At 45.3% G+C, this 121,896-nt stretch overlaps 2 protein-coding genes and 4 pseudogenes across 5 annotated transcripts; 1 reads left to right on the plus strand and 5 right to left on the minus strand.

Annotated features, from left to right (window-relative positions):
- The first annotated feature begins 35,442 nt into the window (after nt 1-35,442).
- On the plus strand, nt 35,443-61,308 carry ERGIC3 (ERGIC and golgi 3). The gene is made up of 13 exons (XM_021536676.3): nt 35,443-35,551; nt 35,655-35,725; nt 36,241-36,328; nt 36,444-36,563; nt 37,801-37,894; nt 39,050-39,215; nt 40,827-40,884; nt 52,164-52,195; nt 52,835-52,931; nt 54,587-54,651; nt 55,475-55,611; nt 56,410-56,465; nt 59,013-61,308. The coding sequence occupies exons 1-13, from the start codon at nt 35,464-35,466 to the stop codon at nt 59,090-59,092; spliced, it is 1,152 nt and encodes a 383-aa protein (XP_021392351.1). The 5' UTR covers nt 35,443-35,463; the 3' UTR covers nt 59,093-61,308.
- On the minus strand, nt 61,205-72,044 carry LOC146765683 (CMP-N-acetylneuraminate-beta-galactosamide-alpha-2,3-sialyltransferase 1-like; annotated as a pseudogene). The gene is made up of 9 exons (XR_014949610.1): nt 72,003-72,044; nt 71,170-71,270; nt 67,103-67,320; nt 63,872-64,206; nt 63,385-63,576; nt 63,029-63,096; nt 62,464-62,637; nt 62,042-62,249; nt 61,205-61,922 (listed from the first exon to the last, which is right to left on the minus strand). The product of XR_014949610.1 is annotated as a CMP-N-acetylneuraminate-beta-galactosamide-alpha-2,3-sialyltransferase 1-like (transcript).
- A 9,348-nt stretch (nt 72,045-81,392) lies between these two features.
- LOC146765684 (fer-1-like protein 4) lies at nt 81,393-86,836 on the minus strand (annotated as a pseudogene).
- A 242-nt stretch (nt 86,837-87,078) lies between these two features.
- LOC110473786 (fer-1-like protein 4) lies at nt 87,079-106,923 on the minus strand (annotated as a pseudogene). Its single transcript, XR_014949725.1, has 16 exons — nt 105,964-106,923; nt 105,526-105,685; nt 105,126-105,309; nt 104,192-104,377; nt 103,583-103,985; nt 101,180-101,410; nt 100,914-101,016; nt 97,740-97,874; nt 95,524-95,652; nt 93,913-94,200; nt 91,334-91,450; nt 90,076-90,228; nt 89,662-89,839; nt 88,930-89,054; nt 88,409-88,543; nt 87,079-87,310 (listed from the first exon to the last, which is right to left on the minus strand). The product of XR_014949725.1 is annotated as a fer-1-like protein 4 (transcript).
- A 66-nt stretch (nt 106,924-106,989) lies between these two features.
- Nucleotides 106,990-115,545, minus strand: LOC146765685 (fer-1-like protein 4). Its single transcript, XM_085557701.1, has 3 exons — nt 108,871-115,545; nt 108,555-108,615; nt 106,990-107,384 (listed from the first exon to the last, which is right to left on the minus strand). The coding sequence occupies exons 1-3, from the start codon at nt 109,056-109,058 to the stop codon at nt 107,121-107,123; spliced, it is 513 nt and encodes a 170-aa protein (XP_085413827.1). The 5' UTR covers nt 109,059-115,545; the 3' UTR covers nt 106,990-107,120.
- On the minus strand, nt 109,047-117,166 carry LOC146765686 (fer-1-like protein 4; annotated as a pseudogene). The gene is made up of 5 exons (XR_014949726.1): nt 117,107-117,166; nt 115,187-115,275; nt 112,535-112,632; nt 110,268-110,359; nt 109,047-109,171 (listed from the first exon to the last, which is right to left on the minus strand). The product of XR_014949726.1 is annotated as a fer-1-like protein 4 (transcript).
- Between the last annotated feature and the right edge of the window lie 4,730 nt (nt 117,167-121,896).

Raw genomic sequence — 121,896 nt, forward strand, 5'->3', positions numbered from 1 at the left:
TACTTACAAACTCACACTGCTCCCTCCCTGGCTGCATGCAATTATTTGGTTCTTAATTCTCTGCTGGAATTCGTAGTCACCATAATAATGTGACTATGAAAGGAAAGGGGGATGATTTGTTTGTTAGACCTGTAGGAAGAACAGATACTGTTAACAGTCCCCTTCTGGTGTCTGCAAATGCTGCCTCCAGGAAAGGAAGGAAACAAGGAAAGGGACCTTCAACCCATTCTTTCTTTTAACTATGTTTATGCTGCTCAAAACAAAAGAACAAAAGAAATCTGGCTGCACAATGAAGTGGGCACTTAGGGGAAGAAGAACACACTTCTAGGATTATTTCACTTAGAGGAATATAATTATTGCTTTCTTACATTTGATGTAATGCTGTTGGAAGGCAGCAATTCATTTACAAGGTGAAATGCATATAATGTATATTCTGATCAGCAGTAAGAACAAGTTCTTTGTAGAATAAACTAATTTGTGAGAGATAAAAATGCAGCGTGAAGGATGGGATGACAGCAGCAACTTTGAAAGACAGGCACAAAGAGCCAGGGCTGTAAACAACCCTCCTATGACAAATTACCAGTGGCTAAGGGCATGAATCCTTGAGAGCTGGAGATTGTTTGGGATGTAAAAATGGAACAAAGTGATAACCAAGGAAGGAAAACAGTATTCATTCATTCATTCATTCATTCATTCATTCATACATGAAAATTGAGTCAGCTCAACTAAAAAGGGGGGTCTTATTACCTGACTCAAGGTTTAAACCACTGTGATCCAAGATTTAAACCACTGGAGTGGTTTGCAGTGCCAGTGGGGCTCCCCCTTGCATGCCCAGGCAGCAGAGACACCAATGGCTGGGCAGGAATTGCTGCTCCTTCATGCTGCACTACTGCTGTTTATATCCATGCCACAGCTTCCCCAAAGTAGGAAAAGTAATGACAGCCATTAGGAAAAAAAGCATAGGACTGAGTGGAATTACCTATCCTTCAATGAATAGAACATTGCATTTTAACTTAGTCTGGGTCTGGAATGCAGCAAAGTGGCAATACTTTTCTCTTGTACTTCACAAGAGAGCGGGTGACCCTAAAGGTCACTCCTCTTGTACTTATTAGCTAGCAATCCCTCTAAAAAAGGTGTTTGGGGGACAGAAGTTCTCCCTACAAGCCATTGAGACAAACATCAACATCCAGATAAAAAAATTCACACATTGATAAGATTTCAAAATATAAATAATACTGTGCAAAGAACTGCTCTTGGCTTAATTTGCTGCAAGAGATAGTCTAGTACTATACAGATATTACTTCATCCTGTGATACTTAGCACCAGGTCATTATTAAGTGAAGGGAGAAAAGTGGATTTCTTCAACCCTACTGCCTATGACAAGGTGTTGTGGTTTGACATGGAAAAGAATTTTCTCGGAAGGAAGAGGGTCAAACCAATCAGTGGTTGGGGTTGGATATTGACACTTGGGCTGACCAGTTGAAGGCTGGACACAGAGGGGTTTAAAGCAGAACTCTGAGAGGAATTCTCTCTCTTTGGTTCTGGTCATCAGAGAGTGCAGATTCTCCCCTGCCCAGCCTGCGGCTGGGTGGGGGAGGGGAAACTGAGGTAAGCTGGGAAACTGAGGGTCTGGAATCGGCTCCGTCTCCCTGCAGATGAAGGGTGGAGGAAATCTGGGATGTTCATGTTTTCCCCCACCAGAGTCTCTCTGGACAGAGAGAAAAATACAGTGACGGTGCTAGCAGTACACCACAGGGAAGGAAAAGAGCGGAGTGGGGGTGGGGGGAAAAGTGTGCCCAGCATGGGAGCTGGAGGTCTGGGCAAAGATCCTGGCTGCTGGCCGTCTGGGGATTTTGAGACTTTTAACCCCTTCTTGGATGATGAAAGCTTTGTGAAATATTACTCCTCCTTGATTTGAAAGTGAAGAAAAGAGACAGCCTGGGACCTGAGATGTTAGAAGGAGAAATTCTAGGTGGGAGGACATGATGGAGTTGCTTTTGGCTGGACTTTGTCTTGTTAACCATAGAATGACCCAATTTCTCTTCCAAGAGTGAGACTGTATTATAGGAGGATGCATGGTGAGCCAAGAGACCTGCTTCAGCAGCTGAGAAAAAGACAGGAGTGGAATGAACAGAGAAAAGTTGAGGAGGGTTATGGTGATCCCCCCTGTCTTCAGAGAAGAAGAAGAGAAGATCTCTGTTCTTGGACCCTTGGCCCCAGGGGGAAATGGGGGAGACTGTGGTCCCAAAAAAAAACCCAAACTATAAACTGTTGGTTTTTTCCCTATTGGCAAAGCATCCTTGAAAAGGAAAATCCTAAGAGCAGTCACATGCACTGTGGTGAGAGCACTGTGCATGGAAAGGAGAGGGTCACCACGTCAGATTTTCTCTGGGCAGTGCCATGTGTGACATGGAAACAGAAGAAGTGGCAGCTGTGTTTCTTGGGGGGTCAGGTCTATGGCACTGGAGAGACTCCTCTTTGCCTCGATGGACTGAGTATTGATTATCTGAAGAGTGGGAACCTGACTGGGGGGTCCAAGTTGTGTCTCACTGTGGTTTGTTGGAATTGGGCGGGGGGGGGGGGGGGCAGGAGGAATGTTTTGGAAGCTTTTAATTTTGGTTTTAGTGTGTGTTTTTCTTTCTTTTTCCTTTTATAGTAGTAGTAGTTTAATAATGTTTTTCCTTTGTTATTAAGCTTGGGCCTGCTCTGCTCTGTTCCTGATCATATCTCACAGCAATAATTTGGGGGGTTGCATTTTCATGGGGGCACTGGCATTGTGCCAGTGTCAAACTATGACACATCTGTAACCATCTAACATCTAATTAAACAGATATAAGTCTGTTAGAACTTATGTGAGATGCTAATTTATTAGAAGATTAATAGAAGCAGCTCTAGAGAGCTGTGGCCTCATATATCAGTGATTTGACTAAAAATCTACACTAAATACCTTTTTCACTGGAATTTAAAACACACATTACAGTTAAAAAAAAAAAATAACAGAAATAAAAGAATGAGATTATGGTGGAAAGTAGCTGTTACCGACCTGAAAATCAGAGGCTAAAGAGAAAACATAATCACTTAGAAAACATGTAAGAAAAAGCAAAGCACATTTCTCACCTCACCTTTATGGATTTTAACCTGTACTTTCAATATTTTTACAATAAAACAATATGCAATTTCTGTAACTATCTTTGACATGAAAGTGCTCAACAGCAGAAACTTTTCAATAAACTAGATGTCTTTATTGAAATAAAACACTGAGAAATACTAAAGCCAATTCAGTTCTCATTATACCACTTCATATACAACCTAAAATTCTGATTTTAATCAGCATATGATTGTACAAACTCCAAATAGTAGAGGTAAAATTTACATGTCAATTGATATCCTCCAAAATAAAGTCCTGAGAGATGTAAAGTGTTCACGTCAATATTTCTATTTATTTTTGCATGCTTTGAGAAGAAAAGTGTTGGTATTGTGATGTGAAATTTCTATTGCAACATGGAATTTATAGTTGCTAGGCATTAGGACCATAAGGACTAATGCAGTAACAGTAATGATTGTTAAAACTGCTAAAAGTTTCTGAAAAAAAGATCGTTGTGTGATATTCAGATTTATTTTTATACTGGCACTTAGTGTCGTAAGTATTTACAAACATTTTTAACAAAAGTAAGTAATCACAGCCACTTAATCAATGTTTTATATTCACAGCAAAAAATCTGCATCAAGTTCATATCACTGGCAATTTGACTGTGTTTTAGCCCTGCTGATTAAAGCACTTTTTAAAACCGTGGTGATTAAAGAAAATTTTGCTGGCTAACCAGCAAAAATGCAAAACTGTTCACTGATGCATCCCCTAAAGCCTAAAGGGAACACTGGTAACACTTTAGGCATAATGCTTTAACTGCTACCCATGAACATGATAGGAATTCCTTGCACCATAAATTATGATTATTTTATACACAATAAGAACTGAATCTACAACACTTAGGCATTCCATATAGAGACTCCAGATCCAGATTTCTTACTTTAAACAGCACTAACAAAGTTCTGTAGATAGTGCAGGAACATAAGTGAAAATACATGTAAGAGATACATTGTCCTCTAGGAAGTATGATTTTTTTTTTTTTTTTCATCTGTGCCATAGAAAGAGCTCTTTGTTTATGGCATTTTTGCCTTTTCCCCAACCTGGAAATGAAACTCGAGATAATTTTTGTAAGGAGGTAATATAAAAGAGTGTGGGAGGGGGTCCTGGTGTGGGAAACCACAGACTGAGGATAGGAAACCAAGCGTGAGAAAATACAGACGGCTTACAGACTAAGGTATTGTTTAGGAAACAAGGATACGCAAATAGCCTGCGGACACAACATTTGCAAGATAAGGAAACCAAACACTTACACCTGGGGACTGACGATACAAGATAAAGATAACCCCCATTACTCACAGACTGCTTACGTAAACAAAAGGAAACTGCAAGTTTAAACAAAGAAGACCCCTCGGGAATTCATGGAAAGAAATGGGATAAAAAGAGGACCGTTTGGACAAATCGGCGCGGCAAAGAGGGAGCAGAAGCCCCTTCACCGCACAGCGCTGTTTTGCTCGTATCCTACTTGCTGTAATTAATAAAATTCTAATTGGATTATGATCCGTTGTGGCGTAAATTTATAACACTGGGGTTAGTCCACCTGAGATGCCCTGGGAGACCACTTCTGTATAATTTTACTGCCTCCCCCAATGCCAATCATCTATCCCTGTTCATATCCATCATCGTTTGAGCTATCCCTTTGTTCTGGAATGTTCCTTGTTCTTTACGTTTTCATTGGTTCCCTATTGTTAGCCACCCCTTCCCCCCCATCCCCATCGGTCCTCACCCTGTCAGTCATCCCTACTCCTCCCCTGTATCGGTCCATTATTGGCTGGTTTGTACCCCGACCCTCCGATCCCGTTTCTGATATATACCTTACCCCGCCCTCGGGACCACATGCTCAGAGCCCGTTCCTTTCCTAAGAGAGTGTCTCCCTGCGCCTCTGACTTCACTTTTCCTTCAATAAAACCCTTTGGGAAACACAGCAGCCTGAGCGTCATCCCGCCTTCGGTGGAAGCCCCGTTTTAGCTATCCGGCACCGGCAGACCGTACCCTCCGTGGCATTCCTGACGGGACACAGGTGCCGGCTGTCACACTGTTGGTTGTCTCAATTAATTTTGGGGTTTATGTAATGAAAAGGTCAATCTATCTGATTTCTTTTACTGTTGAATTCAAGAAAACTTTTGTTACTTATTTTTTTTTTTTTTTGGTATATATAAAAATGTTATGAGTGAGCACAAGAGGCCATCTGATCCGATTAACAGAATTTATTTAATTAATTTAATAGAGTATATGAGAGCAAAGCAAAAAGCAGCGCTGCGGCGACAGAGGGGAGCAACCGCTCCGCCAAACTGCTGCGCCTGTGATCTCCTAGTTCGCTCTTTTTATCTTCTTCCTTAGTTCACTCGTTTCTTCTGCGCAGTCGCATTCTGTTGCTAGGTGGTCGTTTTCTGCCTCCTGGTGGTTGTGGGATGAAGGCTGGTTGTCTTCCTCACAGGTGTCTTTTGATCTGGGGATTCTCACAGTCTCAAGTATACATGTTATCTTAAAAATGCGTGTTATCAGTTAAGCAATGCAAAGCCTATTGCCTACTACCACTGTAAAAGGTTAGGAATGCGTATTATCAGCAATACACAGCCTGTTGCCTATTACCGCTGTAAAAACAAACTTCTTTGAAACAAATTACTATCTGCAGCTGCATCGAACAAAAAGGTCACCCTTCTCTTACAATTTCTCCCCTTTTCTTTTATCCTTCTTTTTGTTCGTTGAACCGTATTAATTCTTTTCTACTAAGCTCTAGATAGTTTTCGGCTTCTACCTGAGTGAGTGATTCATATTTTGATCTTACTATCATTAAATGAGCAGCCTCTAACCTACTCTTTACTATAGCAATAAGCTTATTAAAGATGCAGGGTCCGAAAGTTAGCACTAAGATGAGCAGAATTGCCGGTCCTGCAATGGTAGACAAAAGAGTTGTTAACCAAGGGGAATGAGTAAACCATGATTCATACCAGTTTTGCTGAGCTTCTTGCTCTTTTTTTCTTTGCTCTATTTGTTTATGTAATTCTGCCATAGTATCAACCGCAATTCCTGTGTGGTCTGCATAAGTGCAACATTCTTCTCGTAAGGCAACACAGAGCCACCCTTGTTGTAAAAATAATAGATCAAGTCCCCGTCTATTTTGTAACACAACCTCAGAGAGGGATCTGACTGATTTTACTAACCCATCTATGGCCTTTTCGATTCTGCTTAAGTCTTCATCTACGGATACTCGTAAATTTTTCATACCTTGTTGTTGATTTACTAGGGAGGCTACCCCCGTTCCCACTCCAACTTCACTTACACTAAGCAAGATTGCTACTGTTAATGCTGTGAGTGGTTCTCTTTTGACTAGATGGTGTTCGGGAGTTTGATGCTCTAGTACATACTCCTTTGGGTGATATGATATGCGAGGGACAATTAACACCTGTACACAATAATCTGCACTTTCATTGAAAAGCCTTATGGATAAGCAAGGGGTGGTTCCGAGTTTATTACATACCCATTTGGTGTTGGGCGCTGGCAGGAGCCATTCTGCCAGTTTATCTTTTCTCTTGATGCTGATTGTCGTCTCACACAAGTGTTGCATTATTGCGGGTACCTTTCCCACACATTTCCCTTTCCCTCTTACTTGTGCTAGGGTTATTCCTGGGGTGCTATCTTTTCCCTGTTTCCACAGACATTCTCTTGGGTTTGTCCCATTAATTCTTCTGGTTTTGGCAGAGGATCCTATCGCCTCATAAAAGGGTGGATTCATCATGTAACAGAGCCAGCAACCTTCTGTCAGATTCGGGTATGTATAGTTTAAAACGCCAAATGTGGCTTGCATTATTTTCCACAAGGTGGCATGCTCGGGTTTAGGAACACCTGGCTCATCTATGTTAATATGGCTGGTAATAACCTCTGTCTCTGTGTAGTTAATTGTTTTAGTTTTAATGTCACTTATTACTTTGTTGGGTCCAATTTGTGGAGTTGTGCAATTTATATGTTTTAATATTTCTGTATTATCCATTGGTTTGCCCCTGTACACCCCTATTATCACTTGGTTTGTTCCCTGTTTTCCCGCCTGGTCCCCCCTTCCCGCCTTTCCAGTATTTGTCCATCATCCTGGAAAGTGCAAAGTCATTCCCCTGTCTACTCCCAGGTGCCTTGTCTGTCACTCGGTGTTCCTTCCCCTCCATCTGGAAGCTTCTGCTCAGGGCACCGAGTGGTTGGACGAGGGCCTGGGGCCCCTCCCATATCCTCCCCCCATTGGACCAGGTCAGATCACCCCATCCCGGAGCCACTCCCTTCCCCTCTCCTCATTGGATCACCGATATCCCTCCCTAAAGGTTTACCCCTCCCCAAAGGTTTATAGCCCAGTGTCAGACCCCTTTCGGGGTTCCAGTTGGCTGGCACTGTTCCTGTACGTTTGGCCCGTTGGCCCGAATAAAGTGGACTTAGCCCCCAGCTGGATCCGCCCTTTCTTTCCTCACCGACGAGGCTTGCCTGCGCCGCCCAGGGACCCACGAAGGCACCCTCTAAACCCCATCCGGGAGCAGCGGAGGGTGCCTCCACCGCCCACTCTCGCCCCAGGAAGAGCTAGCCAGAGCTAGAGAGACCAGGGATCTGGGGCAGGAGCGTGGCACCAATTGGTGCAGGGTCATAGGGAATAGGTTCTTTCTTAATGAGTATTAGGTTTCCCAAATCGTGTCCCTCTATCCAATGCCTAATTCCCCATGTGTTTCCCAACAGCCACCCTGGGTCATTTGGATGAGTAACATTGAGGTATATGAAAGTACAGTTCCCCAGTAAATCTTTCCCTGTCCATGGCCATTCTTGTGGCTTTACACATCCAGCTGGTCCATATCCCACCCTTAGGTATTTATCCGACCCTCCTCGCGGGGCCCATGCCGATGCTATTGTCTCACAACCCCAATAACCACAGTAGTAATGCCTGGGGAGGTTACAATATGACCTCCCTAAATTTGAAGCAGGGCACATATAGAAACTTGTCAAATTTAACAGCCGCCCACAGCTTGGATTCTTGGTCATGTTACATACTCCAGCTTTAAAGCTTGGTGCCCCAGAGGTTATCACAGTCTGCAGGTTATAATGAGTATCATGATTTTCCCACCTACTTAATGTCCATTTAAAGGGTTCATGGGTTTCAGTAGCAACACTTTGGAGAGGAAAGCATATCATCACAAATGTAAGAATCTTTAGGGCTGAGTAGTACGCACTGCAGGGGATGCTGCTTATCATGCCCAATTTCACATTCCTACTTTTTCTCATTCCATTGTCACCATTCCCGTGCCTATGGTGGTCAGTGGTTTTTTTTACGATTTGGGAGGGTCCCTCATCCCCACTAGCTACCTCTCTGTCTCGCCTGTCAACTTGGTTGCTACAAGCTACAGGGTAGGCCATCTTCTTGACAGCAGAGATATTCTTCAGGGGCGGGATTATTTCCTCTCTCCCACTTTGACCTCCGGGAGTTCCAATTTTTCTCATTTAATTGTGGGGTGTCGCACCTAAGTCCCTTGACCAGCCTGCGACACTTGACCTGGACTATGTCCGTAAGAAATGGACTTGAAAGCTCGTTGGAGTGGTAGCAATGGAATTCAGGGTTTATTCCCTTCACAAAAATTTCCCACCACTCGGGAGATTCTTTAGTCAATTCCCGAGTGGCGACCTTATAATTCAATATTTCAGAGGTCAACTTGCGTTGTTCTAGCCAGCAGCGCTGACACACACTTTTTGGAGCCCTCCCCTTTCTACAGTGAGCCCACCACAGCCCTTTACAAATTTTACAAGAAAAGCAAGCAAAAGGGAAACAATCACAATCTAACCAGCTACATTTTACTCTAATATCTTCATGCTCGGCATGACCCTCCCCTTCCCAAGGTCTCTGCTCCCTTTCGAGTCGGATGGGCCGATAATAGGGCTGCTGAGCTAAGTCTTCTAAATGCTTACAGTATCCTGGGGGTTTTGTTTCTCCTATCAGTTGTGTTTGCAATCCCCAGTCATTCCCGACCCAAATGTCCCCGGAACTGGCAGTGTCCATTAAGATTACTTGAGGGGTCTCTTTACTGTTAGCTTCAAATCTCCCGGCTTCCCATCAATCTTCCAGCTCGTCTCTCTGGAAGTTGCATGAAATCGAGTCGGGTCCACTGGCCCCTTTATTCTGCTAGCATGGGTCCATCCATTTTCTGCCGTACGAACTGCGGAATCAGTGGTGATTAAAACCAGATACGGTCTGTCCCACCTTGGGGTGATTGAATCTTCCTTCCAGCTTCGGATGAGAACCCAGTCGCCGGGTTGTACCTGGTGTAATACAAGATCTAATGGTGGTCTTTGGGCCCACATCCCCTTTTCCCATAACTGTTTCTTGTATTTCATTAAAACAGTTAAATATTTGTTAATACTTTGGTCAGTGATATTAGGATTAGATTGAACTTTCTCTAGGGAGTAGGGCATCCCATATAACATTTCAAATGGGGAAAGCCCTATGTCTGATCGTGGTTGAGTCCGAATATTTAATAATGCTAGTGGCAGACATTTTATCCAAGATAACTTAGTTTCTAGTACCAATTTAGTGAGTTGTTTCTTAATTTCTCCATTCATTCTTTCCACCCTCCCGGAACTCTGGGGGTGCCAGGGAGTATGTTGTTCCCATTTTATGCCCAGGGCTTCTGCCAGCAGCTGTGTTATTTTTGAAGTGAAGTGGGGGCCTTTATCGGAGTCTGTTGTTTCTGGGACTCCATACCTGGGTATTATTTCTTCTAGCAGGGCCTTTGTCACCGTTCGGGCCGTCTCCCTAGCGGTGGGGATTGCTTCCACATAATGTGTTAGATGATCTATTATAACTAAAAGATATTTTATCCTCCCCACTTTGGGAAGCTCTGTAAAGTCTACCTGTAAATTTGTAAAAGGCCTCTTTGACACGGGTCTCCCTCCCAAGGGTGGCTTCCTTAAATTCTTCTTATTTACACGTAAACAGGTTGGGCAACCCTTAGTAATACTTTTTGTTAGATCATGGAGACCCACAGTCATATAATGGGTGGCAAAGTGGTCTACCAGCCCTTGAGCGCCCCAGTGTGTTTTCTGGTGTAATTTATTAAGCATTTGCTGGGCTACGGCCCTAGGCAGAACCTCCCTCCCATCCGTTAACAGCCACTTCCCCGATTCTTCTTTTATCCCCAATTTTGCAAGTTTGTCCCGCTCTTCTACAGTAAATACAAATTTATCCTGGGTGGTTAACCCAGGATTCTCTGGGGTATCTGTAGGATCCCTCCTGGCTCTCTCGCTCAAGGTCAGTGCCTCGATAATTGCAGCCTTCTTCGCTTCATGGTCTGCCGCGTTGTTACCCCTACTCCGGTAATCCATTCCCCGCTGATGCCCTTTTAAATGAACCACAGCTATCTTTGCAGGGCCTCTCAAGGCCTTCAGGAGGGCTACTATTAATCTCTGATGCACTAGGTTCTTTCCTTGTGAATTCACAAGGCCCCTTTCCTCCCATAATTTTCCAAATGTATGTACTACCCCATACCCATATTTAGAGTCTGTATAAATGGTTCCCTCTTTTCCCTTTAATAATTCCAAGGCTCTTAGGATGGCGTATATTTCACAGGCTTGGGCTGACCATGTTTTGTCTAAGGCTCCGGACTCAATTACTTCTAGGTCAGGTCCCCCTACTATGGCATACCCTGATTTTCTTTGGCCCTCTACTGTTCTGGTCAGGTCTAATTTTAGTTTGCTCCTCTATAGTGATCACACAGTCGTGAGTCAGTGGGTCAGTCTCTGGCTCTCCGAAGAGGAAGGAGGCTGGATTTTGTAATGAGGTGGTTTCTAAAGTGAAATTAGGGGTTTCTAATAGAATCCCCTCATACTTTAGGAGCCTGGCATCAGATATCCATTTGTCTGCTTTTTGCTGCATCACACTCCGTATGTTATGTGGAGTTAACACCTTCAGAGTGGCATTAAAGGTGATTTTCCTTGTTTCTTCTACTAACTCTGCACAGCCTGCAATTATTTGTAAACAGCCTGGCCATGCCCTACTTACAGGGTCTAGAATTTTAGATAGATATGCAATAGGTTTCTTTTTCCCCGCCCAGTCCTGGGTAAGTACTCCGTAAGTTACCCCATCTGTAATATTGACAAATAAAAAGAAGGGCCTCTTTAAATCTGGGAGGCTTAGGACTGGAGCATGGACCAGAGTTTCTTTTAATTCTTGGAATTTAGATTTTTCCTCTTCTGTCCATTTAAGGTGCCCATCTTGGGTAAGTTTTTGATACAGAAATCTTGCCTTCCCGCTATAGTTTTCGATCCACTGCCTACAATACCCTGTAAGTCCTAATATCTGATGAATTTGTCGTTTATTTTGCGGTAAAGGCAGGGATAGGATTGCTTCTACTCTATCTGGATCAATTTTCTTTTCTCCCTTTTTCAAATAATGTCCCAGGTATCTAACTTCCTCTTCTACAAATTGTAGTTTTGCTTTAGAAACTTTTAATCCTTTCAGTCCCAGGAAATTTAATAGTTTGATACTTTCTTTCCGGACTTTGTCTTCTTCTTTACCTGCTATTAACAAATCATCCACATACTGAACTAGCTTTACTTCTGGGTCTGTTTTATAATCTTGCAAAATTTGTTCTAGGGCTTGCCCGAATAAATTAGGAGATTCCGTAAATCTTTGAGGTAATACCGCCCACCTGAGTTGCTGTCGCCTCCCCGTGTCAGGGTCTTCCCATTCAAAGGCAAAATAATCTCGACTGGATTCGTCCAGAGGGCAGGCCCAAAAGGCATCTTTCAGGTCTATGACACTATACCACTCGTTTTCAGGTCCTAATTTACTCAAAAGGGTATAGGGGTTTGCCACTACTGGGAACCGAGCCACGGTTCGCTTATTAATTTCCCTAAGGTCATGCACCAGCCGATAGGATCCGTCTGCCTTTTTAACTGGGAGTATGGGGGTGTTAAAAGGCGACATTCATGGTTCCAATAATCCTTTATTTAGTAATCTTTCAATTTTGGGTTTCAATCCTTTCCTTCCCTCTAGTGAAATAGGGTACTGTTTTATTCTCACCGGGACCTCAGGGTTTCTGATCTTTACCGTGAATGGAGTCATATTCAATTTGCCCACGGTTCCCGGATTGTACCATACTTCAGGATTTATTTTCTCTTCATCTTCCAATCGAAGAGGGCAAAGCCTGATTTTCAATTCCTTTTCTACCACTTCGATTTGAATTCCCAGTTCAACAATTAAATCTCTCCCCAATAGGTTGTAATCTGTTTCAGGGACTAATAAGAAGTCACCCACCCCCATTTTAGTTTCTGATTCTACCATTACCTCTTTAATAATTTGTACTTCAAATGGTTCCCCTTTTGCCCCTACTACCATAGCTGTCTGTTTTGACAGGGTACAGCCTTGGGGCAGGAATTGAATGGTAGATCTTTCCGCCCCTGTATCGACCAAGAATTCTATTTCCTGGCTTTGGGGACCCACCTTTAATTTTATCAAGGGCTCTTTTTGATGTCTCCAGGTCCCAATAAAGTAGAGCCCCTGACCCCCCTAGTCGGCCTTGAATTCTTTCTCATCTCTAAGCCGCACTCTGCACTCTCTCTTGAAATGTCCCTTTTTGCCACAATAATAACAATCTTTTCTTCCGTTTCCCCCCCCTTTTCTTTATTACCCGCTTTGTCTCGAGTAAATTTCTTCTGTCCTGTCTCTATGCTCCTACTTTCCCTTACCGCAGCAACCATCATTTTAACTTGCCTCTTCTGACTCTCTTCCTCTCTCCGGACGTACACTTTCTGCGCCTCCCGCAGCAGCTCTGCCAAATCCCTATCCTGCCAATCCTCCATCTTTTGTATCTTCTTTCTAATATCGTCTCAAGACTTGGATACAAAATGCACTTTTAATATTGCCTGCCCCATTGGATCATTCGGTCTTAATCCTGAATATAATTGGAAGTTCTTTCGCAGCCTCTCCAGCCACTCAGTGGGTGTTTCATCTTTCCTCTGTCTGTCATTGAATGCCTTATTGATATTTTGACCCCTGGGGACCGATTCCCGAATACCATCAATTAATATGGTTCGGAAGTCCCGCATATTGGCCCTATGATCCTGGTCTTGGTTATTCCAACTAGGATTTTGAAGAAGCCACTTAGTGTCAGCTGGGTGTTGAGCGTGTGCCGGCTGGGCATCCCAGACCCGCATCCCAGCTGCCCTAATCATGTTCTTTTCTTCAACCGTAAATAGGATATTCAGTATGGACTGCAGTTCTTCCCAAGTGTATATATTGGGGCCCAAAAATTGATCCACTCTTTCTGCCACACCTAAAGGATCTTCTAATAAGTTTCTCATCTCCTTCTTGAAATCTATCACATCTCCCGAACGTAAGGGAACAGAAATGAATCCTATTCCTGGTTGTGGCCCCCCCATGGGCATTTCCCTCAAGGGAAACAGTTTGCCTTTTGCCCTGCTCCGGGTGACTGGGCCAGGCTGTTCAGAATCTGAGTCAGACTCATCATCCGATGAGGGGAGAGGGGGTGCTCGTGGTACAGGAGGAAGATAAGGAGGTGGGGCTACTATCAGTTCCTCTGGTCGTCCCTTTCTTTTCCCCTTAGGTTTTTCGGAAAGTTTGAACACAAACACTTCTGGTCGACTCACCCAGATCTTAGCATAGTCACTCTCTTCTGGGTTAGGGGGTTGTTTAGTGCTCACCCAGATGTTTAGAGCTTGTCTAACCCATTCCTCTGAGGACCCGAATATGGGCCAGAATGCATTTTTGGAAACTTCCTTCCCTCCCCACACTTCTATATAGTAATGTATCATTTTGCTTTATCCTTTCCCCTCGTTCCTGGGAAGTGTTCCCAATTGATCAACATGAATCTCAGGGGACTGTCCTTAGGAATCGAAGGGAGTTTTACCCCCGCTGGGGAGGGGGATTTACTCTTCCCCTGCCCCATTCCTCCGGAGTGCCTTCTAACACACACAAATAATCAAATAATCACAGTCACTTCCCCTGGTTCGTGGCCCAGGCCCTCGCAGGCTCTGGGAACCGCACTACTGAGGGTCCGCGTTCACTTGGGGAGTCCGGCTGCCAGCTCCCCTCTCATGCAACTCACACACTCGCCACACTCCGGGATCCCAACCCCGCCCGAACAGAACCCTTATACTTACGCTTCCTGCGTCGTCGTTCGGACTTTGTGCACAAAATTTAAGGGGTATCTTGGGCCCGCTTCCCTTTCTTTGCTTTCCTCTCAAGGCTTTTGGGTTCGTCGGTCGGGATGAGGACAAGACCCCCAGTCTGAGTCCGCTCAAAAGAGCAGAGTTGTGGCGCCTCTCCCAGAGAGGGGTCCTCCAAATCCGCAATCCGAGTCACGGCACCAAATTGTTATGATTGAGCACAAGAGGCCATCTGATCCAATTAACAGAATTTATTTAATTCATTTAATAGAGTATATGAGAGCAAAGCAAAAAGCAGCGCTGCGGCGACAGAGGGGAGCAACCGCTCCGCCAAACTGCTGCGCCTGTGATCTCCTAGTTCGCTCTTTTTATCTTCTTCCTTAGTTCACTCGTTTCTTCTGCGCAGTCGCATTCTGTTGCTAGGTGGTCGTTTTCTGCCTCCTGGTGGTCGTGGGATGAAGGCTGGTTGTCTTCCTCACAGGTGTCTTTTGATCTGGGGATTCTCACAGTCTCAAGTATACGTGTTATCTTAGAAATGCGTGTTATCAGTTAAGCAATGCAAAGCCTATTGCCTACTACCGCTGTAAAAGGTTAGGAATGCGTGTTACCAGTAATTCACAGCCTGTTGCTTATTACCGCTGTAAAAAAACAAACTTCTTTGAAACAAATTACTATCTGCAGCTGCATCGAACAAAAAGGTCACCCTTCTCTTACAACAAGATGCTGCTGCTCTACAGGGTTGAAATCTAAGTGCTTTTCGCTTCTCAACCACAGTTTTTAGAAATCAGTAGTGTATTTATTTTGTTGCTAGTCAGTATAAAGTTGTGCTATGCATTTTACGCCTAAAATGAGAATGGGACAATAAGGAAAAACAAAAAACACAAGCCAGGGTGTTGGTGGCAGCAGTAAGGGAAGCACAAGCACAAACGGCTGGGACATCAGCTCCAGCCCGAGGGCCCCAGGGAAAGCCGGCGCACACACAAAAGACAAAGAAATGGGTAAGTGCCCCTGAATGTTTTTACTGTAAAAAGAAAGGACACCTCAAGAGGGATTGTAAGAAACAAATAAAGGATGAAATGGTCTTTCAAGAGGAATAGAGGTGTCAGGGGCTTTACAATCTGTGGTCAAGGACATTTAGAGAGCCCTTGATAAAATTAAAAGTTAGACCCCAAAAACAGGAACTAGTCTTTTTAGTTGACTCTGGAGCAGAAAAAATCCACAGTCAAACAACTACCTCCTGGGTGCATCAAAGGTAAAGATTTTATGACTGTGACTGGGGCAAAAGGAGAACCTTTTCAGGTCCCTATCCTAAAAAAACATAGAAATAGAATCAGATAATAAAATCTGTGTTGGACATATTTTATTAGTGGAAGAAACAGAATACAATTTACTGGGAAGGGATTTTATGGTAACATTAAGAATAAATAAAATTGCAAAAGACTCACAACTCACGGTAAGTTTATACAACCTAACTACTGAAGATAAAAATAAAATTGATCCCAGGGTCTGCCACACTCCTGGGGAAGCTGGAAAATTAGACATAGAACCAATCCACATTAAAATTGAGAGACCAGAAGACCCCATAAGGGTGAAGCAATATCCCATCCCTCTAGAGGAAAAAAAAAGAAAAAGGGTTAAAACCAATAATCGAAGATTTAATAAAAAGGGGCACCTTAAAGCCTTGCATGTCAAGACATAATACACCTATCTTGGCAGTTCAAAAATCAGATAGTAATATGGTATAGTGTGATTGACCTAAAAAAATGCCTTCTAGACTTGTCCTCTAGCTGAGGAAAGCGTGATTATTTTGCCTTCCAATGGGAGGATCCAAACACCCACAGAAAACAACTAAGATGGACTTCCCTCCCTCAAGGGTTTGTAGACTCACCAAATCTTTTCAGTCAGGCCCTTGAAAAGGTGCTCAGCGAATTTGTGCCAGTCCCTGGGACCAAACTATTACAATATGTAGATGACTTATTGGTAGCTAGCTCTAAGGAGGAAGAAGTCAGGGCTGGAACCATAGCTTTATTAAACTTCCTGGGAGGACAAGGGTTAAAAGTTTCAAAGTCTAAATTACAATTCACTGAACCTGAAGTAAAATATTTAGGGCACTAGTTAACAAAAGGGAAAAAGAAACTAGATGTAGACCGGGTGGCGGGAAAATTGCATTAACCTCTCCTAAGACAAAAAGAGAAATCAGGCAATTGCTGGGACTTTTGGGCTTTTACAGACAATGGATCGAAGGATACAGTGAAAAGGTAAGGTTTTTATATGACAAACTTACCACAGACAGACTTAGTAGACTAAAAAAAGACGAAGAGAGTTACCAAGGATTAAAAGAAACCCTCATAGCAGCTCCAATACTCCCTAACATAAAAAGGCCCTTTCAGCTCTTTGTGGATGTGAGTAACCACACTGCCAACAGGATTCTGACCCAGGACTGGGCAGGGGCCAAGAAACCAGTCGGTTATCTATCCAAGCTTCTAGACCCTCTCAGCAGGGGGTAGCCCACCTGCCTACAAGCAATTGCGGCAGTAGCAATATTAGTAGAAGAAGCCAAAAAGGTAACATTCGGGGCTTCATTAACCATCTATTCTCCCCACAATGTAAGAAGCATCTTGCAGCAAAAAGCTGACAAGTGGCTGACAGACACCAGGCTTCTGAAATATGAAGCCATTCTAACCCACTCCCAGGACCTGGAGCTAAAGACTACCCCGGCACAAAATCCTGCCCAATTCCTGTTTGGGGCAGTCCCAGGAGACCCCCTCCATAACTGTGCTGAAATTGTAGAATTACAGACCAAAATATGACCAGATTTAGAAGAAGAAGAACTCGAAGAAGGGGAAAAATGGTTTGTAGACAGTTCTACAAAAATTGTAGAAAGTAAAAGAAAGTCAGGATATGCAGTCATAGACGGGAAGATGGGAAGGGTGGTAGAATCCGGGCCCCTGAGTGCAGGGTAGTCGGCTCAGGCCTGTGGGCTGTATGCAGTATACAGGGCTCTGCTAGGACTTGAAGGGAAAAAGGGAACAATTTTCACTGACTCCAAATATGCATTTGGGGTAGTACACACCTTTGGAAAAATAGGGGGTCTGCTAAACACATGGAGAAAAGGGCTAATTCATGAAGAAATAATTAGACAAATCCTAAAAGCCATTAGGGGACCAGAAGCTATTGCTGTGGTCCATGTAAAGGGACACCAAACTGGGATGCAATTCAGGACTCGAGGAAACAATTTAGCCGACAAAGAGGCAAAGAGTGCTGCTTTGTTAAAACTAAGCACCCCAGAACTTGGGAAAGAAAAAGCTCAAAAATTCCCCCACCAGCCCTCTGAAAAAGAGATAAAGGCTTATCAAAAGATCGGGGGACGGTTCGAAGAAGGTAAGTGGAAGTTATCAGATGGGCGGGAATTGTTATCAAAGAAATACACCAAGAAAATTTTAAAAAGATTACATCAACAAACACACTGGGGAGCCCGAGCTCTGGCAGAACAATTCCTAAGATTCTTTAGCTGCAGAGGTATGTATGAATTGGCTAAACAAGAGGTACAGGGGTGTATAATTTGCAGAAATTTATGTTAGAAACAAGAATGTCATGGACAAAATGCCTCCCGTTGGCCTTATTAAATATGAAGACTATGCCTCACTCTGAAACAGGACTTTCACCTTTTGAAATGTTATATAAGATGCCTTATACCCACAGTATGCCTGTAGGGCATCCGAGATTAGAGGATAGACAAATACAAGCATACCTAATAGCATTAAATAAGAATCTTTAAAAAATTGTGAAGGCAGGGGGTGATCATGCAGCACAGTCCTCTTAGCTTCTCGATACATAAAATACAACCTGGGGACAAAGTACTTGTAAAAGCATGGAGGGAATCTCCATTAATGCCTCATTGGGAGGGACCCTTCATTGTTCTTTTGACCACAGATACTGCTATACGAACTGCAGAAAAGGGGTGGACACACACATCAAGGATAAAGAAAGTCGAACTCCAGGATCAGGCACCAGAGTGGAAAATCACCTCCCGCCCTAAAAATATGAAGATAACCCTACACCGGCAAAGTAAATGACTGAAAACATCTCAATCAAACTTTCAGTGCCAGAATGTAACTAGTATCCTCTTTGTATGCTTCCCCTATGAATACTGTTAGACTGCTCCAACTAAGTGGGTTATGTGGGAGTGCTTTAAGCAGGAGTTAGACCTGACTATCCACTTTCTGGTAATAGCCACAAGGCTGAGATTGTTTCAATTAAATTCAATAATCTGATGTTTTCCCATATTAGAACAGATTAAGGGAAAAATTACTTGCAAAACTAAAATTATTATTGTTGAGTGCAGGTTGAACAGCGCGCAGGCTCTGCTGAACTACACCAGGGAGGCATTTTTAAACAGGTATGCAGCTCAGCCTGAGCATGAAACCACAGACAAAGATTCCTGCTGCCAAGAAGATAGTTTGCCCCACCGCTGGAAGCACCCCAGTGGGCGCTGGGAACGGCAGAGGGATCCTAGCAGTGGGAGTAATCCTGGTGAGCCTAAGCCTAGCCATGTGCCTCAAGGGGGAACTTAGGGGCAGATACCCAGAGGATTTACCCCTCACCTCATAGAACTGCAGCAGGGGTAAGCCTAATTAACAGTATCTTGAGACAAACACTCAACAGGGGGTATACAAATTAAAGGGGAAATAAAAAAAAAAAAAAAAACACATACCATAAAACCAGACAGTCAGCTCATCAACTGCATCAAAAGAGCACAAGGAAATCTCAATTCCAGTTTATAATGAATGTAACTGTACTGGATGGGTCGTGGGGATACCAAACCCCCATCTATTTAAATTGCTTAATAAAGTTGCAAGTTGTAGTGGAGATTGTATCCAATCACACTTCAAGTACTCTTGAATTATTATCCCAGCAACACTCTCAAATGAGGGCTTTTGTATATCAAAATAAGATAGCCCTTAATTACTTACTAGCTAGAGAAGGAGGTGTGTGTAAAAAATTCAACGAATCTCAGTGCTGTGTAGAAATAGATGATTATAGAAAAACCATTAGAAATCTAACCACAAAAATTAAACAAGTAGCCCATGTTCCAGTACAAAAGTGGAACTCACTTCTCCAGGCATCGTGGTGAGATCATTTGTTTGATAGGACTTGGTAGAAGAAAATAATTTTCTTCATTTTTATGTTCAATAGCAAGAGTCATACTCCTACCCTGTCTCATCCCGTGTTTCATAAGACTCATCCATTCAGTGGTACAGGGGATGAAAATAGCAGCTTTACCCACAAACCCAGAAGCTGCCCTTGGAAAAACAAATCAAATACCAAAAATAATAACACTGGGAGAAAAAATTCCTCACAGCAGGGCGGCTGAAGCTCTAGCAAAATTTAAAAAGCGAATAAAGGGAAAAGAACAAAACTACAAAATTTACCAAGATATTCCAGATATAAACTAAAAGCCAGTCTCAAGGTAGTCAACACACTACCTTGAGAATGAATAGAGGTAAAAATCAAATTAATGAGTTAATATAGAAGGTGGGAGATTGTTCTGTGTAATAAATATAATTCGCGCCATTCCTTATATAAAATATGTAATATTGGATATTTATTAAATCATGCCCATCATATTAGTTCCCCCTCCCCTTACAGGCAAGACTGGATGTATATTAAAAACTGATTTACAAGTAAAAAGATGTAGCTTAGCCAAGAGATGGGCCATGTCTGGGCTCCAGGTGTTAATCATCACGATCATCGGTGCTGATTGTCCAAGATGGATATCATGGAAATCCTCAGACAGATCCATGGGAATACAGCCTTCCCGTAAACTCTCATCAAGAATTCAACTACTCCGGACATTGAATTATTTCTCCTCATCACCAAAAAAAGAAAATCTTATTAACCTATAGACTCTGAATAGAAGAAAAGACTAACTATTCAAATCTTGGCCTCAGGTGGAATTTTCCCTATAAAAACCGCTTGGGCCAAGATGGAGGTGTGTGGGCATAGGAGAAAACCTCTGCTGAGGCTGACTTCTTGTTGCACACCCAGGGTCGACCCCGGGCTCGGTTCTGTCCTTTCTGTGTGGCTGACTAGATAGAATTTGACCGCAAATAAAATGATTTTTATTTTTAATCTGGCTGAATAAATTCTCATTTATAACACCCCTGACCCCCACCTGGTCCAGGTATTTTGCCTTAGGAAATAAGAACAAGAGACAGAAGGGGGAATAGAGAAAAAGATAATTCATTACCCCAGAAGGGACAAGCTTATTTCTATTTATTTTCTGATGCACTTGGAATGATTTGGGTCTCAGGAGGCACCTGGGAGCCTCCTTTTGTGTCCTGGGCGGGACCGTGGCTATAAAAGGGGTAAAGGATGGAGGAAGGGGGGTCCAGGGGGGAGAGGAGCAGTGGCTGGGATCTGCGGTGCCCTGGGGATTTGCATCTGGAAGTGGCCGCCAGTTTCTTGTTGGGAGCCCTGGAAACAGAGCTCGGAGTCCGTGAGAGATGCGAACGCTGCAGCTGGAGCGCTGAGAATGGAGGCTCTGCAGAGAATGTCGTCTGGTGAGTCTCCTGATGTCCCATAGCTAATGCTGTGCTGGCACCAAGTCACCTCATTATGATTTAAACTCTCTTGAAATATGCTGAAATTACTAACTGGATACAAAATGCATGTGGGAAGCTTCATGTTCCTAAGGAAATGCTTTAGGGATGTGCAGCTTCTGAACTGCAGTAATAATCCCCACTCCCACAGAAACCTGCTGGGCCGTGGTTCTAGAGCAAGGGTGCCAGAAAAGTGCCACCCTAACAGGGAGCTCTCAGGCTCAGGAGGAAATGGTGTTCATGCCCCTCTGGGAAAGCAGGGAGCAGGATCAGTGCTGCAGCTGTGTCTTTTTCCTGCTCTCTGCAGCTGTTCCAAGGATGCCCTGGCGTGCTCTGGCTCATGGCAGGATAATCTGTGTTTAGAGCTTGCCCCATGCCTGGGTGCACAGCTGGGTCAGTCACTGGGCTCCCGTGGAACCCCTGAGGTTGGAAAAGCCCTTTGTGCTGCTGAAATGGCCCCAGGACAAACCTTCCCAAGCTGGAAGCAAAGCCAGTGGCAGGGAGGGAAATCCAAGAGGGTGGTGGGAAGGGCTTTCTCCCAGGTCTGGACGCCCTCAAGGCAGGGGTGATTTTTAAGTGTTGTTAAATGCTGCAGCAGCTCCCTCCCTACATGAGAGCTGCCTCAGCTTGGGCGAGTGTGAGGATGTCCAGCTCTTCCTTAGGGCCTGGGGCATGGCAGGGTGCAGAGCTCATGTTAAATCTTGTTTAAACACTTTTAATATCAAAATGCATTTAAAAGAGACTTTGAGGAAATAACACACAAAAGTCTGTTGCAAGCATAGGTACAAGCTGCCTTTATTAAAGATCCACATTGACGGATGTTTTGTCAAACCACTCTGAGGACAGAATGTGTCCAAAAAGCTTCACTAACCCCTTGTCCTGCTGGTAGGGCAGCGTCTGACCCCAGGTCTCGGGCGCTGTGTGGAGATTCCTCCCTGGAGCAGGGTCACCCTGTGAGGATGAGCTACAGAGGTTCAGTTCTTGTACCAGGTGAGGAGCTCTTTCTACTAGTAAGTGCTTTTGCTGGTTTTAATGCCACAGCTCCAGTGTTCCTTCAGATATTGTGCCCTGCAACAGCACTCACAGCTCCTGTGCTGGGCTGGGAGCAGTTCTGCTGTGGGAAATGGACTTGCAGAAAATTGTCAGAGTTTGACAGGAGGTTTACATAGTATGTATCTGAATGGAAAATTTGAGATAAGAAATACTGACTTAGAAATGCCATGGAATAGGACAGACATCGTTGAGAGAGAAATGGAACTAGAAACAAGTGTTAAAGGATGAGTTTGTAAATAAGACTAGATACTTCAGAGAAATAGAACTATGAATGATGCATTGTAATAAGATTCATGAGGGGTAATTTTAGATGATTGGTTTCAAGGCATTGACAGCATAGTGTAGCAAAAGCTAAAAGGCCAAGAAATGCTTATAATGTAATTAGGAAATAGTTGGCTTCTGATTGTGATGGCGTGAATTATAACATCTGTATTGTCTCACCCTTCACGTGAGACTGAAAATGGAATAAGAGTTTTTAAAAACACTTCTCAGTTGCCTTATTTCTGGGTCAGAAAAGGGCATAATCTGATAAATTGGTGCGTTGTGTGAGGAAGATTTCTCTCTCTCAATGTCCTATTCCATAGCATATCTAAGTCAGCATTTCTTATCTCAAATTCTGCATACAGATACACACTATATGAGCCTTCTGTCAAGCTTTCAAATCCATTTCCCACATTCTGGGGCAGGGCTTTCAGTCCCATCAGTGTCCATTTAAATCAAGCTTGTGTCATATTTCCATCAGTCTCTCTGGTCTGGCACCCTCAGTCCCACGGGACAGAGCTGTGTGAAGGTTCAGTCCTGTCTGTACCAGTCCTGCCAGCGTTTCCAGCAGCAGCTGCTGGAGGCACCAAGGGCTGCCCTTGGAGCCTGGCTCTCCCCTGGGGTTTTACAGAGCATTACAAACTCTGCCCTTCAGGATCCAATGTTTATTTTGAACACTGATCCTACAGCTGGATAGTTCAGCTAGCAGGGATTAGAGTCAGCTCTTGGGCCCAAAACAGGTTTTGTCCCACAAAGATCCACTGAACTTCCTGAAATAGCACACAGATGATGCACTGGACTTTGGGGCTAATAGTTAGCGTTGCCAGGTGATTATTGTAAGGTTGAACTGAAGTGATCTTATGGTTGAGAGTTGCATCTCCCCTGCTGCTGGCAGAGGAGGCAGAGCTGGGACAGGGCAGCTCCTCCATTCCTTGGCTCCACCAAATGTCGTTTTTCTTCCCGGGGCTGCTGCGGCCATGGGTTCCCTAAGTTACAGATAAGAGTTGTGCTGACCTTGGAATCTTGGAGGAAAGCTGGGCTGGAATGTGGCAAGAGATGATGCTTTATGTGGAATGTGTTCCCGAGGGTGTTATAAGTGCCTGGGCTTTTCTGTGGGAAGTTTTATGGAGGATATTGTTATAAGGTAAATGGTCCTTCATGTGCAAAGTTCTACTTTTGTGTCAGAAAGCCTTGGGAATGCTCAGGGACGCAGCGTGGGATGTTTGACCTCTGAAATGGGTCCTGTTTGGTATAAAATACCTGTTTTTTAGGGGTTTCTGGTTTTTGTGACCTTGGAGGAGTCTGGGGCTGACTAGTCAGGTTGGTGTCTGAGAAGGTGAGGGTGTCTGGGCTCCAGCAGAACTCCCAGGGCTGCTGCTTTGGGGTGTGACACAGAACACAGCGATATTCCTGCTGTGCAGATGTGGCAGGGAGTGGAACAGCAAGTGGCAAAGCTAGGTTTTGCTCCCTAAATCCCAGAACAGCTGGGTTTAAGTTCCATCAGCCAGAGGAGGGAATGAGCCCTGGTGCCAGCCCTCCTGGGGGCACTGGACAGGTCTCACCATTCCTCTGCCATCGTTTGCATGGTGTGATTCTCCCTTGAGCAGAGAGGGCAGAAAATCAGGCAGGAGGGGAAGCTCATTTTGTTTCTGCAAACTCCAGGCTTGGGGCAGCTGCAGAGCACTTTGTGTTCAAAAAATCCTGCCCAAATACATCAGCTCGAACCTCTCTTGGGCACTTTTGGATCCCTCTGTGCCACTACTCCTCTGATCTTTTACCTGCAAGGTGTGGGCTCAGAAGCATCTGCCTACTGGATGGGTTTTTACACATACAATTTCATTTTCTTAGAAAAGCCATCAGGGGTAATGAAAATCTGTGGAGAATAGGTGGTTGGTGCACTAGGTGATGGTAGGTCTTGGGCTTTTCTTCTTCTTTTCTTTAACCTGCTCTTAAGAGGACCCCTAAACTGGAAAACTGAAAGTTTGGGGGTGGGGAGAAAGTTGCTATTCATTTTTTAAGTGTTGTTCTGGGTTTCGGTATGTCAAGTGACCCTACCAAAACAGAATTGGAATAACTGAACTTCAGGACTCTGCACTTAATTCTTTTAATGTGTTTGTGTGAGTGCAGGAAATGCCAAACCCCAGAGTTCTGTGTCGGTACCATTAAGTGCAACATCTTTAAAACCAAGTGCTCAGTGTGGGCTTTTCATGTGGATGCAAATGGTCTCAAAGCCTTTCCTGTGCCCCAAAAGCCAGAAGGAGCTGGGTATCTGCTCTGAGGTGGTGTTTGGGGCTCTAAGATCACACATCTTCCTAGTTGCTGGCGTCTGTAGTTTTGTTGAAATCTTGAAATGTTTGACAAAGTAGAGGTCAAGACAGCACTTTGGGCCAGTTTGAGTGGCCAAAGTTGGAGACCATTTTCAATGGGAAAATGAGTCAATTCCCCAGGCTCTGTGTATCTGCTTAGAGGTGGTGTTTGGGACTCTAAGATCACAAAGGTTCCTAGTTCCTGACATCTCTATTTTGGAGAAAACCTGCAAATTTGAAATGTTGAGGTCAGGATGCCACTGCTGGCCATTCCAAGATGACGCAGTTTGGGGCCATTTTCCATGGGACAAATAAGACATTTCCCCAGGCTTTGGGTATCAGCTTAGAGGTGGCCTTTGGGGCTCTAAGATCACGCATGTTCCTAGCTGCTGGCATCTGTAGTTTTGTTGAAATCTTGAAAAGTTTGGCAATGTAGAGGTCAGGAGCCCTCAGTCGGCCAGTTTGAGCGGTCGCAGTTCACGCCCATTTTCCATGGGAAAAAGAAGACATTTCTCCAGGCTCTGAGTATTGGCTTAGAGGTGGCATTTAGGGTTCTATGATCACACATGTTCCATGTTGCTGTCATCTGTAGTTTTGCAGAAATCTTGCAAAGATAGGAAATGCTGAGGTCAGGACGCCACTGTGGGCCAGAGCTTATGGCCACAATTGGAGGGCATTTTCCATAGGAAAAAGAAGACCCCAGGCTCTGGATATCTGCTCCGAGGTGGCGTTTGGGGCTCTAAGATCAACACGTTCCTTGTTGATGTCATCTGTAGTTTTAGATAAATCCTGCAAGATTGAACTGTTGAGGTCAGGAAGCATCTGTGGGCCAGAGCAAGTTGCTGCAATTGGAGGCCATATTCCATGGGAAAAATAAGTCATTTCCCCAGGCTCTGGGCATCTGCTTAGAGGAGGCATTTGGGCTCTAAGAACACATATGTTCCTAACTGCTGGCATCTGTAGTTTTGTTGAAATCTTGAAAAGTTTGGCCATGTAGCGGTCAGGACGCCTCTGTGGGCCAGTTTCAGTGGCTGCAATTGGAGGCCATTTTCCATGGGAAAAAAATGACATTTCTCCAGGATCTGGGTATTGGCTTAGAGGTGGTATTTAGGGCTCTAAGATCACACATGTTCCTAGTTGCTGTCATCTGTAGGTTTGTTGAAATACTGAAAAGTTTGGCAATGTAGAGGTCTGGACGCCTCTGTGGGTCAGAGTGTATGGCTACAATTGGAGGCCTTTTTCCAGGGGAAAAAGAGGACCCCAGGCTCTGGGTATCTGCTTAGAGGTGGCGTTTGGGGCTCTATGATAACATAGCTTCCTAGTTGCTGACATCTGTAGTTATGAGAAATGCTGCAAGTTTGGAAATGTTGAGGTCAGGACGCCACTGTGGACCCGAATGAGCGGCCGCAATTGGAGGGCCTTTTCTGTCGGAAAAGATGTCATGTCTGGGTATCTGCTTTAAGGTTGCATTTGGCTTGTTAAGATCACAAGTTTCCTAGTTACTTGTTAAGATCACAAGTTTCCTAATTGCTGACATCTGTAGTTTGGAGAAATCCTGCAAGTCTTGAAATGTCATGCTCAGGACGGCACTGTGGGTCAGTTCGAGGGGCCGCAGTTGGAGACCATTTTCCATAGGAAAACAAGTAATTTCCCCAGGCTCTGGGTATCTGCTTAGAGGTGGCATTTGGGGCTCTTAGATTACAGAGGTTCCTCGTTGCTGACATCTGCAGTTTTGGAGAAATTCTGCAAGTTTTGAAATGTTGAGGTCAGGACACCTCTGTGGGCCAGTGCGAGTGGCCGCAATTGAAGGGCTTTTTCCATCAGAAAAGAAGTAATTTTCATACGCTCTGGGTATTTGCTTAGAGGTTACATTTAGGTCAAGATCACATAGGTTCCTAGTTGTTGACATTTTTTTGTTTGGTGAAATCCTGCAAGTTTGGAAATGTTGAGGTCCAGATGCCTTTGTCGGCCAGTATGACAGGACGCAGTTAGAGGCCATTTTCCATGGGAAAAAGAACCATGTAGGTTTCAACATAATTTTAAAATAGAGACTATATATGGGGGGGAGTTTCTTTTTTTGGAATGAGATACTCGCTTCGAGGAACACCAAAATCTTCCAAAGAAAAGGTATTTATGGTTTTCTTATCAGAAGAAGGTAATTTCTTCAGGCCTTGCTCAGACTCAAAGACGCCAGGGGATTAAAGGAAACAGTTGACATTCATCAGAGTTCTTGTTTTAAATATAATGTATGCATAACCATGAAGGATATATGAATATGCAACAGGCTATTTTTTTTAAGGTTATTCCTTTGTCCACAAGGTATGCTTTTCATGACTTAGTGTCTGAGAGCATCCAGACATCAGTAATTCTTTGCTTTTTATTGTCTTGTAATTGTCCTAACTCTAAACTTTATTACTCTGATTGTATTACTATTTTTATAACCACTTTGGTATTATTAAACTTTTAAAATTTTAAAAAACAATTGGTTGGCGTTTTTCACACTCTATAGTAGCTTACTGGGGAAGGAGCCTATACAGATCCACACAGACAGGCAAGGACTCTCAATAGACATATCCTTCAAAAGCAACAAAGGACCAAGCATCAATGCAGGAGACAACAAATCAGGTCATCTCAGCAGTGGAGAAAGCAGGACTCACAGCAGCAAAGGAGAAAATACAGACACTTCATCCATGGCAATATTTAGGATATAGAAACGCAGAACAGACTGGAACTCCGCAACCACTCCAACTCAAGAAAAATCCAAAAACAATGGATGAAGTGCAGCAGCTGGTAGGGACTCTGAACTGGCTTCATCCACTGCTAGGCATCTCAAACCAGGACTTAGCTCCTCTGTCCGATCTACTAAAGGGAGACACAGCTTTAAATTCACCACAAGAATTCAACAAAGAAGCCCAAAATGCTTTAGATAAAGTGATGTGAGCCATCCAGTCATGCCAGGCTCATTGGTATAATCCTAACTTGACTTTTTTGTTTGCAGTTTTAGGGCAGAATCCACAGCTTCACAGTCTAATATTCCAGTGGGCTTTAGAGAAGAAGGACCATCTGATAATCTTAGAATAGATTTTCCTCTCTCGTCAGCTGGTAGAACTATAACAAGTTGCCCTGAAATTATATCACAATTGATTATAAAGGCCAGATCATAAATGTTTTCCCTTTCAGGAAAGGATTTTGCAGAAATTTTTCTACCTTTCAAATCCATATATTTGGAATTATTAATTCAAAATTCAGAGGTTATGCAATTTGCCCTAGAAAATTTTACAGGGCAAGTTTCGTCAATTGTCCAAAACATCAGCTACTAAATTCATCTCTAAAATTAATTCATAAGCCCTTAAGATGTCATGCACCCCTTGATGCAATCACATTTTTTACAGGTGGTTCAGGGAAGTCTAAAGAATCTGTGATTCCTTGGCAAAATCCAGAGACAAAAAAATGGGAATCCAATAATGAAGAAGTAGATGGTTCTTCACAAATTACAGAGTTAACAGCAGTTGTGTGAGTCTTTTCAAAATTCACGTTCCCTTTTAATTTAATAACTGATTCATTTTATGTTGCAGGTGTAGTAGAAAAGGCAGGAGGGTCTCTGCTAAAAGAGGTTTCCAATGACCAGCTATACAGTTTGTTCAAAAAACTAACCTTCCTTCTTTCTATTTGACAGGAACCTTATTTCATAATGCACATCCGTCCACATTCTGTACTCCGAGGTTTCCTAGCAGAAGGCAATGCCATGCCTGATCTGCTAGCCATGCCAATACAGAATATCCTTCCCAATGTTACTGAACAAGCCAGAATGAGCCATACTTTCTATCATCAAAATGCACCTGCCTTAGTAAGAATGTTTAACATCTCTCAGAATCAGGCAAAAGCAATTGTCCAATCACATCCAGATTGTCAAAAATTAGCCATACCAGCAATAGCTACAGGGGTTAACTCTTGAGGCTTAAATAGCCTGCAGCTATGGCAAACTGACATAACTCAGTATCAGTCATTTGCACGGTTCAAACATGTACACATATCAATAGATACAGGGAAAAGAGTAGAGGTGTAATTAAGCATTTTGGCATCCCTAGGTATTCCTCAAGAAGTTAAAACAATGGACCAGCCTATGTCTCTAACAAACTGCAAGAGTTCTTCAAAATCTGGGGTATCAAACATACCACAGGTATTCCATATTCTTCCACAGGCCAATCTATTGTGGAAAGAGCACACAGATCACTGAAAATGATTCTTGAAAGGCAAAAGCGGGGGACAGAAGTGCTGTCTACTATAGAGAGGCTGAACAAAGCTATACATGTTTTTAATTTCTTAAATAATTATTTTATGGAGCAGGTGCCACTGATTATCAGACATTTCAGCAATACCAACTAAGGAAAGCCCACGGAAAAGCCACCAGTCTTCATAAAGGATCCAGAGACAGGACAAATTTCAGGACCCTATCCTCTTGTGACTTGGGGGAGGGGGTTTGCATGCATTTCTACAGATGCAGGGCTTCAATGAGTCCCTGCAAAGAATGTCAAGTCACAGGTACAGCCAATTCAAGCACAGCAGGAGATGCCATAAAAACCCACACAGACAACTGAGTGACAGCTGGAATGCAGAGACTGTGTTTTCTAAGTTTGCACTAGTTAAAATGATCTTTTAAAAAATAGTTTGGACTGAAAAAGATCTGTGTTCTGTGTTTAAAACGTTATTAACTTACCTCTAAATCATATGCTAAAAATGTTTTAAAGTTTTGTATGTTTAAGTCATATATAGTCAGAAACTTGAGGCTTGCCTGGGAAAGCACTTCACCAAAATAAAGATAGAAGAATAACTTACAAGCAATGAAAATTATAATCAAATTTAAAAATTATTAGCATAACTACAAATTGTCAACAAAGATGAGATTTTTCAGATCATGTTCCTTTCTCCTCTTTCCTTTTTAGATATATAAAAATGGTGGGATGTAGGAATGTGCCCCCTGTAGACAGAGTAAACAGGTTGCTGTTTGTCACCTTAAAAAGGAAAAAAGCCCAGAAGTTTCGCTCCTCAGTTTGGTTAAAAGATACCTCATAGGACCTTGGAGACTTCACCTCAAACTTAAGGATAGCTAATTGGACAGGAGCTAAAACGTCCCACCTAAGCAATTCACTAGAAAAAGAAGAGAATAAAAGAAGTTCATCACTTTTGTGAAGTGTTTTAGTACGAGCAAGAACCTCTTGCCCTGGCTGGGTTTTTCTCTGTAAAGAGATTTTTTGCCTTTTATTAAAACTTTTTTGTTTCCAACACTGTCACAGGAGCCATCCTGCTACTTTATGCCACCTGAGGTAACTGAGCTATCAAGGGTATAATGTTTGTCTATGAGAGTCCATAAGACCAGGCTCAAATAGACAATATATTACCAGGGTTTGTAGCAGAAGGTAATGCGAGGACTGACAAGCTGGCTAACCCAACATGGGCAGCACCTCAGGCTGACACACTCGTGCAGGCCAAGGCATTGTATGGTTTTTTCAATCAGAATGAACATACCTTGCAGAAGCAGTTTCAGTTGACACCAATTGAGGCTCATGACATTGTTGAGTCGTGTAACGGCTGTCACACACCTGCTGTGCCTTTGATGGCGGGAGTAAACCCCAGAGGCCTTAGGGCCTTGGAGCTTTGGCAGACTGATGTCACCCAAATTGTCAAGTTTGGCCAGCTCAAATACGTGCATGTCACTGTGGACACATTCTCCTCTGTGACGTGGGCTTCTGCTCATACTGGAGAAAAGGCCCGCGATGTCATTGCTCACTGGAGGCAGGCCTTTGCCGTTCTAGGCATACCTTCTGCTGTGAAAACCAACAATGGACCTGCTTACGCAGCACAGAAGGTGCGGCAGTTCCTGCAGTTGTGGGGTGTGTCACACAGGTTTGGTATCACTCATTCTCTGACTGGTCAAGCTATTGTAGAATGTGCTCATGGTACTCTGAAGCGGGTTCTTCAAAAACAGAAACGGGGAATGCAGAGTGAAACCCTGCACAATCATTTGGCAAAAGCTTTGTATACCATCAATCATCTTACTGTGCCACAGAATTCAATTAACCCTGTCATTTTGAATCATCACATATCATTGCAGGCTTCGGACGTGACACATCAGCCTCAGGTGAAGGCCCCTATGACCTTATCACTTCGGGGTGTGGGTGTACATGTGTATCCACAGATACTGGGGTACGCTGGGTACCTTCGAAGTGTGTTCAACCTGACCTGCAACTGTAGAGACAAAATCCAGCTGATAGGCAGAGTGAAAACCATGACCAAACTGAAAATCATCCAGTGGATGAATCATCAAGTGATGACTCAGATGCAGATGACACGAGTGATCACTCTGATGATTCCTCCACGAGTGGACACTGAGCATTGTTCAAATTTTTCCCTTTTAACATTGTTCATTTTTCTTTTTCTTTTTTTTAACTGAAGAAGGGTGAGATGCCACCCTGTTCTTTTGTGAGTTTTAAAGTTCTTCTGAAAATTTTCTATGCCTTCTGATGTTTACATATTTCTACTGGAGTTCTCACGCACTGTTCATATAAACAATGATTGTTTTGCATTTTTCTTTGTGAGAGGAGAGAATTGATGGACTTGGTTTGACCAGTGTGGTTGGAGAGGTGGCAATTTCATCCTCCAATCCACTGTCACTTTTGGAATTCTATATATTGCAGAGTCAGAAAATAAACTTTCTCTTTTCTTCCTTCTTTTTATCTAGCTTAAGTGTGTGAATTTTTTCATGTCATAGTGTGACAGCTGTCCACCAAAATTTGGATACCACCTCAAGTATTGGATATGTCCAGTTATTGCTCCCACACAAAATTTTCCAAAATTCTTGCTGACTTTTAACTCCCCTGAGCACCCTAACATCTGCAGCACTAACAGTAGGACTAGGTGCTTCCCTTACAAAGGGAATTCATATTCAGGACATTTGGAATCAAGCTCTATTACAGAATACATCTGGGTATTGCTCAAACACAAAAGATGCCATGACAAAAATGTCTTGGTGGTCTTTACCTCCCCTGGTCAGCCTATCCGCTGCACCAGAAACATGGTGGCTAGATGATTTACTTCCTATGTAAAATCACTGTAATCCTCTTTCAGGAGGCAACCATCAAAAATTGATACAACCAGTGATATTCAAAACGTCCAAAAATTGTTCCCACACAATAGGTCTGAGGACAGAAAGATCTTGCTGGCCTTTGCCACCACTTGCCAGGTGATAATCTGGAGCACCAACAGAAAGAATTGGTGTTTTCCTTCCCAAGGAAAATTGCTTTGATTCATTTTCTGGGCCCAACCTCTGAAATTTGGAGCCAAGATCCAAAATTAACTTTGGGGGTCATTCCCACAAAAGCTACCAGGTTGGAAAGATATTGCTGGCCCTTGCCTCTCATGGGCAGCCTAACATCTGCACTTTAAACACTGAGGCTATGTGCTTTTCTTCCTGTTGTATTGTGTAATTTTATTGAGTTGAATGTTCTGTCATTTTATGATATGTTCCAGTGTCCCCCAAGTTATTCCACTTGGTTTTTCCCTGTGTTATGCCCACCTACCCAACTGCCCCTCAAAGAATCCCCTCCCTACTCTCCAGATTCTTCCCTGCTGATCAAAGCAACCTGGCCCCTTTGCCCTGTCCATTTGCCCATACCCAACCCTTCATTCTAGAAAGTTACCTGTCCCTCACCCTCAGGCTCAATCCTCAGCCAGACCCTCTCTCCTCCCCTTGCCCTGATTTGTTTTACTTCCAGAAACCACACCCTGGAAGTTGCCTGTAGTTGCTGTGCTCCAGGACAGTTTAGATGAATGGAGACGAGAGATCTCTGAAGGCTGCTCTTAGGATATAAGGTTTATTAGGGATGGAGAAAGGTCTTGCTTGGAGCTGCCAGACGCAGGACATGGCAAGGCTTGAGGGAATGGGGGAGGGGAGAGACAAGAGGATGCTCTAGGAGAGGGTGGAGGTCCTAAAAGGGGGGAAGATCCAAGAGGGGGGAAGTTCCAAGAGAGGGGAAGTTCCAAGAGAGCGTCTGGCCCCTCAGAGACCCCTTTTCAGGGGGCTTCAAGGTGGGATGGAACAAGACTTGGGCCAATAGGGTTACAGGAACTTGATGTTTTAGGGGAGGGTTACAGGTGCAGGGTGAACCATACATTTTGGGGGGTGAGATGGAATAGTCCACTTGACCCCTGGACCCATCCGTAGGCAAGGGCATTGTCCAGCCAGCAGGGAGGACCGTTCTCATCCTGGCTGTATTATTTATGAATAATTATATTTATCCATCCTTCCCAACAGTTGCCCATTGGCTGTGTTGTTGTGTCTACCCCCTGTTTTGAAAAGTTTTAAAAGCCCATGCATGGGAAAAGGTGTGCTCAGGACACTTTTTGCTTGTGCTCCTCTGCAGTATTTGTGTCCTATATTCCTTCTCCTCGCCTCTTCCAATAAATTTGCTGGACTTTGCACCACAGAAAAGCCTCCCCTGCCTCCTTTACTCAGTCCTCATTGCTCCTCCAAGGGGGTCTCTGCTGATGGGCATCTGGCTCAGAGGCTCCGACTCAGACAGGACCCCTGCCTGGCCAGTTCCCCACTCTTGCTACTGGCCCCGGGACATTGCAGAGCTAGCCAGGGCTCCGGAAGACAGTGGCATCTTCCTATGGAAAAGCACTTGAAATCTCTTTCAAGAGCTCACCACCACAGTTTGGATGCTACCTTCTATATTGACTATGACCAAGAAGTGCTGAAAAAATGCTTCATCTGGCGTGTGGACCCATGTTGCCCCAATTCTATTTAATAGCTATCCAAACCAAGTTCTCTTATAGAAGTATGTCAGAAATTTGCTCCTCCCCTCCTCAACACCTCAGTAAGTACTGGCAGGAGCTTTATAAATACATTCAGACAAACATGAGAATTTTTTTTACAGCAAACCCAAGAATGTAATGAATTCTTATAGTTGCTAAGAAAGGACTGATTAAAGTGGCATTAGATGTCCCACAAAAAAATCCAACCCAACCCAACCTACAACTCTGGGAGAAGGTGACATTAGCTGGCTTTCGCCAGGGGCTGTAACCTCCGGTTATGCTGTCTGCCCTCAGAGGCAGCCACATTTGCTTCCCTGATGGGGGTTCTTCTATTACCATTCTTTTAGGAAAAGAATATAACATATGCCAACTTTTACCATTTTACCAGTTATAAATGTATTTTAATTAAAAGTTGCGTGAAAATCAAAGGGGTGGGTTTTTTTTCTTTTCCTGTGAGTTACTGTGGCATTCAGTAATGTAATGCCATGGGCAAAGGATGAGCTCTTACCCTGCTTTTCTAAAGTGTGTCAAGCACAAATGAGTAAAGAATTTAAAGAGATTTCTACTACTCTGGAAGTGAATTCCTGGGGACAGCACCAGCTTTGTAACTAAAGCAATTACTATATTTATTAAGTTATGTTTATCACAAAGTTGAACCTAGGTGCTGGTAAACTGCCCCAAAAGTCTGTAAAACAATGTAATATGGAATTGATATATAAATCTCTTGACTCTTAGCTGCATTATCTTTTTCAAAACAGTTGCACTTCCTTGTGAAATTACATTGCACAGCTGAAAATGAACTATATATCTATAAAATAAACCAGGTTTTATACTTTAAAAAAGTTTTAATTCCTAGCTGTTTACATAGGAATTACTTGAACAGCTCTCTGTATCTGCTTCTGTTCTACAGGTGCTCAAGTGCCTGAGGCCAGGGCTCGAGCAAATCTGTGTGCTGCAGTTATGTCACACAGCCTCGCTTCTGAACACGTTCCAGGTAAAGTCTCTGAGCTTCCACTGTTCTGGAAATAAGTGTTTATAGTGTACTTGAGTATAATTTGAATATTTATATCTCAAATACAGAATTGCTTGTCTGAAAGTTGCTTGTATAAAGCTAAGAATAAAATTAGAAAATAAATCAATTCATTTATTGATAATATAATTTATTCTAAAAACATCCTTCTATTTTTGCCATTGTAAGTGATTTGGGTGTGGAATAAACCAGCATATTTAAATATATTACATATAAGCTAGTGTTCTTAAAATAGGGGCAAATAATGGTGATATCCCCCATGACAGAAGAGGTGATTTAATGTATTTCTTTTATAGATAAATGCTTTCATATTAGTATGCAGTGCAGACCTGTTTCAGATACAATTATTTTCTTGTTTTTATGTTAAACAGAACACCCTGGTTGTTTGGTCAGAAGAAGAGAACTATGATTTAGTTCTCTTGAGTTTTCAAGGAAAAGCTGTCTGTGCTGAAACTCAGGGAAGAATTTGCCAGGTACACTTAATCTTGTACATTCTGCTTCTTCCAGATGTTTTAGTACTTTCTGTGATTTTTTTTTTTTTTTGGTGCATTGTTCTTAAACTTGCTTGTAGAATATACCAATTTTCACTGTTATTTTCTGTCACTTTTCTGTGATGAGTTACCAGTGGTGCCAGTGATATTTTTGGTGTTGGATAGATAATAAGGCAGACTGGGCTTACCATATTCAAAGAAACATCTGACCCTTTGAAATAAGACTTCATAGATAAGTTGCTACACTGACCTGAAAACATATGAATAGCAGCCAACTTCTTTATGCCATAAAAATCCAGCATCCTTTCCATACAATTAGATTCTCTGTTTCCTTCCCTTTCCCCTTTCCTCCCCTTTTTTCTTCCAAAGCACTGGTAGTATGCCGAGACGCTTTACTTTCTGCACTGTTGCCGCCACACTCGGCCCAGGGGACTGCTCGACTGCTCTCCAAAGGCTGTCAGTGCCCGACCCCAGCCCCGCTGCAGCTGGAGGCCACAGACAGGATTGAAGAGCTCCGCCGGGTACTGGGAGCCGCTCTCCGCCGGGAGCGGGCCCGGCAGCGGCGGCGTGGCCGACGCCGGAAGAAGGGTTCGCTTCCGGGCCGCGCGGCGTCATGGAGTCGCTGTGGCGGCTGAAGCGGTTTGACGCTTTCCCTAAGACCCTGGAAGATTTTCGGGTTAAGACGTGCGGGGGAGCGCTGGGTGAGTGGGGAGGCTGCGGGTGGCCGGCGGACTTTAGCAGGCCGGTGCTTGTCAGAGGTTCGGGTTTGCGGCGGCGCTGACAATAGTTCTCGTCTCCCGGCAGTGACGGCAGTTAGTGGGCTCATCATGGTGCTGCTTTTCTTCTCGGAGCTGCAGTATTACCTCACCAAGGAGGTAAGTACCGCCGATGGAGCAGACACAGGCCCCCGGTGCTGCCTCTGATTCGCGGCGGGCAACCCTTCAGGGCGGCCGGAGGGCCCTCATCTCTGCCCCCGCCGGGCCACCCCCCTGGGCTGCCCAGGCAGCAACTTCGCCCCGCATGGACCCGCAGTTCGCGGTATTTTTCTGTGCCCTGTCCGGTCGTCGCGGCGGTGGGAAGCAGGCTGCCCTCCTCCACCTGTGGCGTCTCGCCTGGACGGCATTACATCTCGCCGCCTGCGAGCAGCCATGCCATGTTATGCCAAAACGGAAAGCAAACGCTGAAGCCCTGTTCCCTCCCTACGTTCAGAGATCTCCCAGTTATTTGACAGAATTGCAAATGGCATGCACTTGGCTGTGCATGGCAGTGTCTCAGCTGTCTGGCAAACCTCTTCTGTCTTAAAAATTAGCTCCTGGGCCACAGGACCAAGGGAAAGGGGCCTTTTGATTTGCTTCCAAGTAAAATTGGACTGTTTTTGCTTTGTTCCCAGGTTCATCCAGAATTGTACGTTGACAAATCAAGAGGAGATAAACTGAAGATCAATCTAGATGTTATTTTTCCACATATGCCTTGTGCTTGTGAGTAAGACTTCTGAATTATGATAATTTTTCTCCTTGGCGGGGACTCAAGAGGCTCAGTGTGCCCATAACAAATGTATGTTTGTAGATCACTTTCATTGTGCACTGGTTTCAGATTTGAGCATAGATGCAATGGATGTAGCAGGAGAGCAGCAGCTAGATGTGGAGCACAATCTGTTTAAACAACGTTTGGATAAAGCTGGGAATCGTGTAACTCCAGAGGCTGAGAGACATGGTAAGATGGTGTTCTGCCTGTCCTGGGTTAGTCTTTCCACTGTATGCCTGTTCTGAGATTTGTGGGGACAAGGTGACAGCTGTGAAGTGTTTAAATGCTGCAAAGTCTTGAATACCTTATAACATGCAGATCTGTTAAATTACTCGTACACTCAGTACTTTTTCAAGGAAATCTTTGCCTGGCCCCTTTGAAACTATGACAAAGACCTAGGGATACATTTGAGGAATAAAGTTACACAGTTGATGATGTTTTGGGATTAGAAATCAAGCAGCTGTTCTTTCAAAACTTGGCTTTGGATGTATCTTTAAATCACAGTGGGTGAACAAATGGGACTGTGTGGTTCAAGGAAAGAGTCTTTCTCTAGGGAAGGCTCCAGTGACTTAACCTTTAAGCCTAAACTTGAGTTTTACTCCATTAACTCTTCTGTGTGTTAATGCACACCTACATAAATATATGTGAGCTGATTTTTTGTTTGCAAGCTGTAATAAGTGATCCATGGCTACTTAAACCTCTTCTCTACATTTTTTACATGTTATGACTCATCCTTGTTCTTTGATACCAACCAGAAAGGGTTCTGACAAAGCATTTCAGTCATACAGTAATACTGTCCTGACTTTTCCTTTCCAAACATGAGTTACTTATTCCCTTTTCTGGGAGCCAATGTTGCTTGTAGTATCAACATAACCAAATTTTTAGCTTTGTATCACTTTAGATTTAGCTTTTCTGTTGTTGACATTGAAAGGCTAAACTAAGCCGAGAGCTGAACAATGGGCAGGCCATAAGGGTTTCTCTGGTTGGCATGGGAATGTGGTGATACTGTTCTTACTACCGTGTCACTTAGCAGCCACTACAGGTTGTGGCTTTAAAAATTATTGTCTGGGGGCAAAAAGCTTTGAAGCAGGTCCTTTATCATTCATAATGTACTGGTTGGGTCTACTTAAGACACATTTTAGCAAAGCCTTTATGCAAGTAATGTCTGATGCTTCAGCAAGGCTTACAGATAACCAGTTTTTTCCATGGATGCTGTTCTTGAGAGAAATACTATGCTCTTTCTTGGTTTTATTCCACACCTCAGTAGGCTACATACATACCATTTCAGGTGAGTATTGGCATACGGGCAGGATGTGCAGTGGCACATTGTGTGTGCACAGATTATTCATTATGCATAAAGCAGAACAAGACTACAAGATAGAGTTTCTAGAGGTGTCTCATCACTTTGAATCCTGTTTTGTCTTAGAGCTGGGAAAAGAAGAAGAAAAAGTGTTTGATCCAAATTCTTTGGATGCTGATCGCTGTGAGAGCTGTTATGGGGCTGAGTCAGAGGACATTCGGTAACCTTTACACTTTTTTCCTATCTTCTTAGCACTTGAATCCCATTGTGTTATATGCATTTTTTTTTTTCAAAATGTGTGTGAAAATCTGTGCAATGAAATTTTGCTCTCAGGCACGTGTTCAGTGATAAGAGCTATTGGGGTTTGGCTATGCATTTGGAAGCTGCACTCAAGATTGTTGAGAAAGTGCATCTATAGGTTGTTTGGATTGTCTACATGCCTGTTTAAGCAGTACAAAAATTGTATCTCAGCAGACAAGAGATTTTCTGGGCTTGTTTGGTGTCCAGAGCAGAGGTGTTTAAATGATTTCACTATTACATCTTGACATAAAACCTGGTTATGCCCTGGCCTTGCCTTCTCACTTCTGCTGCTGGCATTGTGTCCTTACAGGAGCAAAGATCAGACATCTATGGCTCACATAAACAATAGGCATCTTTTCATATTTCTCATTCCTCCAAACAAGAAATTACTGTAAGAATGGATCCATGATAGTCCATATAGGTTCTGGACTAATCTTGGCTATTTTTGGCTCAGTGATAACTTGGTTTGTCCCATCTGTCAAGTTGTGTCCTTTCCCAGAGATGCTTTCGTTTTAAGGTATTCATAACTGCTGCCTTCAACAGCAGGAGTTTGTTCAACGTGTCCATCGAAACATGAAACCAAGGAAGAAATGTGGGGTTTTTTCTGGTAACCAAGGTATTATCCACAGATAGAAAAGTACAAAGAAAGTTTGCAGTTAAGCCCCCGTTTAGCCCAATGTCTTGGCCTAAAAATAGAGGAAAGTAGCAATAGAAACAGGCAGATGCTTTGTTCACGTGAAGAAGTTCCAAACTGCTTATAACTGTGGGACATTGATACTGTTTTTGTGGCAAATTTCTTTGCCAAAGGCTGCCTTGGCTGTGTAAATGGCCAGGCAGAGCCCTCTTGGGACTCCAGTCCTGTATTCAAACAGCATGCATCCTCACCTTCAAGCCTCAAAAGGCACATCAAGAAGCTCATGCTCATTCGGGAGCATTAGGCCACTTTCCAAGGTCCAGTCCCCAGTGTTTGTGTTGTGGCTTTGTTGAAGAAGAATCTGTCAAGGATTCAAGTCCTGAGCTGGAGCATGTCTTCTTAATGATAAAGATGGTAAGATAGTGCTTGTGCTTTTTGCAGGTGTTGTAATACTTGTGACGATGTCAGAGAAGCATACAGGCGGCGAGGCTGGGCCTTCAAGAACCCAGATAGCATTGAGCAGTGCAAGAGGGAAGGGTTTAGCCAGAAAATGCAAGAGCAGAAGAATGAGGGCTGCCAAGTGTATGGTTTCCTTGAGGTCAACAAGGTGAGAGAGAGCTTTTGCTGTGAACCTGCTGCATGGTGTTGAGGACTGTGAAAAGGCAGAGTCGGGGCATTCCTCTCCAGTTTCAGTGCTTACAAGACTGTCATAGAATCACCTCTGAGATCAGCAACGTCTTTGCTCTTGTCATGGGGTTCAGGAGGACAGTCAGGAAGAGCAGTGGGAAAGAGGTTAATTCTGGTTGGTGTTCTGTGGGCTGGTAGGAAGTCATGGCAGCTGGAGAAGTTTGCCTTTTCCTCCCATCTGGGTACCAAGTCTTTTTGCTGAGATTTCTGAGGAGGAGAGGGAGCTTCTTTGAGCTTGAATTGTTCCACCTGCCCTTCTGTTTTAAATCAGAGGCCACAAATGGTGCTGGAGATAGCAGTAACCAACAACTCACCTGCAGAGGTGTTGGAGAAAATGAAGTGTTATTTTCTTCAGAAAAACAGTGGAAGCAAGGTTATTGGAGTTGGTTGTCAAGGCTGAAAATGCTCAGAGAAGTGGTTTATGCAAGTGATAAATGAAAATACACAAGATGCACCAGGTAACTATGTAACCTGTCATTTTGTGGGTTACCCCCACAAACACACAGGTTGCATACCCAAGTATCTTCTAGAAGAAGTCAGACCCAGGGTATTTTTTTAACTCCAAACTCTTGGGTTTTTTTCTTTTTGGGCTTTTTTTAAACCCTTGTGTATTCTTCCTGGAGACCATGGTCTTTATTTCTAGAAAGTAGACCTTGTACTCACAAATCCAGACGTTGTGATTTGAGCATTATCATAGGTATTGAACTGTTATAGGACCCTTTCTCGCAATACATGAAGAGCAGGAAGATTCTAAGGGGAATACTGGACGTAGGAATGGTCCAAGTGTGAATGTCACTGGGGAAGTTTTTGAGGCCTTTTTTTAGGCACTTGGAACTTTGCCCATCTTCATTCTCAACAGGTCTACAGTTAACATAAGGCATAGGTTTCTCCTGGCATCAAAGATGTAATACAGTGTGTGAGCTTGGAACATTTAAATCTTCCCATGGCAGAGTGCATATGATTGCTAGTAAGTGTCAGGGAGGAATAGCACCGAATATGCATATCCCTTTCAGAGTCCAGGATGAAATTTTACCCGTTTGTCTTTTGCAGATTTTTGAGGGCTTGGGTTGTTTTGGGAGAGAGGTTTGATAGGTTAAGTGCTTTATTTTTGCATGCTCTTATTTTCATGGGTGTATACATTGGATCACTGCTGATAATTGTTGTAAGTGTTCACTCTCACTTTCTCCTCTCATTTTCTTTGATGCTCTTCTGTATTTTCTGAAGGACCAGTCAGTTCCCTACTTAGAGTTAATTCCTCTTTTTTTCTCATTTTTATGTCCACTAAATAAATTTGATAGAACAGCTGTTATCCACATTAGTATTTAATTATGGATTTCAGCATCACTGCCTGTACTGAACATGGGAAATTCATACTTCTCTTAGGATAATGTCTGCTGCGTCTGTCACCTGTAAAAATGAGTTGGTTGGTGTCTGTCTTGTGTAAACGAAATCCTAAAAATCCAAACACCAGTACAACTGCTCTGCTTACATAGATTCAGATCATTTAATGAACATTTACTCTCTCCTGCAGGTAGCTGGAAATTTTCACTTTGCACCAGGAAAAAGTTTTCAACAGTCTCATGTACATGGTAAAGTATTTTCTTTTCTTGTTTACCGGACCTTTTGGTTTCAAGTGTGTCTGACCATTTTCTTTTACTATCTTTGCTGCATTACTGTCTGTGGTAACAACATCACTGCTTCAGTGGGGAGGACATTTGTTGAAATTTTGTTACAATGGTTTAGAACTATCATGGACAAATAGAAAAGTGCTTTCTAAGGGTGCTGCCACATGAGTGTGGAAGAACTTGTTAGATGATGTTTCTGGGATGTCTCTCAGTTCTGCAAAACTTTGCTGCTTTGCAGTCAAACAACCTCAAGTAAAATTTTCAGTCCTGGACCTGACTACCATTACTTCTGGAAGGGATATTTTCCTCTACGCATGAGGTTCAGAATGAAATTTAAGTTGTGAAGGACTTCCTTGAGTATGTATATATATAAATATAGTGTGGCGAGATCAATAGTGGTAGTTTACAAAATCATGGGATGGTTTGATTTGGAAGGGATCTTTAAAGGCCATGTAGTCCAACTGCCCTGCAGTGAGCAGGGACACCTTCCACTAGAGCAGGTTGCTAAGAGTACCATCCAGCCTGGTCTTAAATGTTCCCAGGAACTGAGTATCCACCAGCTCTCTGGTCAACCTGTGCAAATGCCTCATCACTTTCAACATATACAATTTTTTATATCCAGTCTGAATCTGCACTCTTTTAGTTTGAAAGCATTGCCCCTTGTCCTATCACAACAGGCCTTATTAAAATGTCTGTTCCCATCTGTCTTCTAGTTCCCTTTTGGTATTGGAATGGGCTCTCAGGTCTGCCCAGAGCCTTCTCTTCTCCAGGCTCTCCCAGCCTCTCTCCATAGCAGAAGTGCTGCAGCCCTTGGAGCATCTTTGTGGGCTTGTGTAGACTCACTCCAGCAGGTCCAGATCCTACCTGTGCTGGGCATCCCAGAGCTCGAGGCATCTCTGCATGTGGGGTCTCACCTGAGTGGAATAGAAGGGGAGAGTTCTCCCCCTCACCTGCTGCCCATGCTGCTGGGAATGAACCCAATGAGCAAGTGGTTCTGGATTGCCAGTGCCTATGGCCAGGTCATGTTAAGCTTCTTGTCCACTAACACCCCCAATTCATCTCCCTGGGGCTGCTCTTGACTTGTTCATCCCCAGCCTGTATTGGTACTGGGTGTTGCCCTGACCCAGGTGCAGCACCTTCTACTTGGTCATGATGTTCACTGGCCCCACTTCTCAAGCTTGTACAGGTTCCTTTGGCTGGCATTCTGCCCCGCAAGCACATCAACCTCACTACTCAGCTTGCTATTATCTGCAAACAGGCTGAGGTGCACTCAATCTCACTGTCAGTGTCATTGAAGGTATTAAACAGTACTGTTCCTAACATGGACCCCACTTGTTACTGGTCTTCATGCATGTGATCATCAAACCAATTTCTTATCCAGTGAAGAGTCCATGCATCAAATCTGTATTTTTTTCCTTTTCTTGCTCACTCCAATTTAATCTGTACTGCTGAGGTTAAGGTCAGGGGAGAATGTGAATGTGCTTGGTGAGAGTAACTGGTGTATTTGGAGAACAACAGACAAACTTTTGAACACAGAAGAAGCAGAAGCACTTTTGCACAAACAACAACAATGAGAAAAGCCTGGTTTTCCGCATGATACTGATTGTTAGTAATAAAAAAAATATTTCACTTATTGTGCAAAACCTCCTTTGTGTGCTTAAACTATCATGACAGCAGCAACATTACTACAGCCGGAATCGATGAAGTCATGGCATATATGTTAAGGAGAAATATCTCTAATTCTATGTCCTCTATAAATGCTGCACAGCTGAATTAAAAATTCACTCAGAAGATGCAGATAAAACCCAAAAGGGCTGTGTAGTTACCGCCAGCCTCATCCTTTCATTTGCTTGTTCCTGCTGGCTGTATCTGATGGCCTCCTCTTTGTCTATGGAAAAAGAGTGTGATTGCTTCCTGCTCTCTACTTGCCCCTCAGCATTTCATAGGCCTTTCCTGTGTAGGGCTCAGGGCATATCTTTCCATGCTGAAGAGTCACAGCTTATGAAGCTGGTCACTTGTGGATGCTAGTTGATCTTTGAGCTTCCTTGCAGGAACCTCTTTCAGTTCAGCTCTGCCTGAAGGTATGAGACTGCATCCAGAACTGAGGTCCAGGCTAAGCAGGAGAAACAGTGACCTAATGATTTTCTTCCTTTTGTTCTCCCTTGCTTTCCTAGTTATTCATAATATGGGATTTTCCTTTTTACCCAGCCTTTTCCTTGGCAGTGTTTTCATGGCACTGGCCAACAAATAAGGCATTTTTCCAGACCCATTAGGAAAATGGACTGCTCAGAGAATGGTTGTTTTCTTGTAGATGACTCACTGTAACCTTTCTTTCCAATCTTTCGGGTTTTTTTCCTGCTTTTAATTACAGGTAAAAAATTTGACTAGTATTAGAGGTCAGAGATCTGTGAGATATTTCCAGAACTCATATCTCATTTGGATCATAATTCCAGACAAGACCTTGAGTGCTTGTGGTGTTTGATTCTTTCAGTAAGGTCTGCTTTAACATGCAGTCCTGTTAATACATTTAACAGAATGTCATACATCATGAAGTTGAATGTCTAAGTCTGAATATTCCAAACTGTTGTTGTTGAAAGTCACATTAACAATTCACTAAATAATTTTACTAGACCTACTTGATGCAGAACTCTAATGATGGACAGTATTTTTGCTTTTCTTTCTATTCCCTACTGATATGAATCAGTAGAGAATATGAGGGTGAAAAATATGAGTAGTGCGGAAAGTTCAGTCCACTGCACAATTCTTCTTACTGCCTATTGGAGTCTGTACTACATTTGTACAGCTGATGGTTGGATTTTTATTTTGAGGTGGCACTGCAATACTGAAGCTCACATATCAGCTTTTCAGTTTCTTGCATTGTTTCTCTCCTCTTATGCTGAGGATTCCTGTTGTATCATAGATCTCCAGCCAGAAAATGGGCATGGGGATCATTGTGACAGTCCCAAGGGTCCTATTAAGCAGCACTTTGTAGCTCTAACTCAGATGTAATCCTGATCTGAGCTTCTGAACTCTTGTTGTGTGCTTGGTTTAACATCTTGAATCTGTAACTTCTTTCCTAGGGAGAAACAAGTTGAAATGGCTTTTTTTTCAGAAAGTAGAATAAGAGAGGGTCACACATGTGGCAGCACTGTGTAAGGTGCAATTTTATTTCTGTTTAGTTATTTAACTTCAGTTATATATAACTTTATTTGCATAAAGTCTGTGTTAGAGGCTGAGCACTTTACTACTAGAGGTAGTCATCAGCCTTCTGCTTCATGTGCAGTAGTGGAGAGTGACTTTCCTGCCTGTGGAAACTTCACCTACCTAGTGGTAGGCTCCTGAGGAGAGTGACATTATCTGTATAACTTCAATCTTTCTTGCTCTAGTTCTTATAGTCCAGGGGAAGCTGAGGGTTCTCATTCCGCTTTTAGATTGTCTTTGGGCCACTCTGTTGCTGAGGTGCCATCACCAGTGTTTTTTAGAGAAGACATTGGCCATCATGCATTTCTGAGAGCTAGAGAGCTTTTCAGGATTATTTAAAATGTCTCATTAGATTCCTTCAGTTCCTTAAGAAGAAAATGGTGTTGATGGCACCTTTCAGGACATTCTGTCCTGAAGACACACTCTGAATGACTGTGACAATTTCTGTGGATGAAGCAGTCTGTATGTGGTCCAAATTTTGTGGGTTTCTTACACCCTACATGTCAGCTGGAGGAACAAAGTTATCTTTGAAGATGCTGTTTTTGAGGGATTACTGTTTGTTTTCATCCTCTTTTGTGGTGATGGCTGTGGAAGGAAAAAACTCAGGTTAGGTGCTCTTTGCAATGATGATGGTCTTGGAAAAGAAGCTGCCTCCTTGGAGTCACCAAGCTTTACCTAGAAAGATGTGAAGCATTGTTAGCTCTCCAGGAGTTTCACTGGTCAGCTGTACCATCTGGTACCAGTTGTACCATAAACAGTGTTCTGTTTACGTATTTAGCAAATGGCTTATTTCTGTCTCTGCTAGAACTTGTTTGACAGCCAAAACCTATTTGAACTCATCCCTGGATGCTGTGGATGACCCCAAATACCTCTCTTATTTTGCATACTTTTTAGTGTTTTGATTACTGAATTGTGAAAAGATACCAAGTCTTTGACTGCAAATTAGTTGTCGTTTTTCAAGTCCCTTGGCACATTCTCTGTCAACTAAGAGCAAGTGGCACTAGCTCCTTTTTCTGCAGAGTCTGCAATCTCCTTCTCTGTTCTTTTGCTATAGCCCAACTAGCTGTGGGCCCTGTTACTATTGCACAAGCCTCTACAGGTAGCAGTTGCTTATCTGAGTTCTTGTCCTGCCCAGCAACATACTTGGAAAAAAACTATGTGGGACTCAGTCTCCATCAGGACACCAGTTCAGTGTGGAGGAGATCCAAATCCTGTGATCACCTATACACTATTCCTTCCATGGAGGAGGTGTATGAGCTCATTCTAACTTTTGTCCCAAAGTAGTGTCTGTTAGGGAACTAATTTTATCCCCATACTGAATACTGAACGCTGAGAGTCTTACTTCATCTTCAGCATTGTTGAGGACTTTTCTTTTTACACTAGTGACCTCTTACCAGAGTTTGGTTGTCTTGGTGCTGAAAGATGCACAGTCTCACCCATTTATGGTGGGCAAACTGTTTTCAAGTTAAAACAAATTTGTTTTGGAGACAACAAAAATTACATTTTCATTTGTTACTTAACTATCATCCATCAGAGCTCAAGTTGTGCCAGTTGTTGGGAATGCTTAACATTTGTCAAGTAGCCCTTTTGCGCGGTCTTTCCTTCTTCATACCAAAAATCATGCTATGGTAGAAGCACCAGCAGAGATGTGACAGAGGGGATCAAATTGCTGTGGGAAGGATTCAGAGGTCCATAAGACCCTGTAAGTCTATGACAGTTACTGATTAGTGTTAAATATATATATTGCACAGTGTTGAATACAAATGAACAAGCTTTTGAAACAAACAAAAAAGGAGTTTACTGAACCTCCTTTGAGATATGCTGTTCAAACTTTTATTTCCCTGCTTCTGATCTTTTGTGGTATTCACCTTTGTCAGGATCTTGCAACAAAATGAACAAAATCAGCATGATGGTTTGTTCTGTGTATCAGGTGGGATGAAAATAGCACAGGACTGATTAAGATTTGAGTGTTAATATGTTGTAAATATAAACCTGAGTGCATTTCTGAATACCTTTGATCCTAAAATGATCTCTCTTATGACAGAAAAAGAATCTAAATATAACCAGTATTGTTTGGCATGCTGCTTTGGAGTTCACTTAACATATATGCACATCCCACTGTGTTTTTCCTTTTGGTGATTAATTACTGCATTTTGAGTTCTCTGTTACACTTTAAATGACTGCTTGACCATATATCGATCCTTTAGCTAACTAGAGGGTGATTTTATATGGCCTAGAAAGCACACAAGCACAGATGTTTCATTTTGGTATGAATATTATTCTACCTGCATCTCTTTATCTTTTCTTTGTAATGATATGAACATTTCTCTTTTCTCTCCTACTCTGCTTGTTTTCCCAGTGCATGCTGTTGAGATTAGGTATTGCTGTATACTTCTTTTTCATCTGGACTACAGAACTAACATGATTTTTGTTATTTACTGAGCCCATGAATCTCCTTTGGAAGGAGCTGTTGATCTAGGCTGGGATTTGAGAAGATTTCCAGGAAGCTAAAAGGAGAGCTGTGCCAGGTCATACTTCTGTGGTAAACGAGGTGGAAAAGGTAGAGAATCCTTGTCTTAAATGATTTTAGTATCCCATGTTGGAGATAATGTTTTGGCAAATGTTTAGCTGCACTGTGCAGTTAATGTGCTTGAGGGGAACATGATGACAGGTTAGAGCAACTTCTGCCTTTTCAAATCAAATGAGAGAATTATCTTGCTTAATCTCATTTGTACAACACTTTAGAGAATATTTCCTAAAAATTCATGTACCAAGCAAGCTGATCTGTGAGTAGTTTGTAGGAACTTTTACAAGGGTTAGTATACCATTGGATTTTTCTATGGGTAATCATGGCAGTTGCAGGTTCAGATGTGGTGTTTCGAGTCAGTAGCATCTGGCAGAGGGCTCAGACTCTCAGCTTTGCTTAGCTGCAACATTTTCTGTGTTGCTCCCTGCTTCATTCCCCTCTTCACAACACATTTATGCCACTTCCATCTTCCTGCCACTGTGCTTTTGTAAGATATTTTCCTCCATAAAATTAATCCCCACTTTGAAAAGTGGTGTCCTATCTCACCTTGGAGCAATGTGTTTGGGTGGCAGTCTTTGGTTTTTTGGAACCTTCACATGTTTATTAACAGAGTCCTGAATAGCTGTAAGGCTGTTAATCCTCTTTTAGGTGTTAAGAACTGAGTTTTATGAAGTCCAAGGAGGCTTTGTGATTGTCCAGGTCAGAAATACAGGATGGGGAGAATTCTTCAGATAGACAGAATTTGTTAAAACTTTGTTACTAAAACCATGAACAAATCTTGGTTCTATAAAGCAGATAGAGTTCTTGACAAACTTAAGATGTTTAGCAGGTATCTTTATTCTGCCTGTTAGGTGTGGTTAAGGAAATGAAAAAATGTGTTTGTTTCTTCAGAAATAAGAGTGTTTGGTCCTAGCAGACAGTCTTTTAAAGGTCTTCTGGTCTCTTTTCTTGTCCTGCTCCTTATCTTAGCAGGCTAAATAGCATGCTGGTTTATGTTAAGCTAAACATCTATCTGCAACATAGACTATGTACATATGTGCTTAGCATAATCATCAGTGATCAAGGAGAAATAAACCTGTGGACTGGTGGAAGACTCTTTTGGAAACTGAACTGCTCTACAGCAGAATTGTAAATCACTTACTGGAGAGGAGTTTTTTAAAAACTACTTAGTTGTGGAAAGCATAGCAGAGCACTCAGGGACATTTTGATTTCAGTAGTCATAAATATTAATAGGGGTCACACACAATGTAAATCTAGTGTAACATGTGAGTTAATGTCTGGTCCTTCTCAAGTGATGCCCTGGGATTTCTCTGGTACTGTGCTATTCCTGTAAGTTTTGTCATGCTCACTAATCCTCAGTGCTACTTCACATCTACAAACACATGTGACAACCCAGGTGATAAAGCTGATAAACACCATAATCCCACAAAGGATTCTAGGAGCACAGCTACCACGAGGATCATCCCTCTGCCTCTCTGTGCATCACCGTGCCAGTGCAGCTGTGAGATTAACCTTACTTTGGAGCTGTTCTGACTGGAAGAATAACCTCAGATAAAGCAAGACTCGCATTTCAGCCTTTTGCGGAGTCTGAGATGGTCATGACTGAAAGGTGGGTGGGATAGGAATGAGCTGAGGGACCGAAAGATAGTGGAACAAAGAAAGTTTTATTCCTTTGGTGGTATGAAAACATAGAATATCCTGAGATAGAAGGGACACACAAGGATAATCATGTAGGTCCAGTTTAAATGCAGACCCATCAGAGCCAGGATCTCTGTGGAACTTTGTTATAACTGAAGGTTAGACAGCTAGTGTCTGTAAAAAAGGCAGGAAGACTTGACATTTCACTGGCAGCTAAGCCACAGAACTCTTGACTTAAGTGCAAATAATAAGTGCAGCATGAAACAGCCTAGTGTTGCTGGTAACTGTTAAGAAGAAAAACATAGCATAATGCCAAGGCCACTTTCTTTCCTTCCCCTGTCCACCATCACATATACTTCCAGATTTTTACTAGGAATTTCTTTTTTAAAGTTCATTGATACAGTTGTCAGCACAGGAACACAAACCTGTGTGCTGTCACTGTGCTACTGGCAGTGACAGGTCTGCACTCCAGTCAGAGATAGCAAAAGGAATATCTGAAGCCAGTGCATCTCTGAGCTCTTTGAAATGCAGAACCATTGCCTTAATTCCAAGTACTGCAGCCTAGTCTCTGGGCATTTACCTGCAAAAGGACCCCTCCCTACATTAGAGCCTTAGGAGAAGTATGCTTTAGAATTCCCTTTTCTAACTGTACATTCTCTCTTTTTCATGTCTGTCTCTTTAGGTTTAGTAAGGGTTTTATATAAATTAGTACAGCTTCTAGTATTTTACTGAAAAATGTTAATTAAAAAAAAAAAAAAGAGTTCACAGCACACTCAGGTAAATGTTTTAAAGGAGAGGCTAGCTCAAGTCAGATCTCTAGCTTTGCAGCTGTCATGGTTTGCTACTGGCCAAACACCAGGCACCCAGAAAAGTTGTTTGCTCACCCTCGCTTGCTCTCAGCTGGGCAGCGAGGGAAAAAAACTAAGGGGTCATGCAATGAGATGAGAGAAAACACTCTTAAGGGCAAAACAGGAAAACAGGTTCAAATTTAAAGGTATAAAGTTAATTTATTATTAACAGAGTCAGAGGAAGATAATGAGAAGTAAAATAAGCCTTTAAACCACCTGCCCCGAGCTGCTTCCTCTTTCCCACTGACAGTGCAGGGAGACAGGACATGGGGGTTTTGATCAGTTTGTCCCCCGAGATCTTTCTCTGTTCACTCAGGGAGAAGAGTCTTTCTTCTGCTATGGCGTGAGTCCCTCCCAAGGACAAACAGTCTTCCCAAAACTACTGTGGCATGTCACTTGTCCATGGAGTGTGGTTCCCCAAGGATAGGCTGTTCGAGTTTGGAAGCAAGGCCCCTCTATCTTGGAGGCAGGGGCTCTCTCTCCATTTGGATCTCCCACTAGATCACAGCTTTCTTTGGCATCCACCCATTCTGGCATGGCACTTCTCCCATAGGCTGCAAGCGGATCTCTGCATCCCCCATGCACCTCATGGGCTGCAGGGGCATAGCTGCTTCACCCTGGTGCTCACCATGGCCTGCAGAGGAATCTCAGCTTTTACATTTGGAGCACCTCTTCCCCCTCCTTTTCCACTGACTTTGGTGTCGCCCTGTTGTTCTCCCTCACATGTTCTCACCTCCTCCTCTTCTCTGACTAGAAGAAAAACTGCTGCTCATAGGTACTTTTGATAACGAGTTCTGCTAATTCAAAGATTCCTACAGGATCCCACAGCTCTGAGAGGTTGATCTCGTCTAGGTTCTGTGCCGGAGAGTTTCTCACCGTATTTCTGCTGCCAGCCATGTGGCCCCACCACCACCAAGTGGGCAGTGACAGCCACCACAGCACTAGTGCTATTTAGTACCTCTCTTCATGCAGGGCACTGGGAAGAAGAAGCTGCTGCCACTGCCCCTGCCCTTCTCGCTGTGGCACAGCTGGCTAGGGCGGGCAAGTAGTAAAGGCTTGCTATGCACTGCGCTGGGATGGCAGGACCTGTGGCGCCTCATCACCTCTGGAAAAAACTGCATGCATGCTGTTTAATTTTTCTTTTTAAATATGTCATCACAGAGGCATTACCAACCTCTCTAATTGAGCCAGCAGCATGTCCATCTTCAGAGCCATCAGAGATTGGCTCGGTCGGACATGGTGAAAGCTTCTAGCAGCTTCTCACAGAATTTACTCCTGTGGCAATCCCTCGCTACCAAAAACCAGGTTGTGCCAAATCAACATAGCAGCTTGTCTTGTGCTAGGCTCTCAAGGGAGCAGCATTTCTAATCTTTGTTAATAATGTGGCAACACTTGGTGATCTTACTCCATTAGCTCCTAAAGTAATAGCCCACGATTATTGAACTCTGTTTTACTTTGCTAAATTGAAAGGTGAAGTATGCCTTCCAAGCACATAAATTTACCTGTTAAAATGGTTGCAGCCTCTGGCTTCTTTGAAATAAACTGAAATGGAGTTGCAATTTAGATTTTCATCCTGAGACTGATGCTCCTGGTATTGCATAAAGTCATTTAAGTAGCAAACTAGAAAATATCCATTGCCTCCGACAGATTTTAAAGATAAGCATGTATATATTGATTGTCATCATAGTTATAGCAGTACCTTACCTACTCCAATGCATATGAAAGATAATTGGCAAAGCCATCAAAAGAGAATTCTTAGTGTAAAAGGAAGGGGGAGGTGTTGGAATCCGAAATGCAGGGAACTCTCAGAACCTTGAGTCTGTAAGCCAAAGCTTCGAATTAAACATAGGATTTGATCTGAGACCTTGGAAAAGGTTTCCAAACTTAGGTGCTAGAAGTGAGAATGTGGATTTATAGTTTAAAGCAGAGACACATTAAGCTAAATAGAAGAAAGGTTAGAGTTTTAGAGTTTAAGATACAGAAAAAATAAAAGTAGTTACAAAGGTAAACAAGAGGTTTAGAATGCAGTACTGTAGGTTTATGTGTCATAACATGATTGGCTAAGAAAGTTTACACTGTAGCATTAGTCCATAAAATGAAGTATTTAAGGATTGGGTCAAAACATAAATATGCTTGTTGGCAGTGTTTTATTGGTCAATAAATCCTTAAAAAGTCTTGTAACTAGAAGTCTTGTGACTTTCTGAACCGTGCAGTGAAGATGTGAGCTGAACTCACCCTTCCTGCCTAAGTAGAAGATAAGAAAAATAAATTGCATTATCTAAAAAACTGAGAGATACCGTCTCTAACTCATTCAAAAATCCTTCAAAAATCCCCATACTGTATCTCTGCCAGATCCCTTCTAAGGGTGTGTGGTCCTGCCAGCATTGTCACATTCCTATATGTGGGAAGGGCAGAGATGAGGAAGGCCAAATTCCCCAAATCCCAACACTGGTGACAGTCACTGTGGCCCTACTAGTGGTTTGTAAATACCCTGCTCAGGCCATCGCTGCAAAGACTTTTCCTTTCCTAATGCGTTCTCCAGGAAGCAGTAGCAAGGTTGATAGGCAGAGTGCTGAGTTACTAAGATGATGATGATTTTTAAGGGTACTTGCATGTTAAAGCATGTGCTCTTCTCAGTTGTTAGTTTAGATCTGTCATGCCTCTGTGTTTTACAGTAGTGAGAGGAGTTATGTGTAGCTAACAGCAGAGCTTTCTTTTCTGCTCTCTGGGATCTTGTTTTTGCACTAGATGAAGTATACATGCAGGTGAGGACTGAATACCTAATCTGAAGTAATCCCAAATTAAATGTACTTGCCTTCATTCTAGAAGTGGCTCTGTGTCAGGAGGGGTATTATAGCAGTTTTATCTGTCACACACCCTACTATGCAAGCAAGAGAGAAACCTAGAGCAATTTTCTTGCCATTTTAGATTGTGATGGAAATGAAAGGAACTCCATTATTGCTAGAATAAGGGAGAGAGGTATTGCTATGATAATGTGAGCTATATTGTTGACTATTTTTCTGTTACAGTTCACGATCTGCAGAGCTTCGGACTTGATAATGTAAGTGTTCCTAAAGCAGTGTTCTAGTTTTCTTAGATTCTTTTCTTTCTGGATTTTCCTCCCTTTGTCATATTGAGATCCTAGATTGCTGCAGATTTGGCTGTATGAGTCTAAGCAGAACCTGGGTCCTGCTTTTTCACAGAGGGTTCTGAAATACATTCTGTGACATTTGCATGCTGCTTGGAAAGCCTGTGCCTCTTCTCCTGAGCCTTTTTCCTTAATCCATGCTTCACAATTTCTTAAGATTGATATTGTCACAACTGCTTCTGCATCTGTTGGAGTTTACCTTGAGCTGAGAGGAAAGCAGATGATGCTCATACTTATTCCTTCAAGGAAGCTTATAGCATGTGCTCCTATGGCAGGGAGAGGAGTGGTGGGAGAGCCTGCTCTGTAGATGGGAGGAAAGGGCACAGAGATCTGTGGATTTCCAGCAGGAGAAGGAGAAATCTTGAAATCTCCTATGAATAAAAAAGAAGAGCAAATGTCTTGGAATTTGTTGTTGGGATGAAAGAGAAAATGAACACCTGTCTCCATTCTAGAGTCACACTCAGAAAAATATACCAGTGATGACCTTCAGTCTCCTTACCTTACCCCTCATGTGCTATGCAGCTATTTGAGTTATTAGCCTTTCCATTTCAGATCAATATGACGCATTATATCAAACATCTCTCATTTGGAAGGGATTATCCAGGCATTGTGAACCCTCTGGATGGGACAGCCGTCACTGCACAGCAAGGTAAAAGACAGCTGAAAGAAGTCTCTTTTTAAGTGTCTATATTAATAAGTGTTAGAAGAGAACAGGAGCAAAGTTTCCAGTTTTAACAAAAACCCTGACAGTGTTATGTGAAATGTGACTCCTTGACCTTGTGCTCTTTCTCGAGCAACTGTCTCCATTCACCTGGAAGAAATCTGCCAACATGTTTGGATTCTGTGACCTTTCTGAAAGGTATCTCTATTCAGTGTTTGTGAATGCACAACAGCAGGTACAGTATGTCATTATTAAAGAACTACCTCAGATATAGTTCAAGGAGAGCCCTGTCTAACTATTACATACAGTGAGAGAGAACCAGAAGATGCAGGGTAGAGAAAAAGCCTAATGGATAGTTGCTGGAGAGCTGTAGTGTCTGCCTGACCTTGACATACCCAACAGTAAGAGTGTGAAAAGCTACAATGAAGTTGGAATATTGCTAATATTTTCTAGGTAGCACCCGATTTTCTGGCTTGAGAGACAGCTTTTTCTTCCTGCTGCTGCTGTACTTGAGTTTATTTCCACAAGCCTGCTTTTCTATGAAAGGTCCTTTACATGCCACTGCAGAAGTTTTTTTTTTTTTGTTAGATCCACTGAAGTCTGAATAGTTTGTCTTGAAGGTAATTGGAGCTGTATGTAATAAAACTTGAAGAAAGAAGTAATTTGCTTTGGAGTGGTGATAGGACTGAATCTGTTCTTTAAAGTTTTCTACCATTGATTTTGATCCTTGTACCCAAATCAGAGGATGGCATTCGAAAAAAAGTACAGAAAAATTAAAAGGCATCATAATGTTAAATATGATTTTGATGCTGTAGTTATTCAGTGGAGTAACAAACTATCTGAGAGGGAGGACCTTTAGCTGACTGGTAAATTTCTGCATAAGCTTGAGCTTTTCATCCTGAGCCTCAGGGAACCAGTTGGTAAATTCTTGAAGAATTCGTTCTGAAAACATGTTCCAGTAAAGAAGTAGGAGCAGTAGATTGCAGGTCAAATTTATGTTTATTGCCAGCTAAAGATACCATATGCAAGAACTATTTCTGCTGTAGAAATGGATGAATAGTCTTCTCTAGGTAATTTCATAGACAATAGTTTTTTTTTTCTTGCATTGCATTATCCTTAAGATAACTGAAGGAACAGGATACTCTGAGGCAACAGAAAGGGTTCTTCTATTTTTTTTGTCATTGGTCCAGATCTCCCTTTTCATCTTTTGATACAATAAATGCCATGCTTCTACAGGAATAAACTGCAGTATTAATTGAAGTTGATATGAGATACTCATTTAGACCTGAGTAAATTTGCTTAGGGCTATGTTGTTAAGAATTTTTCCTGGACTAGAATTGAATTTGCAATAAGTTTTACTGGTAAAGCTATAGCAAGTTTGTAGAAGTTTTTCCATTTATTCAAGGCAAAATGCCATCAGTTTTGGTTTTGGTTGGAGCAGAAATGAGATTCACTTTGGCAAAAGGAAGACACATTTCTGACATGAACGTTGCTGTCCTTGAAAACCTCCAGCAGCTGTTATGCAGAAAGATGTTCCCTGGCAAGCTGAAAAAAAACCAGCTTGTGTCTAGCTGTCCTGTCAGTGAAAAGCTTCCAGCTTATTGCTTTATATTAATTGTGTCTCTCCCTGTCTTTGCTTATAGCTTCCATGATGTTTCAATATTTTGTCAAAGTGGTCCCCACTGTGTATAGGAAAGTAGATGGTGAAGTAAGTACCTTTTTCCTCTGTTACTTTGACAAGTGAAAGCCTTCACTTTCTCCTCATATTCTTGATTCTGACAGTATCTTTGGATTCAGATGTGTTGCCAGATGTATACCAGGGGCTGTATTGTACATTCAGTACTTGGAACTCCCAAGTGCAGAATTTGGTAAAGAAACCTGGATAGTATCTTTCTCCACTTGGATTGTAATTTGTGTCAGATAACTTAGTAGAAATGATAGGATATAATTTCATTTTACAGAAACACAGTTTAATTGGTCTAAGAACAGGGCTAGTATGAACAACATGTAGAAGACTGTCAGGGCACAGAAGAATGCTGAAGGGTGATCTTAATTTATGTGAAGACAGGTGATCTCTGTCATTCTCTGCTCTCCTGCCTCTGTGTATTGTTTTCCTATTTCTCACTCTTGATTATTTATGGCTTTCTGCTATCATGCTGTCTCCTGAAGCATACTTAACAGGTCTGCCTTTTGATAGAGGATGACACAGACTCAGGGTTGAGAGGGACAACTTATGCTAGTTGTCCAGCAGCTTATGCTGCTGTGTGCCAGCAGAGACCAAATAGTCCAGCCGGGGTGTGATGCTTCCCTCATACTATGGGCTAGTTACAGCTTTAACTGGTACCCTATAGTAAAAATAGACCTGATAGCAAATACCTGATCCTGATAGAGCTCTTCATGACTCTTTCTAACCACTGTCGGGTTACCACATGGGTGAGGGTACACTGATGTGGTTCACTGAACTCATGTTTTAGTAGCCTTTCCTATTCCCTGTTAGCAAAACAATGTTTGCTGTGTTTGTTTCCTGGTAGGTGGTAAGAACTAACCAGTTCTCAGTTACACAACATGAGAAAATAGCAAATGGGCTACTGGGAGACCAGGGTCTGCCTGGTGTCTTTGTACTGTATGAGCTTTCACCCATGATGGTGAAGCTGACAGAGAAACACAGGTAAGAGACATTTCATTCTATTTCATTCATCCTTCACTGATTTTGTAATTTTGCATAGCTTGAAACTTCATCCCCACTTAGACATGATAGTGCAAATGCCTGAAATTCATCCAAGCCCCTTCCCAGCCAGTGGAAAGGTGCTCACTGATGGCCTTCTTCTCCATGTGAACTGTAGTCTGGGATTTTTCTGCTCCTATGTGAGTGTTGTAATCTGGTATCAAGATGGAAAAGGAAAGTGGTGCAAGGAATAGAAGTGTGATATAATGGTTCTTGATTCAGACTTCCAATAGGAAGACTAGATTTACTGAGCTACCCATTTTACCAGCAGCACTCACACAGTCTAACTGGTTCCTTACTCTACATTTGCTATAGCTTTTGTACATCTTCCAGCTACTGTGGAACCTTTTTTTCTCTCTGGGGTAATGGCTGGCAATGCAACTGCAGGGAAGGGAGTCTTTGAGGTTCATAATGGGGGGGTAGAAAAATGTCTATATCTTAAAATGCATTAATGTATGCTTAGGATTTAATTACTGTGTTACATGACCCTCCTGTGCATTCTCACTGGGTAGGAATAAATAAAGTCTTAGGGATTAAAAGCCCATCTTTCAAATTTATAAATTCAGTACTTCCTCTTAGTGTTGCTGACTAAAGGTAGCAGTGACAAACTTGAGAATTATTAGCTATGAATATTTAGGTAATGCATATTTATATGGTATGATGAATATTATTAGAATTATTAGTTAATTGTTACAGACCTGACACTGGTATCTGAGCTCATTCTGGTTGTTCAAATTCTAGGTCCTTTACTCACTTTGTCACTGGAGTTTGTGCCATTGTTGGAGGCATATTTACAGGTATTGCACCTTTCAATCATTTTGCTTTCTAAAGTGTAAACATTTACTATCTTACACTTTCTAAAGTCTACATGTCTAGTAATAAATCCTTGTTTGATTAAAAGATTATTTCAATCTTTGGGAAGCAGTACAGCATGTTCTGCAGAGCCACAGGAGTGGCTTCAGACTGTAGCTAGCACTGGAGGCTTACAAGGTGCGGTAATATTACAGCATTTCATTTCATTAGACCGGTAGACCTGTCATAATATTTCATTTTGATGCTCTACAGAACATTTTGTTTTCTAACAAAGCTGTTCTTCACAGACCATATGAAAGTGTCTGTACTTGCATTCTTGGCCAGCTTGGGTCTGTAAGTAGATAGTTTTCATGTGGAATCAACACCAGTTAAATCTGTGAACCCTGGTTGCCATGGGCATAATATATATCTGAGAGATATCAAACTGCTCCCAGACATAGGAGCTCCAGCTAGTATTCCGCAAGGACTAGATGGCGTCTTGTGAGGAGAGGCTCAGAGGTTCCTGCAGATCGATCTGAGTATCTGCTCTTCACTCTCAGTGCTGGCATCTGGAATAGCTAATCAGTATCCGCATGGGAACAATCTTGGTGCAGCCATGCTCTTCAGGTAGTAATCCAGGGTGCTCGTAGTCAGACATGTGGGTGTTAAGGACCAGCCTGAAGATGTGGTCAGGGACCTGAGAAGCCAGTTTCTGTGTCACATAACATCTGTATCACATACCTATAACATGATACCTTTATCTACAAAGTTTTCTCATCATCTGATGTGTCACAGTGCTCAGTGCTCAATTAACCTGATACTGTTAAACAGAATTTATGTCTGCAATATATTTTATCCTATTCATCTCTCTGATTTCAAAAGTCATTCAGAAATTATTTTCATGACAAATTCATGTGCCCTTTAGCACTGACTGGGTTTGACAGCCAGTTCATGTTTCTGCCATACACCATGCTCAGACTCTCTGTATTCTAGAGATCAAATCAACTAATGGCCAATAAGGTCAATTACTTGTACCAGCAATAGTGTAGCCAACAGGACCAGGGTGGTGACTGTCCCCCACTGTACACTGGTGATGCACCTTGAAGCTTGGGTTTAGTTCTGGACCCTTCATGATTACATTGAGGTGCTGCAGCAAATCCAGAGAAGAGAATGGAACTGGAGAAGAAGCTGGAATGTAGGTCTGATAAGGAGAGATCAGCGTGCTCAGCCTGCAGAAAAAGAAACTCAGAAGGATCTTCTTGTTCTCTACAATTACGTGAAAGTAGGTTGGAGCCAGATGAGGGTCAGTCTCTTCTTCTAACAGGGACAAAACGAAAGTAAGTGGCCTCAAGTTGCACCAGGGGAGGTTTAGATTGGCTATTAAAAAAAAAATTTGTCATGGAAAGGGTTGTCCATGGCACAAGCTGCCCAAGGCAGTGGTAGAGTCACCCTCCCTGGAGGAATCTAAAAGACATGTAAATGTGACACTTAAGGACGTGGTTTAGTGGTGGGCTTGGCAGTGCTGGGGGCAATTGGTCCTATGACCTTAGAGGTCTTTTCCAACCTAGATGATTCTATGCTATTCTAAGGTCACCTCAGTGTTCATGTAACAGTATCAAATTGATTCCACAAGTAGAGATAATTTCAGGGCAAAACAACCACACAAGAGTTATCTGAAGCATGATAGACCAAATATTAAGTCCAAGAACTCTATATTATATAGTAATAAACAGAAGATTCAATTCCCATTTTAGCTGCAATGCTTTGTATCATATGGAAACATAACAGCCAAGTAATCATTTACTTATTCCTTTGATTGAGGTTTCAAATAAAAAGAAAATATGAAGCTTTATAAAATTAAATCATTGAAAAATGGCTCCCTAGCAATCTTTGTGTTCCTTCCCTGGCAGGAGCTCAAGGTTCCTGTCCTGTGAAAACCTTGGTTGTATGTGGTTTGTGGTACAGTAGACCATTCTGAGTTTTTCTGTGGTAACAAACAAGCACTGAATTAATAGGCTTCTGCAGGGCTGGAGAGGTTTGAGGAAAATACTGCAAAAAGAATTAAAGTCAGTGTTTTGTATTACTTCGTGTCTGGTGGGTATACATTGCCATCTCCAATAAAGGGCATCCATCAAGAGCAGCATATGGTACTTTTAAGGTTGCTGTGAAATGAGCAGGAAATGGGAAACATGACCTTTTCAGGATGAGTCAAGGCAACAAGTGTCATAAAGCTCTCCATATCAGCTTCCTCTCCAAACTCTTCTCAATCATCAGTAAACACACATGACGCAGTGTGTTTTATTTCTTTTATTTCTGGAAAAAGGGATCTTTTCTAGGGAAGCATGATCACCACTGTCCTGCAAAATGGGTCTTGTCTGTCCTGAGGAGATGAGGACTTTACTGTTCTGAGCAGCAACAGCAGCAGCAGAACCTTTTTCTGTCTGGTGGACCTGGGATTCCTTTCCTCTGATAGCAGGGTTTTTGTTTTCTATACTTGGGAGTTCTGTCTTTGAGGAATGTCTGACTTCATCCATTTGGTTTTTTCCTTTTAGTTGCCGGTTTCATTGACTCCTTGATATATCACTCAGCACGTGCCATCCAGAAGAAAATTGAACTTGGGAAGACAACATAAATAAGCAATGGCATCAACCTATTTAAAAACAAAATAAAACAAAACAAAAACAGACAAAACAAAAGAAAATAACCCCTCCAAGGAGAACTGAACAGGCTCTTTGAAACACAAGTGATCTTCTGAAAGTGCACAGAAGAGATTTGGAACTTCCAGATGGCCCTAACCACTTATGTTACTGTGCCCTAATTCTTTGGCCTCGGTTTGTGGATAGAACAACTTGAACCTTGCTGCTATAAAGATTAGCTATCATATCTGGCTCTGCAGACCCTACTGTCATACTGGTTTTTTGTCAGTCCATGTTCCTCCAGTTCTATACCCCTTCCCAACAAAGATGCTAGAGATACTGCATTCTGTTTGCCTCTAGGAATAATGTACTTTATTGTCAAGAGACCTCTAATGGATTGAAGTTGATACCAAATAAGCTTTCTAGCAACATCATCAGGGATTTTTAATTTTTCCATAAAATCTTTCTGGGTGTGCTGATGCTATATGTCAGACCTCTGTAAAAATGTGCTGAATCCCATCTATTGCCTTCCAGCCATCTTGGGCTGCATGGGGTACCTAAGCATTTGGGATGTGCTTTCTGCCTGAGGGAGCTCCCAATTGTTATTTTTATGAAAAATACAAGTTAATGTTTCAGGAAAAAAAAAAAGTGTCCGGAATTTTAATTGATTTTTTTAATTTGATTTTTTTTCATTTCCCCTTGGTATATATTTTCAAATAAAGTTCATCCTCTTGTTCTAGTCAGGCATATGGAGGAATAATTAAATTATTTGAACTAATCCTGATATTGAATTGGAAATAAGAATTAAAAGACATATCACATTGTGGCAAACTATGTAGAGATTGTGATGATGATGGGGCTTTTTTATGTTAAATCATTACACAAGTGAGTAAAGTGCTTGCTATCTAAAACTATATTGGGAGAAATTTGAAAATAATGAGGAAAAAAAATTGAATTATTGGCTTATTTGATGTAAACTAGATTGATTACTCTTAAATCTCAGATATGGATTTGCTTTGGTATGACTCTAATATTGGTCCAAGCAATTGGAAAGGCACAGGATCAGATAGTGCAGAAAGCAAGCTGTTTTATAATGTATTTTAAAGCAGGTTTTGCTAGATGGTTGGGTTTTTTAATTAGTTGAACTTACCCTTACCTATAAACCAGGGAGTCTAAAAACTGCTGTTTTTCAGCTGGGGAGAGAAGGAATTTGTGGTGTGGGTAAGGAGAATGATTAGCTTCAAGCAAGAATGTTGAAAAGCAGGTTTGTTTTAAATGTATTTTTACAAGGATATTTAATGAATCCAGTAGGTCAGGATCACATAGTACTACTACAGCATGAGGAACAGAATGTAGTATCTGTTTCATCAGGATCAAAAAGTGACCTAAACAACTTCAATTGCTTATCAGTGCATTTCAGCTTAGTAACTAAATTTATAGGAATGGTAGGTGAGGGAAGATGAAAGGAAGTAATGCAGCAAGAGTTTAACCCACACCAAAACAGTTACCACTGTTTCCTATCAGTGATAACTGATAGGCTTGTCCTTAATAGAAAATAGCCAATTGCTTCTAAACTGGAAAAGCATTGGTGATTATTATCCAGAGTAGACCTGAGCAGCTAAAGAAGGGTTAAAGGAAGGTGAAGGTGCAATACTTGTACTCATCATGGGAAACTGGAAATAGTGGAGAGAAGACACAGAAATGGAGATTGTATCTGGAGAGACAGAAAATTAATGAAGCTAATAGTTAAGTAATACAGGCTTCTGCTGTCAATAGGAAGGATATGAGTCCAAGAGTTCTGGTGATTTTAATAGACTAAAAGCCCAAGTGACTAAGCCCAAGTGATAAAGCTGACTCTGAATCAAGGATGTTACTGATTGAAAGTGATAAAAGACATTCTACTAACCCTGCTCTGGAGGACAAAAATCTTTGGGGAGCTCAGTCCCTAGGGTCTGCAGTCTTGTTCTGCAGGGAAGTCATGTTCTGCAGGAGTGCCATTTCAAAGCTATAAGGGGTCAGAAAGCAAAGGAAATTGTGGTTCATGTGTTTTCAGAGTTTATTCAATATGAGATCACTTCAAATGTATTTGATTCTGTTGTCTTCTGTCACCATGTTTGATTTTTTCCCTTCTTACTCTTCCTTAATGCAATTAAAAAAATATTCCCTTAGTTAAAGACTGTAAAAATAAATAAATAAAAATTTAGTAAAAGACTGGGCAGGGTGAGGAGAGCATCTTCCTTTCCTATGAACAACTACAAACCTCCCCCCAAAAGCCATCTGTGGGTGGTAATGCCAGCTCTGTCACGTGAACAGCCACATCTGAGCAGCTGCTGTCCGCCACTGGCTTCACAGCCCTGCAGCTCACAGGCTCCATGCCCACTTCCAGCTCCAACATCTCCCCTTTGTCCCTCCCAGCCAGCATGGGCAGAACTGTGCCCACCCTGTGTCCAGCTAAACACAACATCACTGCTGCCATGGGAGAATGGCACACACAGTACCCAGCTGGTCGGACCAGCACAATCTGTACCAAAACTCTGCAAATTGCAGGGCCTGTGAACCCAGGTGGTGGGGTGGAACAGCAAGCTAAAGAGCCAGGACAGCTGCTGGCAGTGTGCTTTGGCCTATTCCTGGCCAAACAGCCTGGCTCCAGTTTTTTGGAAATGCATCACTTGTAGAATACAATCTTACCTTCATGTACCTGTCTCTTGGTGAGGCTGAATTCAACATCAGTGTCATGGACTCTTGGCCTGTGAAAGGCTCTAGACCAGTGATTTTCCCAGTAGTGTTGCCAGTTCCCTTCACTGCTCCAAAGCCAAACACGGAGACCTGTGCACTTGCCAGAAAGAGCCAATGCTGTGTGGACACTGGGGCATCCTACAAGCGTATAGACAAGCAGTGCAAAGGGAGGTACAGTGGCAGTGTCTAGCATCACTGGCTGTTGTCACCTGCTGGCAGGTGTGCAAGGCAAAGAGCAGGGGTATCACTCATGATGCTGTGTCCAGTTGTCATGGATGTACTTGAGGAAAGCTAGGCTCAGGATCAATACCTGGGTGGGGAGGTATTTCTTTGCAGAGGGTATCTGTTGTCTTCCAGCACCCAGCCTAGTGGTATCTCCCACCCCTTTAGCTGGCCCAGTAGCATCCCCTGGCATGGCTGTAGGAAGGAACGCATCAAGTGCATAGTCCCACTGTGGGCACAGCTGCCATCCCACTCATAGAGCTATGGTGCTGCAGGTTGCCTGAACCCTGTGGGGACAGGTCAATGCCCAGCTACCTCAAAGTGCAGGGCAGAGGGATGCCCAGTACCCTTTGTGCTATCAGGAGTAGTGCCAGGTCTCCAGTGAGGCACTAGAATCCCCAGACCACACTGCACCATCCGCAGGATTTCCAGCACAAAAGACACCACCCCCCAATGCTGGGTGTGAGTTCTTTAGTGAAGAAGGCGCTGGTCACCCCCTGCAGGTGCAGAGATTTGAAGGGGATGCAGATAAGTTGGACACCGGGTCTTAGGTTCACTGCACTCTCTGGATACATTAATGTCACTGTAGAGATGGACAAGAGACTTGTTTTCTTAATGCACAATCACCCAATCTTAACTGTCCACATTTCTTTATTTTTCACAGTATTAATCATATTTATCACAGTTCTAGAGGCATCATATTTAATTCAAATTGGTAACTTACTGCAAATCAGTTCATTGGTCAGTAGTTGCTAGTGTACATGTCCATCAAAAACTTTCCTCTCTTAACACTGTTTACATTCTTGTTTCATGGGTGCCAAATTATTCTCATGGTTAGAGCCTCTATTTTCACAGGTGCAATTCCTTTCTTACAGTAACTTGGTAGAATAGCTGTTAGCTGCACCCAGCTGATGCAGCAGGCCTAATCTATAATTTTACAGGCTCTTACTCTAAAGGCTTTACCTATATACAACACATGAAGTGATGAGTTGTTCTCATGCCAACATCCAGCTCAAAGCCAGTGATCTTTGCTCTATTCATCCTAAAGGACAGCAGAATGGTATATTCCAAAACAAATGAACATGTTCCCAGGCTCTTGGTCCCACCAGACAGGGACAGCAGGTCACCCTAGCCAGTGGCAAAGAGTGGATATGGGTGACATGAGGCCTGTGTGTCCCAGGATGTAGAGCTCCAAAGAGCAGGGTTAGCCAGCCACCTCCTTCACAGGTGTTGGGTTGTCAGATTTCAACAGCATTGACGGGAGCTGTCCATGGGGCATGCTAGGGTTCTCGGAAGATGGGGGGAGACCAAATCCCTTTAGGTCACCCACCTCAGCACCCAGTCGTGATTGTCAATTAGCAGCCCATGACTGGACCCTTTCAGCTGCTCTGACTTCCCCACCACTGCACAAGTCCTGCAGTGAGATGGGTCCCACACATCATCTGTCAATGGCCTGGAGGACATTGAAGAGCTGCTGAATTATGGCCTGGAGTTGGATACCACTCAGGGGACCCTGCAGGGTCTAGGAAAGCAAGCACAGTGACATGCAGCATTAGCACCTCCACCAGTAACCCAAAGGGAGACAGAGCCCCATTTCTCCTAGCAGAGACCTGGGAAAGGACAGAAGAAAACAGATGGGATATTAGGAAAAGGGTGCAAAACAGCCCAGGGGACAAGGTATGAAGTGGAGGAAGGATTGAGCTGGGATCTCTGCATCCCTCTGTCCCCATCATATCTGTTCTTGGCCCTACCCCCACTGTGAACACATTCAGAGAGCCTGGGAACACCAACAAACTCTTGCCCATTGCTTCACTTACCAGCCACCACTGAACCACATCTCAGGAGAGCTTGTAGTCTGCACCCCTCAGAAGAGGCTCTGTGCCTGCCTGGTAGCGGGCATTGAACCATGCAGAGCTTTTGGTAGGGGTGGTGCAGTGGGCAGTAGGGGTGTGGAGGAGGAAGGGAACCCAACAGACAGGACTGATGCCATCTGTGAGGGCTCGGAAATATTGCCACAGCAGCAGGCACAGGGCCAGCACCACTTTTGTGTACCTCTGTAACAGTATCCCATGTGCCACTTGCAGTGATATGTCACAAAGACCAGTGGCAGTGGCGCTACAGGATGCCTTCTCACCCACCCTCTCTGCCCAGCCTCCCGGACACCCATTGGATGCTCACCCACCCTGAGGGAACTGAAATAGCCCAATATTAACTTCCTTTTCTAACTGTTCAATGATGTTATTGTTGTGTTCTGCTGTTGCCACTGCCACCAGTTGTGCAGTTCTGGCCTGAACTGGGCTGTTCGGCCAGGGCTGAACAGACAGGGCTAGCTGGCAACATGTGCTTTACAAGAAACTTCTCTTTGCCTGTAACACACTTAGGGTCTGTAAACTGACCTGCGAACTAGCAAGAAAGCATCATCACCCTGGCTACAAGTCAAACACTAGCTTCCCTATCCAAAGTGGTGTACATTCTCCTACCAAGTGCACAATGCTAGCAGTGAGCCTTCCTCCCCATGCATGAAGAGAAGCTGGGGCAGAGGAGTCCCACAACCTCTCTGCCCTGCTGAGCCCAGGCAGCTCCCACCCTAGCAGTCCTGGGGTTCTTCAGCTTCAAGGGCATTAAATCCTTGCCAGGAAGAACATCTGTTCTCTATCAATAAAGTTCTTATATAGCCTAAGGTCAGAGGGAAAAGGGTTTTCCATTCCTCACGGAATTGATGAAGTGCTCAGTGACTTAGGACTTGGCTTCTGTGGCCCAAGGCAAGAGTGAAGAGCCGAGCTTCCTGAGCAGCCTTCATCCCAGGGTCAGAAGAGAACACAGCTAGTCTGTGGAGGTGTCCCCTCTGTACTAGAAAATCCCTCATGTTCTCACAGTAGCACCCTGTGCCTCCCCCAGTTGCTATGTGTCAGCACTAGCTCCATTTCTCCATAGAAAACATTTTCTGCAGCTCCTGGAGAACAGAGCCCTAATGGACATCCCTGCTCACCATGGTGTCTGACTCACATCTGTACTCAGATCTGACCCCTGGAACATGTCCCAGACAGCAAAACTGCTGTCCCAGGGATGTTGCCTTCAGGGGAAGGCAAGGCGACCTGGTTGCAAGGAACAGCACGGCAGCCTGGCCTTGACCGGGCTACTCGGGCTAACGACACACACTGACATCAGTGTGGTGGACGGTCGAAAGGCCTTTATTATCTTATCTCATGGGTTTAAATAGTCTCGGGGGACTTTGCTACGTCAGAGGGGTTGGTAGGGTCTCTAGGGTTAGTCAGGAGTGGAAAACTACTGGGTTAGGTGTGGTTATATTCTTTGGGGGTAGTAGATAACGTGCTGCAGGAGGAGAGGGGGAAGGGGTCTTTCTTTCCGTCACATCCCGAGATCTTCCGTTCGCCTGTCCCTATCTACTACATCTCCCCCCTCCTTTTCATAAATAAAATGAGGTAGTCGTAGATATAGGCACTGGAGTGAGGTACAAACTTGTAACTTGGTAAGGAAAAGGGGGTTTGGTAAACCTGAGTAATTCTCGCAAGGTGAGTTTCGAAGGCTTTTGTGACCGACTGTGTTCACAGTTTTTGGTTTACAGCATTTGTTGCTGGCCTACAAACAGAATGTTCACCCGTTCTAGACGGGCCTGAACAAACGAGACTAGTTTGTTTAGCAGGCATGGTCCTAAGGTAACAGCTAAAAGCAGTATTGCCAGTGGACCTACCAGGGCGGAAATTAAAGTGGTGAGACAAGGTGATTGATTGCATCAGGATCCAAACCAGCTCTGTTGGGTTTCCCTGTCTTTCTTTCTCTGAGCCAGCCTATCTCAGAGTTCTGCCATGGAGTCTTTAACAACTCCCGTATGATCTGCATAAAAGCAGCATTCCTCTTTCAAGGCTGCACACAGTCCTCCTTGTTGCATGAACAAGAGGTCCAGTCCTCGCCTAGTCTGTAAAATTACTTCTGAAAGCAAAGAGACTGATTTCTCTAGATAGGAGATGGATTTCTCAATCCTCTGTAGGTCTTCGTCGATGGTCATTTGCAGCTGAGAGAGTCCGTGCTGTTGGGTTACGATGGCTGAGACACCCGTGGCTGTGCCAGCTGCTCCCAGGCCGAGCAGCATTGCGATAGTTATACCTGTGATTATTTCTCTTTTGTGGAGTCTGTCGGGTTCTTCGAAAAGGTGGTATACTTCTTCATCTGAGTGGTACAGGACCCTAGGAACAATCAGAACTTGGACACAGAAGTCGATAGAGTCGTTAAATTTGGCAAGGAACACACAAGGACTCACTCCTGATCGTTGGCAAACCCACATCTCAGATGCGGATGGGACCACCCACTTATTAGTTTTTCTGTTGGGCTTGATAACTTTGGTGCAGAAGTTGCCTTTCTGCTTTGCTAAAGTTGCATTGCTAAAACATCTGTCCTGGCCTGTGATTTGACTTAAGGTGATTCCTCTGCGAGGAGTGTCCCATCTGCACTGGTGGGGGGCACTGGCTGTGGAGTAACTGAAGGGGGTGTCTAAAGCAATGCCTTCGTAGAAAGGGGGTTTAACATCATAGCAAAGCTAACAGGAGTTAGTCAGGTTTGGTTTGGTCTTGTTCAGGGTTAGAAAGGTAGCTTCTAGCATACGAAAGATTGGGTTTGGGTTTGACTTAGCTGTGCGGCCTATCTGGAGGGCATTTGTATGGCTGGTCAGGGTATTGGTGACTTTTGGGGGCAAGGTTTTGGAGTGGGTTGTGTTTTTTCTTTTTAGCACATTCTTAATAATATTAAAGGGAAGCAAGTTGTCATAGCTAAAGAGACTATTGACTAGGGTGGAGACCATGGCCAAATTAATCTCTTTTTTGAAATGGCTTTGACAACTGTTTGTACATCTTTTGGGTTTAACGGAGTATATACCTTCTGCTGGTTCCCTTCCGGACCGGTGATCTTCACCGGGAAGGCTTGGATGGCAGCTGTTGGAGACCATTTAGCACAGGCTATTTTTATTTCTCCCCAGTCGGTAAACTGGGCTGGTTCGTATTGTGGTTGCTTTTCGGTGCGGCTTAAAGCTTTACTCAGTTTTGTTTTAAATCGCGTTGGCTCTGTTTCCTCCGTCTCAGAGTCCCAGTTGGCTTCCATCTGGTCTTCCGAGCTGCCGGAGCTGCCACTGTACTCAGAGTCAGAAGTCGAATGCCAGCGCACTTCCGGGGCTCGGTGCCTTTTTGTCCGGCTCCGACCTTGCCCCTCCGCCCGGGGGTGGCGCCGCTCCCGCCCCCTGGGCTTGCCCTGCCTCCTGCAGGGGGGGGTTTCCCCCTTAAATGGTAGCAGCGTTAGGCGCGGCTGCCGATTGGCTCCGTGCCCTCTGCCGCTCTCCTCCTCTTTCTCCCACATATGCGCATTCGTAAAACCCTGCGCCTCCGGGCTTTTCGCGCCAAGACCGCCCGCACCCCGCCCCTCTCCTTGGCCGCCAGCGCCATTTTCAGTGGGGTAGGGTGGTGGCGTGGTTAGGATCTGTTCCTGAGCCGCGGTTTCTGCCTCTCTGGCTTCCCTCGCCAGCCCCTGCCAAAAGCATTCCATGTGCTGCTGCACCTCCGGCAATGGGTCGCTGAGAGACGAATGGGGAAATCACAGATTTTTGGGAGGTTTCCGCAGGGGGGTTTGGGCTCTGGCCCGGGGAGGGGGGTGATGCGCCGGGCCCTCCCGGGTCCTTGCTCCCAGGCAGACCGCCCTCAGAGGCGGTTTGCGTTGCTGCTCCTACCCCTAGCTTGGGTGTAACCAACAAACACGTGCACGCTACGCTCCATGTCTCCTGCTCTTCTAATGCTCTGCGCAGGGCTTTTTCAACTTTGCCCCACACCTTAAGGCTTCTGCCACTGTCTGAGGATTTTGTGTCCTTGGCCAGCGTGGCTGTGCATTTTTCCCATATCTCCGGATGCAAAACATCCACAGGGCAGTCAATTGCCCCAAGCTCAAGGAGCCTTGCTATAGCAAGATAAAAGTCTTTGAGCCTGCACTTAATACCCCACTGCTTATGAATCGCACTTACGACCCTTGCGATGGCGTCCATGACGATCACGTCTCCCCCGCTGAGGATACGGTCTCACCGCTCCGGCCGCTGCCCCTCGTCCAGGCGACACCCACTATCCGAGTGAATCCTCCCAGGTTTCGGCACCAGATATGTTGCCTTCAGGGGAAGGCAAGGCGACCTGGTTGCAAGGAACAGCACGGCAGCCCGGTTTCGCCCGGGCTACTCGGGCTAACAACAGACGCTGACACCAGTGTGGTGGACGGTCAAAAGGCCTTTATTATCTTATCTCATGGGTTTAAATAGTCTTGGGGGACTTTGCTATGTCAGGGGGGTTGGTAGGGTCTCTAGGGTTAGTCAGGAGTGGAAAACTACTGTGTTAGATGTGGTTACATTCTTTGGGGGTAGTAGATAACATGCTGCAGGAGGAGAGGGGGAAGGGGTCTTTCTTTTCGTCACATCCCAAGATCTTCCATTCACCTGTCCCTATCTACTACACAGGGGTTCAGGCAACCAGCAGAGATGGGAGACAGAACAGAATGGGATAATCTGCATGAAACTAGGTGGCTGAAGCAGGGAATACCTGCTTCTAAAAGCCAAGGAACCATCATCCCATATTAAAGGCGGAAGCACAAGCCATCACCAGTGCAACTGGAAACCCAGATGTGGGCTCACCCAGGCAGGAAGCTGCCATGAAATTCCAGCTCTTCTTCCCACAAGGTGGCTACCAGAGCCCTCACACTTTCCCTGCTGGCAGTCACAAGTCCCTATGACTTAATCTTTTGTACTCTTGCAAGCACCCACTCCACTGAGCACTAACGGGTGAAGGTGATGCTTCTGGGCTTGGTAGTCTCTCTAGTGCTTGTTGCAAGTGTCGCAACTGCAAAGGGAAGAGGATATGTTGCCCATGCTATGAGGGAGAACTGTGGGTAGTACTGTGAGGTCAGAGCTGCTGTCCCTGCTTCAGTACCTGTCACTCTGGCATTCCAGCACAGCCTCTCCATGCAGCCCAGAAGCTGAATGCCCCAGTCAGGTTCCCAAGGCCAAATCAGGAATTTAATGAAGAAGTACCAGAAGTTCCTCTGGGTGGGAGAAGCTGCCTCTGTGTGTCCTGCTGGGATGGCTCACTGACACCAGCGATGCACAGCTCTAAACAGCCTTGTACATGCAGCACCTCGCCAGGACTCTTGCACACCTGGATGTAATTTTGGCTCAGAGAGGACAGAGCACTGTGAAATGTAGTATGGCATCTCCTGGGAGTTTGAGAGAGGGATCCAGAAGATGCCTCCTTCTGCTGGAGCATCCTTAGAGAGGCAGCTGATTCTTTGCACTAGGCCCCAGGCATGTGCAGGTGCACCATATGGGGTCCCAGTTTCCCAGGGCAGGTCTGCTCAGGGAGCCATCAGTGCTGCTTACCATGATCTCAAGACCAAGCAAGGTGTCCCTAAGGAAAGGGGTCTGCCTTTGCAGTGTCCTCAGGGAGAAAGGTGTCTACTGCAGCCCAGAGAAGCAAGGCCAGTGTAGACACTGCACCCTTCTCCATGTTCAAAATTTCACCCTGTGACCTGCTAAAAACCTGGAATTATAAACAACACAGGGATAGCATTCCCAGCATGTAGCAGGGAGATGTCAACGTCAAGGAATCACAGCACTATTGAAAAGAGAAACTGCTAGGACCAACATCAATTCAGGTCACAACCAAAGGGGATTAGTACTGGCAGATGTGGGAGCTGAGCTGATTCTGGCCTCTGGCTGCCTACCAAACTACTCCTCCAAGGAAGAGGGGTGATAATCCCAAGCATGGCCAGAACATGGATCTGGCTTCTGGAGGCATCAGTGTGGGCCAGACTGTTCTGCTGTGCTGGGTCAGATATGCAGATGGGGTCCATGACTTTCAGGCACGGCAATCATCAGACTGGTCATCTCACACCTTTCATCACAGATGGACAACACCAACATCAGGCAACACAGTGTAATCTGGTTCTTCACCATGGTATGGTGCGAGCAACAAACACACCATCAGTCTAGGAGCCAGAAAGGGAAGGGACTTTGGTGTCGCTGTTGAGGCAGGACAGGAATGAGAAGACTGACTCAGAAGGCTGCTGAGAGTAAAAACTCCGGTTTATTCAAAAGCACCGCTCTTTTATACAGAGCTTCATGAGGACCAATTCTATTGGTCCTGAAGTGAAAACAACAACACTACTGGTGCAGAGTGCTTGACGAGCAGTGATAGAACTTAACTATAAACTATAAACAATGTGAACAAGAGAGATAAAGAATTGTTTACATTCTTTTCCAACTCTTTCCCAAGTTTCTGCCTGGCTAGAAACTCTCAGTTTCTCTCTTTGACTGAATCTGAGACCCACAACTTTGGACAGAGTGTAGAGCAGCAGCAGGGGAAGAGGACATGGCCAGGAAGCAGAAGGACATAGCATGGAGGTTCGGATGAGAAGCATGTTACCAGGAGATGAGAGATATGCAGCTCCATGGCACTCCAACAGCTGCCAGCATCAGGGTGCAGCAGCCTATGCCTGTGCATCATGTGCTTGGCACCTTTCATCACCGCCATGCTTCCCATACTGCTGAGATCTGCTGGGATGAGGCTGGTTCCTCACAATGCACCCAGAGGCTCCAGCTGTCCAGACATCCATCCTAGAGACCCTGGGGCTGCTCCTGGCAGCATTCACACATTTGTCAATGATCTGTGCTGTGAAAGACCCTGCCTCAGCCCTCAGTCTGCTAGCCTGCCTGGGCATGTGAGAGCTGTCATCTCTTCAACCCATGGTGTGGGACCAATACTAGCTGTCCTTCACCCTTGTACAAAAGGGATCCCTTCACACAGACAGACCTGACCATTGTACAAGCAATGTTATGGCACAGCTGCCTTGAGTATCTTTCTTAGATCAATCTTGGGTCAGGTGCTGTAGCCTTAAATCCTGTGGACTCACTTGAGCTCTGGAAAACCCTGGCAGTCCTGTTCCTGCAGATCCCACTGCTCACAGCCTCAGTGATTGTTCTTGGCTTCCACACAAGCCGATACTCCTGGTTTCCATACAAACAGCCGTTGAGAACATGGCACTCTCTGTTCAACCTAAAGGTGATAATACATATACTCACTTGGGCTTTTCCAGGCGTTCAGGCCCTTTTTGGCCCAAGCCAACAGGACTTTTGTCAGCCTCCTCCACAGTCAGCAGTTGGAACTCTGCTTCCACCTTACTCTGGAGAGACAATATGTCTGAGCCCCAGCTGAATGTGTTGTAACGCATCCTGCCACAGTTGGGTATTGTTCTCCCAGTTCCCATTCCAGATGGCTCAGAGTTTTTTTCTCCATTGACTAGAGTCTTATTTCACAGCCAGTGGAAACCGTGGCCTGGTAAGAAACTGTTTTGCAGACAAGGAACTTTATTTTAATGAACTTCCCAACTATCTGATTTGTCTGCGCCCTCCCACAGTGGCACTGAGCAAAATTCACCCTTGGGGACACACAGTGGTCCAGTAGCAGGGGTATCAGAAGCAAGTTCGTCCCTGGTCACTTGGCACCTACCTGTCTTGGGCAGGCAGAGACCCCCAGGTCAAGCTTCTGCTGCTGTCCTGACTGGCTGATGGGGAGTCATATGCCCCTTGCTTTGGAGTAGGAGCGAGCAAGGAGAACATGGTCTAAGGTGTTTCAGTGGAAATGCAAAATTCCTAAACAAATTCAGATCCCCTCATGGAGCTGAGCTCTATGGAAAGCTCAGAGGAATACATGAAGTCAGACACCCCTGCATGCCACAGCACCTGGTTCTTTAGGGTAGACAAAGTGCTGGACCAGCAGTAGATGGAAGAAGTCTTCAGAATCCTGCAGAAGCTGGGTCACTGCTGCCCTTGTAGGTTGTGTGCATGTAGGATAGGCTGCCATATCAAGGCAGAGGCAAAACTGGCTGTGCTCTAGTGCCAGCTCCCCACCTTACCATCAGGAAGTACTTGTTCCCACTGGAGTCTGTGAATTCCATGTCCTCTGGTTTGACTTAGTTGCTCCACTTTGTTTTCTTCTTCTTCTTCTTGTAGTCCCTTTCCTCTCTCTTGTCATCTTCTTGATCTCTGAGTTTGATGAAGGGCCACCAGCCACTCAAGCACTTATTGCGGAAGATGGAGACTCGAGGTGTTGCGTTTTCCTTGGTCATTTTGATGGTGCAATGCTCAGAGCTCTTTGCTGCCCGCACGATGTCATGCATCTTCAGCTCAATGGAGCCTGCAGGCACAGGAAGAGGAGATCATATGGTAAAACCTTGAGGTCAGCTCCACATGACATTTGGCTGTCTCTGCCACACTCCCACCTGCAACTAGTAGGTCCCAGCTGCTGCAATGATCTAGCAGCACCCTGCACATTTACAGATGGAGAACCTGAAATTCTGCATAAGAAAATACTAGCTCAGGAGTTAGAGACTAAGAGGCAGAAGCCCCAGGTCTTATCTCATTTTTTATAAGGGCTGTTTGGAGAGTTCATATGGTGAGTTATTTTCACCCCTTTATCATGTCCCACCCTGCTCTCCTCACATGTCCAAGCTGATCTTTCTCTCTAATTCCTGGAAATGTCAATTAAACTTATAAAATTATAATGATTTAAAATTATAAATGCTTTAAAGGTTTCAAGTTTATCACAGTTCTGCAACAGCCTCAGTTCATCTTGCTGTTTGGCCTTGTGCCTCTGTTCTGCTCAGAATGAGCTGTCCCATTTTGGCATTGAGCCCTTGCAACAGAACAATCTTACCAAATCCTGGTCTGTACTGGTAAAAGCAGACAAGGGATGTGAGTATTCTCTTCTCATTTCTGTTGGGAAGGATGACTTCAGAGATCTCTCATCTCCATTCATCAAAGCCATCCTGGAGCCCAGTATTCCCTACACATTTCCAAGTGAGCCTGCATCTGGATACTGTGCCCAGTTTTGGACTCCCAATACAAGAAAGGTGTCAACTAAATAGTTTTTATTTGCTGAGATAGTCAAGTCTGTAGTAGGTGCCACAGCAAGAGGGGTGAGAGACACATATATGTTCAGCCCAGAGAAGAGAGGTCAAGAGCAAGATCTTATTGCATTCCTCACAGTCTAAAGGAAGCTACAGAGCAGACAGAGCTAGACTCCTCTCAGAAATGGATAATGAAAGCACCTAAAGCAACAGACACTAAATGCTGCAAGTAAAAAACCTGAGATTTGTGAGAAAGGTGCAGCCATGGAAAGGGTTCCAGAAGCATGCAAGGAATTCATCCTTAGAGATAATCAAAACTCACCCAGAAAATGTCCTAAGCAACCTGACCTACAGTGCATCCAGCCCTTCTTGGGGCAGGAAATTGCAATAAACTCTGCAGAAGCCCCTTACTATTTATAAGTTCCTGAGATTATACATGCTGGAAATCATTGGAATTGTTAATGCTTTCTTCAGTACCTCAATTCTTCATGGGTGAACCACTCTAAGTGCTCAAGCAGTAATGCCACTTCAATACATGATGAAAGGCTGACATATAAGGAGAATATAAACATGCCCAGGAGATAGTAGGGGAAAGGGGATGCTTTTAGTAGGGAGGTTAACATTTGAAGAAGGGAGGAACAACTGAACAGAGCAGCATAAGCTTGGGGACAACAGCAGAAGTGGGAGAGAATCAGCAGTATTTGTGCTAGCATAATGTGTGGGGAATCGCCACTAGCTTTGTTTTGGCACTGGGCCTTGCTGCAAGCCCAGCTCAGCAGGTCTGATTACCAGGACGTACCAGAGCATACATGGAGTTCTGAGCCCCTAGAAATGGGATGCTGCAACTCAAGTGACAATAGTCTCACAAAGGTTGTCTGTAGTCTCACACAGGTTGTCCCTGTGCCCACAATACAAGGTCCTGGAAAAATGTTCTTAGGCCCAGACTTTGAGATCTATGTATCTAAGAGCACAAAACAAGCACGTTTATTGGAAAGGTTGTGAGGAAGCAGAACCTGGAGTTCCTGTGGTGTGACTGTTGTGGTTTGACACGGAAAGAGAATTTTTTCCGGAAGGAAGAGGTCAATTTAGATATTGACCAATTGAAAGTAGACATGCTTCTGAGAACACAGAGGGGTTAAAAGTAGAATTCTCAGGGGAACTCGCTTTTTTTGGTTCTGGTTAGTGTGTAGTATAGTTTCTTCTGCCTAATAATGAGCTGGGTGGGGGAGGGGAAGCCCCATGGCCTGACAAAGGTAGGCCAAGGGTGGAGGGACTGGAACTGGGCTAGTCTCTGCAGATAGAAGGGTGGAAGAAATCTGGGATGTCTCTGTTCCCTCCCCCCAGAGTTTCTCTCCAGAGAGGGAGAGAAAAAGAGACAGTAGCAGTTCTGTCAGTAATTTTACTGCGAGGAAGAAGGAGCGGGGGGAACTGTAAGGTGTCTAGTGCATGAGAGTTGCTGGATGTCCGGGCATCGAGCTATTCTGGGAGTTCAGACTTTTAACCCTTCCTTAAGAAATGAAAGCTTTGTGAATTTTCCTTTCCCCTCTTCAGTTTGAAAGAGAGAAAGAGGGACACTTTAGACCCTGGGATGTTAGAAGGAGGAATTTTAGATGAGAGGGGGACAAGAACTGGCTTTTGGCTAGACTTTTCCGTATTAGCTACAACCTGAACTAATTTTCTCTTCTAAGAGAGACTGTGTTTTGGGAGAATGCTAGTGAGTTAAGAGACTTGCTTCAGCTGGGAAAAAGACAAAAAGTAGAGTGAACAAAGAAAAGGTTAGGGGGTTTGTAGTGGCGCCCCCTGTCTTAGAAAGGAAAGAGAAGAAAATGTCTGTTCTTGAGCCCTCAGCCCCTGGGGAAAATGGGGGGGACTGTGGTCCCAAACAATGAAAAACTGAACTGTTGTTTTCTCCCATCTTGGCAGGGCATCCTTGAAAAGAAAAATCTTAAAAGCAGTCTGTCCATCCATGCATTAGTAGTGAGAGCACTGTGCATGGAAAGGAGAAGAGTCACCATGGCAAACTTTTTCTCCGAGCAGTGCCATGTGTAACATGGAAACACAGGATGTGGAGCTGTGTTTTCTTGGGGGGTCTATAGCACAGGAGAGACTCTGTTCCCTCAATGGACTGAGTATTGATTGTCTAGAGGGTGGAAACCTAATTAGGGTCCAGATTGTGTCTCACTGTAGTTTGTTGGAGTTGGGTAGTGGGGGGAGGAATGCTTTGCAAGGTTTTCATTTGATCTTTGTGTAGTTTTTTTTTTTCCCTTCTTTAGTTTTCTCTTTTCTTTTGTGGTAGTAGCTTAATAAATTTTTTTTCCAGTTATTAAGCTTAGGCCTGCTTTGCTCTGTTCTAAATTCCACTTCACAGCATTCAAGAGAAAGATCACGTTTTCATGGGGCCATTGGCATTGTGCCAGTGTCAAACCATGACAGTGACAGGCACTGAAAAAATACACCGAGGCCCTGGGACAAGCATGCAAGCTGCATGTCTGTGTAGGGGAGGTGCCTATGTGTGAGAACCCCGGCCTTGCTCTGGGGTCTCATATGGTGGTGAAATTCCTCCTCCAACCCATGCTTCCAAAGAAAAACTCCGCAGGCTTTAGCTGTTCGGTCTCAAGGCAATTTATTGCTAGTTATCTAACAGATTATGTTCTTGGACTGTGGCTATTTGATCAGTGGCCTGGGTAGAGGCGCACACACACACACACTGACATCCTCTCTATCTGCTGTCTTCTTCGTCTCTCTCTCCGCCCAGGGCTGCTGCTATCTCTTATAAGATATATTACGTATAACATGTTTACAATTATTCCCCAATACCTACTACCTACGTTGCCAAGTGTTTTTCTACTCTAAACCAATCTGTGAGTGCCAACATCACCACGAACATGGAGGTAAGGAAAAAGAAGGAGGAAGAACAGGATCAGCCCACTTTCCTCCATCTTAGAACTTCTGACCCCCATGTACAAAGTGAAAAACCCCCTGTATATGTGTTAAAACCCCCCTGTACAATACTAAAAAAATTTCCCCTCTACTTTGTAACTACTTTTACTATACTATCTAACCTTTTGTGATTGCTTGTTCCACCTCCAAAGTTGGTAATTCATTCCATGGCTCAAACTCAAAATCACAGCTGTTTTTCAGCTGTCTGCCAGGGTCTAGAATGCTTCTGACCAAGGCCTGGAACCTCTAAAAATGTCTGAGAGACATTTTGAGTTCCCACACCTATGTCCAGGCTTTCTCTGTAGCTTGATGCACCTGGGTCCTTTGACCACCGGGCATGCCACAGGGTCAGGTCCTCAGGAGCCAGATAGCACTAAAAGGCTTCCTCTCAACGGCGCGATGACACTCAGGCAACATTGTTTTCAAGAGGGTTTATTGTAGGAAAAGGCAGATCGGGGAGCAAGGGGAGACAACCTCTCTGGAAGGGAGCTCGCACTGAGAGCACTGAACTGTGGGCGAGGTGAGGAATATAACTGTAGCTGGGAAGGAGGGTCAGGGTAGGAAACATCCAATGAGGGAAGGGTTCAGGGGCGGAGTAGATGATGAGTGATGGAGTTAAAACCAATGGGGACAAGGGGAAGGAGTGATTACAGGGAAGGAACCAATGGGGTTACAGAGAATGAAGAACTTTCTAGAACTGGGGAATGGCTTACATAATGATGGACAGGAACGAGGGGAAGGTACAACAAAAGATTGGCAACAGGGGAGGCGGGAAGTTACACGTTTGTCACCTCCCATGGTAACTCAGGGGGACTATCTCCCAAGTCCCCTCCCACAGTAGTTCAAGTGGGAAAAACCAGCCCAGATGACTGCTGAGCTGAAGACTTTGATCTGATGATCCTAGTGTCCCTTCTCAGAGAGCTGAACCACAGGGAAAATGCTGTAATGCTCCAGCAAGGTAAGGGACAGGTCACCCTCCTTCCAGCAGGTAACATCATACTTAGAAAGTCATTAGCTGAAATCCTGTCATAATCCCAGACCTGGAGGACCAGAACAGCCGGTTCCAGAAACTCTGATTCCTCCATGGAGAAGATAGAGTCCTTTTTCTTGTAGGTGATCTCCTTCTCAGTTGGGAGATAACTGAAGTGGAAGATGAACCTCCAGTTGAAACTGCCTTCCTCAGTCAAGGAGTTAAAGTGAACATCTGTCTCCTGCTTGTCATGGTCAAGACCTTTTATCCAGCTGCAGGAGAAACTCAGTTACTCTCTACCCTTGCAGCCAGCCTCAGAGGCAGAGCAGAAGGATGGAAGCACTGAACCCCATGGGATAGCAGGAAAGGGTCAAACCAGAGCAATACCTGGACAATATCTCTGAGATTACAGAGGAGCCCATGCAGAGGACTGGATAGGCACCTCACACCAAGGCAAGGAGGAGCAGACATTCAGAGGAGGAAAGTGAGTGTGTGGGCAAGGGCAGGGAGCAGGGCAGCCAGGCTCTGACCTCCCACTCATTCCCACCAAACCTTTTCACATAGATGTCGCTGGAAGGCTCTCCTGTTACTGGGTTGACATCATCAAGGATCACATTGTCTGTGTTCCAGATAATCACACAGAGCTCATAGCTGTGGGAAGGACACAGAGGTGAAACACATGCCCTTGTCCCTGGTGCATGGGAGGGCAGATCAAGCCTGAGCACAATGCCAGAGCAGCAGGACTTGAAACTTCCCAGCAGTGTGGCTCCCCCTGCTCTTCCCACCAAGGACAGCCCAGAAGTCTCACTGGCAGGCATAAAACCCTTTGTGAACACTACAACCCTACAAGACAAACACCACAGTCGGAGACCTAAACCATTTCAAGCAGTGCTCAAGCACAGCAGAGGTTCACAGGGCACCAGCTGCAGCTGTGTTGGAACCAGAGCCAGCTGTCAGGGAACACTAGGAGAGCACTTTGTTTCTCCCTCTCCAGCTATCCAGTGACCTGAAAAAAAGGAGGAATGGCTTCTGGAAGCTCCTTGCCCTCTCCTGAGCAGGATTTCTTTTCCCTTCTTTGCATAAGTCATAGAAACTACCAGAAAACTGAGGACCAGTTGCACTGAAACAAGGAGAAAGTAAAGGTGTCCTCACTCTGAGCAGGTAAGGTCAGGAATCATCCTTCCTACAGGCTATATAGCATTGCCTTGCAGTACTCAGCCATCCACATGTGAGCCACATCTGCTCTAGTCTTTCTTCGAGTTTGGATTCAATTGCACAGGTGTTGGCAGCAGCAGGGCCTAGCCTTTGATGAGGAAAGATCTCCATCACTGCTGGTAGAGGCTGTTCTTGGACAGCCTCTACCAGCTGAAAGGTTGCTGTGTTCTTGGACATCTGTGGCCCTGGCTCAGGGTTTGTCATGCCAGTTAGAAACAAAGAAAACAGCAAATGAGAAGCAGAAGCTGCCCACAAGGTGGAGATCAACAGTAGAGAGGGGCAGTGTGGAATCACTCCAAGCACCTGAAGCCACTGGAAGCACAGAGCATTCCTGGAGAAAGCCAGCTAAAAACAGGAATGAAGACTGAAAAAACACTCCCTTCCCCCTCCCCTGTGCTCCCCAAAATACACCCAAAACAAAACAAAACAAGACCCCCCCCCCAAAAAAAAAAAAAAGAAAAAGAAAAAGAACAACAAAAGAACTAAAGAAATTCAAACAAACCATCACCACAAAAAAAACCCACAAATCAACCAACAAAAAAAAATCCCCAAAAAACTCCAAAACACCCATAACCCCAAACAAACAGGACTTCCTTATCTTGCTGATAGTGACCATAAGCAGATGAAGGTACAGCTTTACCATAAGCAGATGAAGGTACAGCTTTGTGATAGTGCCAGCTACAAGAATAATCTGGCATACAACAAACCTCCATGACCAGCAGTGCTCTGAAGGTAGGTTTACTCTGTTCCACCCACTGCCTGGGAAGCCACTTTGGTACCTAATGGCCTGGATCACATCTTCTCCCAGTGCAACAATGTCCACTGAAACGATGGCACTGAACCAAGGATGCACCCCACAGTGACCAAAAAAACTGGGCCATGCAGGGCACATAGTCAGGAAGCCAGCCTGGACACCTCAGGGAAGGTTGTGGGCTCCCAGACCACCCACCAACACGTGCATTGCTGAGCACAGGCAGATGTTTAAGGGCCCAGTCCAACAAGCCCTCTGTACCTTCAGGAAAAGCCTCTGGAGGGACCTTGAATATTTTATTGTCCACTTTGATCTCCTCCCATCTGTACTCAGCAGCAGGGATTGAGTTTTTCTTGCATAAACTATCCAAGATCTGTGTGGGTTTAAAAGCATCTTGCCACATGTTGTAGCCATTTCTGCATGGAAAAAGAAAACATCAAGAACTTCTTCAGCTTCTAGGCTGTGAAACAGCCTTCCTTCCCAAAGCACAGGCTATGTCACTAGAACCCTGCCCAGATTTTCACTGGGAAAACCCTGGGCTTAAAGAGGTTACAAAAAATCTTAATGAATGAAAAGCTCAACAAACTCTTCTGACAGAGAACAAGCTGGACTTGCACCCCACACAGCTATTAGCTTCTGAGCAGCAGAAGCAATGCTAGGAGCAGGAGCAATTCTAGATACAGTTACTAAGTGTGAAAGAATTTTCAGCTGCACTGGGTACTCAACTCCATTCCCACACCTAATTTTCCAATAGCAGGGTAGGAGAAAAGAAGTTTGCAGAAATCTGGCTGAAGATACTGGAGAATCCACATAGGAGGCCAAAGGAAATCAAATGTCCTGTGTGTTGCTACTTACAAAATACTGCCAAAGAAACTGCTGTACTTTCTGAAAGAGGTCAGAGTCAAGCAAGTATTTTTCTCACATAACACCAATGTGCAAGGAATAAAGAAGTTTTTTTGCTATATTATGCAAAGTGTATTAGATTGCCATAGGAATTAGAGCTATCACAGGAAACTGGTAGGTGTCTAAAGCAGATCTGTGGAGCACCTGCAAATGCATATTCTGTCTTGCAAAACAGGAGGACCTCTGCTACCCACATGTAGCAGGTAAGAATGTCTATGGCCCTCGTTGGTACCTACAAGTCATATTGTGCAGCCACTCCACAGTTGGCCCTGTGCTTGCTGTAGAATCGATTCTCCAAATCAATCTTGGTCTCCCCAATCAGATCATCAGATCCAACCAAATTAGGATCAAATATTGCCACAGTGAGTTCTGATTCCATGGGAAAGGAGACTGTCAGCTCCACAACTCTAGACAGAATCAAATAGGGAAAGTGCAGTTAGCAAAGAGGATAGAAATTAAACACAGGCTCTGCTTTGATAATCTTACACGTTTAAGAACTGTATTTGACAACTTAAAGGCCTCTGATAAACTTTGGTTCTCTCTAAATTAAGTATGTGACATTTTCAGTGTGCAAGTTCCAACAAAGAAATTACTTTTCCAGGAATGTATGGCTTGGATAAAGGGCCTGGAGTTAGGGAAAACCCTCTCCAATGCTCGGCTTCCAATTTTAAATCAAGTCCTTGGGTGTGCTTGTCTCCTAACCCAAAGTATGATGGCTCCTGAGATAGCTGGAGGCGAGGGACATGCCCAAGGGCTTTGTGTAAAAACACAAAATTCTCCATCAGAAAGGAACAGAAGACCTTACATGCTGAGCCACATTTCAAGCCCTAGATTTGCACTGTTCTTATTAAACCTGCTAGATGAAACCTTCCTGCATACTCTCCAAACACAGGATTGAGCTGCTTTGGGATGTATTGCTCCTTTGTGTCCTTCTGCTGCTGCCCCACAGTCACCACCACATAAGGGTCTGCTTTGCCATTGGGGTCTACTGGAGACAGATTTGTAGCCTGGAACATACAAGAGATACTGCTGAACACAGCTGTGGAGGGCAGCCTGCACAAGGAACACTGCACAGGCCTGACACCACCCCAGCCTGCTTGGTCAGGTCCCTCCAGCAACTACCCCAGCAGTGAAACAGCCACTTGTTCCCACACAAATCCTCACTCTACAAGCCATTGATGTCTTCAGCTGTGGACCCACCTACTTGTTCATGATCTCAGGGCAGATGTGAGGAGCCAAGAAATGCCCATCTGCCCATCTTCAAGCTATAAAACATGGAAGATTCTTCACGGACAGGATATAGATGTAGGTGCCTTCCACTAGCAGAGGCTTCAAGCTAGCATCACATTTTTCACAAGTGTCACTGCTTGCATTTACTGAGCAGAGAATAGCAGAAGGACCACAGGGAGGGTAGAGACTGCCAAGCATTACTGTCACCTCAACCAGAGACTTATCTTAACAATATAAACTCTTACAAGAACCTTGATGGGTCTGTTCCTTGGAATGCCCTGGGAGACCTTGGGCTCTGTAACAGCTTCCTCAGTGGGGTAGACATAGAAGGAGCCCTGCAGAAAACACTTTTCAAGGAACAGCTGGATATACATGGGAATATCTCAGAAAGGACTGGAGCCACCAGCTTCACCTGCCAACTAGAAAATCAGAGCTATTTCCCCATTTCACTACAGACACCCCGTGCCATGGGGACAGTCCTTTCCAAAGGTCAAATCATGTCCACATGTCCCAGGCAATCCCTGCTTGCAATTTAGGCTGCAGGCTGTTGTACCACTGCCAGTGTCAGATCGGAGCACCTCTAGGCACTTTGGGTTGCCAAAGAGAGAGGACACCAAACATTTTCTAGGGACAGCTACAGCTTCTGTAGTTAATATCTCAGAGTCTTCAAGAGCTCCTGGACTGGAGGATGATACCTCTTTTAAATAAGTTTCCTAACTTAAAACCAGTGAAGCTTATTTATATAATACTTATATGCATACTGAATACAACCAGAGTCTTCAACCAGAATGAGTCCTTTATGCTGCATGCTTTCTCTTTGTAGCAGCTAAAAAAAATCTAAATTGGATGGATTTATAAGATAACAACAGTAGGACAGTAAAATTGCTTCAACAGGCACTAACAGTACCCTACCCAGCCCACACTGCACACCCATGCACTCTGAAAGGTTTTGCTGGTGTTGGCTTGCTCTGAAATACAGGTCATAAGGATCTTCTTCCACAAGAAGCACAAATGTCATCCAAATGAAACAGTACCTTGTACTTCCCCACATAATGTTCATTCTCTTTCCATCTTCATCCTCATTTGCTTTGCTATGATCAAGGGGGAAAATATACAACCAGTCTTCAAAATTACCAAACTCATGTTCCAGCTCAGAGTTGTAGATCTGAAATAGGTAGAAAGTAATTTGGGGCCTTTTCTTGCTATCTCAAAGGGAAGGAGAGTCAGAAAGACCATCCTTTCTCTGTTTCAATCATTCCACCTAGTCCTACCTTACTTCTGTATTACTCAGTGCAGGGTGTTAATGGTTTTCCTGCATGTCCCTAGGGCCTGCCTTGGATGTGGATGCACATCTCAGCCTGGCTCCAAGGTCTTACTAGCTGTATCGAAGTCCAGCAATGGTGGGGCCTCAGCACACACTGCAGGTTCTCCTCCCAGCATAACTTCCATTGCAGGAAGGTGAGGAAGACATGGACAAATGGCCAGGGCTGAAAGTGACTAGGTCATCCCAATTATCACCTGAAGGGTGGCAATGAGCTTCCTCTTGGGTTGAGCATGTTCAGCTTCAATCACTGCCTCATCCTCTGCTTCAATATCAATGGAAGATACACTTAAATTCCCTCCATCTAGAAATGACGGTAAGAGATTAGGAAACACTCTGATTTCACCCGTCATACCAAGGGTCTCTACATGAAATCACCCCAGCCACAGTTTCTGCTTTCACCCAGGGCTTTGACCTGTGTCATGCAACTGGAGCTATTGCTGTTTGTAGGAGGTGTCCTTCTGGCATCTCCTGTTTCCCACTATGGCATGGCTGGATGGGTGAGGGACAAAAATTGGTATAGACCTATCTACCTGTTTGCCTGCATGGCTGCTATTCAGACAGGAGTTGGGCAGAAACCAAATGGAAGGTGGTTGGGCCAGCTCACAGGTACTGTCAGGGAAAGCACAGAGGAGAGCCCACCCTCCTCTTTGTAAGAGTGGTTATTTGCTGGCCTGCTGGTTTGGGTTTCTAACTAAAGCATCACTGCCACTTTCAGCACAGCCAGCTGAAAGAGACTGTGTCTAGACCTTTCTCAGGAGCACCACCAAACCAAGGACAGAGTGGGTGTGTCCTTGTCCCATTCCCCAAGGCTCCAGATCCCCAGAGTACTAATGGAATGCAGGTACCCTCAAAGTCTCCTTAAATTGTATTTACATCATTTTTATACTTCGCACTTTCCCAGGTCAGAGCCATATGAGTCACTGCTTGCACCACTGCAAACCTGAACCTACAGTTGTAACACTGTTCTCAGATCATAAAAAGATTGTTATTACTGTCCATTACCTCTGGTACCTCCTGTTACCTGATTCACCTGCACCCCAGGTGAGTACCCCATAAGCACAGAGTGATGCCCAGATCCTGGACAGTTTTTCCTGTCTGTCATCCTCTCTCCATCCTACCACTGCTTCCTGGTCTCACCTAGACAATCCCATCATCCCTGCAGACAATTTTTCTGCATTTTGCCTGCACAGGAAAGCACTTGCGTTAACACCATTTTACAGAACTCCATTATTTTCCAGGACTTTTCTATTTTCCAAATTTTTTTTCAGGAAAATTTGGTGTTTTCAACTTGAAATAGCCTGTTAGCCCATGTCAATGTCTTCAGCCTCTCTGCTCACTTTTATGTTGTTGTAGCTGAATGTTGCAAGGGTGTTGTCTGCACAGACGCCATTCTCACAAGCCCAGTACCCTCTGGGATGGTATAAAATTGTGGTTTTTCCCACTAAAGAGTGGGGTATTGCTAGAGAACTCACCTGCATCATTCAAGTCATCATTCTCAGCATCCTCCTCATCACTGCATGCCTGAAACACACACAGTCACCTCAGATCCTTGACAGAAAACACTTCCCCTTCTAAGCACAGAACACTGACATTTTCCTGCCAGCAGAGTAAGTAATACATAGAATTAAATCATTCAGCAATAACATCATAGCAGGATGGTATCCAGCGAGTGTCTTAATAACTTTTTCTTCTCTCCAGATCCTCCTGTTAGCTTCTTTTGATTGGAATTTAAGTTGACAGTGCAAGGAAGGAAATTTGGAGCAGACCTCCTCCCAGAACACATACTAGGACATAACCAGGACAGAATAAGCAGCATGAAAGTCCCTGTTAAAGTCAGCAACATCACATTTTCAGGAGACCCTCAAGAGGAGCTGCCTCATTCTCACACCACTTGAGCACCGAGCCTCAGAGATGTTTCAATACCCATCTCCTCCTGATATCAGCCCACCTGGTAGATGCTTGATACCTAGCTACCTTAAGTATGCTTGCTACACTAAAGTTCACATATTCCTGCAGATCCATGTCAGGAGAGATCCTGTGACACTCAGTATGGTTGAAAACATCTTCCTCAACCCAGTGCAGCCTATTTTCCCTTTCTGTTGGCAACTGTCACAAAATATTACCTGGTTATACGTCTCTTTCAGGGACGCATAGTACTTGGACCACCAATCCAGTTCCTCCAGTTCTGGTTTATCCTCTTCATATTCATCTTCCTTTTTTTACAAGCTTATTGATAGGAATTTTCTTCAAAGGAGCCTTGAGAGAAAAGAGAAAAGGGTTCAGAGGGAAGAAATGGCCACACCAGACAGTCATGCACTCTCCTCTAGTGCCCTGGGAGCCTCTGGCAAAGGCTCAGCCTTCAGGCAGAGCACAGGAGGTGCAAAGCTGCCCATGACTCCAGCTTTGTTTTTTGCTACAAAAGAAGCCATTATCAAGGTACAGGGCAAGCCTCCTTAATGTCCCTGTGCCAGAGCCCCAGCACATGGCACTGCCAATGAGCAGGCAGGAGAGAGGAGTGTTTCAGTCCAGAGAAAAACCTGGTGGATGAAACCTAACACTGAATTTCTGAACTTTTTTCCTTGTTGCTTGTAATCTACAGTTTGGCTTTACAAACTTCAACATTTGTTGGGCCCAACACATCACTCACCTTCACGAAACTAAGGGAGTGAGTGATGGAACCAGCTGCCAGTCCAATGTTTACCACAGTCTGAGATGGAAGACGGTGAGATGAGACATTGCAAGCTGAGATGAAAATAAAGAACTTCATGTTTCCATGCATTTATTTCTGCCCACTACTTCTTACTTTCGGCCACAGGAAGATCCTCCCTGTTAAAGCACTAGTCTGATTGATTTTAAAGCTTTTCAAAACAGACCCTGCAAAAATACTGCTGGAAATCCAACTACAGTACTGAGATTGGCCACCATCACCAATATGCTTGTTGCTGACTCCCAGGAATTCAGAATTATGAGATACACCTTCCCTACTCAGAAATAGACACAGATGGATCAATCTTTGGCTTCTTCTTCATGCTTCCAGATCAGGAGTGCTGGCTTTTGCTATCACAGAGCTATTTAGCTAAGCTATTACCCAATGAACAGACTTTGACCTGATAACGTGAGAGAACTGAAAACTTTTCAATCCTTAGTCATAGTGGACGAGCTCCCTAAAGATGGAGCTCTCATTGAGCAAATTCTTCCATGAGGGTGGTGAGGCACTGGCACAGGTTGTCCAAAGAAGCTGTGGCTGCCCCATCCCTGGAAATGTCCAAGGCCAGGTTGGACAGGGCTTGGAGCAATCTGGTCTAGTGGAAAGTGTCCCTAATCATGGCAGAAGGTGTAACAAGATGATCTTTAACCTCCCTTTCAACCTAAACCATTCTGTGGAGTCTATGACCTTGTGATTGCAGGGAGAGGATTCTGCTGCCTGGCTAAGAGGAAGTGGAAGAGCCAGGGATCTTTGCCACTGGAAAACCTGCCTGTTGTCTCCATGAGAACCTCTCCAAGTATCTTACCTTTGGGAAAATTCTCTGGTTCCTCCTCCAGCCTTCTGGGAGACAATTTCATCACATCAGACACGACATGGCTACCCACAAGCACAGTGCGCCCAAAAGCACGCTTTTCCACCACAAAGATGCTGAGGGGAAGGTGCAGGTATATCTGCTCTGGAAGCTCCTGCAAAAGAATTATGTATGGGGTTCACAGGAGTAAAGGTGATCAAACTGTGCTGAGCTATCAAAATATGGCAGCCCCATCACATAAGGAGAAGCCTGCTGGCACCTTGCAGCTATGCCCAAAAATCAAAGCCTTGCAGTGACAGGCCATGGCTAAGATGGCTCTTGGTGGGCAATTTCACAAAGGTTTTGTTCTGCAGCTGAACCATGTGGTCATGGGAAAGCAAAATCCTGGAAGCAGTTCCCCTCCTTCTATGTTGTCCCATGTAGAGAGGTGGTGCAGAGTAGCCATAGTATACCCTGGCATGGCAGAATCTACCTTCCCACTCACTACATCCATGCATTTGACCAGCTCAGTGAAGTTGGGGTTCTCTTTGTAGGACACAATCACCTCTGACTCCACCTTCTTACCAGCATATTCAATGATCACCTGGGGCTCATCCACCTCAAACAAGTTCACTCTCTTCAGGTCCCTCAGGCCCCAGAACAGGATCTGAAGCACAACATGAAGCTGCTGTCTGAGACATGCCAGCCTTTGCTATGCCCATGCTACCACTCCCCCACCCATAGGACACAGTCCCCAGAAGAGGCACAGGCCTGCTCTCCCAGCTCAGCTGCCCAGCAGCTTTGCCTGTGGAATTACTCAGATGGTTTGCCCCTCATGGAGGTCAAGCATCTCCATTTCTGGCATCTTCTCAGGCCTCACAGGCACATTTGACCTTCAAACTTGACTCCCTCACCAAGCCCTGCCCTCCACCCAGGGGCAGCTTGAGGGGAAAGCCAGTGCAGCACCTCTATGCAGAACTCCTTCAGTACTGATGATGAACCGTCCAGCATGGGGGTCTTCCAGGTAGCTGGGCTCCTTGGGCTCCACATCCTCAGGCACTGATGGCTGAACACGTGGAACCACGACACAGCAGGTGATGCAAGTCACTTCTATTCCATGCCATACCAAGCCCCCTCTCTCCCTCCTTCTAGTTCTACGCTCACAGGCTGTCCCTGCAGCCTCCTCTCTTTGGAAAGCCAGATATGGCTTCCAACTTGGAATTCTGGTGGGCCCCATGCAACCAGCTCCTCACCCACATAGCTCTCCTCAGAGAGCTGGCAGACATGTACAGCTTCCTACAAGCCTGTTACCTCCAAATAGCCACTGTAATCGAGCTCAATCAGCTCAAAAGTGGCAATGAGCTCTCCTGCTGCTTTGCTGCCTCTGTAGAAATCGAAGAACTGCAGGGCAGGTTTAGTATAAGGCTCATCGACCAGCTTCACCTGTGGGACAGCAAAGGCCTGCCCAAGGAAATCAGGGGAGCCCTGCAGGAAAGAGGGAAATTACTCAAATCATCCATGTGGTATCTCACCACCTCAAAGACCACCACTAATTCCAGCCAATCTGGGACAGTACAAGACTACTTTTGTTATCATCTGCTTTGATTTTTTCTGCTCCATCCAGAGCTAGGAACAGATAAAGGCATGTCTACAGCAGCTCCACTTAACTCCCAGTTCATCTCCATGCAGAACTTGACAAATGGCCTGGCACCATGCACAGAGGACATCAAAGCTAGATCAGGTTTTTGAGATTCTCCTCCAGACAGGGTTTGAGTATCTCCAAGGATGGATACACTACAAGCTTTCTGAGCTACAAGCCCAGCATGTGTTCTACCTCTGTGTAAAAATTGCTTTTTTATATCAAGATGGATTTTCTTCCTTGCCAGTTTGTGCTCATTGCTTGCCATTGAGCCCCTTGGTACCTTCCATGAGAAATCTGAACTGAGCTTTTCCATCCTTTCCCACCAAGTAGCTGCAGACAGCAAAAATACACTGGCTTTCTCTCAACCTCTGTAGGCTGAATACACTCAGCTCTCCTCCTTTGTCCTGTGCTCCATCTTGGTGGCCTCCTCTGGACTCATCCCAATATGACAGGGTTTGTCTTGTACTGGAACCACAGGAAAGCTGAGTTACACAGGAGAACCTGGTGCAAGTTATGTCATTAGACTTAGGACAACAAAGAGGCTATAGGGGACAGTGTGACTTTAAAGCACTAATAAAGAGAGAAAAGGGAGGATTGAGGAGGGATGAGCGATGGCATGTGGGGACACAGGGGAAGGAATAGCCCTAAAAGCAATATCAATTCCCTCAGGATATGAGCCTTCTGCAATGTGAGCCTGCCAAAGAAGGAGGCATGTTTATTCAAAAATAAGAGATCCTGGATCCAACAAGTACTCATCAGCCTCTGATGAATTTAGAGTATCTCTGAGTCAGAAGGTCTCAACCTCAGCCACAGTCCCCACGAATCACTGTTAGCAGTGGACAAGCACCAAGCTGGTCCATGGAAACCAGAGAAGTGGCAGCACTCAGAGATCCTCTGCATTCCCTCTTCCAAAAACAACAGAAGGAGGGCAGCATACTTACAAATTTATTGTGGCTGAAAAGGTTGATTATGATGATGGGGGTCTCTGTTTTCAACTCTTTTTTCTTCCCATCAATAATGACCTGGTCAGACAAAAGTAGGTCATTCCACATAGGGCTCAGTGTCTCCTCCAGCATCTGCAGATGGAGACAGAAGGCCCAAGTGTTCCACACTCAGTGGAAATAAATCATATGCAGTAAAGTGAGGAACTCTGGGCTGATTCCCTCTCTCACACAGCTACATGCAGCTGGTGGCTAGCAGGAGTGATGTGGTAAAAGTGTGGGATCAGCACTCAAGGTCAACTAGTACATGCCACTCAACCTTTGAGACCATGCTCAATGACTGTCAAATATTCCCTGAACATATCCACACTGCTCAGAGCATAGATACCTGACTGCTTGGACATACAAAAGTCCCAGAAGGACTGCCAAAGCACTGGCTTTAAACATGTCAGTGAGGGCACAGTCATTTTTCTCTCCCCAGGTTCCCAAGATGACAGAGGCAAGAGTTTAAGTGGTCTCACCCTAGTGGTCTGGCAATGAGTTGAAAACACCACTCTTGCAAATGGATCTGAAAGGCCATTATCATCTGCAGGAAGGATCCCTCGAGCCTGATACAGATGGGCTCAGAGCTGGAAATAGCTGAAGTCTGGGAAAAAAAGGAGAGAGGAAGTCCCCAAAAAAGTCCTGTATGAGGCCAAAAAAATGTCTGAAGGAGAAGGCCAGCCAGATAGGAGTGGGCACATTCTGTGACAAACAGCTACTAATTCTAGGGACTGTGGTTCTCAGGCCAGTACATCTCAAAAGCTTTAGTCAAGCCAGACAAGCTCAGTGGGCTCTGCAGACATCTCTGGGAAGTACATGACATACAACATGTGAAATGTGCACTGTTCTGCTATGAGCATCTACTGCAGGGGAGCACCACCAAGCCTCATCAGAAGGGCAGAACTCATGCTCATTGCCAATTTGGTAACATATTCAATGCCTACAAAGGGCCCATCCTGTCTGCTGCTTTACCTGTAAATGTACAAATACATCCTTATGAGATCAAATTGTATGTGCCTATCCCAGTCATGCTCTGAAGACAACCCTAGATCAGGTCCTAATTCTCAGACATATTACAATTCCCAGATCAGTGTGGCCTGGAGGTGAAGGATTGGGGGGGTACAATACATCACCACAGACGCTAATCTATGGATGGGACCTGTCAACTCCCTGCTCTCCTGCTTATGTGAAGAACTGGTATCTGCACTCACCATCCCTGTTGAGCTGGCTGGGAGGGCTGTATGCTGAGAGCTGGGCTATCTCCTGCTCACTCTCAGAAAGGAACTCCTCAGGCAGCTCTGCCAAACAGTTTTTCGCGTATTTGGTTACCCCAAGCCACATGTAGATTTCCAGTTTGGCAAAAATCTCACCAGTGTGTAAGCCAGGGACCTGAAAGCACAGAAGGTTTAGCAGGTTTCACATCTCAGACCAAGATGATCACCATCAGCCTGGGACTGACCAAAGAGCATAGGAGAGAGAGCACCATATCAGCAGAGGCAAAAGGCAGTGGTGGAGTGAGAGCTGTGTTTCCTTGTGAACTCCAGGATTTCAGGAAGGAGGGCTGAAAGCAAGGAGGGGGAAACAGCATGAAGCAAACGAGCACACTGTTTTGGTATAAACCCTACCTTCATAAAGACAGTCTGGATCTTTGCACAGTCCTTGCCTTTCTCCTCTTCAACTACTGAGTAGAGGATGTTTTGTGCAGGAATTCTGTCATATGCCACACGCCTGTTGTTGCTGAGCATCCAGATGAGTACATCAGGGAGAGTGCACCGAGGCTGGAGGGAGGGAAGGGAGGAACATCACATCAGAGGAACAGCATGTGTCATCCTCCTTCTATTGACATGGTGAAAGCTTTGTCTCCTCACGGGAGGGACTGCTGAGCAATGGCAGTTTAGAGATCCAGAAATAAAGGACCTAACATTGGCCACATACTTCTGAAAGTCAGCCCTGCAATATAGCTCTGGAGGTGTTTGTGGTTTAACTCTGGCTGGCAACTCAGCACCATGCAGCCCATCACTCACTGTCTCTTGGTGTGATTGGAAACAAGATTCAAAACGTAAAAGTGAAAGAAGTAGTGGATTGAGATAAAAACAGTTTAATAGGGAAAGAAAAAGCTTCACACACAAGCAAAGAAAACCAAAGAATTCATTTCCCTCTTCCTGTGGACAGGCAAGTCTTCAATCATCCCCAGAGCAGCAGGGCTCCATCATAGAAACAGTGACTTGGGAAGAAAAACACAATCACTACAATTATACATCACTCTACCCTCACATAGCTAAAGATGTGAAAATTATTTCACTTGGTGAAAGACTTCTCCAAACTTCAACAGTATCTGTCCACCTTATGTCAGCAAACATGACATTCTGGTTGACGCTACAGCAACACACTGATTTTTTTCAGTTACTTAAAATACAAACAATGAAACTCTGAATGTGGAGAGTTTCTGCTATGGATGAGAATTTATTCCAATGCAAGTTTGAATCTGCAGAAAGTATCTAGGGTCAGACCCTGGTGGAAGTGCAAGCAGCACAGGCAAGTTTTCCAAGGCAAACTGTCTGCTGCAGACAAGGCCTTGGGCTGGTGGGGTGGAGAGGCCCAGGAGGCCTGGAGTTGGCCCAGCTCTGCCTCCTACCCACTGCAGAGTTGCTTGGAGCCCTGCTCCACCACTAACAGCCCTGCAAAGCTGCCTGGCCTCATCCCTCCATTAGAGCTATCACATGGTAACTTCCAGCAGCTGGAACTTGGAATTTTACATAGTGAGGGAAGACAGCAGAGGAAAAGCTTCAGTTTAAACTGGTGAGAGCCCTAGCAACCAGCTCAGTATCCTCTCCTTGCCTACCCTCTCCAGCTCAGAACAGGGTTCCCTAGGAGCCACTGTACTTCTTTAGCCATGAAGCGTATCTTTGCCAGGATCCTCCTGGTCTCCTTAGCCTTCTCCTTGACATTGTCTTGGGTCAGGTGCTGCCTCACACGAAGCCCCTGCTTTGAATACAGGATCTGAACAGAAAGCAGAGCTGTCACACAACCAGCCCTGCCCCACTACCACCCCACATGGGGAGTCTGCAGGGAGCCTATTGTGCTGACTACATCCATCTCGCTCCATTGCACCCTGACCTCATCATGGCTCACTGCCCAGTTGCTGAGAGCAAACCTCCATGAACCTGTCACAAGCCATTTAGCAAAAGGGTGCCATGAACTGGAGACTATGGTAACTCATCAGCCTGGCCAATATGATCCAGTAACAGAAGTCCAGGAGCTTTAAAATCATTTGGAGCAGAAAGATATCTAAGGAATAAACATTCCAGAAGCTGGTGGTCTGAGGCTCCAGATAGTGCCTGTTGGAGACTTTGGCCAAGGATTAACTTGAGGCCACAGTAGTGTGGGATTATGAAGTTGCAGGAAACTGCAACACAGGGATTGGCTTTCACCATTATTAGTGCATATCAGAGATAGTGTACACATATGAGTAGAAACTTTGGGATTAATCAAAACTAATAATGAAATCCAGAAGAAATTCAGGGTGTACACCCACTGTGGACTGGCAAGGCCAGAAAACTCATCTCTTAGGTGGGTTCTTGTGGAGTTGCGGTTTTATATGTTTTATTACATTTTTATTCTGTCATGGTTTGTTCCAGTGTACCCCCATACTGTATTGGTTTCTCCCTGAGTTTTCCCGCTTTTCCCCAAGTGTTGGTTTCCCTGGAAGGTGCTGAGCCAGTTCCCTGCCCCCTCCCGAATGCCTTGTCTGTCACTCGGTGCCCCTTCCCCTACCTCTGGAAACTTCCATCCAGGGCACCGAGTGATTGGATGAGGTCCTGGGACCCCTACCCTGTCCATCCCTCACTGGATCCCCCAGATGTCAATCCCCACAAGAGTCACTCCTGTCTGTTCCCCACTGGCTGATCAGCCCCCCTCCCTCTCCCTATGTTGCCGTCACCCCTGAGTGGCATTTGTTGGCTGGCCCCCTCCGGTGCTTTTGGATCCACAGGACCTCAATAAACATCGGATTTTTGCCCCCAACAAGTGCCTCTCCTCATTTCCTCGCCGTTGGAATCAGCAGTGACCTCAGGACCCACAAAGCTCTCTCCAAAGCCCAGCCGGGTACAGCGGAGGGTGCTTCCACTCACCCTACTCGCCCCGCAGGAGAGCTAGCCGGGGCTGAGGAGAGGGGTCTGGGGCGGGGAAGCAGCAATTCGGCTCCCCCCAGGGGGCCAGAAGAGAGCCTGACCCCACGGAAAAGGACCCTCAGAGTCCAGGAGACCCGTGGATTTATCCTTTCGGCCGTCAAATTATCCCGGTGGGAGCAGACCCACGTTTTAGTGGGCGGCGCTCCCGGGGAAGGCACCGGCAGCTCTGGTCGGCACCACCGGAGTCGGTGCCCCCTTCGGCATGTCTGCAGCCTGGATTTTTCATTTCTGCCTGGACGTGGCCGGACCCTTTTTGCTGGTGAGTGAGGGGGTCCTTGGGGCTTAAATTCCTGCTTTTTTTAAGGGTTTTCCTTTTCTCCCCAGGGTTGGGGGGAGGGATTCCCTCTTTGGGGAGTTTTTCTTGCTCACTGGGTGTAGGGAAAAGACCCCACATTCTTGTTATAGCTCCCTTTCCCGGGGTGTGGGGAGCTTGAAGGGCAGGTGGTCTAAGTTGTTCAGGGTAGTCTTTTCTTTTTTGTTGTAATTCTCCTGGCTGTAGACTTTGTGGCACACCTTAAAATCTGTCAGCATGGGTGCAAAGCTGACCCTGCCACAGAGGAGACTATATTCCCAAGTTGTGGGCATCCTAGTTGGGGGGGATAAAAAGTTTAAAAAATCAGATGTTAAAAGGTTTGTCCGCTGGGTGTCACAGAGCTTCCCAGATATTTTTGCAACCATATTATACCAAGTCCCCTTCTGGGACCATGTTGGAAGGGAAATCCTCAAGCAGGGGAATCCTTCCTTGTCCAAATTTACTTATTTGGCACTGCATATTAGGGATATTATTAAAAACAATTATGAAGCTCTGCCACAGCCATGGGCTGACAAAACAAACCCCAGTTCTAAAAATCCTACCCCTCTCTCTTCTCTCTCTTTCCAAAAACCGGGGATTCTTAGACAGGCATCCTGGCTATATCCACAGGAAGATTCTGGCCCCTCTGAGAATCCTCGGAACACCTACCAGGACAGTGCTGGCACTGCTCTGGACTCTCCCAGTTCCCCTGTTTCCCTGCAATGTACAGTCCCATCCCGTAGACATTCTGTAAGCTTTAGTCTCCCTGATTCTGTTCCTAACTCCTTATCCCACAGTCCACAAAATGGTTTCCCCTCTTCTCAAAGGACACAAGATGGCAGGGACCGCATGGCTTTTCCGTCCACATGTGCTCCTTCTTCCCACAATCCCTTTCCAGCCTCTTCCCGAAACCCCTTCCAACCAACAGCCAACCCCTTCCACTCCCCAGATTTTCCCTCCCACTTCTCTCCTCCACCCACCTCAGTCACCTCCCCTGTTGAATTATTTAACATCTCGTCCCCCAGCTCCACCTCTGGGGAGAGCTTTCCATCAGCCACTCCTCCTGGCCCTGACTCTGCCTCCTCTTCCTCCCCCAGTTCCCATGCTTTGGGGTCACGTGAGGGCGGCGGGGGGGTGGAGCGTGGGAACTCTGGCCTGCCCCATTCCCTGCCTGCCTTCTCTGCTGCCCCTGTCACCTTCACCCCACGGCAGGGGGGCAGGCCCCTCGCACAGTGGTCCCCCATTCCACAACAAGTCATCAAAGACCTCTGCAAGGCCCAGAAGGAATTCGGCTGTGAAAGCGAGTTTTTTAGAGGGATGTTAAAGGCAACACTTGCCTCTGCAGAGTATGTTCCCGCAGACATGCGAATTCTCTTTTCATGTTTAATAACTCAGACTGAGTTTTTAGTTTGGGAGTCCGCATGGAGGCGGGAAGTGAGGGAGTTTTTGCCAGACCTCTGGGCTAATGCAGAAACCTCTACGGATGTGGATGGGGGAATGTTATCAATTGACCATCTGTGCGGGGCTGGGGATTGGGAATTTGGGCCAAAGCAGGCTGAAAAAATTCCCAGGGAGGCTTTAGTAGTCACTGCAAAGGCAGTGGAGAAGGCCTTTTTTAAACTAAGGCCTGCCGGCCCAACTATTAACTATTTATCTATAAAGCAGGAGCCATTAGAGTCATTTGTGAGTTTTGTGGATCGTCTATGCCGAGCCATTGAGGCACAGGTTCCGGACGAGGGCCTCAGGAGAGGCATGATCACCGAGGTTGCCAGGCAAAATGCCAACGAGGCATGCAGGCAAGCCATCTTGAGTCTCCCTCTCGATCCGGAGCCTACATTACAAAGCATGCTGGACGTCTGCTCCCGCAAGGTGACCATCCCACCCAGAGACTCACAGGGGACTCCCCGAGCACCATCCAGGAGAGTCTCCTTCGCTGAAGCCGTCACCCCATCAACTACTCCTGCTCCCAAACGCTGCTTTCCAAGGTCACCTCCAAGAGGATTTAATTCAGATAGACCCTGCAATCTTTGTAATAAAAGAGGCCATTGGGCTCCACAATGCCCATTGAGGGACAACTTTTTAAAATTCCGACAGCAGCAGCAAGGGCGAGGTGCCCCCAACCCAGGGGGGAAGCAAAAAAACTAATAGACCAGCGCAGTCTCTCCCTGCGCACAGAAATAAATATGGTGGGACAATCAACATCCGAGGAGGGGAGGGACAAAAACATCACCACTAGAAACTACACCCTATCGGATTTGACTACGGCTGACAAACCAGCCTATATGGGGGAGGATGTGAATTTCATTTCAAAAGCCTGGCTTGGCCGGGATCCTGACCACCCCAGGCCCATTCTTAATACTAAATCAAATTTCTCTCCTTATAGGTTGGCCCTGACTGAACCTTTACATCTGAAGGATACAGATTGGCACCTTATTACTGTTGACACCAAGGACTCTGGAACCTGGAGGAACCTCCACAGTAAGTGTATCGTTCTTGGGGACACAAAGTTCACACCACTCGACATCACCATTGCACCAAGTCTGACATCTGCACATCCTAAACACTTGGTCTTGTGGCTGCACTATGCTCACCCGCCAGTCTTCCTCCCCAAGGGCAAAATCATCGCCCAAGCCATTCCTGTATCTGGGCCTCCAGTTTTCCCCGAAGACATATGGAAGCAGACACCCGACAAAATCTACCAGGTGTGTCAGGCCCAGATACTGGGGAAGGAAAGACCTAAAATTTCATGCTACATGTGGAAAGGCGGGGAGCACAAATATCTCAATGGACTTCTCGACACAGGGGCAGACGTGACAGTCATCCGCTCGCGGGACTGGCCATCACAATGGGAATTGCAGGATGTGGCAGGACAGATTCAGGGTGTAGGGGGTTCTCAATTGGCCAAACAATCAAAGAGCATCGTAAAATTTGAGGGGCCAAACGAACAATCAGCTTATTTTTGCGTCCATTTGTATTGGTCTATACGGAACCCTTGTGGGGGAGGGACCTAATGGCCCAATGGGGGGTCACAATTGACATACCGATCCCCCAGGTTTTTTGGGTAGCGGCCACTGAGGAGCGTCCTACTCAGAAGTTAGATTGGCTTACAGATATACCAATCTGGGTAGAGCAGTGGCCGCTCAACAAACAAAAATTAAAAGTGCTCCGGGAGCTTGTGGATGAGCAGCTCGCTCAGGGGAACATCCAGGAAACAACATCTCCCTGGAATTCCCCCGTCTTTGGTCTCAAGAAACCTGGCAAAGACGAGTGGCGCCTCCTTCACGACCTTCGTGCAATAAATAAAGTCATTAAAGACATGGGTCCTCTCCAGCCAGGGATGCCGTCCCCCACAATGTTACCTGAAAATTGGGAATTGGCAGTCATTGATATAAAAAATTTTTTTTTCCAAATTCCTCTACATCCTGAAGACATGCCACATTTTGCCTTCTCGGTTCCTTCCACCAACCAAGAAGCCCCAATGAAGAGATATCACTGGAGATGTCTACCACAAGGCATGAAAAACAGCCCTATTATCTGCCAGTGGTACGTTTCTTCATTGCTGTCCCCTGTGCGTGCAGCCACCGAGGACGTGATAATACAACATTACATGGATGACATACTCATTTGTGCCCCCAACAGCGATTTACTTACACACGCGCTTAACCTGACAACTGATGCGTTAGTTGCTGTGGGGTTCGAGCTGCGATCAGATAAAATTCAACGGATGCCACCTTGGAGGTACCTTGGTTTGGAAATAAACAAGCGGACCATTGTTCCACAAAAATTGGCAATCAAAAATAACATTCAGACCCTAGCTGATGTTCAGCAGCTGTGTGGATGCGTGAACTGGGTGAGACCCTGGTTAGGTATCACCAACGAAGACCTAGCCCCTCTTTTTGATTTATTGAAAGGGGGGGAAGAGCCTAGTTCTCCCAGGGAACTCACCACAGAGGCCAAGGCTGCGTTAGAGAGGGTTCAGGAGACAATATCTGCCAGGCAGGCCCACAGGTACGATCCAGGTCTGCCCTTCAAATTCATCATATTGGGCAGACTGCCACACCTCCATGGTGTTATCTTTCAGTGGACAGACACCCTAGGGAAGGGTAACCAGGACCGAAGGGACCCACTCTCCATCATAGAGTGGGTTTTCCTAAGTCACCACCGGTCCAAGAGAATGACAAGACCACAAGAGCTGGTGGCAGATCTAATCCGCAAGGCTAGAGCGCGGATTCGGGAGTTGGCAGGGTGTGACTTTGAATGCATTCATGTTCCCATTAAATTAGAATCAGGCCAATTCACAAAGGCTATGTTGGAACACCTGTTACAGGAAAATGAATCATTACAATTTGCTCTAGATAGCTACACAGGCAAAATTTCAGTTTTGAGACCGGCCCACAAAATTTTTAATTCAGAGATTTAATTCACACTATCAACAAAGCGAATTCAGAGCAAGAAACCCTTGAAAGCCCTAACAGTTTTTACTGACGCATCTGGAGGGTCCCACAAGTCTGTGGTGACTTGGAAAGATCCTCAAACTCAGCAGTGGGAGGCATATGTTGTTGAGGTGGAAGGCTCCCCTCAGATATCTGAGTTGGCCACCGTCGTTAGAGCGTTCGAGCGGTTCTCTGAACTCTTTAATTTGGTCATCGATTCGGCTTATGTAGCAGGTGTAGTGTCTAGAGCACAGGATGCAATCCTGCAAGGTGTTTCCAACGATGCCTTGAATAGGTTGCTCTCAAAATTAATTAAGTTGGTCTCCCACCGGGAGCAACCGTTCTATGTGATGCACATCAGGTCACATACTGACCTGCCGGGGTTCTTGGCCGAGGGCAATAGGTGGGCCGATTCCCTCACTGCCGCCCCCGTGCAAATGGCGCCGCTCCTTGATAAATTCCAACAGGCTAAAATAAGCCACCAGCTCTACCATCAAAATGCGCCAGGTCTGGTAAGACAGTTCCACCTTACCCGAGACCAGGCTTGGGCCATTGTGGCCACATGCCCATCCTGTAAGTCGCTCCCCCTGCCATCGGTGAGCGCAGGGGCCAACCCTAGGGGTCTGAAGTCCTGTGAGGTGTGGCAGACGGACATTACTCACATCCATTCGTTTGGGAGGATGAAGTACGTCCATGTATCTGTTGACACCTTCTCTGGGGCAGTTTTCACCTCTGCCCACACAGGGGAGAAAGCCTCAGATATCGAAAAACATCTGATACAGGCTTTCTCTATGCTGGGCGTCCCCAAATTAATCAAAACAGATAATGCCCCAGGTTACACCTCCAAGGAGTTCGCCAGCTTCCTACAGCAATGGGGAATAGAGCACAAGACTGGCATCGCCTATTCCCCATCAGGCTAGGCCGTGGTGGAGAGGACTCACCAGAGTCTTTGTCTTGGTTTGACAAGACAGGAGTCTGTGAAGGAGGGCAAAAGCCTCCTGTGCAATGGAGAAGGTAAACCCCCTCCCTCTGAATTACCAGGATTTTTAAATTAAAAGGCTCTCAGGCAAAGATATGGGAATGGGAGTAACAATTCTTTACTAGGAGAAACTAAATAACAATTTAAAAAGGCAAATGCAATTGGTACAAACAAAACTAGTGATGAAGTCCACAACCTGACACCCTGAGGAGTCGGGGTGTTGATAGTAGTCCGGTTGAAATGACAGCTGCTCCTCTTGCAGTGGCTGTTGAATTGCAGCTGAAGTGGTGATCTTTAGAAGGGTATAGTTTTCTCTGAAGATCTGGTGGCAGTTGGGTCGCTCTTCCTCTGCGCCAGGGCCGCCTCCAAGCTCCGCCGCCGCCGCCTCACCGCGCTCCGGCCGTTTCTCTGGGAATCCTGCCGAAGGAGCTGCTTCTCTGGGAATCCTGCAAAGAGAGAGCTGCTCTGTCTCCCAAAAGGTACCCCTTTATACAATAAAAGACTGCTTGGCTTCCCCCTCTGGGTGGAGCATCTCACAATGGGATGGTGTTACGTTACCAGGCCTGCAGTGAGTCAGTCAATGGCCCATTAACAAATGATTACCTCTTCGGAGAAAACCATTGTTCTTGGAAGAGATAACAAACCTGCCCAACCTCCAACAGATGGCAAATAGAATACAAGCTTATCTTACAAACCAGGACAGTCTTAAACGGATGTTAAAACAACAGCCGATAATGAAGGTAGAGTCCCCCAGGTTCAATTAGCACGGGCCCTCTTTACCATTAACTTTCTTAACTGCGCTTTTGAATGTTTAAATCCACCAATCACTTGCCACTTTAACAACCACAAGCAGGACAAGGTCAGGGACAAGGTCAGGGAAAAGCCACCGGTTCTCATTAAAGATCCTGAGACCTGGCGGCAGGAGGGGCCCTATGACTTAGTCACCTGGGGACGGGGATATGCTTGTGTATCCATGCCCTCAGGCCTGAGATGGATCCCCTCCAAATTTGTCAGGCCGTATGTCCCCAAAGTCCAAGCCAAACCGGAGAGTCCTCAGGTGGGACATGCTGCCTTCAGAAGGCAGAAAAAATCTTCCCTTTTAGGGTCTACCTCTTCCCTTTCCAGTTCCCTTGGTTCTTTGTTCCCTTTTGAGCTGGACCTCCCCTACCCTGATTGTTAGTGTATCTTCAAGTTATTTTTCAGATTTTGTCACAGTTTAGATCCAACCCAGGATGTCACGCACACTGAGCCACATCCTTCTCACCATCACGATCAACGTAAGACCCCAGCAGGCATGGATTATTCCTCAGCCTCAGGTTAACGTGTGGACTATGTTGGCCAAAAGCTGTATGAATCTAAGTTCTAAGGCAGAGGACACCCATGCCACCATAGACAAAATGCAAATATGATAACACATCTCAAGAAAGACTCATCAGACTGGCTGGGGTCTCTTTTCGAAGGATGGGGACTCTGGTTGGATCCAATCCCTGGTTCAAACTGGACTTTTACTTTTGTTAGCCTTTGTTGTATTTGTCATTAGCTTTAGTATTATAAAAGTTATTTTTACTTCTCTCTTCCCTTTCCTTTTAAACAAAAAAAAGAGGGAGATGTGGAGTTGTGGTTTTATATGTTTTATTACATTTTTATTCTGTCATGGTTTGTTCCAGTGTACCCCCATACTGTATTGGTTTCTCCCTGAGTTTTCCCGCCTTTCCCCAAGTGTCAGTTTCCCTGGAAGGTGCGGAACCAGTTCCCTGCCCCCTCCCAAGTGCCTTGTCTGTCACTCGGTGCCCCTTCCCCTACCTCTGGAAACTTCCATCCAGGGCACCGAGTGATTGGATGAGGTCCTGGGACCCCTACCCTGTCCATCCCTCACTGGATCCCCCAGATGTCAATCCCCACAGAGTCACTCCTGTCTGTTCCCCACTGGCTGATTGGCCCCCTCCCTCTCCCTATGTAACCTGTTGCCAGCACCCCCGAGTGGCATTTGTTGGCTGGCCCCCTCCGGTGCTTTTGGATCCACAGGACCTCAATAAACATCAGATTTTTGCCCCCAACAAGTGCCTCTCCTCATTTCCTCGCCGTTGGAATCAGCAGTGACCTCAGGACCCACAAAGCTCTCTCCAAAGCCCAGCCGGGTACAGCGGAGGGTGCTTCCACTCACCCTACTCGCCCCGCAGGAAAGCTAGCCGGGGCTGAGGACAGTGATCTGGGACAGGGACGTGGCAGGTTCTCTCTTCCAGAGTCTCTCAGGCTTAACAAAATACCTTCACCATAGCTCAGGTGACGACACACAAGGAAGCAGAGGGAATGAACTGGGACCCAGATATGCCTAAATTTTATTTCCTGCTGCTGTCACTGCATTTTGGTCAGCTATGTAGTCAGCTATGTCATCTTTCAAAGCTTTGTAGTCTGACAGGGGCTATGACTCTACAGCTGTGCTGTGATGGAGGGTACGTAATTGTGCTCTCATTCCACTAGCTAGTCTTGTGTGCAGGGTGATAAGTGCCCAAGTGTTGCCCTTTCTAAGGACAGATAGATGAATGGCTGTTGTAGACCTGCTGGATACATACTCAGCCAAGGGGCTGAGTTTCCAGGAGTAGCGGATCTCAGTGAGCCACCACAAAACTGCCTGCAGGGATATGGTGCACCAAAAGGCCTCCAGCAACCTACTAGGCAGCAATATGCATGTGTTCAACTACATATGCCCCAGTGGAGATGAAGGAAGGCATCAGGGTACAGCATCTGCACAAAACAGGGGAAAGCCATGGCTAAACCCCGTCTCTTTTCCTTGTGCTGGAAATTGTATTGCCCTGAGTAGAAGTTGGAAGATACTACAGTAAAAGCCTATGAGTGATACAGTGAGTTTTAGCTCCAGGTTTCCTTCTTAGCTTCAGTTTCTGCTGATCCTCCAGAAGTCTCACCAGAGCAGGGACTGCACACGCTCCCACCAACCACCACCAAACCCCACGACTTACAATGTTGTGCATCAGGTATTTTGTCCGACATCTGTCCAGGTTATTTGGATGAGCTATTGTTTCTCTCTCTGCGCTGAGTGAATATTGCCTGCAATGAGAAAAGCAGCACAGACTCTGTATCCTCTGCACCCAGCATGTTGAGCACAGCTCACAGCAAAGACACAAGCTCCAAATCCCTGGTGCCAATCCAGATGTGTCAGGAGGCTGCATTTCTGCAATGCCTTCTCTTTTGCAAACCTGTTGGTTCAGAAGGGACACTGGGGATTCTCAGCACCTAAAGCTCCCTTTCTACTGTGGACTGAAGTGCATAACGACCCCCAAAGGGTAGTCATGGGGATTGAAACACTGGTCTTTTGACTATGTGATTGAAAAGAGTGAAGAAAATGTCCTTCACATTTAGGAAACACATGAGAGACCAGGAACTCTGAGGCTGTCATCTATGACCCCTCTGATTCTTACAACAGGACTGGAATCTCCTCTCCAAGCTTGAAGAGCTACAAGGAGGGTCCTTTTCCCAAGTCATCCTCATTTCCTTCTGCACATCCACCTCAAAAGGAGAAGAGAGAAGGCCGCACACAGCCGAGGCAGAACATGATATGGCCTCCTAAACTGAAAACAAGAATCTTCAGGACATCAAGGACATGCTAACCTGCATCCAGATACAAATTCCTCAAGCACCTCTCTGAGCCAGTCTTCTGCTTTAGCCTGTGATCTTCTCAAGAGCTTCCCCACATCATCCAACCCCTGCTCCTGTAGTGAAATCACAATATTCACAAAGCTTGCACCTGGCTGAGGGGTCAGAGTAAAACCTTGCAAGGATGCATTTGCCACAAATGGCTTATGCCTTTCTGCAGAGCTGGGATTCATGAGTGCTGTAGATCAGCACTATGCTACCCAGGACTCTCCAGAGCCTGAGGATAACCTTAACAATTGTTGTTACAACATCTTGTGTCTCAGGCCTCGAGCAGCCACTAACACACTGTGTTAAGCTCTACTTTCATATTTTCAAGCCAAAAGAGAAAGGCAAGACCCTGGGGAGAGTCTGTATCCCCTTCATGACAACCTGAGGCTGAGAGTCTTCTTGCTCAATCACCTGCCCAGGGCTCACCCAGCTCAGGACTGGCAGCAGAGGAACTTGTTGTCACAAACATGATATTACATCACTCCTCCAGGAAGCACCACTAGGCAGTTGCACAACATGAGTCCATGCGGCCTACCCAGCCCTGTCTAAATGGCCAGTGGGACTAAGCCCTGTGAGAGACATGGACTTGCACAGATGGTGAGGACAGCAAACATCTCACACAGCAACAGCACATGCAACAAGGAAAGCACATGAGGAAGGAGCATGCCACAGACAAACACCCTGAACATGCAACCAGGCACTCTGCCAGTCTGACAATCCGGTTGGAAATGCAGAGTCTCCAGGCTTGATCCTCCCAGTAGCTCCATACATACATACAGGGTTTTTCATGTGTCATGGGTAGGTAGCTGTAAGACCTAAGGAAAGCAGGCAGAGGAGTTTACGGCTACTGCTACAGAAAGCATATGCCATATCGTAATACATGCACTTGCATATCCAGCAAGGGAGCAGAAGCTGAACTCTGTCTCCCTCACAGGGAATTCATTGGCTGATTTGGGGTCTGCACCATGGACATGGGTGCAACCTGCTGGATCTGCCCTTTTCCATCCCACACAAGCACACAGGGTTTCTAGTAGAGAAGCAGCACATGCTCAGACAAATGAGGCTGATAGGAGCATGGGATACTGCCGAGATTTCTCACTTCTATGGGACTAAGTAGTAGCAGGCACAGGCCGTACAATACAAACACCAAGACATTGCCTGGGCCTATGGGACAAATTAGGCAGCATTCCCAGAGCAAGTATCAGAAGAGCTTGTGTATGTGTCTTGCCTGCTCAACATAGGACAGCATATGCCAAGAGTACTCCTCTCCTTCCTCACTGTAAACAAGCCCTTAGGACACTGCTTGTGAAGCAAAACAAGGATGGCTGTTATTGACAAGTCTGTTTCCTTGGGACCCCATCCTTGGCCATCTGCAAACATCAAGCAGACACCATAGGGCTCGTAGAGCTAGTAGGAAATCCCAGCCAGCTAAGCCATGGCAAGCTGCAGGATTGCAAGGAAGAGAAACCTATGCTGCATTGCTGAGCATTGCTGACCTCTAATAACATCCAGAACAATCAAAATGGGAAGCTGTGACAGCTCCAATAAAGGTGGGATAGAAAGATATAGAAGACTTACTTGGCATGGATCAGCCATGTCAGGACAGGAGAACTCAGCTCAGGGAGTGGATGAAGCTCTCCCACCTCCACAGTGACCTCCCTGGGCTGCTTGGCCTCCTGAAAGCTCCCAGCTTCCCCCTCTCCCTGCAGCTGGCTCAGTTCTTTAGTTTTCTCCTTGGATTTTTCACTTTTCTTCTTCAGCTTCATTTTTCCCAGAGCATCTCTCATCCTGTACCCAAGCTTCCTCTCTGCTGCACTGGGGCTGCTGAAGATCTCCAATGTGATGGCCATAAGGATGTGACCACGGTAGAAGATGCCCTCACCCATGCCTTCATTGAAGTCTTTGTGGACATCCCACAGAGCTGAGTTCTGGGGGGAGCCATACAGGTTCACCCAGGCTTGGCCAAACATAGGGTTAAAGCCTGCAGAGACAGGGACAGGGTTTCATTATGCTCCAGGGTGCTGCTGCAGAGAGACCTCCCCAAAAAGAACTGCCCAGGACACCAGAATGTCAGCATGCTTCAGCCACTCCTGCTCCCACCCCAGGAGACCAGCATGCCAAGCAGAAAGTGCATGGTACAGGGCTGCCCAAGACATCCTGCCCCAAGGCAGCCATGCCAAGCCTCACCTTTCCTGTCAGGGTCCGAGATCTCCTGCAGGTCAATGTAGTGTGTAGCAATGGCCACATCTCTGACACTGGCATCATCCAGCACCTGGACTTTTATCTTCCTGGACATCGGAGGGAACATCTCAACAAAAGTGTCTGCTCGTTCCACTCAGGCTCAGTAGTGTTGGTCTCCACTGATGTTTCCCCCTGGGAAGGAGAAGGTGTGAAAGTCACACATCCGAAGTGCTGCCCAGAGAAAGGGATGCCTCAGAGCTTGTCTCAGAATGGCATGCACTCTTGTACCACCTGCAGACAGTGCCAGGCAGGCTCTGGGGGTGGAAGTGTTCCTGCTTCTATCACCATTCTTTCAATTCCTCTCTGTTTCATTAATGGGGGGCTGTCCCAAGGCCCTGATATGACTTACACAATCAAGGGAATGCAAACAAGCAGCAGATTCATAGGTATCTAAGGGCTGCCTGGAGCATGCCAGGCGCACAAGACTGCCAATCAGGGATTGATTCTCATATTAATGGATATTACGGGATCAGAAACACTGGACTTGTGTGCAAAAACTGGGTCATTATCTCAGTAAATTTCTCAAGGGTCTCAGGCTGAGGCCAGCTTGACACAGGAAAAGGACTTCTGCTCCAGGATTTATCTCTATATTTAAGGATATGAATCTCTGCCTGCAAAGCCAGTAGCTCAGCCAGCAGCTGTGCCCAGGGCTGGGGCTGTCCTATGAGCAGCTCTCTGTAGAGAAAAAAGCAGAGAACAGCCTTCTCATTCAGACATTGCACAACCATGGCCACACAGTTCAGACCACTGCTAAAGACAGCAACACCTGGGCTCTCCCAGCCTATTTTCAGTGGGATTCTGGCACCATGAACCCAACACATGCTGCCATACAGTCAAGGGAGAATCAGACTGTCCCAACACAGCTTCCCTTCAGACTCACCTGCTGCCCACAGAATGAGACCTGCACATATGGGTCAATAAAGACTTTTCTCTCCCCTATGATCTTGGAGATACCACCCATGATGCCTGCTCTCATGCTGGACAGGCCCTCAGCACAATACAGTTTGATGCAGACCCTGGCCCAGGGTCTCTCTGAAGGGAATCTCTTAGGCAGCAGCAGATTCCTGAAAGACAAATTCATGTTCTGCCTCTCTCCTGGAGTCCACAGAACACAATGATGGGAAATTCACTGTCTGACAGAAGATTGGATCCTGCCTCTCCACAGGTCTTTTTCACTGGGTCTTTGCCCATCAGAAGAGGGGAAAATGGGGCAAAAAAGGTAGTGTGACGAGAGACATGGCTGTGTTCCCCAGGGCCATGCAAGATCCCACTGCACCTACCTTTTGATGTCCTCATCCTAGTTCCTGGAATAGGTGGGAAGGAAACCCATAATATCCCCGCGTGCAGAGACAGAGATGTTGCACTTCACAAAGCCTTTTACACTTGCCTGGGTGTCCATGGGGTCACTGGTAACTGCCCACTTCTGGAAAAACCTGTGATCTGAGAAGGAAGATGTGGAGTTGCCTAGGGAGCAGCCAGGTTACCATTTCACATCCAACTCCATCTGCAGAAAGAGTGCCCTGGCTCTGACCCTGCCTCTGTAGGTGCAGGAGGTGTCACCTGCTTTCAGACAGCTGGGTGGAGAAGGAATCTCTGGTCTTCGTGCAAATTAAGTGCTTTAAAGCCAGGGTTCTGACCAGACCCATCAGAGCATGAAGGAAACACCAGTTTCAGACTAAGCCAGGGTCAGGCACAGTTATGTGGTGCAGTTCTCATACCTGGCTGGCTGTACACTGTCTCAACATCCATCTTGAATGTTTCTATGTAAGTTCCCATGCAAGTTTCTCAACATCCATCTTTAATGTTCCTATGCAAGTTCTTCTTTGCGTGAAAAACCTGGAGACAGCACAAGTCCCCCTTGAGCACCATGAGGTATCAGCAGCCAGGTGACACATCCAGATTATCTCCAAGGAACAGAGGGCTGCAAAGAGGTGTTCCAGAGCACAGCTGAGGCAGTGGTTGCAAGTTCCTCATGCAGACTGACATCTGTGTTAACCTTAGGACTAACCCATTCCTACCAACCACTCCCACAAAGCCCACCAGCCCATAGCCCTCAGTCAAACCTAGACCGAGGCAGTCATGGGTAACCAATTCAGCTTCTGCAGTCCCAGGTAAGCCACACCCCAACAATGGAGCTGGGACAGATCTGTTTTCTCACAGGAAGTCCTTGTGTCCATATCCTGCTGGGTTAGGGCAGAGCTATGATCCCACCAGTCTTGTGTCTCTCCTAAAACTCAAGTCTCACTCAGTTCTTGCTGAACTCTCACCAGCAGAAGAGACATGCAGCTGTTCACAGAGAAAGTGCTGGATACCACTTGGCAAAGGTTTAGCTATCTTCAGAACATCCCTGAATATTGGAAAAATCTTTGTGCTTTGGGCCAAAGGATTTTCAACCTCTCTCCCTGGGCTTTTCTACAGCACAAATAATTTCTGAGCTCCCCTCACACCAGTCACTGACCTTCAGGACCTGCAGGATGAGACTCCAGGATAAGGGGCAGTGGGGAATTGCCGAGAAAACATCAGGCAACAAGGCAAAAGGCAAGAAAGTGCCCCAGAGGCCCCACTGCAGTCACATAGGTGAAGAAAAACCTGTATCTGAAGGAGGTGGGAAGGCAACACTGCCCAGCACTGGCTCAGAGCAGGGCTAGGTTTCTGCCCCAGTGCAGCCACAGGAAGACCCTGTGGCTCTCTGTGGGCAGGTGATTACAGCTGGAACACCTCAGTGGTATTGGTACCCTTGCTTTGCCCATTGCACACAGTGTCCACACACAGAATCATCAGGCTGTACCAGTAACCAGTGAAAGATGAAGAGGAAGACATATATACCGAGATCTCTATGAGTCTGTGGAATAAGATGTCCCTTGGCTCATAGAAGTCAAACAAAAAATACTGGAAGAGAAAAGCAAGACAGCTGAGCCCCAGGCTTCCAGGCGTCCCTTGCAAGGATGGTCCCAGGCATTTGGTACACTGGTGGTGCAAGGATACAGCCTCTGTCCATGTCACACACTTCATTGTAGAAGGGACAGTTTGTTGACTTCTGCGTTGCTGTGTGCCTCTTTTCCTCTCCCACCTTGACTACAACAAAGGGGTTGATGTTCACCCCCACCAACTTCTGTGCTTCAATTACATTAATCCCAACCTGAGAAAACATGGGAGAAAACCAGCACTCTCCTTATTTTAATCAGCACTCTCCTTGTTTACACCTCCATGCCAAGACTGTTTCAACAATACCAGTATGCACATGTACAGGGCAGTCTCAATGCAGACCTGAACACCTAGGGCAGGCAAAAGCATGGCTGCTGAAATCTGCTACAGCCAGGACAGACCAAAGTAGTATTTGAGATACTTGTTTCTTTCAGACAAGCAAGGAAATAAAGTATAAGAGCCCCAGTACTTTTGACAAGAGCAGACCTTCCCACCAGCACTGTTACCCTCAGTTTCTGATCCCAAGGGGTTGAAAATCCACTACTCCCACATGGCAGGGTCCATAGAGCATCTTGGAAAAGATGCTTTTTGTATCTTCTGTTAATACTCCCCGTTGAATCCTACTGAGATGTACACCATTGGAAAGACTGGAATGCAGCTGCTTACAAATTACTTAAATTTACTGCAACTGCTTATGAGTCTAAGATATGCAAGAAATGTTCTTACATTTGCTCTCAGTACAAGGCCATGGTTAAGGTACAGAATTATTGCCTCAAGAAAATGATGGTAGGAAATTCAACCCTCACAAAAACCTCCTGCTTGGTTGATAGGACCAAATGTGAGCCCACATTTACTTAGATCCAGAAGAGGATTTAAAATCATAGCCATGCTTGGAGACTTGTCCTGAAATCAATTTAGCCTGATGTGAGCTATTCAGCCACAGCCACAGCTTCCTAACAGCCTCCTGGCATGTCCAAGCAAGCCCCTACATAGCTCTCTGGCCCTAGTCATATTCCACAGCTGTCCCTAAGGAAGACAGACAAGGCCCTGGGAAAGATGGCAGGCATCAGCCCTGCCTGGGTACTCTCTGAAGCTCTGCACAGGCAATGTTTTGCAATGGCACATGTAGCTGATTCCCTTCTCCTGTTTATCCACAGCTAACTGCATGGGCTTAGTGATACTGTGTCCAGCACTCATGGATGCAGTCCATTCACGGAATATTACATCTTGCCCAGCAAAGTCACACAAAGCATGATGGTATTCATGTTAGAGGCCTTGACAGAGTATGTGGCAATTGGAGAAGCTCAGGCCTTCAGCAAGGCAGTAAGGGACTGGCTGTAGGGCCAGAGGCAGCTAAGGGGACATGTACCCAGTGCTGCAGTACCTGGAAACTCTGTGGCGTTGGGATGGCAAAGAGGTCTCGTGCAGAGCAGAGTCTGGAGCAGCTGCACAGAAAAAAGTCCAGGTGAGCAGCTTGTCAACATGGACCTGAGTATGTCCCCACCAAGGGAAGCAACGGAAAACCTCACAAATAATGGCCCATTGCCTTGGGAATGAGCAAATCCCCAACATACCCATTGCTTTCAGAGATGCAAGTTTTCTGACATTTGGCCAAAGCAGACTGTCATGAGCTGCAGGATATGGCACTTTCTACACCAGGACCCAAGCAAAGGCAAGAAAGAAGAGCATGACATGGATACCTCTTCACAGGGCTGAAGATAGTGCCCGAGGCCCCAGTCTCAGATGTATAATAGAAATCTTCTTCCTCTTCCTCTTCTTCATCAGTCTCCAGACCTTTTGCCAGCTTCCTGCCTAGTGCAGCAGCCTTCTTGTCCAGTTCCTTCACTCTCAGCCACTCAGTAATCCTGCAAGCCCTGCCCCATGCCATGAGCCAGACAACTGGGCTGTGCGCTGCCCTCCACCCAGAAGGGTGAGCCAAGACATTTAAGGGCTACTTACTCCAGCTGCTCAAATTCAGGATTGTGGATGATTAACTCTGAACTGTAAAAAACAAAATATGTTTTTCTCTAAAGACCAGTGTGCCACGGCTGTTCCCTGATTCATTTAAGTAACAGTTCCTCAGCCTCTCTCCTGCTTATTTCTTGGCAGTGAGACAGAGTGAAAATTTAACAGGGTAGAAATCTGTTTGGATTTGGGTGAAATGTGCCACTTGGAGCTTGATAAATATGTTGTTTAGTCTGGTAACTGCAGCACTAGCCAAACTACCTCAGCTAAGGAGAAAGAATGCAAATTTCCACACTAAAAGATAAGAGATAAGAAAGACTCCTCGGAAACAGACAGGGCACAGTGACCCAGGAGTTCTTTCTGTACTTTCTGACAAAAACTGAGTACAAGTGTAACTAGCTGTAAATGTAATGTGAAATCATTAGAATGACTATGCCTTAACCTATTGTGAAATTCTATGCATATGGAAATTAGTAAGGGTAATAAAAAAGGATCAGGAGTTCTCAGAGGTATGCATGTCCATTGAAGGGCAATGAGTCCTGACATGAGTCCACAGCACTGTGAATAAACATACCGTTCCCTACAAATCTTCATTGGAACTGTGGGGTTTGATTTTTCATCCCTGCTGAAATGCAGGGACACCAGCAATTTTTTCCTAAGCTTATCCACTGTCCACCCCATGTGTCTGCTGTTTTCCCTCTAGTTCTACAAGCGACATTTTGTAGGCCTTAATGCTGCCTGTCATCCTGTCTGCCCAGAAACCTACAACTCCCCTGGCTTTGGGGCAGTACCAGCATGCAGGGTGCATGGACTTGCTGGAGGCCAAAACCATGCTGTCTGCAACTTTGCAACCACAAGCCAGGAAGGCTGCAGAAATGCTCTCAAGGCTCTCCTAGGGAGTCCCAGGACTCCCACCAGCTACAGTGGATCATTGCAGTCAAAGGCTCATTGTGATAACAAAGTACCTCTTTATCCAAGAGCCCTGCTCCCTTATTGCTGCTGTAGAGTTGAGACACATCACCCTGTTCGGAAGTGCAGAGAAAATGAGGCTGGATTGCATCCCAAAGGCTGCCACTAACAAAGACAGCTGTACAAACTGCCTGGAAATTTGCTCTTCCTAGGATTTCCATACCTGTCTTTCATAAGATAGACAAAATCCTCTTCAACCCACGTCCCCAATGAGCTATTTGGAAGCTGATAGCACAAATCCAACTCAATGTAGATCTAGAAAGCAGAAAGTGAAACAGCCTGAGAGCTTGGTAGCCATGAAACAATGGCAGAAATGTCACAAAAAAGAGAAATGGCAGCACAGAAGAAAAAAAGAAGTGAGAAGCTGGTGGAAAGATGCAGAAGAAAGGTGGTCACGTCCCCACAAGAAGCATATTTGTACCAGACTCCCATTGTCTGCATCCATCAACAAGCTAGACATAACAAAACTCCCTCCTCCACAGCTTCTCAATCTCCATGTTTCATTGAGTAAAAGCTGGCTCAAGGTTACAAACCTACCATAAAGAAGCCCAGAGAATCGCCTCGAGGCATTTTTGACAAGGGAACTGGGGAGAGCCCTGCACAATAACAAGCAGGATTTGGAGCAGTCTCTCTGGAGGAGGCACAAGACAGCTGGCAGAGCATCCCTAAGAGCAACAGCTTGGATTAAAATGCTGGAGAAGCCACTAGTACATCAAAAGGCTGCATCACAAGATAAAAGGAAGGACAGCCAGAGAAGTACAGAGCACACTGGGTATTGGCACAGCCAACATAGGTCTGAATAGCCTTGGTCTGCAGGTGGCCAGCCTGATCTCAAACCAACATAAACACAGATGATTTCCCAGCAGAGGCCAAAAACACTAGCATGGAGGAGATCACGCCTTAGTAGGCTGAAGGGGATGGTTAGTAGGTTGTAGGCTCTGGGTTCAGAGCTCAAACCCTGGAAAATACACATTTCTGGGAAAAAGAAATGCAGCCCAAGAAATCAGTATGGTGATCAGGAAAGGCAGCAGCAAAGGCTGGAGGGTGCAAAAGCCTGAGACGAATCTGTATGAAAAGCTAAGGCCCTAAAAACACTCCTTCAAATCACCAGGAGAAGAAGGGGTGCAAGTAACTCTAGTCCCAGAAGAGAACAGGATTTGGACTAGCAGGAAGTCAAATAGCTTTATTCACACTTTGCTGAAGAAGCAGCCTCTCGCTTGGCATCATGTCTCTTCCAAGCTGAGCTGAGGGGGTCCCAGGCTGCTCTTGGATGAGCAGTCTTGCCTGCCCTGTTTCTATCCCCTGCAACTGTTGTGCAGCCAGGGTTACACACTCCAAAACTAACCCGGCAAAACTGAATGTGGTTGGGTTTTGGTTGGAGCAGCTCATCAGCATATGTGTTGCTGTTAGCACAAGGGAAGAGACACCTGGCACAAAGGGCTGGGCCACAGCGTAGCTCTGACCATACACAACAGAGTTCCTTCAAACCATCACCAGCATCATGAGGTGAGTCTCATCCCTGTCTCTTTGCTGGCATGAACGTTTATCCAGTGAGGTGCATGGGCTAAAAATCATCCTGGAAATGGACAATTTCTACCTGGACCTGCTCCATGATCCAGGAGTCCAGTAACACCAGCAACCTGTGCCTGTGACACTGAGGCTGGTGGTCTGGTGGCCACAGAGCTTGTATATCATGTGCCACCATGTGGTTTAGTCACACTGCCTGTGTGAAGAGCAAGCACCTTGCTGCCTCTGCCTCTGCTCTTCCTGCCTGCCAGCTGCCCTGGGACAGGTCTGGCAGCCTGGAACCCACTGAGCTGTGCTTGCATACCCAGCTGGCAGGAAACAGTTCATTTTAGGGTGGTGTTCATCTTCTACAAGTGCAAAGGACCGACTGAGTCCCAGTGGCAGGGCTGGAGGAGAGCAGGACCCGCAGAGCAGAGGGATAGTCAGGTGTCAGCAACACTCATGCTGTCCCAGAAAATCATTAAACCATCCAGTTAGTGCTAGAGTTTAACCCAAAAGCTTGCTGGGGGTTCCAAGGCACCCTACCACCTTCCACCTCACTCCATCACTACAGCAGTTCCTACACATGCACTTCATGCTGCATGAAGCAGAGTTGATGACACTTCCTACATCCATTGCCCAGACTTGAGGTTTTATGAAGCCTCCCTCAGCTCATTCAGGCCCTTGGCAGTTCTCCAGGAGCCCCAGCCCAACCCATGCATTTGTAGATGCTCCTAGAAATTTCTTGGTGGATGTGAAGTGTCTGTGTCCCTGTGCAGAGATGGCACAAATGCCATAGTGCTTCCAGCTCAAACAGCATGTTGGATTTCCCATCAGTCCCCAATCCACCTGGGGTATACTACCTGAAGTTTCCCAAAAAGCCTTACTGACTGCTAATAGCCAGGCTGTCCACAGAAGACTTACACCAGTGACTCTGTTGCTCATGTCCACAAGGGACTCATGCAGGATTAGCCTTCCAGGTCATCAGGTGCTGAAGGCTGAGGACAAGGGTACCGAGCAGCCTGGTGAAAGGAATGAGGGATTTGTCTTTACAAACTGTGCATTTGCTGGTAGATAAAACTAGTACTGAGAGATAAAAGAAACAATGGGAAGGATTCCACTGATGGAATGAGAGATTTGTCTTTACAAACAAACTGTAAGTTTGCTGATAAATAAAGTTAGATACAGAGATATGAAAGAAGAACCATATATTCCACAGAAATTCCATTTGACACAAGGAAAAAAAAGAGGAGGTATATAAATTACAAGGGAGTCTTAGGTATTAGACATTTCAGGAAGTCTGTACCTCTCAAGTACGTCAGCCAATGGGGAAAGAGAGAGGGAAATGTGGCTGGGAAATCTGGATAAAAAGGAGGCTGCGCCCTCTAACAATATGAGAGACTCCATGAAAAATGCCCATGATCTCTCCCTTTATTCAAATAAAGTTACAGGACTCCTTTGTCTCCTTTTTGGACATAAACCTCTGGTGTTTGTGGATTAATTTTCCTAACACTGGAATAAAAAGGGAGACTGCAACAACACTGTACATAGCATCCTGGGGAGTACTGGGACCTCCACTCTCCTACTCACAGCCCCTCTGAGCTGCCCTGAAGTGCTTTCCACAGGGAGTCTGGCAGCTGAATACCTGAGACTGACCCTGCAGCAAGTCCTGCCTTTTCCCAGACATGCCCAGGCAGATACTTGCAACTGAGCTGCCACTGATGATTAAAGGCTTGTGCAAATCCAGACTCATGGAGTGCAAAGGAGATCTCCCCTTCAGCAGAGTTTGGCTTCACGGGAGCCAGTCTGTGTCTCAGCACCCAGCAGAGCTGGGTGGAATCTTCTCAGAAAAAACTGGGAAACAGAGGCTTTGCACAAGAAAATACAGAAATAGGACATAAAGCTATGACCACAAGAATGTCTGCAGCAAGTCAGGCCAAAATTTACCTACTCCAAAGTAGCTTCTCCCTGGAGAAGGGTCATCTGGCTCCCTGCAAGTGGCAGTAAGGCATGCAGGATTGGCATTTGCAGTCCTAACCCTGGCTTGTGTGTCACTGTCTGCACCCATGTGTACGTGGACCTCCATCTCCTCATGGTATCTCTGCTGGCAGCCAAGCTAAGCCCTGCATGAAGCAGAACTTCCCAATGCCAGCTGGGAACCACCACTGGAAGAGACTACCCAGGACTCAGACAAGAGGAACTGCTCCCCACACATCTTAATTTCAGCTGTGAGCTGTTGATCTCTTGTATTCCTTCCTTCCTCCCTTTTCTCTGAGACACAGAGCCTGTCCAACTTCCTACCCCCAAGGAAGGAGTCTGTCTCTCATCCTCTTCCTTTCCAGCTTTGCCAGCTTGATGCTGCTGCCACAGAAAGGATGCAAACACAGAAGTTCAGAGACCATAAACATATACAGCAATGTAACAAGTTTTTCCCTTCTGTCTTTCCACACTCTCTTTCTATTTAATTTTTACCATCCTAGTGCAAAGACCAACTGCTTTTGAACTGTACTGTCTGTCACTTGCTATTATGCTGCTCCCCAGCAGTGGAGGTGTGTGGATATAGTCTCAATCCACTCATTTCCCACTAGACTCCTTTGCTTCAGGCTGTCAGGCCCTACTGTTTTGTTACTATTTATGGTATCTCTCTGTCCTGCAGCAGTTTCTATTGACATTTCAGTCAGAGACAATTCCTCTGATCCAGCTCCCATAAGAAAAGCATCCAGGAAATAGTGACACAACATTCTGCCACGCTTTCTGCTTTGTCCTCATCAGTGTCTCACATGTGTTGTGCTCATCTGTTTTCTCCATGCCCTCTCTGGCATCTTTGAAAAGATTTACATTATTAGCTGTATGCAAACATATTAGGTTTGCTTTATTAGCTGGTGTATTTTCCTTCAGTTCTTAAAATTTGCTTATCAGAGCTGGCACCTTTCCCTGCATCTTCATGTTTCATATGTCCTGAAGGACATGCCTCTGCTGCCTTTCTTGCTCCACTACTCAGTCTGTCACTTCTATTCTTGGGTTTCCCTGCAGTGTTTTACAACTGTTGGATAACCACTGAGTTCACAATGTTGTGCCTGTACCGCCTGGAAGCATTTTAAATTCTGGCTGATCTTTTAAACTGAAATTGCTATCTTATTAAAGGTTAAGCCATAACACAATGCATTCAGGGCTTTTCTACACCAACAGATAATGTTGAATTTGGGTGCAGCATGGTCACAGTCACCACAAGGATGTTCAGGATGGCAGCAGATCCTGTCTGCAGCAAGACCTGCCTTTGTAGCTGTTTTTTAGGGCCTCATTTAACCTTTGTCCCAGCTGAGGGTCTGATCTGGATCCTTTATAGTCCCTCTTACTGCTGGCACAACTAAATCATTCCCCTTATTTAACTTAATATACAGAGCATTGCTGCCCCACCAGAACAACCAGCTCCATTCTTCCTCTATAAGTGGCATTCTGCTCATCTTCCTTCCATCAGATTTTCAATAAATGTTTTCTACTGCCAGTAGATTATGTAAAGACCAGTATGTCTTCTCCCCCATCTCTACTGATCACCCCAACAATCAAAGGACCTACCTGTTACTGAAAACCTTGCTGCAGTTGTAAACCTTAGTGGACAGCATTTCACCCATGACAAGCTTCCCATAGTGAGGCCAATGAAAGAGCTGCAAACAAATGGAGCAGGAAGGGATGACAACTTATTCTCAGACACACTTTCCCATGTCTCATGGCTGGTTAGCTCCACTGTGAGGTGACAAAGTCCATGGACGTGATGAAAAGCAGCTGTGATGGGAAGGTCCTTTCCTCCTGGCCAGGCATAGAGCTGAAGCGATACGCGGAATAAATAAATAGACTCCACAACTCAATGTAGTTATGAAGTGGGTATGTATGACAGCGCCCGGCACAAGTGAGATAGCTCTCCAAAATCTTGTGCCCCGAGCTGGAGTTTGTCCCACAATTTTATTCACAAAGGTGTTCCATATGCAATACATTACACAACTTTTCTATGCATATTCAACCCCTGGCCCCGCCTGTCTTCGCCTCTCATGCTAAATAGGTCCACGCCCTTCTGGGCATGCGTGGTTTTTTGTGGTGGTCTTTACGGGGGTCTCTGATGGCCTTTTGAGGCTGAAACCATAGTCTTCTTCTGCATTGAACTTTTGAACTCTTCTCCTCTGCGCATGCGCTTTTGGCCTTCTGCTCTGTTATCTGGATAAGTCCATCATCCTTGACAGAGGGGCCACCTTATCTGAGTTCTTTGCATTCCTGGTCTTCTCTGGTATTTGTCTTTTTGCAAGAAGCTTTAAAGAAATTTTTTTTCCTATGTCTTTTGCGCCATGGCAGAGGTTTCTTAAAATTCAACACATGATTCTACAAACATGATACATTCATTTTGATGCATTCATTTTTGATACATTCATTTTTGATACATTCATTTTGTTAGCTCAAGTGATCTCTGGAAGATCTCTTATTTCAGAGCCCCTCCAGCAATACAGAGCCACAGGTCAGCTGCTACAGAAGTTAGAGCAGCACCACTCTAGAAAAGGATGCTTGTGCCTGCTGGGTCCCTGAGCTGGCAGGTTGTGGAGTGAGACAGAACATGGGAATGTACAGAGGTGTTTGCAGAGAAGTGATCACCCAGGCAGTGAGTCAGCTGGCTTAGAGAAAAGCTGAACTCTGAGGCTTCAACTTACCACACATCCAAAACAGTGGCTGTACCTTCTGCTCCCCACCACTTTCACTGCCTTTCCCCAGGCAGCACATTGGCACTGGGACCTGAGCAAGGGACAGGTGGGAACCACCCACTGGCACAGCACAGGTGAGCTGTCACCAATTTCAGTGGGAATGGCACTGTAGAAATGGATATGCTTCCCAGGCCACCCCCATCCTTGCCCCTGCACACACACGCATATGCACACATATATGCACTCAAACACACAAGTCCCACTGCTGCCTCACAAGGCATCGACTGCAGTGACAATCTGGCTTTTTGAGGGCAGGCGGTGCTTTGCCTTCAGCTTTGATATGCCCAGGCTTCCACACAGTGTCACTTAGTTGAATTTCAGTTCCTGGAGCTTGTACACATAGGTCACATACAAAATGTGAGGGATCCATCTGCCCCTCTGAGTAGACTGGAAGAAGGAGACAGCAGAGAAATTCCCAGAAAACAGTCTAATGGAAGATGTCCCTGCCCATGGTGCGGGGGTTGGAATGAGAAGATCTTCAAAGTCCCTTCCAACGCAAACCAATCTAATTTTATGACCAAGACACTGATCAGTTCCATCCCAGTCCCATATGCTCCACATGATCCTAGTTTCCTCATCTCCTTGAATATGGCCTCTGGGCCACGGCAGACCTTTCTTGTCTTCTGGGTGAAGCCTTGAGAATAAGAGAGGAGGTGTAAGGTGCTGGCAGGGGAAGGAAACCCCCAGCCTTAAATCCCCAAACCTCCACCCTCCCAGCCACCTGGATCCCACCTCAAAAGCTGAGATGGACCTGCCGCTCGCCATGGCCCGGCAGCTGGGAGAGCTGCCAGACACTGATGTTGAGCGCCATGGAGCTCGTGGAGGGCCCTGCTGCCCCTCGCTCAGCTCAGCCGTGAACCGCCCAGAGTGACTCAACCCCGACTCACCGAGCTGGTCCAGCCAGACACTTCACACGCCAGTGGCCCATGGGCAGGGCAGCTCCTGATGAGGGACACAGGGAGGAGAGGGAAGCCCTGGCTGTACCGCCTCTGTCCCTCAACCCACGGCACTGGGCTGAGCCCCCCAGGATGCACCTCCACCGGCTGAGAGACACCAGAGGAGCACTGCAGGAAATGGCCCGAGAAGCGAACCCATCACATGGCCACGCTTCAGCTGGTGCTTGGAAGGACATGGGCTGCTGAATTCTGAACTGAGAGATACCAGCTGCAAATACAGAGCCTGACTCTGCTTTCAGCTCCAGCTCTGCACCTTCCCCAGCACAAAATCACAGGTCCTGTGGCTAAAACCCTCCAAAACAAACAGGCTTAGGCTCCTCTGACAGGAGGGAACAACACATGCTCAGCAGCCTCCTGAGCCTACTCAGTGGAGGTAGGATGACAGAGCACTTTGGGACAGCGGCTGCACCCCATGTTATAAGTTAAGGCGAATAATTTGATTCAGCCTTTTAAGATCAATTAATAATTTTATTAATTACAGCAAGCGATAGCAAGCAAAGAGCGCTGGGTGCAGCTGGGGAGTCTGGCTCTGCCAAGAGCTGACAACCTTCCTTCTCTTCAGTCCCTTTTTATCCTTTTTTTTTTGGTATCTTCTCTGCGTCGTGCTGGCAACAGTTGATTTCACAAGAGGGGTGATGGGTCTCTTCCGCTGCGGTTATCAGTTCCAGCCAGTCCTGCAAGATCATTTTTTTTTCCATATATAGTTATCACATTGTTTTACAGCATTTGCTTGCAGTTACCTAGCCTTGCCTAATCCTGCAAGTTCCATGCCCTGACCCCCACCCTTTTCCTCTACCCTAATTTCATACTCTTGATGAACAAGCAAGTCAATGCAGTTTTTCACACCCTAGCTGCCAGATCTCTGCAGGGCAGAGACAAGCATCAAAATCCACAGGCAGTGGGACAGGAGCTACATCTGCTCTGCAGGGTGTTGGCAACCTCACAAGGAGGGGGAGGAGGGAGGCCTGGGGCACATAGTGCCAGAAGCTGGCTGTGCTCCCTGCTGCAAGCCCCCAGACCTAATCAGCTTATCCTATCTACTCGAGAGCTGATTGAGATGCCAGAGCTCTTCCAAAGCACAAATTCAGACCAGATTAAAGCAATCAAACAATCATGAGATGAACAGATTTTGGAGATTTCTTTCTCTTGGGGGTCTGGTTCTCCCTCTCAGCACCCAGTACAAGACATAAATTCCAGAGGAATTCCACCAGTTGACACTGGTGTTCACCCAAGGCTATGCTAAATTCTTGGACTTAGAGAAACAGAACAGAGATACAAAGAAAAGAGGGGTGGGAGCTTGGGGTTGTGTGGTGTGCACATTGGAAGGCGGTCTGTCTTAGGTGATTAGGGAAGTCTGTACTTCACAAGTACTTCAGCCAATGGGGAAAGAAAGAGGGAAATTTGGCTGGAAAATCAGGATAAAAAGGAGGCTGCATCCTCCATCATTTTGAGAGACCTTATGGAAAATGCCCCATGATCTCTCCCTTCATACAGGACTCCTCTGTTTCCTTTTCAGACATAAACCTCTGGCATTGTGGATTCATTTTCCTAACAAACATGAATATATAAAATCTTTGGGCCTGAGGACTTCTGGCACCACCACTTTGTGAAAAACGCCAATCACTTGTTTTAAAATGTTAAAAGTTTAATAGTAATAAAATACTTATAAAATAGTAATAAAAATTAGAACAATAAGAATTTGGACAATAAGAGTTAGGACAATAAAGGACAATAAAAAGCAAAGAATTACAGACGTCTGGGTGTCTGGCACTCTGCCATAGAAACACACCTCGCTAACAAAGGATTAACCCTTAAAAGCAATAGACTGTTGCATATTCCTATATCTCATACATGATGCAAACATTCTTTTCAAACAAAGGATATCCTCTGCTTAATTTCTGCCTCCTCCCTTCATCTTATAAATCAATTTCTTGGCTCCTAGAAATCTGGAAGAAGTCTGAACAGTCCAAATAAGGAGGCAATAATTTTTCTCTTGGAATTTTGGTGTCTTGTTGCTGTTATCTGTATGCAAAGACTTTCTTGGTTATCTTACCCATTCCTTGAGCTAGTTATAAAAGGTATCTTACATCACATAGTTTCTATTTTAATATTATGCAATAGCCTAAAAACTATATTTACCATACTACTTTTAAAGGATTAATACAGTGCTACAAAGAAATTAATATAACTTTCCAACATAACACACATAGTATTCCTTTTAATATTTGCAAAGAGCCAATCATATAATGTGCATTTTTCACAGCTTGATAGATTTGGAGAAGGACCAGAACTTTGACAGGACTGGTACCATCACCCTGACCAACAGGGTGCCAGGTTGTATTCAGTCGCTGTGGGTTAAAACCAGTTTTCTCTGTATTATTGTATTTATCATAATCTCTTTAATAAATTGTATCTCTGACCTATAATCTCTCTTAAGGTTGTTGAGTGGGGTTCATTTCTCACACCAGTTTACTTTCAAACCAGCATGATCACACAACAACGAAACATAGCAGACTTGACAGCATTTGGCACCACTTCTGTGAATCCAAGTAAGTCAGCTCATCAGTTTAGAACAGACAGAAAGCTCAATGTGCTGACCCCACATCCAGTCATAGGTCGAGTGGAGGAGTGCAATTTAGGCAGTTTAATGAGACATCCAGACCATCAAATTATGCTGCTGCTGAGAGGATCCAGTACTTGCTCAAAGCTGGTCAGAAGACAGCACCTCTCTATGGACTTTCTGTGGCTTCCTTAAACACCTGGAGCAGTATCACCACTACACCCACCTGAAGACAGTGCCTCATGTTTAGCAAAACTGTCTCATGTGTATTTTAGACCTCAAGAAGGGCCATTAACCCAACCAGCTATCCAGGCAAACAAGGCATTAATCTCCCACTGCCTGCTGGGTAGTGTAGCATAACCTGGCATGAAAAGCCATCAATATTTATTGCCACATGTCCAGGAAGCATAAGGAACCCTCCCCACTGAGCTCCCACATGCAAAAGATTTTGATTTTTTTCAAAGCCCTGAGGCTGAAATACCTTTTGGGATCACAAGTATAAAGGTGCTTATTTAATCTTGGTGAGGGTAAAAAGACTTTTGGGGTGTTCCCTGTGCTCACCGGGAAGATAAATCAAGCCAGTTACTGGGGGACACAGAGATTGTGCACAACACATTGTCCGGAGGAAAATAACCTGACCTCTCCTCTAACTTGAGTCATGCCATCAATCTGCATTCCAGCTACACCCAGGGCAGCATGTGGCAGTAAACAGACCTACCATCCTTCCCCCAAAGTGCCCAGCAGCTGTCTGCATTTTCTCTAAATCCTGGAGCCCTGAGGAGAGTAAAAGACAGAAAACAGGCAAAATTCTGCCATACTAGGTCAGGAGCTTCTAAATTTAGCTTCCCATGGCTTTTCACCCACACCCATGCAGCTCTTGCTCCTAAGTTATAACTACAAGACTTGTGTCCCTTGCTCACATTTCAGCCATTTACTTGTGGGCAAAGAGCATCTCCTTCAAATTCTGGTCTGCTCCCACAATGGGAAGTTCCTCAGACCTGTCTCTATAACTTCTTGGCCTCTTCCTCCCCACTCAGACCTGCCTCTACCACTTCTTGGCCTCTTCCTCCCCAAAACAGGAAAGGTCTCTTCTACCATAAATGAGCCCTATACCTGAAGATACCTCAGCTTGCTGTAGGACAGTGACTTCACTCCTTACAGGGCAGGCACAGAGGACTCACTCCCTTTTGCATGGGAGCTGGCAGAGGTTTAACTAGGAGCAGCAAATTCGGCTTCAAAACTTTTTGTGTGTGTCTCACAAAAAGAAAACAGCCTTAGATTTCTTGCAAGAATAACAGAGAACTCTGTCTACAGGCTATAAGCAGCTGAAAACACAAGTGAAGGATGTGCTCAACCAAAAGAGCAGTTTCTCAGAGACAACTTGGCAGTTTTCCTCCCTCTCTTCTGCACCTGTAACACATTTCAGTCATGAGACGTTGCTTGGTTTCCTTCAAGACTAAGTCTTGAAGTACAAGATTTAGTGCAAGAAGTGCAAGAAAATGGGGTGCTGCAGGTTAGGTGTCAAGAAATAGAGTCCAGCTTTCTCTAGAGGAAGCTGGCTGTTGTTTATGTACCATGAGAAAACATATCATGGTCAAAATAGGTTTGAATAAAAAACTAAAATATAATCATCTTAGCTCAGCAATGGTCCTGACCCCACAGCCCCTCAAGCACAGTCTACGTAATGGTAGATGGGGTGCGGCTTCCTCCCTCATACATTAGCAGCTAGAGCGCAGCGACCCTGAGTGCAGCAAACAGGAGCGGGCAAACAGGGGTGAGGCAGGCCTCTGAAGGCATGGCACGCCAGTTTGTGTGGCAGTTTGCACAAGCAGGGCAAGCAGCCAGGGTTGCAGGCTTTCCTGCTAATAAGGTGTGCTGTGTATTGTTTGTGATGTTTCTGTTGGTTGGTTGGTTTTAGGATTCTGGTAGTAGTGGTTTTTATACGATCAAAAACTGTAGTCAGTACGAGTGTATGTAACCAGATGGAATGCTCCAAAAAGGATGCGTCTGTTCAGACCCATTCCT

This window comes from Lonchura striata, chromosome 20, assembly GCF_050655825.1.
Source record: "Lonchura striata isolate lonStrDom1 chromosome 20, ASM5065582v1, whole genome shotgun sequence".
Classification (NCBI taxonomy): domain Eukaryota; kingdom Metazoa; phylum Chordata; class Aves; order Passeriformes; family Estrildidae; genus Lonchura; species Lonchura striata.

Excerpts from the sequence above, each read along its gene's own strand:
- LOC146765685 (XM_085557701.1), bottom strand. The coding sequence starts at position 109,058 with ATGGCATGGGGCAGGGCTTGCAGGATTACTGAGTGGCTGAGAGTGAAG. Across the intron at positions 108,616-108,870 it reads ATCTTCAGCCCTGTGAAGAG|CTGCTCCAGACTCTGCTCTG; the intron begins GTATCCATGTCA and ends TTTTCTGTGCAG. Across the intron at positions 107,385-108,554 it reads CAACGCCACAGAGTTTCCAG|GTTGGGATTAATGTAATTGA; the intron begins GTACTGCAGCAC and ends ATGTTTTCTCAG.
- ERGIC3 (XM_021536676.3), top strand. The coding sequence starts at position 35,464 with ATGGAGTCGCTGTGGCGGCTGAAGCGGTTTGACGCTTTCCCTAAGACC. Across the intron at positions 52,196-52,834 it reads AGAGCTTCGGACTTGATAAT|ATCAATATGACGCATTATAT; the intron begins GTAAGTGTTCCT and ends TTTCCATTTCAG. Across the intron at positions 52,932-54,586 it reads AGCCGTCACTGCACAGCAAG|CTTCCATGATGTTTCAATAT; the intron begins GTAAAAGACAGC and ends CTTTGCTTATAG.